We start from the raw sequence: 114,434 nt of genomic DNA, 5'->3' as shown, positions 1-114,434 counted from the left end.
ACTCTCCTGGCAAGCACATATACTCAGTCTCTCCGGGTCCTGTTTATCCTAGCCTCACTTCACATTTTCTGTGTTGTTTCTCTGAGCCTGATGCAGATTGAGTTCCCTTTTTAGCTACTCTAATGTACAAAATTATGTCTAGAAAATAGTCTTGTGCTTCTTTGTGCCAGTGAGAACTCTGTTTACTATCAGACACTTCAAATCTGGATGTGTTCCTCATCTGCGGACTGAGACACTGCCCTGTGCAGACCAGTGAGTTGATCTTGTATCTAGTCCTGAGAATGAGAATCAAAAGCTAGCTTTTATTGATTACCTACACTTGTATTAGTACAGAAGTTTTAAGAATTGAAAACTTTTACGTGGCGGCAGCTGAACTGTTTGGGCCATTATTGATCTGAACGTCACTTCCCACGATCTGTTTTGGTTAGGGGTTCAGGTGTGCAGATGCACAGTCTAGAAAGAGTATGTGTCTCCCTTTGTCCCCTCCCTGGACTCTTTCCCATTTTTCACTGTCAGAAGCCTTTCCACAGCTGTTTTCAGCACTTGCTATAGGTGGAAGGAAATGTTTTGTAATTCCAGAATGCTATGGTTGTCAGCCAGTAATAATATTTTTTCAGATTCTTAACTTTCCTTTGACATATGGGAACCCGTCTACAAGTATTTTTTTCTAGTTAGAATGCAGCATTAGAGGAGGGGACTTCTCCTGTATTTAGTCTTAGGAATTGCTATCTCAACCTATTTAAGAGTATTCCTTTAATGGAGGCCGGGTCAGCTTTCTCAAATGTGTGTGGTAAGTCTCTCCAGATGCACTTAGTATCCAGTTATTGAAGGAAGCCCAGCAGAGCTCTGACTCAGGATTTTGCTCTAAGCAGAGCGTTTAGGCTCAGGGCTCACTGCTGGAGCCTGTCTTGACCTCAAAGCAGAAGTTCATTTTACCCCGAGGATTTAAAAGGTTTTTCTTTTTTGGGTCTGTGAGGGGAAATCCTGTGGCTGAGGGACAGTATTTTCACTTTCTCTGTTCCAAACCCAGAAACGCCACAGCGCATCACCTCTGTGGGCCTCCAAATGGAGTTTTCCCTCAGCGGACCGCCGCCCGAGCCGACTGCGCTGCGCTCCCTCCGCACAAACGCAGTCATGGCAGCCACTGGACATTTTAAAAAGCCATTTTAGTTTGTGAAAGAAACGTAAGGCATTAAAACCAGAGAAGGATTCAGTCCTCCTCAGTAAAGGGCGGGCGGCGGCTGCAGCCCCCTCACCGCCCCGCCCGCGGGGAGGCCCCGCCCCCAGCTTCCCCGGCCAATGAGAAGGCGCAGGGCGGGAGGGCGGGCAGTTTCCCGGTCTGCCCCGCGCCGCTGGGACCTGGCGTTTCCCGGAGAGCGCCGTGCCCAATGGGAGGCCACCTTATTGCACCGAGTGTGGCGCGCGCTGACTGGCCGCCGCTGCCGGGTGTGCCCGCCGGTGCTTCCTGCCATGCTTTCCCGGGCGCGGTTGCATCATTGCGGGGCGGGTGGCACTGAGGTGAGCGGCGGCGGCGGAGCCCGGACCGGCCCGACTCGACTCGCGGAGCCGCTGTCCCGAGCCGACCCCTGTCAGCGCGGCGAGGGCCGGCTCAGAGGCCTGAGGGAGGGGCGCGCCAGGGCCCCGGGGACGTTGCGAGGTTTTCGGGGGCGCTTCGTGCCGGTGCCGGGCGGAGCCCTCTCGGGTGTCACAGAGCCCGGCGGTTCGTACGCTGGTGCTAGTCCCGCTGGCCGCCAGCCCCGCTGTCGCCTGGCGCGGCCTGTGGCCCGGCCGGTGCCTCTCCTGTCTGGGGAAAGGGCCGGGCTGGCTGCTCGGTGCTGGGCTGTGGCGTGACCGGCGCCTTTGCAGGCCGTAGAGCTATTATGCTTTGTGTGTATAACGTTCACCTGGAAGGTATTTTACCTCCCTGGGTACTCTACATGTTCTTTGCTTTTTCTGGAATTGAGTGATTACTTAGAATAGGTACTTCTTAAAGGCTAACCAGTTTCTTTATTGCAGCGTTTAATACCTATCAAGGCCTAATTTATTTAACAAAGAACCTGAGATGCTTTGTGATGCATAATACGTCTTAAGCTTTCCCCTTCAGCATCCTTTCAGGAAAGGGGAAATTTTTGAGGAAGACACACTCTTTTTTTCTGTAGTTGCGATGAATTTGATATTTCTGTCTTCAGCAAATGTTGGCTTCCCTTACCCCTCCCAGGAGCCTTCTGGAAATTGAAGAAAGCATTTTTTTCGTTTGTTGGTGACCTGCTTGGGAAGGGACTGTCGGGTAATAGCAGAATTTAATTGACACATAGAAGCAGCTTTTGCTAACTCAACTGATGCCAGTTTCTGATTAAAAAACCCAAACAAACTACTGGATTTTCTGGATTTTTTTTTTTTTTTTGTAATGACAAATTTTACACTTTTAAGCAAGGTAGTGTGAACAGAAAAAATTGCTTAATACCGTAATATACAGGGTAAAACTGACTTCTTGCATAGTATGAAACATTTGTGTCTGAATATACTGTTAATATATGAGTCTGCTCAATGTTTCAGCAGTCTTTTAATAGGATTTTCAGCATAAAAATAAACACTTATTGGGGGAGGGACGGACAGATGGACTGTAGTGCCTCTTAAGTGATACGTTGAGGTGAATTAATCTTGATACTTGAGGTTGAGGTGAATTAATCTTGATACTTGAGGATGCGTTAGGGAGTATCAGGCTCAGCTTAACCATACTTCATTTACCTGTTCAGATACTAGAAACTGTCACTTCCTGGTTTCACAGTTTAGTCTGCTGATCTGCTCACTTTGGGGCATATTTTTCAGTTAGAAAAGTCTGTGACCCCTCAAATAGAGCAGTGGAATAATCAGGCTGTTACTGGTCTGCTGTGAATAAGGTGTAAATATAAATTTTCAATGTTGCCATCAAACCCTAAACTTTTGTGAAGAAAGCCATGTTTTAAATTCTTTCATGAAGTAATTACACTTACCAATTGCAGTGTTGGAAAGACTGGCTGTGAGGGTGGCAGCTTTATGTCTTTTTGGAGAAGAAAAAGGCTCACTTTTTTTTTTAAACTAAGTTTATTCTTGCATTTTCAATGATTTGGTCATTTATATAAAGTGCTAGTTAAGAGTAGGATGAGATTATTCAGTTTAAAAAGAAGTTTTAAAGGTAGGTGTGCATGATTAGTTTGTTTTTTTCTCACCCATTCTCAGGTCTCTGTTGCAGTTTTATTCCCTGTATAAGGCATTAGCACAAGATTTTCAGAAGCGATGTCTGTTCTGTAGCTTAGCATTCTGTTCCTATCCATCCTTTTTATTTTAAACTTGGTTGTTTCCATCCATTCTGGAAATGGATGCTTTTGATTATCAGCTGAACAGTGTAGAACACTGTTACTTCAGAAAAGAGCCTTGCCTCAAAGCTCAGTACCTGAAAAGGCAGAGACGGGGAGCTTACTTCTGTGTGTATGTAAAATAGCGTGTCGTTTGACTTTGGGAAGGCCTCTGTACATGGAGAAAGGAGACTTCTGCTTGTCTCTGAAGCAAAGCGTGTGCATCGGTCTCATATAGAATAACTTGTGAGTGAGGGTGACTGCAACAAGGACAAGAAACTGATCATAAACCCCTTGAAATTAGGTGACCTTCTGTACACTTCTAATTCATACTGGTTCTGCATTTTTTCAGTTTCTTGGTCAACAGAATTAGTAATATCTTGAAATCTGCTTTGTTTTCATCATTTTTCTGTACGTGATGTATGTTAAATCCAGTGAATTTCTAATTAATTTCATTCATAGGGGCATTTTTATTTTTTGTTGAAAAATTAAAAACTGATTTAAAAAAATCTTGATATTGAAAAGATTCTAACTTGCTTTTATGGTTTTAATGCTTGTTTAATTTTTTTTCTAGATAAGAAGCCCAGCATAAATTGGAGACTGCTGTAGCAAAATCTACGAACCTTGACACCTTTCCTATTGAATGTTACTATCTTTTAGAAAAAGTGAGTGTACTTGGGGGAAAAAACCCCACATTCCCCATGGTGCATTGTCTTAAACTTTAACACTTTGTCAGCAGGAAATGCATAGAGAAACAAGAAAACACCCCCCACCCCCCTCCCCCCATGTTTACTACTCTATGTAAATTTGGAGTGTTGTCCAAAAGTGTTGTTGTGTTCGACATATTTGTATAATTTCTGTATCATCATTGGTGATGTTTTCACTCATTCTGTGTTCAAAGTAATGAGCTATCCGTGCTTTTTTTCTGACTTAAATACCTAGATTGCTTATAGTAACTTTTTTTGCTGTAGGTATAAAGAATTATTCATGCATCTGTCTATAAACTGGTTATACTTTTCCTGAACACAAAAGTCTCTGTTTTTTTGCTCGACTGAGGCTGAGCCACAGATAGATTCTAAATGTGGTTTATCTTTTAAGTCAATCTATTTAAAGTTGTTTTGTAACTTGAAAAAATTGACCTGTGACTGTCACATATTAATTCTGATCAGTAATTTTTTCCTTTTTCTGACATAATAAAATTTCTCTTGTAATATTGATAAGATTGTGTATGAGTTTGTGCCCTGTGGTTACTGGACACTGGTTTGTGCATACGGTGCTTCAGTTGATAGAAATGGGCCAAAAGTGATACTGTGATTTACGCATGGAGTCTGTGATACATGAGCAGCTTCCATAGCCCGGACACAGTTACAGACCAAACCTTAAACCTGTATTTAATTTATTAGATTATAGGGACTTGACAGCTGGGCCCGTTGCCAAAACCTTTGCAGTTATTATCAGTAAATTGTGAGATCTGAGCTTGATCCAAGTAAAATTTGCAGATCGTTAGTCCTTAAGTCAACTGGCTTGTAGGAAATAAGCTTTAAGGCTGAATTCTTTTATCATCTCCATTGTCTCTGTGATTCTGGGGCTTTGATCAAATTAGTGAGAAAATGGTGTGGCCTGACTAGCGCTTTGCTGAGTGCTTTGAGATACGATGATGGAAACTCTTGTACAAGTTTTGCATGCTGTAACTTACTGTGCTAAGACCTGCTGTTACTTTTTTAAGAATACACGCAGGCCATGTCCATGTGTTCCTTGTCAGCTCATGATTTCACCTTCAGTTGCTGTGTTGCCTGTGTACCAGGTTGTGGGTTTCTTGATTAATTTCTTGCCTTATTTGATAACTTGGGTTTGTTAGTGGGGAGAATGATCTGTCATTAATACAAAAATGTATGAATGGTGGAATTTGTCTGTAGGTTTCATTTTGGGGCACATTTTTTTTTGTATGGGTTCAAGCATTGAACTATCAATGTCTGTGGTGTTCTGGGTTTCATGAAATAAATGTTTTGGAACTGTAGCACTACCTAGCAGCATGTCAACTGTAACTTGAAGTATTGTCTTGATGTGTTTGCATTTGTTGCAGCTTTATGATTAGTACTTGACCAACCTGAGTAAATTGGAAAAATCAGTCCTTGTGCCAGTACTTGTAATTCTACAATGCTAAGCAAAACTTCAGTCTGTCATAGTGTTCAGCTCGTTCTGGTGTAAGTGCTGTGGAACAGCAGCACTAAAGCTAGAGATGGGAGAACCCGTTTCTTCTCTGCAGTCTCCTATTACAACCTTTGTAACCAGTTTTCTTCTGTTACAGAACTCATGTCTTAAATATCCTTACTCCACAGAGCGTTTGCTTAGTGCTTGCTCTAGCATTTTCTTGAAACTTGACTCCTTTGAATCTTGTAGCAGGTCTGGAACACCAGGCAGCTTTATTGTGTGTTCCTAATGATGTTGAGAATTCTCTTCCCTGTGCTGCTTGTACATAATTTTGCTTGTAGTGATTTTCATTGACTTACCCAGAATTAAAGAATGGCTTTGGACTCTGGTGGCTAAAATCCACCAAACAAAAAAAGATGGTCAGGAAATGGCCAGCAAGAAGTAGCCCCTTGTGGCTTAGTTCTGACATATTTGTAAAACTGAAAGGGGGGGGAAAAAAAAAAAGGGACTAGTAGTTTTATCAGTACTCTGGAAGTTGGAGCTTTCCAAGATTCACAGCTGAGGTCTTTGAGCTTTTTCATCTGCTTGGTTGAATTCTTCCCATGTGTTCATCTTTCATTAGAACGTGTTTCAACTGTACTATCTGTAGTCTAGCTGTTCTTAGGTACATCTGAGATTGATGGCCTAGCTAGATGGAAAAATGCTCTTTTAAACCTTTAAATGGTAGGAGTAGATGTACAGTGAAAAGGAGCCACCTCTACCAGTTTTGGTTCCTGAACTTTAAGTCTCACTATTTCACAAACTGATGCTGAAGAGTCTGTTTGAACTTGGAAACTTTTCCTAATGAAAAAAACCCAAACTTGTAACCAAAAAATAATTTGCCCTTTGAGTGTTTTCTATAGGAAACAAACAAACAAAAAAAGCATAATAGAAAATGAACGACCATAGCTGATTATTGGAGAATCCTTTTCCTGTTACAAAACTTTGGTGCTAGTCTGTCAAATTATTAGGCTTTTTTTTAGGATATAGTGCTTGCTTCCATGTTTATGCTGAATCAGGCTCTTTGAAAAACAGATGTAGTTTGGTGGTATGCATTTGTAAGACAATGAAGTGCATTTGTGAAGTAATTTTTTTCTCACTTCTGTTCAATATGTGTTTTCTTTTCTCTGCTTGGTTGTTGCTGGGAAAGAATGGTTCAACAAGTTCCAGAAAACATAACTTTTCCAAATGAGGAAGAGAAGATACTGGAGCTCTGGAAAAATCTTAATTGTTTCCGGGAATGCCTAAAGCAATCAAAGAATAGACCTAGGTAAGAATCTATTGGAAGCTGTAGCTACTGTGTGTGACAGTGCAAGGTTGGCTTAGCTTAATTTTGTTTTTTCTTCAGTTCTGTTAATAACAGCTGTTCCTTTTGCAGATAGAAGTCTTGGCTAATGTTATTGTCATGTCACTTTTATATTTCACTTTGTGAAGAATAAACACTGTTCAAACAGTAGTAATAAACCTGTGGTTTCCTGCTTGGTGAGTTTATAAAGGAAATCTGCAGGTAAGCAAGGACAACTCTTGTGTCTGCCAGCTGTGGAGCAGCATGCTGGTATTCTCGGTAATAATCTTGGTAGAATTGGCAGTCACTAGGAACTGTGAGCTGAAATGTTCCCTTTAGTCCCACTGCCAACAGGATACCTGTGCTGACTGATAATTGAAGAGGAAGAAATGGTTTTGTTCTAGTAAGACATAAGAAGCATAAGCATACAGATACACATATCCTGTTTGAAGATTTGATGCTCAGTTTTCAATTTAATTAAGAATGTTATCTTGTGTTGCAGGTTTAACTTCTATGATGGCCCTCCATTTGCTACTGGACTTCCACACTATGGCCATATTCTTGCAGGAACCATTAAAGACATTGTAACCAGATTTGCTCATCAGAGTGGTTTTCACGTTGACAGAAGATTTGGGTGGGATTGCCATGGTTTACCTGTGGTATGTGTAATAAATCTGCCTACATATATTTCTGTTGGTTCTTTCTGTGTTGTACCTGCTTATCAGTCACTTTTCTATTGCTCTTATGCCTGGCTTTGCTGCTAAAAGAGAAATGGAAGTTCTTTGTCCAGTGTGTTGCTCTGGCTTTTGTGTGTGGGTGAGTTAACGTTCTTCCTACTGGTCACCTGCCTTTCTCCAGGCACTTTGTTCATTACTATAAACATGTATTTATTTGGTATGTATTTCAGAAAATGCTTTTTGTTTCACACCAGGGTTATCCTTTGCACCTGAACTAAGCAGATATTGCATTACTCATGAAATCTCAAAAGACTGAAGGAGGTCCTTCAGCCTCATTAGAATGCACAGAACATAAGTTAACTATGCAGAGAAATGCTGAAAGCTTTTGATGACAGTGTGGGATTTTTGTCTGATTGTTTTCAATGCTCCCAGGAATATGAGATTGACAAGACCTTAGGCATTAAAGGGCCAGAGGATGTGGCGAAGATGGGGATTGAAGAATACAACAACCAGTGTAGAGGAATTGTGATGAGATACTCAAAGGAGTGGGAGGTGAGTGAAGACTCTGTGCATATTCTGCTGTACATTTCTAATCGTATGTGTGCAGAAGTTTTTCAGCTGGGCTGAACTTCATCCTTTTTTCTGTTTGATTATGTGAATAAATCTCATGTCTTTAGCTACCTTGTTTCTCACTGATGGCCCTGAAAGGGGAACTAAAAGAACAGCTTTGGGGCTCAGAACAGGGAGGCTGCTGTGATATCAAGAGGTTACTTTAAGGCAGGGGTCCTCAAACTTTTTAAACAGGGGGCTGTTGCATGGATGAAGTGGCAGGAGGTCATCTGCGGCTGCTTGGTTTCCCCCCAACCCCTGCCGGGGCGGGGGGGGGGGGGGGGCGGGTTTCTGTAAATACCAGGGGCTGGATTGAGGACCCTGGGGGGCCGTATCCGGCCCACGGGCTGTAGTTTGAGGATCCTTGCTTTAAGGTAACCTGGGGCTCAAAGTGTCTGACTGGGTACACTGAACATCTCGTAGATAAACTGAAAAAGTTACCTCTTTCTTAGTGTCTTCTCTTGTACAGAAAATGGAAAATAAGGTCTGACTTTGTGTGGTGGGTTGACCTTGGCTGGATGCCAGGTCCTTACTGAGCTGCTCTCACTCCCCTCCTCAGCAGAGCAGGGGAGGGAGAAAATAAGATGGAAAAAAACCCCTTGTGCATCAAGATAAAGGCAATTTAATGAAGCAATAGCAAAAGTCGTGTGCGCAGAAGCAAAGGAAAACAAAAGATGTTGTTCTTTACTTCCCATCAGCAGGCAATGTTTGGCTGCTTCTTGGGAAGCAGGACTTCAGTATGCATAGTGGTTGCTCTGGAAGACAGATGTTGTAAATAATGAATGCCCCCCCTTCCTCTTCTTTTCTCACAGCTTTTACATCTGGGCAGCTGTCATGGCATGGAATATCCCGTTGGTTGCTTTGGGTCAGCTGTCCTGGCTATGTCCTCTCCCAAGATCTTGCCCACCCCTAGCCCACCGGTGAGGGGAGGTCCATGTTGGAGAGGCAGCCTGGATGCTGTGCTGGCACTGCTCAGCAGCAGCCAAAACACTGGTGTCTCATCACTATGTTTCTAGCTACCACACTATGAGGGCTGCTGTGGGGCTCAGCCAGACCCAATACACTGTTTTTCAAATGGAACCAACAAAGAAAATACACATGAACCTTCCTGCTTTTGTGTGCCCACCCCCCTTTTCAGTCTTTTCATTGCCAGAGTGCAGGACTATAGCTTGTATTTCTGGAACAGCAGAAGTTCTAGCATCTGGTTTTGTGTCAGAATAGGCGTGGGTAAATCCTCAGTCTTCCAAGAGAATATTGGTCTAAACTTTGTATCCTATGAATATAGTAATAGGGAAAGCATTGGTCTGTGCAGACTCTTGAGGTTGGAGAGCTATTCCAAGTAGATGGGTTAGATATTTTCTGAAGAGATGCAGAGGTTTTTTTCTGACTCTGAATAATAATCATCCTGTGCGTAGACGCTCATGCTTTTTATTTTTGTCCTTAGCGGTGTGGCCAGAATAAAGTACATTTAGCCCAGCACGTAGTTTTTGCTGGCCGTCTGATATGTCTGTAAACTGACGACTCTTCTGTGGCTTCCTAGAGCTGAGGAGTGGCCCAGGGGCTTTCCTAGCAGTGCCACTTATCACAGTGACAGCATGCAATAGCAAGCACTGAAGGGCCATTTTTTTTTTTTTTCATGTACCTTTGTGGTACAAGACCTTCCTAGGCCAAAGGATTTAATTTTTTTTTCCTAGCATATAATTCCTAACAGATTTCTTTCTGCTTATTAATTTATCTAGCTATATTTTGAATGAATACTGATGTCCTCTAAACAGTCTGTATGAAGGCATTTCTATACATAGTCTGGAGAACTGCAGCTCTTCTATAACATGGTTTCCAGTAAACCTTTATCTTCACAGTGAGTTGTTTTTCAAGGCAGAATAGTCCTAATTGTTTAGTTTTTCCTCATGTGGAAGCTGTTCTTACTCATCACAATCCCTAGTCCTGTATTCCTTTTGATTGAAATAGCAATTCTTTTATCATTTGCCCTTGGGAGCGTTTTGAAGTTATGGCCAGTATCTGAAGAAACCACAGCTGCCTTGGTTAGAATAGCTGTGGCTAAATCTAAGTGAATGGCTGGACGAAAAGCACAGAGTGGTTTTGTTTGGTTTTTCGGTTGGTTTGTTTGGGATTTTTGTTGTTGGTTTGGGGTTTGTTATTTTTTTCCCCAAATATACAATCATTCATCTATACTCTGAAATATTGTATTTCAAAAACATCATCAATGGTTCTTTGTTGCTTTTAGAAATAAAATGATTGATTCTGGTTTGTGTTTTGTTTCCCATAGTTGTTTCTTTTTAACTTGCTGTGTCTTCAGCAACTGATATTTTTGCAGTGCTGATTAGTCCAAATAAGTTGACTTTTGGATGGTAAAGGATTTTGTATTTTGTTTTGTGCATAAAATTGTGCACGTATATGTGTGATTTCCACACACAGACACATATTTAGGTTATTAACAAAAATAATGAAATTTATTTAATTATCTTGTTTGTGATTTGGTTGGTAATAAATCCAAACATTTTGGGACAGTGTTAGGAGAGGAATTACCAGCATTCCTATTGGTGATAGTGTTTATCTTCTGTCTGGAGTGGCTAGCAAGTGTTTGAACGTTATGAAAAACTGTAAAAGATTCCTTGGCTGTGTAAGATCTTTCAATGCTGAGACCAAACATACTCCAACTTTGTGGATCTTTGTACTAATCACTTCTAGGCTTTGTTTCTTAATATTGGAACATCAGAGTGGCTTAAAGGTCAAAATCAAAACTGGTATATTTCAAGAGCTCAGGTGTTACCTGAAAACACAGAGATGGGAGCGTTCATTTGCTTTGTTTTCACTGTACTAGTTTGACATTTAGTATGGTCTGTATCTAACAGCATCAGGACAGGTGTCTCTGGGCTTGGGTGTTTGCAGAGCTAGTGGTTCTGAGAGTTGTGAAATTAGGAAGAGTACCACTTGTCCGAGTGAATCCCATAGCTAGCTCATTAGTTTTCATACTCTGTGCCAATGGACGTGACCATAATCTGCCCTGAGATGAGGACTAACACCTGTCAGTCTTGTGGTCTTTGGCAGCACTGTCATAGCTTTGGGAAGTCAAAAAAGGCAGTTGGCCCTGAAATAATGTTGATAACTCCTTGTGACATATCAATTTCTTCAAGCATTTCTTTGTCTTTGAATTACATCATGTTTTCATATAACTGAAAGCTCATAGACTGTGTTCTTGATTTTGGCTGTATCTGCAATGGATAGTTTTAAAAATAGAAGCAAGACCACTGTAATAAAAAGCAATTTTCAGGCATTTGAACCTCGGCTGAACCTTGAATGATCCACCATTTCTGTTTAGTAATCTTGAACATGTTTGCCTGTTGTGTGACCTTGGTTCTAAATAGTTACGTTCATGGTTTCATTCTTTGCTTATGTTTTGCTTGTTTCAGTACACTGTTTGGAACTGTTGTCAGGCTAAAATATTTCATAATGTATTTTATTGAGATGAGACAAACACTGCCCTTCAAAATCAAGCTGTTTTACAGAATAAATATTGGAAATGTATCGTGATTCTTAATGTTAAGGTGCCTTTCAATCTGTGTGTTTCTCAACAGTTTAGTGTTACCAGATTAGGACGCTGGATTGATTTTGAAAATGACTATAAAACGCTTTATCCTGAGTTCATGGAGTCTGTATGGTAAGTGAACTTATGTACCTTGCATGTATACTTTATGAATTTGAAATTTTAAGAGGCCTAAATTATTGTAAACAAGTGTTGGTCCATAGAACCGTTTTGAAACATGCCAAATTCAGATAAACAGCAGGCAAAGTAATTAAGATGATGTGAAATCTCTTGATGTCAAAGTGATGGAATTAATTGACCTATTTTTTTTTCTTCAGGTTAGTAGGGTTTTCTTCTTCAGGACAGTAGGGTTTTTCAGAATGAAGTACAACAGTATGGCTTTTAGTGAGTCCTGAAATCTTACTGCTCCATGTCAACTTAAAAGCAGTTCTGAAGACCTACTAATATGTTCCTTGCTTGGTTTAGGAAATTACATTGCATCTCCACATTCTTGATGCTCTTCAACGCTGTTAGCTGCAAATGTGCAAACTATCCAAGCTCAGTTTAGCTCTAAACCTCTTATTCGAGCCTGGTCTTAGAGATTGGGAATCTGCTGTTACATTTTATTGGCAGCATAGTTTGACAACTGTCTTGGACTCCTGGTGCAGAGCTAAGTAAAGTTCGGGTATTTTGGGAATGTATTCAGGGTGACTGCTGGAATTGCAAGAGACAGGATGACCTTATAGGTTAAGGATAATCAGATTGACCTAACACAGTGAGCAGAGGGCAACACTGAGTCCTTCAGGTGGCAGAATTGCAAGGTGAATTGCAGGGAGAAGTTTAGCAGAGTATATGCTGACAAAAAGCCATTGAAAAGCAAATTACATGCATATTAAAGAATTATTGATCTTCTTTAATATTAGTTTTACTAGTAACCTTTAATTGTGTAGTTAGTTGCCTATAGTTATGATAGAGGATAGAACTTCTAGATGGCTCTGCAGCCATTGTAGAGGGCTGAAGTGCCAGGGAGTTTTCGATGACCATTGAAAAGAATTATCATTATGCAGGGTTTCTTCAGCTAAAGCTAAGACTGATAAGAAATCTTCCTTTTATAAGTTATAAAAATACTTAGTGGTGGCACCTTAAATCCTGTTTAACTAGTATTTTTCAAGGACCCTTTTAAAGCCAAACTTGACTTGGAACAAGCTGCAGGGTGGTCTCTCAACAGCTCAAGCCTTTTTTGTGGTTGGTTGTTTTTATTTATTTTTTTTTTATTTTTTAAATTTTTTTCTTTTTCCCCTTAGAAAATTGCAAGTCTTTCACCTTGGCTTACAGAGGTTGCCTCCTCTAATTCTTGCTTTGGATACAGACTAAAATATAAACTTTGGATTTCAAATGTGTGTGGTATGAGATTTCAGGAAGTATGTTGGCAGACAACCTCTTGAGTTTTGAACCCTTGTGCTTCGTGATGATACTAGTTTTCTGTGTAATCATGTTATGAAATACAGTTTCTAGATGTCTGCTTTTAGAAACTGGGTTTTCAGGAAAGTCTCCTCAGCCTTGGAGGGGCAGGTTAATGCCATTGCCAACTTGTTTTTCAGTAGAGTGCAAGGTAGAACCACTGGTGTTGGCATACAGTGGATGGAGGAGGGGAATGGGGTGTGCCTGTTTCAAGGCTAAGGGAATTAATACTTAAAGCGCTGTAACTGTAGTTACAGTAGTGCTTTTGGCAGGGTAATGTACAATTTTCTAGAATATCAGATTGTTACCTAGGTAATTGTCAAACTGAAAATCATGTTACTGAAGTTACATTTTACATCCATTAGGATTGTTCAGGAGGAATCATTAGGAGATTGTAGTGTGCTTCTCTTAAAATTTATTTGATTTTTTTTAATGAGTTCCTTTTTAAATTTTAAAAGACTTTTTAAGACTTTAATGTCCAGCTAAGTACAAAAGAGAAACTGCATATTGATTTCTGCATTGACTGTAACCTGGTGACCATAGTGGCTTGTCCAGTGTTTGTATGTCTTTTTTTGGGGTGGTGTGATTTTTTTTTTTTTTGGTGCTGTTCTGCCTGTGGGAGTAGAACAGTGCTCTGCTCTTAGGCCCAGAAAAAGTTATTGATGAGGATAATGGTAGTGAGCATGACAACTGTGGATTTCATGGTTAAAATATGGTAAGGATTTTTTCTTTATTAATTAGCTAAACCTATGTGTTTAGGTTTTTTGTTTTGTTTTTGTTTGTATTTCTTTGTAGGCTTGCAGTTTTGGAGTGGTCTCAACTGGAATTTCTAGCTTTCTATGAAACATGATGTTTTCATCCATAATGTTTATGTTGAGTTCAGTGAGCTAATGTAATGCTTATGATAGTCAACCACACTGGAAATAACATTTATCTGAATTGTTTAGACTTGAAATAGTTTAGGACTCAGACACCAAATACATCTTTTGTACAGTATCTCTATAAAACAATATTAACAAGCTCAGGATGCTAGAGAGCATTCTTTTCTTCATGTTTTATAGTGGGTTAGTTGGAAACGACTGCTTTGTAAGCATTTTGGTGCGGTGCCATATGGTGGCTGACAGAGCAGGATGGATTTTCAGCCTGTTAGATTTTGACTTGGAACAAAACTTCATCAGATGATAAAATTGTGGCATCCTGGCAGAATTTTTCAGGGCAACATTGAAGATTGACGTCATTAAGAGGTGATACTGCAGTGGTTTCTCATGTGAAATTATAGTCAGCTCTTCATGTCCTAAATAACTTAAATAGAACTTTTAAGATCATTCTGTAGAACTTGTATATCCATCCTGCAGCTAGCTTGAATCGCAATGAAAACGCGTCCTTCAGTGAAAACAGCACAATTAGTGTGATGTTCTTGAGCTAGCATGGAATAAACGGCCATACATTCTTGCCCCCCCCCCCCCCCTTTTTTTTTTTCCCAACTCTTGAGATGTATACAGGGAAACTGAGAGCAGTTTGACCTTAAACTTTTTACTACGGTTGGTCTGAAAGAAGCATATGAGCTTTGGGGAAAAAAAAATCAACTAGTACATTTTTTTTACTTCCCTACTGACTTATTGCATATTTCTCAGGCCAGCTTCGGGTTTGCACCTCAGGAGCGGTTCTCCTGGGGAAACAGCCTGCGAGGTGCGGAGGGAAGGAGGGGACCAGCGCTGTGTCAGGGCTGCGGCATGTGTCTGGCTCTGGTGACACATGGGGGCGTCATTTCCTCCTTCGCACAACTTTGGCGTTGGTTACGCTGCTTCCTGTCGCCATCTGCTGGCGAACTTCAGCAATTGCGCTCTGGGCGTCACTGAGTTTTAAAAACGGTCGAAAGCTCCGTGAATGTTTTGAAAGGCTGATGAGACCTTGGCGGGGTCAGGAGCAACGGTGGGAGATTAAAACATGGTGTCATCGAAAGTAGCACTCAGTTGCCGAGGTGAGAGGTTTGGGTGCTGGCAGGATTGGCAGCGGAGCACTCCAGCGTGGTGCATGGGGAATTTCTGAACACGGGGAACCTCAGGGGAGCAGAGAGACCTGCAGTTTGTGCAACAGTGGCTGGTGGGACCTGGTGGGGCCAGAAGCAATGGCAGCCATGCCGCCCACACTTGTGAAAGAACCCTTAGGGAGTGTGAGTGACCAGGAGTGCTGCTAACAGGGCCCGGCCCGGCCGCTGGCACCAAAGGGCGTGCAGGAAGGACTCTTGTGGCCCTGCCAGCTTGACCAGGGAGCAACGGTATCTGCCCAGAAGAAAGCCGTGGCCTCTTTAAGCTCTGCCCCCGCCATACATGATGCAGCTGCCCAGACAGAGCTCTGGTGGGAACATGCAGCCACCCAGGTGTTGGGCTGCGGCCTGTGCCCTGCTCTTACACCAGTACCGGGCAGCAGCAGTGAGCGCAGCTGTGGGAGTGCACCTGGGTATGGAAACTCCTCTGCTTGGTGACAGAGCTCCGGGGGGGGCAGGTAGGTTGAGTATCGGGAGTACCAGAGATAGGCTACTGGAATTGAACTCTGCCTTCCCTGAGATGGGCTTAATAGGCTGAGAGGATGCATGATACAGAGGATTCCCTAACCCATCTGCCTTGCTGAATGCAGTGACATAAGGGACAGGGGGCAATGGTGACAAGTTCCTGCCCAGTGCAGCAGCAGACGCATCTCCTCTGTGACTGCGCCATCTTCTCAGGTGCCCTTGCATAATAGGTATGAGGTGCTGCAAGTGGCATGGAATAATAATGAGGAGGATGGTCTGTCAGGCGTGGATGCTGCTGAGGATAAATTTGCCTATGCCCTGCATCAAAACTGCTTTTGTAACGGAAACAAGATGGGTCATAGGTGACTCCGTTCTGAAGGGAACAGAAGGTCCAATACACAGGCCAGACCCTCTTGGTAGGGAAGCTTGCTGTCTCGCTGGGGCCTGGGTTGAAGATGTGAAGAGAATGCTTCCTACCCTGGTCGGGCCCTCAGATTGTGATCCATTAGTGATTTTTCAGGTACGCAGTGACAAAGTTGCGATGAGAAGTCCGAGGGCAATCAAGAGAGACTTCAGGGTCTTATGACGGCTGTAAACCCTTCAGAAGAGATAGGCAGGGAAGGAGAGATGATGGAATAGCCCTGTATGTTTGGGAGTGTTTTGGTTGTCTAAAGCTTTTTAATGGTGACAACAGGGTTGAATGTTTGAGTAAGAGCCAGGGGGAAGGCCAACAAGCAGGTGCTGTGGTGGGAGTCTGTTATAGGCCAACCAGCCAGGATGAAGAGGCAGTCAAAATATTCCGTAAGTAGCTGGGAGAAGTCTCACAGTCACTAGCCCTTGTTCTCATGGGGGACTTCAACTTACTAGATGTCTGCTGGAAGTATAGTACAGCAGAGAGGAAACAGTCTAGGAAGTTTGTGGAGTGTGTGGAAGATAACTTTCTGACACATCTGGTCCGTGAGCCAGCCAGGGGAGATGCCCCGCTGGACCTGCTGTTTACAAACAGGGAAGGACTGGTGGGTGATGTGGTGGTCGGAGGATGTCTCGGGTGTAGCAATCAAGAGATGACAACAGTTTTCGATTCTTTGCAGAAGTAAGGAGGGGGGTCAGCAGAACCGGTGCCTTGGACTTCCGGAGGGCTGACTTTGGCCTGTTTAAGAGCCTGGTTGACAGAGTCCCGTGGGAGGCAGTCCTGCAGGGCCAAGAGGTTCCAGGGAGGCTGGACATTACTCGGGAAGGAAGTCTTAAGGGTGCGGGAGCAGGCTGTGCTCCGTGTGCCGAAAGGCAAGCCGGTGGGGAAGAAGACCGGCCTGGCTGAACAGCGAGCTTTGGCTGGAACTCTGGAAGAAAAGGAGAGTTTGCAGCCTTTGGAAGAAGAAGGAGACAGAGCAGGCAGCTCTGGAGGGCTATAAGGATGTCGCGGGGTTATGTAGGAAGAAAATTAGAAGGGCCAAAGCCTAGGTAGAACTTAATCTGGCAACTGTTGTAAAAGACTTATAAAAGGCTTATAAATACGTTAGCAACAAAAGGAGGCCTAAGGAGAGTGTCCGTCCTTTATTTGATGTAGGGGGAAACATAGTGACAAAGGATGAGGAAGAGACTGAGGTGTTGAAATGGTTTCTTTGCCTCAGTATTCAGTAGTAAGACCAGTTGTGCTCCCGGTACCCAGCCTCCTGAGCTGAAAGGCAGGGAGCAGAATGCGGCCCCTGTAATCCCAGGGGAAATGGGAAAAACCTGTTACACCACTTAGACATGCACAAGTCTATGGGGCCAGACGAGTCTGCCCAAGGGCATTGAGGGACCTGGCAGAAGTGCTCACTTGAGCCACTTCTAATGATTTATCAATAGTCCTGGCTAGCTCAGGAGGTCCGAGCTCTGGAGGTTAGCCAGTGTGATGCCCATCTACAAGAAGGGCTGGAAGGAGGATCTGGCCTGTCAGGAGCTACAGGCCTGTCACCCTGACCTTGGTGCCAGGGAAGGTTATGGAGCAGCTCATCTGGAGCGTCATCATGTGGCATGTACAGGACAACCAGGGAATCAGGCCCAGCCAGCATGGGGTTATGAAAGGCAGGTCCTGCCTGATGAACCTGACCTATGAGTCGTTCAAGGCCGAGTTGGATGTGGCTTTGAGCAACCTGGTCTAATGGAATGGAAGGTGGCCCTGCCCATGTTGAGGTGGTGGAACTAGATGATCTTTAAGGTCCCTTCCAACCCGACCCAGTCTATGATTCTGTGATTGTTCCTGGAAGTATTTAAAAGGCATGTAGGTGTGGCATTTAGGGACATGGTTTAATGGTGGGCTTGGCAGTTAATGGTTGGACTTGATGATACTAAAGGTCTTTTCCAACCTAAACAATTTTATGAGTTGCTTGTATTGTGTGGAACCACAGGTGGTAGAAACACTTCTTAGCTACTTTTGTACCCTAAGGAGGTACTCTTGAGTCCTTTCGTGATAACACTAGCTAGTTACAGTAGAAAATTGGTACTCTACATGTTTGAGATCATGGCTGTACACTGAAAACTGCGCTGTTTACTGTGGAAATGCAGTATGGAGCTTCCTTTAGTGATGGGGCATTTTGTTCATTTCTGCCTTCGCTCCACCGGACTAATCTCAGTTGTTCCAGCTTCAGTTTTCCTTCTAGGATTGTTACTGAGGGGACCTCTCCTTCCTTCCCTACCACGTGTGGCCTTTAGCCTCACAGCCCTGCCCATTTAGGTTCTGCAGTAGCGTAGGCTCAGGGTGCCGCCGTACTCCTAAGCTGCAGCTGAAGAGGCTGTAGGTAGCTTCTGAACCTGGGACAATTGCCTTGGGTTGCTTGACTCCCGATGTGGATGTGTGCCTTTGGTTTTGTGTGACACTTTATTTGTACTCTGTCACTAACGTCAGTGTCCAACTGCCTCAGCCCTTTGCAGTGTGAAGGTTAATGGGGACTGCTCATTGAGAGGAGGACTGGTTTGTTGTAAAGATGAAAGCAACTGGGTGGTTATGTTAGTTTTTTCTTTTCTGTGGAAGTTGCTTTCGGCCTAATTTTTTTTCTCTCTGTGGAGTTTATCCAGCACTAAACCAGAATTATTTCAGAACAACGGATCTGTGGGTTATTATAGGAATCACTATTGCATTTTGTATGTTCCATGGCTCTTAACGATTTTCTAGAGAGATACTGTTCATAAGAAATCTGTTTTGTTTGTTTTTCTGCTAGCCATCTGCATCTTTTTCACATACTTATATTTCTTTTGTGCATTTAGTGCTCTAGTCCTGCTGTTACCTTCTTACCATTCCAGTCCTTTTTTATACCTTACCTGTATTTTGAAGGAGGAATACACTGAACTGCTGCTTAGTTGAATGATCTTTAGGGTGCATCTAGTATCAGTTTTAGATAATTGATATTTTCTGCTATACATGTATTTTGCATTTCTGTCTTGATCCAAAATCAACACACTGATCCAAAGGTTACAGCTTGGAGGGTAGACCTGGAGCAGAATGATCTATATAGACTGGGAGTTTAAAGCATGAAAGCTTTTTGTAGTTGAACTTAAGACCTGATAACTTCTGTGCTTAGGGGTGCTTTTCTGTCTTAATAAGGTGTCTTTCAGAGATGCTATTCTAAAGGCAGGCTGCCTGTGTTTGTTTTTTGGACTTCACGTTCCTCTTAGATTTATACTTCTTTTGATTCATGTCTAGTGTTGTTTGAGTACTTTTTTTTTTTCTGGTTTTGATCATAGCTTTCTTTTTGATTTCATCTTGTCTTTGAAATGTTGCTCATGAGTCATAAGAGAACTTTTTCCTTAGTCTGTGCTGCTTATGGTGCTGTTCGGATGCAGTCTGGTTGCTGAACTGTGTAGATGACAGGGCTTCTTACAGTGTGCTGTGTTTGGTTTTGGTGGGGTTTTTTTGTGTTCTTTCAGTCTGCAGAGGCTATTAAATTGTCTTACTTTTAAAGTTTGTTGGTAACTGAGTTTACAATTCCTGGGTCTTTTTCTTTAAAAAGAAAAAGAAAAGGAGTGGGGGGAAGCATTTTATGAGTTTACTAACATTGAGAAATTATTTTCAGCAAGTACTTTCTATTTCTGTAAAGGTAGGTGTTTTCAGACCCTTAGCTACTGACTGAGTCATTGCAAACAAAACCACTTGATACCCCAAAGGAATGGCGTTAAGAACTTAAGCTCCAAGATCAAATCCTTCTCTTCAGTGTGAAGTGAATGTACCTGTTTGAAGAGGGCAGCTTGCTTTTGCATCTGCTGGAGTATACTGTGGCATGTTGGATTTTGTGGGGGATGTCAAGGGTGTTTTGAGCATTGCATTGACTGATTCGGTATCTTTTGGAAGGAAAAAAAATCCCTTTGTAGGAGTCTTATTTGTATCTGTGTGTTTGCATGGTGAGTATGTGACTTGGATCAGTGAATGTTGTAGCAAAGTTCTGATCTTTTTGGGAGTTATGCCTCTGATGAGGGTAGCTGCCAGTCTCTGTTACTGACTGGGCTTGAACCAGTTGTATCATCCCCTCATGACACTGTGGGAACAACAAACTTTTCAATTTGTGTCGTGCTTCTTAGAAGTTAAAGGTATCTTGCATCTTTAGGGATCAGATTCTCTGTTAACAAGTGGCTGAAATATGCATCTTGAGTTCACCTTTTCCCTAACCTTATTTTTTGTCATTAAAGTGTTGCTTCCATAGGCAAGAGGATGCAACTAAATTTATTTCTGTTTGAGGAGAAATGTAGCGGAATTAGGGGAATAGAGTTTGATTTCTAACTTTTGTGAGTAAATGTTTTCTGTTTGTCAGTAGAAAGGAGCTCTGTGGTTTTGTTAGCTTTTTTTTTTTTCAGAAAGGACTGCAATTTGGTTTACAAACCTAGAGCCTCTTTTTTGCAAAATGTCAACATTTTGCCAGCAAAAGGGTTAAAACGTGTTTTGATAGGCTATTGTCCAAAATAGCATGTGTTGAATTTTTAAGCAAGACATGATATTCACCTTTTAAGGGACTCTTACTAGAACTAGGTTAATCTTTAGCTTTGTTTTAGGTGGGCAGTGGTGGTAGCAGGAAGCTCTTTGGGAGTCATCTCCTGTGCACTTCTGATGTCACCCAAGAACTGTTGTCAGCAGCTTTTTTCTTAAGGAAACCAATTAGGTGTTTTTCAGGATAACGGAACAGCTCTTCGTAGCGATCATCAGGGCTATTGCAGCAAGCAGCAGTCTTGACGCGATCATGATCCTACTTACTATGTTGGAATCGTCTGAGAGTAGAGGTGGTGATAAACGACGAGTGAGTGGTCGTTATGAACTCTAATGAGAGCTCCGAAGGGTGATGCGGTGTGAAAGCCCAGCTTTTTGCTTAGCAGTGGGGTGAACAACCGGGGAGCGCTTGGTTTGCGATAGGGCAGAGTTACCACACGAGGGAGATGCTGACTTGGATTCCTAACGTGGTAGCTCCGTCTAGTGTCCACCCTTCCTGAACAGTTCCCTGAGTTTACAGTTATATTTACAGCTGAGTTAAGTATTCGGTGTTTCTCCAAGTAGTTTTCTTCTATGCTGTTAGCAGGCAGTGTTCTTTAGAAAGTAAAGTGGAGCTTTTTTCTGCAGATATTTTAGTTAGCTATTTCTGAAAGGCAAATAGAACACCTTCGGTATAAATGCTGTCACTTGTCTCAGTCTGCATTAATTATACTCTGAGATAGTAAGCATACATTTAAAACTTACGTTTTTAACTTGCATGAAGACTTCTGCAATTAGCCAGCTCAGATGTATATGCTGAAAGCTGATGAAAGTAAATTCACAAATTTTTTTTATAAAAAGACTGATTTATATTTTTGCAAGCTTAAGTTGATACTGTCGCTGTAAACCAGATGCGCGCTGACTTATCATGTTTCAGGCTTGGGTTAGGGGTCAGGCAGACAGCCACAACTTGCCCGTGGATAACATCTACTACTTCAACAAGGTTACTTCTGCGTTATGTGTGTAACCTAAGGCACCTTTGCTGGAGTGCTCAGTTCTGAAAGACTTCTGGATTTGGTTCCTCTGTGGCAGAACTTGATGCTGCTGAGGGTCTTGTGGGCTTTATCCATCTTAGAGTTCAGGTTACTTAATTTTTCGGATGTTGGTGACCACTCAGGAAATTTTGGACTCTTACTAGAGGACCATGGGTGAATCTGAGTGGACTGCATGTCTTCTTCGTATGACAGGCTGTATTTTCTCTGTCTAATCTGCAGGGTAAAAATTATTCTGATTAAGATACTGTATGACTTCTGTGACAGCAGGCCAGTGCATATCTTTTTATGTTCTTGTTTCAGGCTGCAGACAGAAAGCAGGGCAATAGTCTACTTGTATTTTGTGTTGAAGATTGTGATTTCAAACATAGAAGGCAAGACACTGACATAAATACACGTCCAGATTCTCAAGCACAAAATGACAGCCTGCAGAAAAAAGTGCTGCTTGCCAGGATGGGGTGGTTGCTTAGCAATGAGCTATTTATCTGGAAAGGGACCCAGAAAAGTGATCAGGATGATTTGGAAACATAGTTTGTGTAAAGGAGTTTCTAAAGTCACATCCATATTGTTAAATACTGCTGGAATTTGAAGTTACTAGAGTCTGCAGAAAATCTGATTTTTGAGTTGAATTTGGCATGATTATTTGAGGCTTGCCCTCTCCTGCCTTTACGTTTAAGGTAGCCAACCTGCAGACTGTACTGCTACGTCTGCAGGTCAGTGAGACCTGATAAACTGATAAATGTTGACAATCCTTTAGTAACCCCTGCAGTATTCAGATACAGAGAAACATAGGGGTTTGTCCATCACATGGACACTTGATGAGTTGCTATGTGAAGAATATTTCTCTTCCAGCTTGTGTTCCTCTTGAGCCTTGACTCATTTTGTCATTTATAATATTGTGTGTTGTCTTCATTATTTCAAAATGTAAGGATCCAAATATGCTACAGACTATATTGAAGATTTCATAAACAGTTAAAGCTTAATGTGAAACTGTGATCTTGGGCAGGAACTGAGTCTAGAGTAAGATGAGCTAATGAAGGAGACCGTTTATGTAAATTGTGGGACCATAGATGGCACTGTGTATATGGCGCCGTGTAGGTATTTATGCCAAAGTATTCTGTTAAGGGAAGGTTGCTGGCATTAAACAAAGCTGTGGATTAAGCTGACCCACCCTCTCAAATCGTTAAATGACTCATCCTCTCCAGTGTCCACCATCTCAAGTGGTCAAAACTGATGAATGAAAGGACTTCTATCAAGGGAGTCAGTCTTGGGGAACAAAGAACAGATAATAAGAATACTTACATAAATTATGCAGAAAGAAGTCTGCAAGTGAAAAGGTTCTGGCGGAGGATATAAGCTGATGAGGTGTTGCAGTCCTCAGAAAATTAGTTGAAAGTAAGACAAAGGTAATTGTAATAATGGGAGATGGCGACCTCCAACTCAAATGCCACCCCTCCCCCTCCGTGCCCCAAAAGAGGGCGAACGCTCACTTTGGGAGCATGAGTAGTTAGTAAGAAACTTCAGTAGTGCTATCTGAGCATGCGTACTAGTTTGTATTAGAAGCGAGAAACTTGTAGCCAATCCTGTATGTGGGTGACAGCGAGAGTGTAATGCACTGTGAGTGTGCAGGTACTCTGCCGTATGTAATGTGTACCCTGGAGTAACTTGGTGAGCACGCTTGGAGGAACCATTTGCCAGTGCTCCCAGTACTGTAATAAATAATGCCTGCCTTTTAAAACTTCAGATCAGTTCTTAGAGGGTTTTTCTCTGTGACCGACTTTACGGTATCGCCATAAAACTGAATTTGTTACTTTGCATGTTCAGCTGTGCTCTTGTGAAAAATGCTCTTCAGATAGTTAGGATTTACTTGGGATGGGCTGCAGGTATCTCTAACCTGTAACTGTGTCTCTTCTGCAGCACTGGTTGCTGTAGTAGATCCTTAAGATCGTGTGATAAGGAGCGGCCACCTCAATACGTGTCTTTTCTCTAAATTACGACCAATTTCAGCCTTGTTAATAGTTCACATTTCAGGTGGTCTTTGTATTCAAGAAATTTGAGAGCGATTAATTAGCAGTACGTATTTGTGTTGTGCAGTCATTGCATGGAAAACCAGGCTGGTATAATCAGCTAAAGCTAAAAATCAGCCAGAAATACAGTTGCAAACCGTTTGTTTTGCCTTTGATTTGCACATACCATCTTTAGTTGACGGTTGATTAAAAAGGGTGTCATTCAGAAGGGCCCTCCAGCTAGAGCAGAACCCCATTTTGGGGGTGATTTACCAAGTGTGGTGATAAGTGCTATTCAGTGTTTCTTGTTTGCTTCCAGGTGGGTTTTCAAGCAACTGTATGACAAAGGGCTGGTATACCGAGGTGTGAAGGTCATGCCTTTTTCAACTGCCTGCAACACCCCACTGTCAAACTTTGAGTCCCATCAGAATTACAAGGTAAGTCAGTATATATGTACATTATATGTTGCAGATTCCTCTATTGTCTTTAGTTTGGATTTGGAAAGCTGTAGTATTTCTTGCTTAGTGGTAAATAAGCATATTATTACACTTCAAATTGATAGTAAAAGTTTAGATAAATAGGTTTTTATTGTATTTTGCTTTATTTCTTTGGCTCACTTGATCTTGGCAGTCTTCCCTGTTCTTCTTGGTTACTACTTACAGGTATATAGAGTACGTTCTTGGTTTTATTCTGCTAAATGACTCTCACTGCCTCTCTGGGCTCTCCAGATGAGTATAGCACTGTGTTGGGTTTGTAAGGTAAACGCTTGGAGAGCTCGTGGCTGTCCCTGGCTGTGCAGATCTGAGAAGAGGAAGGTCCTTGGCAGAAGTGAAACTAAGAGGGGATTAATAAGAATTGTCAAAGGCTGTGTTTGGTTGTGAAGCAGTAGGATGATAGTTCTTCTTCTAAGAACCTTTAATTTAGATTGAGAAATTCCAGGAAATGTTTTACTTAATATAATGCATGGTATACTATGTTTTATAAGATGTTCCCTTAAAAATGAATGACTAGATACAGTAGGTGCAGTTTCTCATTTGCAGCAATTCATGTTTGCATATGTGAAGGCAGAATTTGTGTCCCAGTTTCCCAATATTTATTTCATGTTTGTGGACAGAGGTTTTGTATCCTCTCTAATCCCCGCCCAGGCCTTGGTATCCTTATATTGTAAATCTTTCACTTACGTTGTTGCAGTAGAAAGCTCACACAAATTGTACATCTGATCCTTTTTACATCTTGCCTATAAAAAGTCTTCTTAAAACAGATGTTTAAATAGCCTTGTGGTACAGTCCAGTCCACAGATACTGGAACTTTCAATGTTGCTGAAGGGTCTTTGACCATACTGAAGAGTAAAGGTTGTATGATTTAGGGAAGCGAGACCTGCAAAGGGATCTCAATATTTGTGACTGACAACTGACATAATTACTTTGCTCATGCTTGTTAACTAACATTTCATATAGGCTCAGATTAATGAGCTTTCTTTAGAACAAAGACTGTTTTGGGTTGTGTTTTTTTGGGTGTGTGTATGTGTGCCCCTTTTCCATAGAGCAAAGCTCTTTTCTCAAGCCTTAATGAAATATTTAGATGCTACTTCTTAATCTAGAACTAGTAGAGTTTGTGTGGAGTCTGCTGCTCTGCCACTTCATGCAAGAATTATCTTTTCTTTGTCTGCTAGAGGTGGTATTCTGAAGACTGAAATGTTGAGGGTCTGCAAACTGACAAGGTTTATTCTTGGCATGAGCAGTCATCTCTGTGTGAGGCAGCTGTTTGCTTTCTCACTGTGGAAAGCAGGCTTTGGCTTCTGTTTATCAGTCCTATGAGAATGGGGACACAAATAATGAGAAACGGGACACAAGAAGCATGTTTAGAAGCAGAGTTAGGTGTCTAATGCAGACTTGAGTAAACCATGTCAGCAGATTGTATTACATTTAACTAAAGAAGCGTTGTCTTTAGATGAAAGCAGGCATAATTTTGTGAACAGAGAAAACATTATACAATGCCATTAGTTGGCAGCCTGGATGCTATTATTTTATGACTTGCCAGTTGTTTTTATCTACCTGGTCAACTTAGTGCTTCAGAAAACAAAGTGAATAGCCTGCAGTGTTGTTTAACAATTGGTAGAGACAGAACTGTAGGGAAAACTCGATCTTTGCTTGGTATTGAGCGTGGTTTGAGAGTTATGTAATATTTATGTTTTACTGTTGGCTGCACCAGATGTTCACAGAAAATTCCCTCTGGAGAAGCCCTTAGCTCAGATATAAATAGCTGCCTCTGTCCCGTGACGCTGTTAACTGTTCCATAACGTTGGATGGAGACCAGAGCGCCTTGCACTAAAGATGATGAGGTGATAGGACCTATTAATAGGACCTATTAATGTATTTAGGGTCTGTGCCCATGGCACCCATTTTTGTTTGGCATTTAAAATGAATAGTGAAAATTTCACGTTTTCAAGATTAGACTTGCTTTTTCAATCTGCTTTTTGTAATATGTGAAATGTAAAGTGACTGAATAGGATTGTACTTGTCTGAAAGAAGAACTTGTTTCCAGAGGATTCTTTTGACTCATTTGACTGTGGCTGACAAAGGTCTCCTGAAATTTTTTTTTACTCTTCAGTATTGATGTACTCTTGTTTTTAAGTAGCCCAACCCTCCCCCCGACCCCCTTATTGACAACAGCTTCTTATAAGACATTGCATCTTCTTAAATGATGGCTATTCTTTCTGCTGCCTGGTTGTAGAGGAAATGGTGGGGAAAGGCTTTGTGTAGCAGTATCTGAGAAACTGCTGTTTTCTTGACAGTTGAGATTTGATTATAAACTTCTAAAATGGGATTATAAGAGGTACCTGAGGGAATTGACACTCTGCTATCTTTGATGTGTTGGCAACTAATTCCCAAAATCTCACTGCTAATATGAACTTTGAACCCCATGGTCTCGTTAGACTGACAGTTTGCACTGCTATAATGGAGGAAAGTTGTGACTGGTGTTCCCTCCAAACTTCATTACGCTACCACTTTCACCTTCTCCCATAACAATGATGAACCAGGCAAGTTGCAAGACAAGTTTTGGTGGATGGCAGTAATAGCTGCTACTCTTTATATTTTGTATTTTCTCACTTAATATATGCAGTAACCCCTTTCCTTCCTTTGGCTTGTTTTTAAGGACGTTCAAGATCCTTCAGTAACTGTGAGCTTCCCACTGGAGGAAGATGCAAGTGTTTCACTTGTTGCTTGGACCACTACTCCTTGGACCTTGCCTAGCAATCTGGCCCTTTGTGTCAATCCAGAATTGCAATATGTAAAATTAAGAGGCAAGTGTTAACTGAAGGGGACATATAATGGACGCTTCTTTCTTTAGTGCCTGTGAATACGAACTTATTAAGCAGTTTATTATACAAAATATGTTACATTTATAGCACTTTTCTGGGGTTGGATCGGTGTAATTTTGAAGCATGAGACTTACTTCCGATGTGGCTGATGATTTCTGGCTGCTGTTGAGGACTGTTCCCTGAAAAATATCAATAGATAAAATAACAAGAACAAATGTTTTATCTGTTGTCTTAGTCACACTATTTGACAGACAGGGAAGTGTGGCTGGGTGTCCCCAGCTGTTCTTCCCTCCTGTCTTGGGGCTCAGACTCAGAACAAGTTACAGCTGTGTGACAGCTGCCTTGCAGTAGCTGAAGGTGTCTGTGCTCTTAACCCGTAACAGACCCAAGCTGTCAGCTGCTAGTCTAAACCTGACTGGAGTATGTGTTTCAGCTCAAATGTAAGGCAAGGTATGTGCTGTGGTTTCCAGTGCCATAGTACATTTGACCAAGTGCCTTGGCTTACTGATGCGTCAGTTGGTTGTGCCTGGCTAAAGAAGTTGCACTATATGGTAATCTCTTTCATGTGAGCACCCAACGTTGCAGGAGTTTTATGCAACAGACCATGTAGGGTGCCTAAGCCATGTAGGCTGTTGCTTTTCTCATTACTACTTCAAGTAGTTTTCCAGGGTTTGTAGTTCCATTTTTTTTTTCAGTTCACAATGTAATGATGTGTTGTCTTTTTAACTTAGGAAAGGGATTTATTTTATCCTTGAAATGCAGTCATCTTATATCTTCATCTCCACCCCCCCTCCTTTTTTTTTTTTTAAATTCAAAGAAATTAGTAAGCAGGAATTTAGATGAAACTACTTCTTGCATTGCTGTTGTCAGTTTCCCCCAAACTGCTCACCTTTTCTGACTTTTCAGTGTATGTTTTAAAAAAAAAAAAAAAAAGGAAAAAAAAGAAAATCAAGTTAATGATGGTATTTGATCTGGAGTAAAAAAAATGCCAAAGGTATAACTTCTAGTTCCAACATAACCGTGTGAATCTAATGTGTGCGTAAGGTGATGTTAAACATGAAAAGTTGCAGAGGCTTTCACAATGGACTCCATGTGTCTTGAGTTTTCTTTGTTTTGACAGAGAACTAAATATGTTTTGGCTTTAAAGGTTTTAACATAAATTTGGTCATCTCAAAAAGAGTTTTTGAGTACTTTCAGAAATAACACCTACACCTGCCTGAGATGCAGAGTCATTGGGTTTGAATGTTTTTGGCCTGTAGTCTGCTGGTGGGATAGTGACCCTGACTAGGTTGGTAGGGTAGCAGTCAGAATAAAATTTGTCACTAAAGTGATCAGGGTTGTTTGGGGGTAGCAAATGGGTTTCCTTCATGCCGTTTCACTTTATTTATTTCCTTTTAAAGGAAATCCAAATATAAAATTGATTGCAGTAGTATATCTCAGAAAGGCAGCATAAAATGCAGTCATTACCCCTAATGTCAACTTAATAATGTTAATTTTGTGTAGCAATTGTCCATTTTCCAATTGTTTCCCTCTGTTTCAGTTACACATACTGAGTCTTTTCAATTGCTTCTCTTTGGCACAGTGATAATACACAAGGTAGGATATTTCTGCCTCTCAAACAGAAAACCACACTGAAAATCAGTGGCTTCATGCTGTCATTCCTGTTTAAATTTAAAACTTTTGACGAGTGTTTATTAAGTGGCTGTATGGGGAAGAAGTAGCTGGAAACTAGTGGTCGATCAGCAGGATGATTCTGGGCAGTTTTATAGCTGATATGATACCATCTTGCATAAATTGAAAGGTTTCATAATGGTGCAAATGAGGGTATTAAATTGAGATTTATGTAACTTTTTGTTTTATTTCATATTCTAGATAATGCCACAGGAAAGATTTACATTTTGATGGAATCTAGGCTGATAGCACTGTACAAATCTGACAGTGAATATGAGATACTTGACAGGCAAGTACATAAATCATTACACACTTGTTAACTGCTAGTATTTTTATAGGTGAGAAGTTTCAAAAAGTTGGGTTTATCTAAAGATGGGTTTCCCTACATGTGTGTATCCTGCAAAAATCTATTGAAGAGATTGAAATTTACTAGCACATACTGGTCTTGTACAGGAAGCTACAAATAGAATAAAAGTTTATTTGAATCACTGTATTTTGGTGTGGAAAAAAGTTTCCTTAGTCCTTCCTTTCTGTGTGTCGTCTTAGAAAGACATTACTTTAAAAGTCTCAAAAACCCTGGAGATTGTCCAAATGCTGAACACTTTCTAAACATCATGTAAATATTTAAAAGGAAACAGTTAAAAGCCAAACCATTGTCTTTAGCAATCAAACATGGCTTCTGCAGGATGTTCTACCTAAGTTCTGTAGTTAGTAGAAGTTAACGCTTTCTGAAGACTGCTTATTTATCTTGGTTCAGTGGAAAAATATGAATTAAATAAGTTAGACTGGATAAGGGATGCAGGTATTAAAATCTGTAGTTGTCTTAGACAAAATATGTAGCTTGGATTCTCTCAAATCTTTTGTATAAAACATCAACCTGTTAAAGAGGTAAAATATAGCAAATATTTATTTGCTCACTTCATTCAGTTCTGTGCAGGGGGTAAAACCCCAAGCAAACAACCCCAAAACACAAAAATAAATCCCTACACAACATAACCCCCCCTCCCCATCCCTCGTTCAATAAATCAGACTAGAAATTTTTGTGAGAATAACAACCCTTCTTCACTAGCATCAATTATTTTATGGTTTTTTTTTACCAAGCAGCTAAAAGCTCTACATGTAAAAAACATTTTAAAAAAGGAGGATCTATCTTGTTTCAGCTAAACAATTACATATAGTCATTGAATTAGGGGAATGTAGAGCTGAAATGTTTGTTTAAGATGTTGTCTACTCTGATGCCTCTTACTGTGACACTTGAGTAATTCTTATCTTGTATTTCTGCATTGATTTTTTTTTTTTTCCCTCTGTCCACTCCCCAAGTGAACTATCTTCATCTGTCACTCTGTAGCAATTTAAGCTGGTACTTAATTTATAAATATGATTTTCAGTGCTTTCATCCTTCAGGGTTGACAGAACTTATGATCTCCAGATTTTTTTTCCCTTCCTTTAGAGTCATAGTGTCAGTGTTACGATAGTCTCTGCCAGGATACCACTGGAAACTTCCTTTCAGTCTGATACTGAATTAATGATAACTTTTTTTCTTGAGGTGGTTGTGCATCCATGTAAACATACAGTCGCCCAGTTAAAATATTTGTGTGTATAAGAATGATATACCAAAGTGTCAAAAGTCCTACTAACATTAAGACTTAAATCTATCTGCTTGCTTGTGATCTGGGCTAGTTAGTCTGTCTGAACAGAGGTAATTTGGCTTGGTGTGACTTAGGTTTGACAAATTTGTATTGTAAGTTTTAAAAACCTGTTGAATCAGGTTGTTATGGTGGTCTGACCAGTTTTAGGTCTATCAGTACTGCATTTCTCTCTTGAAGTATAGCTGCTGTGTTCCTTTCCAGTCTTCTAAAACCTCTTCATTGTGTCTAAAAACTGTTGTCATTGCTTGTGGCCCTGCTAGTTGTGTTTCTAATTCTCTCCCTTGTCCTTTCCCTAGTCTTTCATCTAGTTACTTCTTTCTTTATTTTACGTCTCTGTGCCTTAGAAGGCTGCTAGCAATTTTTATTCTCCTTGCAGAGTGGTATATTTTTCTTCTTTCTATATTAGTGCTACCATCTTAAGCTGATTTTTTTTGTCATGCTCCAATTTTTATGTTACATAATAAATTTGTTCGCTCAAATGTGAAATGTGAGACAAGAAGTAGCTGGCAGTTGAATGGATTGTTTTTTTAAAGATTTAACTCTATGAGTATATAAGTTCACGGAAATGAACTTTCCCATTTCTACTCTTAACTTTTTTTCTTTCTTTAGTTCACTTAAATTCTCAGGCAGTTAGGTCCTTGGGGGAGAAATTAATGGTACTTGCTGTATACCAGGTGGCAGGCTGAGGTCAAGGAATGATCTTACTGAAAATTTTCTTTATCTGAAGTCATCTGACTTCCTGAGCCTTCCCACCCTCCCTCAGACCTGATCTCTCCCTTTTCCTCCCAGATGCAGATGGTAGGTTTTTGTGTGAGAGCAAATGGGAATACTTCTTAGTTTCACTGATGAGATGGCTACTGTCTTTATCAGAATGCTTTCAGCTGCTTTGCACAGGTGGCTTGGGCTTGCCGTATTACCCCACTTCAGGCCATCAAGTGGCTTGTTTTATTTAGCAATGGTAGATAGGAAAAGATTGAGCTTTTTCCTCCCTTCTGTTAAATTTCAGTCTGTTTGCATATTAAACACTTCATTTCTTCATGCTGTCTTCCACTGTTGTCTCTTTTTGGATTCTAGAGAATCCAAAAAAGTTTTCTGATCCCTTGACTGAAGGATTACTATAGCGATTTTAAAAGGTTCTGTTATTACCATAACTTAGGTCACAAGACGGCAGCACTGTATACAAGTATTTCAGATCTCAAAAGAGCAAATCAGGAATGTGATCCACATCCCTTACCTTTCACTGATGTGTGATAATAAGAATGTAACTACTCCCTTTTTTTAATAAAAAAAGCCAATTCTAGTGCTTAGTGTTCTGTGTCTGAGCATTCCCACATCTGTGTGGCTGAGCACTGGGTTGCTTTTCCCTCATCTGATCCCCATTAAGCACCTCAAACATTCCTAAGGCTGTTTGTAATGTAAAATATAAACTACCCGCAAAGCTGTGGCTTAAAATAGAAATCTCCCCTTTTCTTAGTGGATGTTATGTATGCGGAGCTGAGGAGTCATGCTCTTTAACTTGGCATTAAATACTGCTTCAGTTCCTTTCTGGGCAATGAAACAGCTTTGAAGAGTTCCCCACTTTGAAGTAGTCAAGTGTTTTATTGTTTGACCGTTATTTTGGGAGATGTGGATCAAGAAAAGTATAGGGAAAGACCACAGCTGTGACACACTCGGAGAACGATCCCATCTAAAGATTAGACTTTTTCCTGAAATGGATGATTTAAGCACTTTCAGGACAGTTCAGCGCAGTCTGTCAACTGTTGTTAGAAGTCTGAAGAGAGCCAGATCTGCCGGCTCGCGCTCTGTCCTACACGTCTTGTCTGGCTGAGTTGGTTCCTCAGTCAGTCCTGTCTGTGGATCTTTCTCTGAGATCCCATGGAGAGTCTGGATGCCTAGTTCTAGAATAAGGAATGAGTCAACCATACTTTAAACACTACAATACCCTGTATCACAGTCTTCTGTGCATATAACTTCCAGGTGTTTTGGAGCAGTGCTTATTTAGTTCTGTTGAAGATGCTGAGCTATAGGGCTTTACTGTTATGAATATTAAAATGAAATCATTTTATCCAGATACTTCTTAACAATCTTTTTCTGGTAAAGCTGGATATTAATGCTTACTTCCTGCGTTAATTTACAATGATTGCCTGGTGGAAAGACCATCAGGTACAAATGTCCCCCTTGACTGTTAGCAGAGATGCATTAAGACATGTTATGGTTTTTGTGCCAGTCCAAATTGCCAAAGAGGTGTAGAAATGGGAAGCAGACTGTTGAGAAAATACTTTTCTTCACTTTATGAAGTCAAATTCTGTTAGGGATGGGGAAAAAGAAAATAAGGAAAGATAGCATTCCTACCAGCTGACTAAGCAATTTTTAAGATGTTAATTTGTGTTCATGTAAATCCTTCTTCTCAGGTTTCCTGGCATTACTCTTAAAGGCAAGAAATATAAACCACTCTTTGAATATTTTATTCAGGTAAGACAAACAAGTTTGGTGTTTAATACAGGGTATACATAAAAAAATAACAAGCATTCTCAGTATTCCTTGTTTATATTATAAAAATCTAGTGTCCTAAAAACAAACTCCACATTGTATTAAAGTACTTCAGAATCCTGGTAAAAGGTTGTATAACAAAGTTGACTTTTTTCTGGTTTTTCCCCATTGTTTTACTTGCAGCATATGAATTCAGTGATAATTAGTAGTTTGATTTCAGATTGCAGAGAAACTTCTGATACACGTTAATAGAGAGGCAGTATTCTCTTAGCTTTTCATCTGGTGTGCTTCGGTTGTCTGCCTGTTACACCCCACAGATTTTGTGTTCACAGGGGAATGGCTTTGTGGATAACAGTCACAGACATGTAGTGTTTTTCATTTAAGGGTTAAAAGGCTTTACTAAAATAACTACTACTGATACATCTGTTTTTTTATGGATGTTTTCCTGTGTAGCATTTAAGCACTGCATAAGTCTAATGTAGTTAATAGCACCACAGATGATAACATACTATGTAGCAATAAGAGAAGTGGTAGAGAATATAATTATATATTTAAATAATTTTAAGATAATGTATTTAAATGTATTTTTAAAGAATTCTGAATAAAAATTGATTAAATATTTCAAAGAGTTCAAGTGGATTACAGTGCTGCTGGAGAAGCAGCTGTTAACTCATGAAGGAATTTGGTCATTTGTGACTACTATCTGTTCTGAAGCATGTGCTGAAGTCAGCAAAGGTGAGAAAACCTCTGTAGGAAGCACGACCTCTAGAGAAAGGTCAAACACGTAGCTGAACCTGAAAAACGGAACTGCAGGTATAGAGGTTTGGAATGGATAAATTTGAGTCCTGCTATATGTTTAAGGAGCAGATGGGTGTCTACTGTGGTGGTTTTTTTTTTTGTTCTTCTTCAGAATGGATGTCTTACCTCAAAAGAGTCCACTTTAGAACAAGCAAAATGTAATACTTTGTACCATATTTGGTTCAGCTGTGACTGCAGTAATTTTTTTTTTTTACTACTTTTATATTAAGGAATAGAAAATAGCACATTATTTTTCATTATCTGCATATTGAACACACTGAAAATTGTCAGGTTTTTTTCTTGGCAATTTTTTTTGGTTCCTACTAGAATTCTACTAGAGAGATTTTCTCTTGCCGCACTTTTTCTGTACCTTCTCAGCTGTAGTCCTCTAAGTGAATCAGTCTACTCTGTGGGAAAGTGCAGAGTGGAAATAAGTATATGGGAAATAGGCATAAGGGTACAAAAATCCAAAGTGAAGTGAAAAGCTAATTTCACTGAGTGGTATTTTTTCCCATTGTTTTGCCTTCTCAAGAAAGCAATTGTTTTGCTGCTAAAATTATTTTACCTCCTTGGCAGGTTGCCAGAGAAACTAAAATTTTTAAGGGACACAGCATTGTATTTTCCAATAAAAACAGTGTGGAGGATTATTGGGTATTTTTTAATTATAGTTACATATTTTTGCTTGATACCACCTTCTCATTCTCTGGAGGAAGTAAAGGAAATACATGACTGCAAAAGCAAACTCTTTTAAAATTAGAAGTACAGTGGACATACAAAAATGCAAGGAGGCTTATGTATATAGAATCCCTGTAGCTTTTGTGGTTGTATCCTCACTTGTAGGAGTGTATTGATTTTTAGTCTGTTAAGCACAGAACTGTATGAAAATCTGTGGTGAAGAGCAATTAACTATGAGGATTTCTAGAGATGTGTTAGATTTAATCACATTTGACACTGTTTAAATGAAATATACAGCCTGGGCATCTTAGTTGTGGGAAATGACTAAATAGTGTTAGGATTGTCACATTTTAATGTGTCATTTATTTTTTTATGCAGTTCTTTACTCAGGTGGCCAGTGGCTTTTCCATGTTCTTAAGAATTCTGTTTTGCTATATATATATATATATACATATTATGTATGAAAAAGCATTTTTGTGTTACAGTGCAGAGATAAAGGTGCCTTTGCTGTGGTGGTAGACAGTTACGTGAGGGAGGAAGAAGGCACAGGTGTTGTACATCAGGCTCCCTATTTTGGTGCTGTGAGTATGAACTACAATTTGTAACAATTTTGTTCTAACACGTGTTGCTTGGCTTTTCAGCTACTGGGGACTGTCTGTGGAGGTGACTGTTTAGTTTCCTATTTGTTTTCTTACATTTGTAATTAGCAGCGTAACATTGTATTCTAATGCGTTCCTGCACTCACTGGTGCCCATTGTGTGCTAGAGTGGAGATTGTAGGTGTCCCTTGATTTGGTTATTGTTGTGGTGAAGTAAAGTTGCCACTGTATCTTCTGAGTGTTACTGATCTTAATTCTTCTCAGAGTCTTAAGTTTACATCTTCAAGAAGAAATGATCGGTTGCACTGACAGTCAAAATCGGGTTTGCTAAATGATGATTTCAGATTGTAACAGCAGTTCTGCTCAGCTCACTGCCCCTCTTCAACGTTTCAATTTCATTACTCATTGGGATTTTAGAGAAAAAAAAACCCGCTTTGACTGCTTCTGTACTGTGACTTTATCCCATGGTGTGAAAGGATTTTGTTGCACTCCATTCTTCTGTCTTTATTGTCCTTTCCCTCAGCCTATTCTTCGGAAGGTTAAAAGAGATAATTTTTCATGGATTTAATCATTTCAGTTTTTAGACACATGAATTAAATGCACTAGTTTAGACTCATTGTCTTTTTTGTATAGTGTCCTGTCTTCAGCCATTATCCAAAAATGCCCTCAAAAAACTTGAAATAGAGCTGCCAGTGCCTAGCAATTAGCAATCCCTGGACCACAAGCCCTATCATAATTTCCAGAAACTGTTGGCATTAGTAATAGGCCTCTTTGTATTCATGTGAAATATCCCATCCTTTTCTGTCTTTTATCTTTTCCCCTGTATTTTTCTGAAGAGTGCATCCGTTGTGGTGGTGTTTCCCTTGTCAAGATGAACATTGATATGAAAAGACGTCCCAGCTTAACACAGCTGCAAATAAAGAAATTTAGAGTGGGCTGTATGTTATTAGTTAATAAAGAAATTCCTTGTAACTGGTAAAGTGTCTCAAGGAGTCTAAATCCTGTCAATCTGTGAGCACCTCAGACACTCCCCTGTGGTTACATCTTACAAGGACATGACTGAGAGGTGAAAGAGCAGTCAGGTTTTGAGTCAGGAGCTTCTGCTGTAGGAAATGGAGTAAAGGAAGGGAATAGGCTGCTAATGGGGAAGTTTCTTCCAGAGCTCCTCTTTGGCTGCTGCGTTGTTATGTTGTCTGTTTGCACAGTACAGTTTAATTGTTGGAAACGGTTTGTTGGAAAGCCTGGCTGGCCAGTTAGAGCAAGGATGATCCTTGCTCTTTTTATTTGATTTTGTTATAAGCCCAAAGACATTTGTGTAGATACAGAGCAAAAAGGATCCTTTGTCTCTCTCTCTTTCCTGGCAAGTCAGCAATTATCTTTAAACCCGTTTTTTTAAGAACATGAGGGTACTGGTTAAATGCATTGCAAAGAAAAAAATGCATAAAATATTTGTGAGGAAAAAGTACACTAACATCACAAACAAAACTGTGCTCATTAGGGAAGGAGGAGCTTGACTTCATAATGCATAGACCTGTGTCAGCTGGCTGTGCTGCCTTTAGAAGATTGCATAGTATGTGTCGCACTTAATGCTGTTACCTTTTTTTTTTTTTGGCGTGCTTGTAGTTCAGTTTTGAACAGCCCACTGATAGTTTTTGCTTACAAAGTCTCACAAAGGGTTCTGGTTTAGGTTCAGGAATTCATCATTGTACAGCAGGCTCTGTATAGAACACTGAGTGTTAGATGTGTTGGCATTAGATGTTTGCCTTCAGACAAGCTTAGATGAAAGAAGGGAGATAACTCAGGACTGTGTCTTCCTAATTAGTTGGGTCTCTGCTACTTCATTTACTGTTGTATTGAAGGTGGAAAGGAAATGGATAAATGGAGCAGGAGGCAAGAGTCAGTAGACGAAACAGAGCACAGTCCTTCACAGGAAGCATTGTATCTTGTCTGTATCCCTTCCCCTCAATACCCTTTGATAAACAGGGTTAGAAAGTAAGGTTTTTTTTATCATCCTACTTACTGATACATATTTGATATTGTTGATAGCTTAGAAATGTATCCCTCTCCAACAGAATTTAAAGTAAGAATTGACCTTGATTTAGTTCCAGGATATGTGGTTTTACTGTCCTCTGTGATACCTTTGCCAAATACAAGCTGCCCCACAATATCAGAGCACTCTTCTATTTCAGTTCAAAAGACATCAAAACTAAAGCCCACAGAACGAGGCAGACCTGTATTAAAAACTGCATAAACTCACAGTACCTCCAGATTAACATGACACTAAAAGTCATCTGCTGGGGCATTTCATCATACGTAGATGTATCTACAGTCAATTTAAAAAGCTTTAGTGACATACTAATTTGCAGAGAAGCTCTATACTTTGCCTGCCTGCATAGACTGTCACAGACATTTCGTAAGTCTGTTAGTGTTGCACTTTACTTTTGCATTTTACTGAAAAGGTGCTGGATTTTTGTTAAGAGGTGCTTAAGTTGAACCTTTTGACTTTTGTGTGTTTGTTTTGTTTTTGGGTTTGGTTGGGGTTTTTTTTTTCCAATTTGAGATAGAAAAGCTTTGAGTTCTCATCAGTGAGCTGTTTAATAGCTTCTGCTTTATTAGTTTTCTGCATTACAACTTTTATTTCTAATCTCTTGAGAGACTTAATTGTGGCAGAGGTACAAAAGTGAATGCTATGACTTATATCCTGGAAAGAATTGGAATTTGTCTTAGCTTTCCAGTGGAGCTTAGCGTTTGTGCATTTCTGTATGTGCCTGAATATCTTCTTGGGTTGTGGTTACTGGAGCAAATCTTCATTAAATCAAATGGCAGGTCAGCCTGGAAAGATTTCACATTCAAGTTTGAGTTCTTCAAAAGACAGGAACTAACTGTAGAAAACCAAAATAGCAAAGCCCTTTATACGTTATTGGCTGCATCAGCGATACAAATCGAACTGAACCACCTCTTGACCTAGGTCCTGCGAAGTGGAAGGTTTGTTATTACGTTTTAGCTAGGTTGTGAGCGTGCCAAGCTTTGTAGTTCTTGCTGGCTGCTTCTTCAAAGCCTTTTACAATTCACTGCCAAATCAGGGTTGACGTTAGTTCTGTCATCTGGCCTACATTTTAAACACTGCGGTCTGCTTGCGGTATCTCAGCAATAATAGCTGATGAAAGGTCAACCGAGAATGGGCTTATCTCAGTTAATCTATTGACTGAAGTTTGTGGTGGCTGTCCGCAGCTGCTGGAGAGTGGAGAGAGACTGTTGTCTGGAGTAAATGAGAGCTATAGCTGAAGTGGTTTTTCATTTCTTCATGTAATGCCTTGGTACGTAACGTAGCCAACTTAGCTACTGCTGTGAATGAGTTTCATTATTCTAAAGTGCACTATGGATCAACGGGCAAAACCTGCCACATCTGGCTTGAGGGAGCTGGTGACTATGTGAACTAATGGGTAGGGCTGGAAGTATAGGATGAGGACAACAGAAAGGATCTGGAGACACTGCTTTGTCACTCCAGAGTTGGCATGCCTGTGCTGATTATATTTAGGAAAGGAGAATTCAGCTACCTATGGAGCACTTGCTTATTTAATGCCTATTTTACATGCTTGCTTCTGCAGGGGGTCTCCTTGATCAAGGTGGACAATTGGCTTTAGAGCGCAACTCCTATGAAGTAGCAGCTGCATTTTACAGAATGCAGAGGAGCTCTAAACGTGGAGGGGGGTCAAAGTTCGACTGTGGCCTGTTGCGGCAGGCAGGGTCACCGCAGGATCTGTTTCACACACAACTGAAGTTTTTGTCCCTGAAGTCGGCATTTTCCCCTCCTTTGTCAGCAGTGGTACAGGAACCTCTGACTCAAAAACGAACCTGACTCGATGCAGGCTTAGATGGGGCAGTTTTCCTCATGCTTTGAGGAAAATGAAGTGACCTTGTGAATGCACCAAGAGTGCTGATCTGCAGCTGGTCCCCTTCTCCCATCCTCTCCCATCCCCTCCCACCCCCAATAATGTTCCCTTGCCTTAGGGCAAGAAAGTGGGTAATCTGGAATGGTAATTGGTTAAAATACGGACTGCCTTTGACTTCAGACTTGAAATTAAAATCTGAACTTTTCTATTCCCCTAATAATTTTGTTTTTATCTTTTTTAACATACTATCATTGTGTAGTTATGTTCAGGAAAGTCTGAAGTGACCTTTTTCTTAGTAGTTTTTTTATTTTTCTTACTGCTACAGGAAATTAAAAATTTAAATGGAGACTGGCCAGGAAAATAACCTGTGATGTTGTCCATGTGTAGTTCTTGGTCAGTAGCATTGCCTACAGGCCAACAAAGATTGAGAAATACAGATTTAAAGACTTTGGATCATTAAGACATTCAGAAAATGGGATTTCTTATGTGGAGTTCCAGAATCAGATTGATTAAAACAACCTGCTTTCTGAAAAATGCCATGCAGGCTTGTGTGCTAGACAGGCACAAGTCTGATGGGCACAAGAGCATGACATAGTTGGTTCCTTCACTGTGCAGTAGTAGCCTGAAGCTGTTGACTACGTGTATGTATGCGTATATATGTATTTGTATGTATGTGCACAGAAGCACATTGACATATCCCCTTTACTAGGTGAGAGAAAACACATATTCTGAAGAAATCATCATTTCTCTGATGAATATAACTACAATCCTGTAAAATACCTGTTTTCCTATACATATTTGGGATTAATGAATGCCAACTATTTTGCTGCTATTGTCCAGTCATCACGTTTTCTGTTAAATACTTATTTTCTTCTTCCAGGGTTGGATACTTTATCCAGTATTCAGTATTTCTATAACTTGGTGCTTGTCTCTTTTATAGGATGATTACAGAGTCTGCATGGATTTTAATATCATTCAGAAAGATTCTGTGCCCATTTGTCCTGTTGATGCGTCAGGCTGCTTCACAGCAGAAGTGACTGACTTTGCTGGACAGTATGTGAAGGTTAGTGGTCTTGGAGAAAGTAAATTACTACTTTATTCAACATAGATTTTATACATGGTAGAAATGTTCTCTTCCCTTAAGTGGCTTTGTGTTTGATGTGTCTTTGGTATCTGGAAAAACCAAAATGTGTTTTAATTTTTGCGACAATGTTGCAATTGTTTATTACAGTAGCTGAAAAATAGAGAATTTGAAATGTAAGTAATCCTGTGTATCTCATAGTGAAAGAGGAGTATCCCCTGTTTGCATCTACTGCAGAAAGTGTCTCACTTTTTCCGTGTTTCTCGAGGCAATGCTATGCGTGCAGTCTCTAGGCAAGTGTGCAGAGGCTTCCCTTACCTCTGGATGACTTCTGAATTCACAGGTGTTTTTGTTAAGATTACACCAGCCGGTTAGTGTAACATGACTTGTTAGAGGAGAACTATCCAGTCATTTTCCCCACTTGTGTGGTGTTGCAGTGTGAATTTACTTGCCAGTAGATGCAAGAGAATCCATGTAAAAGGAACCCGCAGGAACTCCAGATTGCTACAGTCACAAATCCATAGAAAGGAGTGACTCTTCAATTCTCTGCGCTAAGAAACCGAATTGGGTTTGCTGTTTCTTGCTGCTTCAGTTTGATAGCAAAGCATGTTCCTGTAAACACAATTTACTCGAGAGAGACTTAAAAATCTTGTTATATTTGAACTCAAACAGCTATCATAGCTTCCTGCTATATATTAAAGCAAATAAGAGAATGCTGGAGGCTACTTTTAGCTTCTTGCTGATAGGAATCTGAACTTAAGGCTGTTGGAAGAGATTCTTACGATGCTGAATTCTTAGCTGATTAATACTGTTTTATCATAAATCTTAGTATTTTTTTTCCTTTTGAATGTGATGTTACACTTGTTTGTACAGTAAGATGCCTTTGCTTATTAATATGCAATTTTCACTTCCAGCCTAGAATGTAAGTCCTGTTTGGTTAGTAAGGTATTACAAGAGATGCTTCAACTTTTCTAACTGTAGTCACGTTAGAGAAATGTGTTGTAGTGAAGTCTAAATATTAGGTGAGAAGCACTATGTGATTTCCTGCCACAAAATCAGAAAACTCAATGAAAGATTTAAGATATTAAATAATGTGTTCTGGCTTGTATATGTGCTACAGAAAAATTGAATTTTGTGCACAGTTGTGTGTGTGGGGAAACAAGAGTGAAGGGCAAAAAAAGGACTGATGCTATATACTAGGATTTGGAGAGCAAATAACTTCACAATTTTAGTGTTTTAAGGTGCCTCTGCAGTAAATGCATAAATTGTTTAGAAGCTTTTTGGATTTGTGTGTGTAAATACTGGATTATTTGTAGGGATTTTCTTAACTTGGGTATTGGAGACAAATCCTGTAGTAGCTTACTGAAATAGTGAAATTTGTATTCCAAGGAAAATATTTTGTTCTGTCTTTTTAGGATGCAGATAAGAACATCATTAAATTACTGAAAGAGAAAGGCAGACTGGTTCACAGCAGTAGTTTTAAGCACAGCTATCCTTTCTGCTGGAGGTAAGGAGAGAAGTGCATATGGCTTTAAGGTTGAGGGCTCTAACTGAGTAGTTCTTCAGATTTGTCTCATTTTCTCCATTCCTTTGACCTACTTAATTTTTTAATCAAGACTGAAAGTAGCAGGAATCAAGATTGTTGAATTAGGATGGCTCCAATTTTGGTGAAGTAATCAAGTAAACTGAATTTCTTTGCCATAAATCTGATGAATTCGTCTAGTACTGAAAGTTTTTTCTATTATGATTTTATGGGTGTGTTTTTGTAGTTTGAATTTCTCATTCTTCAGTGTTGCATGTAGTACTGCTATAACTACCTTTTGAAGATGGCTGTAAGTAGTCTTAAAAAAGCTTATTTTCTATGCAGCGCAGTACGGAGTGGTAGGGGAGGGTATTTTGGTACCCTTTGTATCCAAATAAGTGTATCACAGAATATCTTTAAATGTTTGTGTTCAAACTTTCCATGTTTTGGGTAAAATGGCTATATTATAGCTGTTATTGTAGGTACTTCTTTTTAATCTTGTAAAATCTCTTCTTCCAAGTCTGGTAGAGCTCAGTTGCTTATAATGTGGAAATGTCTGTATTGTCGATTAAAATCAAAATTAGCATTTATCCATTGCAGTGGGTAGTAAGTGTAATATATTAATCTGTTTTTTTCTGCTCTGTCATTCCTGAACAACAGTTATGTCTATGATGAGAAATAGCGGTTGACATATTGATAATATCTGTGGGAACTACTTAGAAGTGTTTGGCTTTGCCAACTAGAAATTCAAGATTAGCTGTGGAATGTCGGGTGGTTCAGTACAGTGGCCTGTCATGTGTCTTCGTTGTCAGACTGGGAATTCTGCAGAGGCTGAAGGAAGACTCCATGTGCAAGTCTCTGTGGGCCTTCAATATAGTAAACTAACGTACAAAGTTTTAGGTATGAGAAATACAGGCTAGGAAAATTCAACCTAGAAATAAGGCATGTTTTTATTAGTGTCGTCTTTGGTCTTAAATGTATAAAATTGCTATTGCAAAACTGGGGGGGGGGGAACCTACTGAACATTGTCAAATTTAAAAAAAGACACCAGTGATCTTTTAGTAGGAATATTTTATTAAACTGTTTTATTAAAGACACATCTAAAAATATCTAATTTCATATCTGAAATAACTTGAACATTTTAAGTCTTAACTGATGCATACAGCACCTGTACTAAAATAAATGGGATAAAAGCGTTTTTCTCTGTCTAGCTTTAATGCTACTAGGCGAAGTGTTTTAGCAGTGTGCGTTTGTCTTTGATCTATAGCAAGAATAACCTTTAGTTGCTCTTGAATAGCATGATTGGTTTGTTTCTAACAGTTACCTGGAGGAAGAAGGAGAATTACTCTTCAAGTTTTACATCCTTCGTTATTTGGGGCAGTTTTTGAAAAATGGCAGCCCAAAACCAAAGCGACGCTTGTGTTTTTCTTCTGTAGCAGTTCAGATGTACAGTCGTGGCCTTCGGAGACAAACCACTAATGCAGAAATGCTGATTCTGTACAGCATGCTTAATCCTGCCACGCTGTTGACATTTTTCTTGATTGATGATAAGTTGCAAGCAGCGCCTAGCAGCAAATTATCTGGTGGGAAGAACGGAACAATGGATTCCACTTGGAAAGCTCATTTCACTGCCATCACAAATCAAGCCATAATTGGAATATGCTAAAAGTAGAAGAGTAGTTCTTAACTTCAAACACAGTTACAAGTTATTTTGATTAATGTAAGAAAACTTTGAAATCAGACTCTTCTACTTAATGTGCTGTTGTTCATGCTTTTCCCAGAAACCAGGCAATTGTTGAATCTTCAGGATGTTGAGATATTTTCTGTCTTTTCACATATCAAATTAGGGTCCTTCTCCACACTTTCTTACTGTTTTGATAAATAGTAATCTTCTGTCAACTAAACTTTAAAATCTGAGGAAAACAGTAACAACTTGGTAAGTATACGGTAGGTAGTTTCCTGTTAAAATTCCCCTTCACTGGAATTGAGGAAGGTGGAGATCATTGATCAAAACTGCTTTATGTATATGTGAGATCTTGAGAGTCAGTACAGTCTGAGTAGCAGTTTAACAACAGAAAAAGCAAATGTAGGTAGGGTGCCAGCTGAAATGGCCATCAAGGCTACTGCATGCCATGCTATTGGGAACGGGAAGCTCTGTCATTGACAGAACGCTTTGTCTTTTTCAAGCCAGTAAAAGCAAGTCAAGAAGCGTCTTTAGTAGCATGTAGTGAGTTATCTATCATTTGTTTCCTAAATTACAAGAAAATGGAATGGGAATAAGATCACAATAACTTGTTTTAAACAGCTGTGCAGTCCAAAACAGGTATGAGAAAGTTATTGGGAGTGTGTAGTGTCCACAGAGAATGATATTTCCAATCTTTATCTTTTCAAGTATAAAGATTGTATTTCAGAGAATGCTAATTCTGTGGCACAACAAAGGAACGGGCATTTGCTCAGGTGCTGTGATTCCTCTGATGCAATTCTAAAGGACGTATTTGTAAGGGGAACAAAACATTGTGCAGTTGAGGCAGAGAGGAATGTTTAGGCAGGAATTTTGTAAGCATCAGTCTCTGATTTAAGGATCTGGATGATTTTTCCCTTGTATTGATAGAAAACACGACCCAGCAATAGGCATTTCTCATTGATTCTACAGCAAAGAATTGAATCTGGTGACTGGTGAGAAGGTTGAGGAAACGAGGGGCAGAAATGTTTAAGGTGTCACCAATGGGGCAGATTTTCAGGTTATTCTTTTCTTGTCTCCTGCTGAGGCACTGCTTGGCAGTACAGCTAGAAGAAAGAAAATGTTCAGGGGAATTGTGCCACCTCCCCTTTCGTACTGCCTTCACGTAGGTGGGAACAGTGCTCTGTGGGTGATTTGGAATGGTCCTTGAGTATTACAGACAGTGTTATGTTGAAAGTCTGGGGAATGGTTACACCTTCATCTGCTTGTCTCCTTTTTTGTAGATCCTTTGTGTCTGAAGCGGCTTTTGCCCTAAAGCTTGTCTTTAGTCAGCCCCATCGGTCACCTGCTTCTTCCTGATAGAAATTAGGTACCACTTTATTGTCCCAGCATTCTTTTTCCAGAATTAAGACTATGTGGGAAACTGGTTATTATCATGTTTTATTTTTCTTGTTTCGAGTAACTCAAGATCTTATATGTGATGGCAGTGCATCACTCTTCAGTGCATCTGAAGGAAGATGCTCAGTGAAACTAGAATACTTCTGGAGAGTACTTAGTTGCTTGCAGAATGCTTTTTCTACTGTGATCTTGCTGCTGTGTGAGGAGTTAACTGAACTGTTCCTTTTTCTAGGCGTTGGGACTTAAATTTGAGAAGCAGAACATCCTAGCTTAGCATGTTTGCATTTAATAGCTAGAACACTACTACATTATTACTACTTCGACTTCTTACATTTCCTGTAAGGTTATAGGTTCTTTAACTATTAAAATATAAGGTTGAACCATTTAGGTTATTGTTAAAAGGAAATACCTTTCAAAGTACAGTAGTAAGAGAAGTTATGTGTGTTTTATTATTGGGCTTTATGCAACGTGAATGCAGTTTTTAAGGTTTGAACAACCTTTGCTGTGGGTTTTCTTTTCTTCTGCTGGTCAGGCAGGTGTATGTTTAGGAAGTACTTCCACAGTAGCAATTTTAATTTACATCATCTGCAGTAGTTTGTGCATTTCAAATGAGTCCTTGCTATAGGTATAAGTAAAATGAATTAAGCTTTTCAGATGGGTTGCTTACAGTAATAACTGCATGTAGGAGATAGCACTAGTTTCTCAGGGTCTTTGCTTTTGAATTATGGCTGAGCAAGTGAATTTCCAAGTTTTGAGGCAAAATGACTTAGACAAAAGTAGTTTTTTAGCAAACATTTTGTGAGATCAATTGATACTAAGGGAGAATGAGTTTCTTGTCCCAGTGCTGTTGAAGCTTCTCTGTACCCATGGATTCCAAACCGCAGAGCTCAGTCTCCTTTTCCAGTTTGGAGTAGTGGGATGGATGTGAAAGATTAGAAATGCCTGAATGCTCCTATAATGACTTTTACCCACTGATTGATCACTGGATCCTTTAGAAGGATCTATGCTACTTGAACAGTCTGTCAGGACCTTAAGCAGCTGTATTATGGAACTGACAAGTAAGAGGCCGGGTTGAGACACAATGCAGTCAGATACTTGGAGATGCTAATTTTACTAAGCACTTGAGGGAATTCATCAGTCTGTACACTGTGCTCTGTAGTGTTACCATTTCTAAGTAATGCCAAGTTCTGAAACTCCTTCCATCTCATACAGGTTTTGTTTCATTGAATATTGAAGTAAGGAACATATTAAGATGTCTTTATAACTTATTTTTATAAGCTTATCTGGATCTCTGTCTTTCTTTCCTTCTCTTCCTGGAATTGGGACATTCTCCTAGTTAACCCTGGGTACTGCTACTTCATCTTTGATTATTATTATTCTTTTAAATGCAAACAGCAAAACCATAACGTAATGTTTTCAGGATGATACACACATAAAAAGGATACAGAATGAGCTCACGTGGAAGACTTAAATATGACTCACTTTAATAGTTCCTGAAGTTCATATCACTGTACTATGTAGGCACATAAATTTCAAATTCAGGTATTGTTTGAATGTTCTCATGATTTCTGTTGCTATACAATTTCCTTTAACTGCTGCATTTGAATGCTTATACATTTTTTTTCTTTTTTTTAGGATTTGATTTTAAAATAGTAGCTCACGTAAGTGTAGCAGTTTGTGTAGTTTAAAAAAACAACTAAACAACCAAACCCCAGCCTTTGTAACTGTGATAATGTTTCAGGAACAATGAATTCAGTCTGTGGAAGAGGGACTGTCATGTACAAAAATAGAATTTAAAGACTGCTTTATAAATTATACAGTACTGAAGATGCTTTTGTTTATTTTGCTCCCTTCCCCATCACCTTCCCTCTACAGGTCAGATACCCCATTGATATACAAAGCTGTGCCAAGCTGGTTTGTAAGAGTGGAGCACATGGTGGAGAAGCTACTGGAGAATAATGCCCAATGCTACTGGTAATGTCTCCTGCATATGGTTTTTTTTTTTTTTCTTTGCCTGGAATTGGGTGTGTAGAAGGTGTGTGTGGCCGCATGCGCCTGCTGGAACTCTACAAAGCTGTTTGACTGTTGGTGTCCTAACTTAACTTCGTATTTCCACCCTGGTTTTCTGAGCCAATATTGCTGGAAGGGAACTGGTAACCAGTTTTAAAAATTGCTTTATCTCAGGTTTCACAAATGTGCCTCAAACTGGTAGAGCAATGGAATAGTTCTTCCTGACATCAATAGATAAAACCTGCTTTGTTGCCTATCAAACCTGGTGCTTGAACATGTTTGCACACTGCTCTTTTCTTGTCTTGAGAAAGGGATTCTTTGCTTGTGTAAAATCCAGTGAGAAATATATTTTTGGGTGTAAGTAAGGTTAAATACCTACTAATAATTTGCAGTGAAAAGCATTACAGGATCATTAAAAGTATCCTCAGGTCATGTTTTACAACCCTAAGCAGTTCAACATGAGAGAAACTGCAAAGGAAAATCAACCTGCAGAAGCATGGAAGTGCACAGTTAAGCCTTCCAAAAGGGTCCCCTGGAGAGAGGAATTTAGGCAGCTAAACTCTGGGTATATATTGTTGCAAATTAAATTAATTTTTAGATGATAGGTTTTTTTTTTAATCTGGTTATTACAGATATGGTTGGTTACTTTGTCATAGGTGCATTTGAAGCCAACCGCTCCACCCGCCCCCCCCCCCCCCCCAAAACCACCTAACCCAGCTGCCCTTGCTTGTGTATTAGTTGGAATTAAACAGTTTCAGAGGTTTAAATCAAAAAAATTAAATAAAAAAAATAAACAAAAAAATTAAATCTTTATATGTATATAGGGAATGTAAAAAATATTTGTATAAAATTTATGTAGAAAACAACAAACAAGTTCTAGATAATTTAACTATACCATTAAATTAGGAGTAAGAGGGAACCATTGGTGATGGTAGCCGTTTTGGGGGTCAGTCATGGGTCTGTGGTGTGTTAGTAACAAAAGGACCCTACCTTATCCACTTCCATAACCTTTATTTTTATTTCCCCTCCTCTCATAAACAGTTTGTGCCTGGGAAACTGAGACCAGGTGGGCAAAATGTGGAGGTTACAGCCTTGTTCAGTTGTACTGTGTGACGTTTCACTTGTTCTGTCTCGCTGTATGAGGATTGTAGGAGAACTGGGGTCACCTCTCTGCTCAGCAACTGAGAGGATATTAAAGAAGGTGACTCAACTTTCAGTGAGCGCTTACAGCTTATGTTGCGTTTTTTCATGGACGGTAATTAGCAATTAAATTCTCCATGAGCAGCTTTTGCATAACTGCTTATGTGGTACAAGCACTGTAAATATTGAAATATGTGGGAAAAGTTAGTGATCCATGATACAGACTGTCCGAAAATGCTGCAGCGTTGGCTTGCTAATAAGCACATGCCCAGTCTGGATATGTAAGAATATTTTATAGATTAGTAAGTGTTGCTTTCTGTTTTCTGTAACAGAACATACTGTGATCCTTCTTTTGGGGAAAAATAAGCTGAAGAGGGGGTGAAAGTGTTTGTACTTAGCTTTAATTAGCTTTCTCAACATGCTTTTACTGTTTTGATGACTGACAGTAGACCTGCATACTTAGTTTTTACATGAACACACAAAAAATGTAGTGATCCTGTTAAGGAAGTGTTTGTATGGTTGAGATGGTTTTGCTTTTCCAGAAACAAAGCTTCAAGAAGAAACTGCTAAGTGACCTCCACTCATCCAGGAAACGTTAGTAAGGATTAGTAAATAGCTTGAACCTTAAATTGTTTACATATTTGGGTTTTAAGTGGTGCTTTTTCTAAGCCTTGAGTAGGGGATACAAGTGGAACCAAATATGAAAGCTGCCTTTGCAGAGGTTGGATGGGAAGAGCAGGTGATTGTATTGATTGGCAATCTTCAACATCCTTAGAATTAAAGTAACCGTTTGTCCTTTCGGCAATTCTTGAGTCTCAACAGAACTCCCATAATTGATCAAAGAATGGTTTCCTCAGGACTTCTGTCAAAACAGTATGGTCTTAGAGATTTTGAGAATATTTTGGGGGGGGAATACAGCTACAAGTAAAGCTGTATTATCCCTAAATATTTAATAAAATAATATTAATACATACTTCCAGTACATGATTCCATAATAACTAGTTAGAAAACTTGAAGGCTTTTGTTACATAAAGGTATAACAAAATGGCTTTTAAAATTTAGCCTTTTAAAAGAAAGACATTACTTTTAAGGGTTTTTTTTCCTATGTTCTCCACTGATGTCAATTTTATTTGTGGTATAACTTTGTAAGCTGGTGTTGAGAATGCTAGCTTTCTTCAGTATTCATTTATTTAAATTTTGGGAACTCTATCCTTCCCAAAACCTACTTCTTTTGCTTTTGAAGAGACTTGATCTCTGAAAGTGTCACAGGAATAATACCTAGCTTTTTAAATTATTTTTGGACTCTCTAGAGCTTCAGTATGTCCTGAAAATGAGGAAATTGGGGATAAATGCTTTTCAGACTACATTAACCTTTGCAAAATGAGTTTGACTGCATTGCTTTTTTATTCCTATAAATGACTGATAGGTGTACTGTCCCTTAAGAATAGCTGCACTCTTTATAGATATCCTTTTTGATGAAATAGATTAAACATAGTTGGACAAACTTTGCAACCTGATTGCATTTCTAATTAGTTTTTTAATGAATTAGCCTACTGATAAAGCCATAGTTATTAAAAATTTATTAAAGCCAGCAACTGCATCTTCATTTTTCAGAATTAACTATGACTTTCAATAATGATTACATGAGTAATGTGCCAGCATTTTTGTGAAATCAGAAACGAAAAACCCCTCCTCTTTCTCCCAACCTTAATGCGATCAGAGTGGAAAGTCACTTGAGCTCGGTGTTGCTGAACATGCGACAAAGGATTGGAATGGCATTTAAAAGGCTGTGTTTCAGTCTTTAATCCGTGACCCCTTACTGAATGTTCTTTTTATCACACAACTGGCAGAAGAGATTATTAAAAACATACATATGATGTACTTAGAAAAAACTCATCTTATATTTTATACTCCGACAACTTCCTACTGTGGTACTTGAAAGAGAGGGGCAAATTCAGCTGCTGTGCAGTTCAGGGCTGTCAGACCTGGGATTCCTGTTATGTTGATACGGCGATCTAGATGCAGCAACCAGACCTGGGTCCCTGGTGCAAGTGGTCTGGATTTCAGCCTTAATTGTAACTATCATTTTATAGAATTATTTGTTGAAAGAATATTTCCTATATAGCCACAAACAGCTGGACTGTGCCACCTTAGATCCTGTTACATAATACAGGACTAACTCTTGTCATCGTGGAGTTCGAAGTTGGTATAAATTACAAATTTATAGGTTATTTTAAAGATTAAATTGGTGCAGTTCATACTTGTGTTTCTAAACTGTTGTAGTTCACGCTTCTAGCAGTGTATGTAATATTTTTTTATACTTGTAGGCTGATAGAAAAAGTTCTGTAGGCTGTAATATGTATTTAAATACCAGCTTTGAACTCTTTTTTTTTTCTCTCTTTTTTTTCTGTTTTTTTTTTCTTTTCCAAATTATTTTTATTTTTTAAAAACTGCCCTCACTTTCAGTTCTACTTCAGTAACTCTGGAAAGATTTACCTGTAACTGTTGACAAGTTTCTAGGTTTAGAGACTATTGTGCAGTTCTGACATTGTTTATGTAAGATGTTACAGCACTTAGCATAGTGGATGAGCGAGCTTCAGTGGAAGGAAGGAAAGCAGTGACAGAAGACAGTGAGGGGCTTCAAAGAAGCCAAGTCTTTTGTTCTTTTGTTGTCTTGGCATTGGAAAATTGAGGCATTATAATAAGAGCTTTATGTATATGTCCTTATTGAAAATGGCACACAGAACATCCAAAGGCCGTTTTGCTAAAAGTTAATTTCGGGGTTTACAAAGTGTGAATTTTGCACACATTTCCTGTTGTTCCTTATATGAGCACTCTAAGACCAAGTGTTTTCATACGCGTCAAATACACATTGATCTTTTGAGAAGCTTTTGATCTTGGTCTTTCTGATCTTAGAGCAGCCACAGCCTTTTCTGAACAGCAGACTCTCCCACCTGTTGGGAGGTGTGATTTGATCACAAATGATGCCTGTCCGGTATCATAAACCCAAAGGCTGGTTAGGTATACAGGAGATGCAGTGTAGGGCCCATCTGTGATGGAAAGCTAACGTTTGTTCTACTAAACTTGTAGTTTTTGTGCAGATGAGAAATCAGAGTCTGTAGCAGGCAACAGAATTTTAAGATATACCAGAATTGTAGGATAATAGAGGAAAATCAATTACAGAGTCTTTCACTTTCCTGCTTTTCTTTTTTTAGGATGTCTCATAGAGTATTCCCTGGTTTACTAACGTTAATAAATGCATGTTATCTGAACAGTAGTTTGCTTGTTTTGTGTGGTTTTTTTTTTTAATATGACTGTGACACCGTAACTCTTCTTACTGGGGAAACGTGAATATGGATTGGGTCTTCTCTCTAGTAGTGCCTGTGATGGGTACAGCAGTGGGTAGTCACTAGATGGCAACGTTTCCCAAGGAAAGATTCAAGGTAATGCCATTGCCTACAGTAGGAGGTGAAAAACATTTCTGCAGGGTTAGCCTTGTGCTTGTCTAATTCAGAGCAACATAACTCAGAAAATTTGATTACTGGCTGTTATCAGACATAGTTGAGGATTAGAAGTGAATTTTGAGGCTTGTTCCAGTTGATTTTGATGGCTTGAGTTCTGCCGTGTCCTGTATTTGCAATTTCCTCTCAAAGCCTCTTGAGCAGAGATTGCTGGTTGTATCACGAATACAGCAGGTATCTTTTCTGTCCCAGTGAATGGCCATAAAAAGCTTGTTGTTTGGTTCAAGTAATCGCTTACTAGAGACTCCAAATGTCAGTTCACTAAGAATTATAGTACCATGTTCTCAGGCAGCTGGTAAATCTAGCTGCACGTGCAGTATGGTGAATGTCTGTCACGGTTATAGGAATGCAAACATATTTATATATATAAATTGAAATGAAACCTAAGTGGTAATGCAGTATGGAAGTACTTTGTAACGGAATACGTCAGAATATTCCAAAGGAAACTATGCAGAAAGAAAGTTTCATTTCTCACTGGCTGCAGGATGCAGGGATTTTTGCTATTGTTGATAAGATTAAGAATTTGAATAGCAATTAGCATGATGCCTGGGTCATACAAGTAAAATGTATCAGGATTTTTTTGATGTGTATCACAAAATTGGAGGTTATGGCTTCAATTAATCTTGACTTGTCAAGCAGCTGTGCACTGCTGACGGCAGGGTTGTGATGCAGTCTGCAGCAGCATTGCAGTCTCACGCTGAAGTGTTTGTTGCTATGGGAACCAGGATAAAGGAGTGAAGAAAAACATTGCTGTATCAAAATGATTGAAAGTGCTATTCATTTAGCAAATACAAGCTGCGTATAAGCAGAAAATTCTCTTGCACTGTGGAGACAATCTGAACTCGTGGGGTATGTGGTTGTGCACCATTCTAATCAGCTTTTGTGAATTGAGGAGGAGAAGGAGTCTGCTGCAGTGGAAATTTTGCGTGCTTTGCAAACACTGACCTTTCCTCTCTCTTCCTGTTTCTTCCCTCCCGCCTCCCCCAATGTGTAATTAGGTCCATGATACAGATTGGCACTAATTAAAGTGTCAAAAGGGCATGAATAGTTGCTTATTTTATCTCCTTGAATTAAAAACCATTAAAAATCAATTTGAGGGCATGTTGAAGGAGGCTTGTTATTAGAGTAAATTAACATAATGGAATTTAAGACTGTCTTCTAAGGGTTGGTTAATGTTTAAAAAGTGAACTCTATGCCTAAACCAAAAAAACCCAGCTGTTTTGCTATGAATTTAAGTAATTCCATACATATTTGGTTTAATGACACAGAGTAACTGCTTGATTAGCTTGGGTTTTGCTGTTACAACTCCTCTGTCTTCTGGAAGAGTAACTTTCTCCTTTTCAGTCATACAAGTGACTACTGATTTCAGGTGTTGCTTAAAATCTTACCAGCCTGACAAATGAAAGGATAGATCTGGGGCCATCTTCTCAGAACCAAACATGTCGGATGCAATGTGCTCATCTGGTATAAGATTTCATAATTCACACTCTTCAAGGTAGCGTTTTATTTGTCAACTTTACAGTCTTAATTCTTAGGGACTGTTTTTCAAATAATCCATAAGCTGAGAGCTTTCTTCAGTCAGTAATTGTGAAGTAAATATTATCCAGTACTTAAAGTTGCTGTGTTTTTTCAAAGAATGTAATGAATAAAATCAGCTGATGAGAAGAATAATTAAGTGAGAAAGGATTAGTGTATCTTTGTGTAACATCTTAAACAGCTTTTAATGGTAAGTTTTATGATAAAACATATGAGGCTTCTGCTGTGGCAGTGTTTGACAGTTGTTTATTTCAGCAGTGATATTCATGTTTACAGAAAAGAGGGACAGTACCGCTTGGAGACAGAGCTCCTGTATCCTGCGACTAGGGCAAGGTGAGCCAACTCAGAGTCATGCAGAGCACATCTGAGCTTTGGAATGGAATAATAAGTCAAATTCAGTATTTGCAATTGTGTTATGAGCACAAGAGAGATGCTTCAAAGGAACAGAAAAGGAACAGATGTCTTGATCCTTTTAATAAGGTTCCTTCTGGATTATGTAATTTTTTTACATCCTGCACATCTCTTTTCTGGAGACAAGAGTCAGAAAGCAAATATACTGATTTTAATTGGTGCTGTTCCTTTGGTATTAATTGGTGATGAGAAGGCACTGGATCAGCAGCCATGGTAACTTGCTGTTAGTGCACCCATTCATGCTCTGGGATTGAAGATGGTCACTAATTCGCTATTTGCAAATCTATCCCCACTTTGCTTGTGTGACTTGGATGCTCAGTAGTACGTAGACTTTGAAAGCAAAGATGACTGTTTGTGTTGTGATAAACTAATAAATGTTAAAGGACTGGATTTTCTTTTACTCTTCGTGGGTTTTTTTATTTGCTTGTCAAATGGAATTTTTATTTTAGACACAAAGAAAATGAGCAGCTACCAAGAAAGGATGTGGGAGTTCACTGTGCAGCTGACTTAGTAATGCATGGATTTAGCAAAACCCCGAATCTGCTTCAAAAATAGGAACAAATGGTCAAAAATGGACATACAAAATCGGAGCAATAACTAATTTTCATCACCTCTGACCTGTTACAGTAGAGTTTTGTTATGGGGAGAGTACGATATAAATTAGCATTCAAACAAGTTGAAGCTGATGTACTTTCAGTCAAATTCTTCCTAATTTATGATTTGACAAATCAATATTTATCCCTTTGTGATATGAAGTTCAGTTCCCTGAACTTTTCAACTCCTGAAATGTCTGCATCCTGCAGTTTTAGTGCACTAGCCTGGGTGCCAAGAAAGTAGAAGCAGCTAGTATCCCACGCTATTCTACATGCATGAATCAAGAGCTTCACGACCTGCTGAGACAGCAGCCTTCTTAACCTTGCTAAATATTTAAGAAGTATGAAGTCCTATCTGTGTGATTTTGCAGAGAAATTTGAAAGTGAAAATCAACACAAGTTGTAGGCCAGTTGGGAAATAACCCCCCCTGTTGTTAACAGCACAGTTTTAGGAGCTGCAGCAGGATGCGTTGGGAGAGGAATTGCTACTTCGATTTCATTTGCAACCTTGTGGAACTGTTCGGTGCTGGAGCTTGACCTTTTTGGAGATCTGCATCTGTTTGGTGCCATTAGCAGTGGGTTGCTCTAAACAGGCTGTAGCACTAATCACCTTGCTCATCATAACCAACTGCAAATTCAGCGGTCACCAGCATAACACAAATTGTGCTTTCAAGCTGAAGGGAGTTTATGATAGATACCTGATCAAACATGGAAAGCATGTAAGTTGGTATATTGGAAAGGGTTTTTTTTGATGTCTCTGTGTTGTAAAATAGGAATATTTATGTGGGTGGCCTTGTTTTCGGTTTTGAATTTTGGTGGTGTGTGGGTTTTTTTTTTTTGTAATTCTTTTTCAAGCTTCTAAATACCCATGCTGTGAGGACAGTTTTCATGCAGAGGTCAGTGTCTGGTGAATTGTGCAGCTATTAACTTTAGGGGACTGTCAGCTTTTGGATTTAGTCAAGTGATGTTTAACAAAACCCCAAATTTCCTGAAAGCTGGGGACCAGTATCGGTAGTGATTCATGGTTTTATCACAGTCTTATCAAAGTCACAATTCTATTTGCATTGTACTTGGGAATACAGATGGGAAAAGCTAACTGGGAATTATGAGGAAGACTCTGGGGCTGATAGATTAAACGTGTAGTGTAGTCTCGGGGTGAGGCCAAGTATCTTCAGTGACTGCACAGGAGAAAATGGAGCAGAATTCACTGGAGGGCAGCATTCCTCTGGCTGCTCTCACACTCCTTAGTTGTGTAAAACAAAACAATCTGCAAATTTAAGAAATCCCTGCTTTGTGTAAATGGAAGAGTAAAAAAATGCTTCCTTAATTAGTAACATATATGTGTATCAGGATGTTATCTTTATTAAAATTTAACAGTACACCAAGAAAATATCTGAGAAGAGAATTAAAAAGAAATGGGAAAAAGACCTATAGAAACACTAACCTGGAGTTGGTGTAACATAATGATCGGGTGTTAGTAACGTCATTGTTGAGAATATTCCGTTCTGTCTTTCCTGCCCAGTGAAACATTTAAATAGAAGGTGCCTCTGACTTTTTGGTTGTTTTTTTTTCCTTATGGTATGTAGGTAAGTCAGAAGTGTCAGACTGAGATATCTGTAGCTAAATCTGGTGAGACTAAATAAAAGACACTGGCTCCAGTCTTGAACTGTGTGACTGGCAAGGCTGTTTCTGCTGCACATGCTGCCTCTAGCTCGTTCCCCAGTGGAGGCTGTATCTGCTGCCGGGGGTGTGGGGAGCACCGGTGGGCTGCATCTCTGCGGTGGTAAGGACCCGTTGTTTAAGTACCGCTTTGAGTGATGAGCTCAATGTTTTTGACATACGGGCTCTTTTTGCTCTGTTTGATGGCTGTGTCAGTGTTATTTCTGGATTGTACCTCTAAAGAGCCATAAGTCATTGTTGCAAATGTGGTTCATAGTAGATGAAGTGGTTTGTGTTTTATGTTCCACTAAAAACTGGCAGCAGGGTCAGACAGTTTTACCAGAAGAGGTAAATTATATGCTTTCATAGCTCAGAGAGACAGAGAATGATCATGCCACATACATTTTTGTGGTTAATGTCCACTTTGGGGATAAAATTAATTTTTCATGCATGTTTTGAGGAGGCAGAGTTGAAACTCTTAGCATTTTAATGTCATTGGGGGATTGTTTCAGCCTCTAGCTATGTTAAGTGGGACTAATAATTTTAGCTAATCAGTGTCTAACAACTTCTGAAAAATGGAAACTAGTTTAGGAGTGATGTAAAGAGAAGTTTTCCACATTAGTGGATTGTTAGGCAAATGCTAATGCTCTTAGTACATTTTCCACTTGTGTTTGGAGAGAGGGTCTCTTAAGGTCACCACAAAAAGTTAATAGTAATGACTACCACTCTAAAACAAATGGCAAAAGCCTATGAGCATCTCTAAATTTCAAAGCAGGGATACAGATGTCATGTGAAACATTAGCCACTGAGTTTCTTTGATTTTTCTTTTATATTACATTTTTGTTTAAGGAATATTACAGAAGGTAACTTTGCAGCTGGAAGTAAATCTAGAAATAACTAGTGAAGCTGTGGAATTGTGTGCTGCCGCTTAGTGAGTCTTTTACCAGGAAGTTTTATCCACCTGAGACAACCTTGGCATCAAGAAGCCTTCAGATCTCCACATGCCATTGTCATGGGCAAAACTTCTAAAAGGCAGTAGCTTTTATTGTTATCAGTACATTTTTAAAGGATGCTCATGAATTTTATAGATGTCCCGTTGCTGGGCCAAGTCTTACCTTGGTGTGTCACGTGAATCCATTCTTTTACTTTTTCCTCTAAAAGATTCTTTCATTTATGTTACTCCTGGGGCTGATCTGTTTCTAAGAATCATTCTTCTTCAAAAAAAAAAAAAAAAAAAATTGACACAGGACTAAGAGCTTCAGAAAGAAAAGGTAGAAGAGACCATATGTGTTCTGTAGTTTGGTTGCTCCTCTTTTAGAAACTCTGGGTCTCTAAATCCAGCTCAAACATTGGGAAGGGCCCTTCTAGTTACACTAGAATTACAAACCTAGAAAAACTTGCCATGGGTCGCTCAGTAACTCAGTTCTATAGTTGCTTGTATTGTTAGCTGTTCATTCACAGCCTCTGTGATACTGTCTTGAGGTTATTCTTCCTGTGAGTTTCGAGGTTGGTCGTCTTAAATGCTCCTTTAACCATGGAATATATTGTTGACCTCAAAACCCATTGCTTTTTCTCATCTGCTATATAATAATTGTATAAACAGGTAATTATTTGTTTACATCGTAAGAGCAAATAGTTGGTTCTTAATCAAACAATCAGGCCATTTAGCATATCCAGGAAACTGGCTAGGCATCAGGTTCTGCTGTTAACCTTTCAGCTCCAAGACACTTTCATAGGACGAAAATTTGTCTATAACATCCCTTAGAGCCCATTAGTGCTCAAAATGAGGTTTTAGCAAGTATTGGTGTGCTTTTGTGTTTTGGGATGGGTGGACGTTTCGATTTTTAGTCGGAGAATTAAAAGTGGGGATGATAAATAGCATTAAAAAGTTTTTTTTTTTTTTGTAGGATGTATGAACCTGAGTGGTTTTTTTATTCTCAAAGTCTAAAAATAATGTACAGTTATGTGGATTGCCGTGCATAATGCAAGGCGCCTTTTGATGCTACTATGCCAGGCTTTTGAAACTTTATAGTTTCATTCAGCACCAAAATCAGTAACTGGTGGGTTGTTTTTTTTTCTGTATGCAAAACCAAGTAGTAGTGTTTTTATGCACCCTTGGTCATGATCTTCCAACGTTGGACTGTCCCGAGGATTTTTGGCCATTGTTTCATCCTTCATGAATCTATTGTAGGTTGCACAAGTTTTTACTAAATTATTTTAGAGTAAAATAAGCATGGCATTTTTCACTTCTATAGCTTACCTGACAGTCAGAGAAAGGCAGACAAAATGGCGTTACGTCTTTGTCAGCAAGTCTGTAGGCCTTGTGGTAGCCAGTGCTGTAATGTGATTGTGTTCCAACTGGTGCAGGATGCTTAAATCAACTTTTTTTGGTGGATGAAATAAAAGAAAGCTAGTAAGGACGGTTATATTTTAAGTGGAGTGTATTGATTAAGGAATGCTTTTTCTTGTGTTCGGAACAGGGTTCCAGATTTTGTGAGGGAGAAGCGTTTTGGAAACTGGCTTAAAGACGCACGAGATTGGGCTATATCGAGAAATCGGTACTGGGGAACACCCATCCCTTTGTGGGTCAGTGACGATTTTGAAGAGGTAAGAAAACAAAAGTTTCCAGTTGGAAGAAAAGCCTGTCTATATATGTTGGGTTTTTATTTTGATACTGCTATATCTTTTGGCTTTTGCAGTCTTAAGTTCTATTAGTATGTCTTAAAAGTATATGTATATCTATAATAGGTGATTGTATATGCATTTGTGTACATGCATTTGTGTACCTACAAGTTTTCTTTGCTTTTGCTTGTAAAGTGCAAGCAAATTTTCTTAGTTTTTATATTAGAATTTATCTTATCTTTTCTGGAAGAATTTGCAGTGATGGTAAATCTAATGGAAATAACAAATGCACTGAGAAAATGGCAAGGAAGATATTTTTTTACTCAGTCCTTTCAGCCTGCTTTTGAAGTTCTGATGGTCTGTTGCTTCAAGCCAAATGAATTGTTGAAGGCATAAAAGCAAGTCCTCTACAGCAGAACAGGGAAAATGCGCAGTGCTACAAATGTGAATGTAACAGGCTGTAGAAATGTGAATCTAGTGGAATGATGAAAGTTTATAATGGGAATGCTGGAAGTGAGGTTTTTTTTGAAGTTGGAAGGTACCCTGCAGTTGATAGCGTAAAGCTAACTGCACATGGGAATACTTTACGCAGTTTTGGTGACTGTTTTTTTGAAGTGTAAAACCAGCAAGTTTTAAAACTGTTTCTGAAGATAAAATGTTTTGGGGTTTTTGGTGTTTTGTTTTGGTGTTTTGGGTCTTTTTGTTTGCTTGGGTTCTTTGGTATGTGGGTTAGTTCCATTAGACAGGTATGATAAGTCTTCCTCATGCTGGAAATAGGAAATGGTAATAAATGTTGGGATGGCCATGGAAGGTAAATAGTTGATGGCAGCATCCCAAGCCTTTATTTTTATTTCCCTTGATTTGAAAAAGCTTTACTTTTTGTTTTAGACATGGAAGACCTCAACTAGGAAAATGTGTGCTAGGAAAATATTTTATTGCCTTAAACTGCACTGTTGCTTAGATGTGCACCATAAAGCTTTTTTAATTTCCTCTTCACTGGAAATCTTGCTGATAGGCAGGGATATATTGGGTGTGTGGAGGAGATTCTTCTTGCAATTACGATTTAAGTATCTAAGAAAGCCTTGACATTTAAATTCTATTTATGCCATGAAAGTGTTTGTAAATTACTGCAAACCAAGTGCTTCTGTCTCTCATATAACAGGTAGTTTAGTTTGAAGACTGACAGTTTATACCTAAAAATTTCAAATAAATGTGTTAAGTCCCTTGTTAGGTTTTTTTAGATAAAGCAAAGGCTTTCAGTTTATGCTAAAGTATTTCAAGACTTCATTCTACAGCTGAAAAAGATTGTGTAAAGGTTGCATTACTCCCACTCCCTGCCTCAAATAATATTTCATTTTCTGTCCAGTCTCCCCATGTCTGTATTCCTGTGTGTACAGATTGTTTTCATTTTTTAGGTTTGATTTGTTTGTTTTTAATAACAGTATGATGTCTAGCTTGGAAGAATGACCTTTCCTTTGAAATTAGCAGCAAATATTCCTCAGGGCTCTGTTTTCTGAATAATGATAGAAATACCCAGATCTATTATTTTTATCCGTAGCTGTTATACGTTTCTGTTTACTCTAGAGTCTGAATGTCACGCTTCAGTAGTCAAGTTCGGCTTCTAGACCATGCTAGATTTCAAGCCAGGGTTTTTTTTAACATTCGCTCTTTTTTTACGCATTTGGGATATAGCTTGAAAACTAAATACCACTGGAACTGATGCAGGACTTAAGGCCTAAGTGACATCTACTCTAATATAGAAGTAACATTCACTTGGAATTTCCTGACTTCAGCTTTACTGCACCATAGTGCTGCGTGAAATTGCAGAGCCTTCTCTTCATGTCTTGCTCTCAAAAGAACACTTTGTCACATGCAATTATGCTGTGCATATTAAATCCTGGAGAAGTAGTAACACTTTCTTATTTAATATACAGTAAGGTGAATTAATTGGTATTAAAGTGAATTTTATTACAAATCAGTATCTGGTTTCCCACAGTTTTATTTTAGCTTTTATTTAGTTTTATTTTAGCATAATTATCAGGTAGAAATGCATAATAGAAGTTACATTTTGAAAATTGTATTTATTACCACATTCTTGCTGACAGTTTATCATTTTAAGCTCTCAAATCTCAGTTATTTCCTCAGTGGAGGAACACATCTCATTTGGATTAGATAATAAAATTTTTTAATATAGCACCCAAGTTGATAAAGCAGACATAGGCTAATTTTATAGGACTTGCATACAAATTATAATATTAAATATTCAGTCATGTTACAGAAATTCTCTGATTGTTTCATTGCTTGTCGCTCACATAAACTGTTAACCCTCCACTAGTTCTGGTGCACTTTGTCTTGCATAACAGATTTGGAATGAGAGGACTCGGGCTGTGCTCTCCTGAAGGGTGAGGGGGCGTCGTTAGCTCTGTTCTGGGCTGCTTGGGGGCTGCATTAAGAGTGTCACTTCTAGCTGACCTTAGCAGTCATTTCTATGACTGATTACTATGCTGAAGATGCTTTCTGAAGAACCCAGAATGTCTTGCTGTTATACTCATGAGCTACGTAGACTTGTGTCTTTGTATGAATACTCCTTATTCTTCAATTATAGGTACTTAACAGAGCTGAAATGACAAACCAGTAAAAGCAAATATTTTTATTTAATAGGGACTGCAGAACTGTGTCACAGCAACATTAATGTCCATGAATGCTGCCGGATGGCTTTATTCTTCCTATCTACATGGATAATCCTCGATATATAATGCTAATGTTCATTTCGTTAGAAGTATTTAACCTTGACCTCTGATTTCACATGAGGTGTCTGTGATGCTCAAGCAGGGTTGAACAGCCCCCAGTCACAGCCTAGTTATTTCAGTCTCTTCTGTCTGCTATTAAATGTTGATGTAGCTGGTTTTGTAGTTGATGTGGATGAAAAATAAAATGGAGGAGGAACTGGTAGGGAGAGGGGCCAGGCTACTAAAGTAGACACTGCTGTTGAAGAAATATCCAAAGCAACACCTTAAATTTGAGAGCATAAACCAGTTTGCTCCTTGCAGAAACGACTGGGTTAGATTTGATTAGCATCTATTATCTGTATTGTTCTCTTTCCTTCCAAGTATCTAATGACTTACACTTGGGACAGAGTAGCTCTCATCCTTCTGACTTGGACAGTCACTCGTGTTCAGGGTGGTGATATCTGCCTTCCTCTGGTGGTGGCTGGATTTTTCATGTGGATTTGGGGTTATTTCTTCTGTGACCATGTTCTGCTGCGTGCAGTTCTGCAGATGCATCCAATATTCAGTTTTGCTTAAGTATTGAAATGCTTGGTTCAGAAAGCAACAATTAATGGGCAGCTTTTAACCCAGAGCATAGAGTGAAAGTATGTTCAAATATTAAGGTTAGTGGAGATGAAGTAATCAGTGTATCCAAGGGTATTTTTTACCCTTGCTGCTATTAAAACCTTCTCTTCTGCCAGCAGTGCTGAACTAAGCACCTGCTGCTGCTTGCTTGAGCTTGTACGATTGCTTATGGGGCCACACTGTGAATGAGGAACAGATCTGGGTTAAAAATAGTTTGCTGGTAAAGGCCCATTTTTAACTGGGATCAATCCCCTGGTGTGGTTTGCTATGCAAACTGCAGGCTGTTGTACTGGAGTATTGTAATAATTGTAACGCTTTGCTTCCTATAGAAAACATAAGACAGGTAAGTAATGAAAAAATTAGATTTCAAAAGTACTTTAAGAAGAAAAGATAGTGATTAGTAATGCACATCTGCAGTTGAATTAGGCTAGGAAAATCATGGCTTAAAACCCAGATCAGACTAACTTTCTATTTTCAGTGTAATTCATGACAGTTTTTTGGAATTAAATACACCAAAAACCTTTTTGTTAGTCACAATTTCTGTGTGTATACATATGCATATCTTTAAGACTAACTATAGAAATTGGGCAGTACTCTGACTTACTGTGTCCTAAGAGCAACTTCAGAAGTTCTGTTATGTGAAAAACATCTAGCCTACTTACAGCTTCTTTATGTTGATACATTTGACTCCTTCCCTGTCAGATCTGTGAAAAAACAGTTTTCTCCATGGCAATTCTGAAGTGGACTGATAGCATGTGGGACTGGATCTCCAAAATCCAGAGCTGTACTGCAGCTGGTAGCTTGTGAATCCTGCCAGTTGAGAGAGGACACTGGGCTCTGGGAGGGTTAAACTTGATTACAATGTAAAGCAAAGAAAGCATTGCTTTTCTCTTTCTCTCCTACATACAGTTTTTCAGAATAATTTTTCATCAACATTTCATGACGTTGATGCAAGTCTGTTCCGGAAGCTTTTTGCTTTTCTTTGATAAGTGTGTTGACACAAAACCAAGAAAATCTGTACCTTTCTTAATAGCCCCTTTGTTAGCTGTGATGCCTTTTTTCATTTCAAATACGATGCCATTCATACAAACAGTTTAGTGTACCTGGGATGGAACACTTACACTCGGTTACGAGCAATTTAGCTGCTTACCTTAACTACAGAAGAGGAACCTGGGTTCTGAAACTCCTATTTGTGCAAAAGTCAGGATCACTGAATTTTCAGCAGCGATTTTGTTGTGGGTTGTTAAGGTTTTGTTTTTTCTTTTTCAAACAACATAACACCACCTTTTTTGATACCTGACGACATGCTTGTTCTTCAGAGTCTCCTCTGATATATTCTGATACGGATTGTGTTAAATCAGGGCAGTGGTCTCACATAACTTACTGCTTTTTGTACAAAATTTTTGTTAGCTTTTCAGTTATATCAGCTATTTTAGAAGATACTGACTGACCTACGAGTCTCCTGTTTAATGTTAAAAACCAAAAAAGCTACTGTGTGCAAATAATTGACTAAATTTCTTGATTGTCTCTTACAGGTAGTTTGTATTGGTTCAATGGCAGAATTGGAAGAGCTGTCTGGAGTGAAAGTCACGGATCTCCATCGAGAAAGGTCAGTCACAGAGGCTGTGAACTAGTTATTAAAAATAGTTGAACAGACATAAAAATACTGGTTTTCTTTGCCTTAACCCCAGGAAACAGATTTAGGGAAAATAGAAAAGTGGTAGGAAGTTTTGTAGTTAACTTGTATAGGTTTTCCTTTCTGCTGTCTTGGAAGCTGTTAATGCAAAAAAAATATATTTCTAAAATAGTTTTAAATCGTAAAAATTATCAAAGGAAATGCTGACTTTTGTGAAGAATCATTAAAATTAAACCCAAAGCTCCTGTCATACCTAATGTCTAGCTTAAAGTTAACGTTTTGGGCTGAATCTTCTTTTTGTTTAGAATTTGTCTATCTTTCTTTTCCCATAGTATTGATCACTTAACTATCCCTTCACGTTGTGGCAAGGGCTTACTGCACCGAGTCCCTGAAGTTTTTGATTGCTGGTTTGAGAGTGGAAGCATGCCTTATGCACAAGTCCATTATCCATTTGAAAACAAGAAAGAACTCGAAGATGCTTTCCCTGCTGACTTCATTGCTGAAGGCATTGACCAAACCAGAGGATGGTAATTTTCTGCTGCTTTTTATGTGATGATATTGCCTCGCATCTATTGCCATGCTGTTAGATCTGGATGATCCTTGAATGTTGTATAGATAAGTGTATGATTTCTTTTTTACAGTAAAATTCAAGGTATTCTAAAGCCTGGTGACAAAAATGTTTCAGAAAGACAGCATGTTAGCGAGCAGTCGTCTTGGCTCTTGTGGAAAATATCGTTGGGTAAGAGGGCAGATCTTTGGCCTGGTAAGGAAGAATGTCAGTAGCTGAACTACCATAGAACATGAGTTATCTACTAGAAACAGCAGCAATTGAGTCAGTTGAAATGGAAGCCAGTGTTTTGAGGATTTCAGACCAATGTGTAGGCTAGTAATTTTTGCCCCCTAGATTAAATTGAATTTTGGGTTTTTATGAGTAGGGAGAAAACAAGTCAAACATTATGTTGTGAATACTTTATAGTTTACAAAAATCAAATTTCCTAACTGTAAACTTAATCTGCTTAGTTTATTCCTCTCTGGATAAATGGTTTTCAATCATTGATGAAAATTGTTCTCTGATCTCAGATTTTCTGAGTAATGTTCTCATACATATATGCATACATACATACAGTTTTAGTTTTGGCATTTTTAAGTGTTTATTCTATTTTTGAAGTTCGAGGTTGGCTGTGAAAACTGACAGGTTTTTAAGAGGAATTTTTGTGTTTTCTAGATTAGTGCATTTGACTATGTACCAGTAGAACTCTTCCATCCAGTAACTTGAGGTATTGAACTAAATTCCTCTGGAGCACAGTTGGCACCTCCCTCCGCCGCCTCCTCTACTCCCCCAACAAACCAACCCACTGAAACAATGAAGTAAGAGGTGGGCTTTTGCACATTTGTGAAGTTGAGGGCGAGGTTTATACATACTCTCAAAGCCAGGAGGATTGAGTAAGGAAACATTTGGGGCATGATACTAAATGAGAATAAGATCCACGAATCTAGCAAAAGGTGTCTTTGCTTTGCAACCCCCTACATGTGGTGCAAAAAACCATCTAGGTTCTCAAAACAGAAGTTACATTTGCAAGTTTGGCAATTAGAGAGGGACCACCTAAGTCTTGCTTAGCGGGACATGGACTCCTCGTGGCATACAGAATACTTTTCAGAATATAGCTGCAACTTACCTAGTTAGTGCTATGCATGATGTTTGTAATGGGTCCTCAAAGCAGTACTTCACATAGGTCAGCATCAGGGCAACCTGATAAACCTGGTTAAAGTGGCCTTTTACATATATAGTGACCTATTTTTGTATTTATTTTTCCCAAAATAGGCCATCTGTTTGTGTTGATCTTTAACCTTGTGCTCTCTACAGTTGTGTATCACAGCTTATTAGTCCTGGTGCTTTTCAGTGTTAGTATACAGCTAAATGTTGTTGAGTAGCACGAAGCCCAGCAGTGGAGGGACGCGTTGATCTCATTTGCAGGTTGCTATTTTGGGCTTGCTGTGCTTCAGGCAGCGTTGGATCTGCTGTAGGCAGTGAACCCTGTGTTTCTTCATTTACTTGGTTTTCTTTACTGTTGCGTATAGCATGTGGATACTGTTAATTTGACAAATGCTGATTTAGGAAATATTAAATGGAATGTTATCTCCTTTATTATATTTAAATAATACCTGTTTCACTTTGAAGGAGTGTGATAGGTTTTGTTTATCTGGGAGAAAACCTGCTTACTCTGCAGTAGCTGTGCTTTGGGGACTGGAGGAGGTTAGTACAGTGTTAGAATGAAGAAGGAATGGAGAAAAATAGCTTGAAAAGTTGTAATACTAGTGATCACATGTATTAGTCTTTCTGCAGCATTGTTCATTATGCCTACAAAAAGAGAAATAAAGACTTAGCTTTCTCTCTTTCTTATTCTTTCTTTCTATCTGAAAAAAAATTGTGCAGTTTTTCTTGCTGATTTGTTTGTTTTTAGAAAATCGATAAATAAAAGAACATGATAAAGAAATATAAAATGTATGCAAAAGGCATGGTCAGAAACTGATTTTCTCCCTGTTACACCTTAAAAAGATAAAAGGGCATTTTTTGTAATTTAGGTGCCAAAAAATGCAAACAAAAAATTTTGACAACATGTAATCATTCTTACACTGTGCAGGGGAGCTATTGAATTGTAAAAGTTCGACAGAATTAAAAATGGCTTGAGGTTTTTATGTGGATACAAAAATTTATTCCTGGTGGTTACAATTCCAGTAAAAATATAGGAGGAGTGATCAATTTTAGGTTTCAGGGTTTAGCTATTTGAGATTGGGATGTCACAGTGGATTAGTGTGTGTCATATCCTTACTGCAGTTTTTTAGTGCTGCTCTCCTTTGAAGCATGTGTGGGAGACATGACAGATAAGTCTGATCTCATATGCATCCAATGAAGCTCTCTAATGCCATTAAAGAATGCATTTGTAATACACAAGTTGGCCTTTTTTCCTTAGTAAGCTGAACAGTTGAATTAGTGAAACAATTCAGAAGATTGGCCCTGGAAAAATAACAGCAGAAGTCCAAGCTGATGCTGATGGTGGCTGTGGTTGTAGACACACACCCGCTGTGCTTCATTTGGAGCCCACACGCTTGTGGTGCGTGCTGTAGGCGATGTGCAAATGGAGACTTTCATACCACACTCTGCAGCAGATTGCTTTTTGTTTTTAACATCAGCATAAGAGCTAATGTAAGCCTTCACGGTACCCAAATCTGTCTCTTCTGTTTGTGGGTGGAATATCAAAATGCTTGCCTCAGTCAGGCATGGGGAACAGGCTGCCCAGGGAAGAGGTTGAATCGCCATCCCTGGAGGTATTTAAAGGACATACACACATGGTGCTTAGGGACATGATTTAGTGGTGGACTTGGTGGTGTTAGGTTTATGGTTGGGCTCAATCTTAAAGATTTTTTCCAGCCTAAATGACTCTGTGGGTCTATGCTTATACCTTTCCCCCAGTGCTCGTGCCTGTTCATAAGCTGGTGCGTTGGTAGCAGCTAGTGTTCTGTGATATCCCAATGAGCATTTTTGCTTGGTGAAAGAAAGAAGGAATTAAGATGTGAGATGGTGGGGTTTTCTTGCTAAAAGGTAAAGCTGTCTCAGGTGGTTCTTTAGAAGGGTTCTCATTCTAAAACTGTTAGGCTTTTAGTTACCTTTTCCTAAGTCTTTGGAAAAAATGAGGATATTTTGAAGAGAATACACATGTATCTCTCTGCTAGTATGACAGTGCTATATCATAGGCCTAAGTGAACAACCAGGTGGTAAGTTCTGGAGTGTTAAGAGCATAGTACTAGAATTTTTTATTATTATTTTTTTTCAAGTGTTCTTTATAAAGTGTTAAGATTCCAAATGAAAATGTCTTTTTTGTCAGGTCAGAGACTGCAGCTGATGTGAAGTGTGGATTGGTAGGTGGTAGAATGCTCAGGAGGTGGAGGCCTGGTGGCTTCTGTTTGAACAGAGAAGAGGAGAAAGTCGAGGGAGACAAGGGGAAAATTGTGACCAAGGTGATGAGCTAGGAGAGTGATCATCTTAAAATTTCTGTATGGATATGGGAGTGAGCTGAATTATATTTGTTAAGGCCAGAGGAAAAAAAGCCTTAGAGTAGTTGGGTTGTAAGACACTCAGTCTGGACAGATTGGTAGGAAAGGCTCTGTCTCTGTCTATAGAGAGGTGCAACAAGATTCCTAGTCGTGGTCAGGATGTGGTGGCCTACAGGGAATTCATAGTTGAAGGTTTTTGGCATGAACCACAGGATTATGAATTTAGTCACAACTGTTGAAGAAAGCAGAAAACAGGGAATGCTTTCTTGCTTTGGGGGGAGTGGAAGAGGAGGGGAGAAGAACAAAGAAGTGGATTTCTGTCTCTGTGCTGTTAATGGCGTGTTTTACTATTTTTTTGGCTGGCAGCTATATATCTGCAAGGACAAAACTAGAAGCAGGCAGATTTGCAGTCTTATAACAGTCTCCAACTAAGGCACCTCATCGCTGAGGCTGGTTGGGTTTGGCAACACAACATAAAATTTGTGAAAAGTTCTTGGATGTATTTTTTTCAGGTCCCATAGGAAAACTGTACAGACAGACTAAGACAAACAGTATTGAAATGTCATCTTAGTTGCTTCTGCTTTGTTCTTTTTAACTGCAAATTGACCTGCTCTAATATGAGAATTTGCAACCAGTTTGCAGGAAGTGATGGGGGTTTATCAATGAGGCACCTTCATACTAAATACTGAAGTACTGACATGTTTGTAATGAACTGGCAGTCTTGTGGGCTTGAGGTGCTGATCATCTGAGTAAACGCTCAGATGTTTGTGTTTAGGGGTTTTCTTTGTTGAGAATTAAGGTGGGGATTTTTAGTGTATGGGTGTGTGTGCAGGTGGAGGAGTGGCAGTGCAAAGTCATGAAATTACAATGCAATTTAATAGAGTAGTATCCTGCAGTGTAAATTAAGGTGATTTAGAGAGTTAAAAGCCTGAGAGATAAGCATCAGGGTTGTGATGTATACCACTTAATAAATGCTGTAATGCGCACAGTAACCTTCACAGAGCCCTGGACCCTCAACTGTCAGAATAATGCTTTTGCAATTATGGACAGCTTTTTGATAAAAACTACTTTGGAATATATAGATGGACTTATTTTTCCCTGCTAAAAGTGTTTCTTGACTAAATCTTCATGCAAATGCATAGTTCTAGGCATAACCTCCTGTGCCTTATTCCAAATGAATTAGCTTTTTTATAATCATCTGCTGTTCTAAGGTTGCTAAGCAATCATTGGTGTGATACTCATTTTTAACCAGGAAGGCTGTGGCCCACCCTCCAGTTATTTTCTTAAAAGTAGCTGCCAGCAGTGCAGTTACAGAAGCTCATTGATACCTCCTTTGGTGACGGTTCTAACTCCTGGGTTTGAAATTATTATTACACCATCTTGCACCTCCCCTTAATTTCTCAGATACAATCATATAGCAATATATTGAACAATAGGTGCCTGTACTTGCTCCAGCACTAATGTTTTAAGTGTCCTAGACAGTTTATAGAGTTATTGTAAACACATAAAACGGTGGGGGGAGACGGGGGACCCCCTACTACCCTTGGTTGTGGAGAACACAGACATTCTTGTATTTTCTAGTGACAGCTAATGTAACCAGCAAAGTTGGTTTGATGGGTAGGAAGCTCTGCTCACTTTTCCTACCTTGCTGTTACGCTCCCAGCAGTAACGGCTGTGTTGTCTGCTAGGCCGAAGAATACACACATTCACTCTTCCCCCCCTCCCCATCCTGTTTGCTGTGTTTGTTGCTGACTGATTCTCTGTTCAGAGATTTACAGGGAGCTTGTTCAGGGACAGAATTATCTGTTTTGTATTAAAGGGGAAACTGCTACAATTTTCTTCTTCATGTGCTTCCTAATGCTTACTGTTACAGTTTTTCAGCCTTCTTAGACTAGCAGGTCACAGCTGAGCAAACAGCACAATATGCTACAAAGAGTAAAAAGGTCTACTTAGAACGAGCTCTTCTCTGAGTCTGCCACGTGAATGTTCCACATACATATGCTACAGTAAAACAACAGAATGGAACTTCTTTTGCAATGAAAGACATGCAGACTTTAGCTTGGCGTATCCACAGTGTCATGCTTATGTTGTCTGTTGTTTCAGGTTCTACACTCTGTTGGTGCTGTCCACTGCTCTCTTTGGAAGGCCTCCTTTCAAGAATGTCATTGTGAATGGCCTTGTTCTTGCGAGGTTTGTATATCAGTCAGTTCTTTCCGGAACAGATTTTTAGTCAAAGAGCATTTTGGATAAGCCCCTGCGAGTTGTAAATTAAATCTGAAATGGACTTTGGAGCTGTTAAGACTTGCAAGGGGGATATTGGTGTTGCAGGAGGTAAGAGGCACCTGAGAGTGTGAGGTTTACACATCCCAGCTAGCAGTTGCACTAGGTTTTTTCCAGCTGGATTAGCTCTTCCTAGAGAGAGAGCAAATGAGTAACAAGACAGAATAGGAATTAAATTATACCTGTTATAGAGAGTAAAGGAGATTATAAATCTAGTTTCAGATGTAATTTTAATTAAGTTAATTATATGTTTCCCTGTATTTTCAAATAAAGCTTTTTCAGTGGGCTGGAGGGACTGATGCAAAACAAGTGTGTCTTCCCTCAGCTTTGGTAGGGAAGGACAGATTTCCTGCTTAGTTTCATAAAATGGGAGTCTCTTGCGTTGGGGTTTTGGGTTTTGGGCTTTTTCCAGTTGCTCTTGTGGGTTCAACAGTCATACTGAAATTATGTGCTAATATATAATTATGCCTATGCTACCAAGAAGATAATAGGACAAAAAAATTAAGCTGGATTTGAGGGGCCTTTTTTCTTTATCAGTGTATTACAAGAATTCTGGAAATTTCTGCCTGCTTTCTGGTATTTTCTAGTGATGGCCAAAAAATGAGCAAGAGGAAGAAGAACTATCCTGATCCAATGAGTATTGTAAATAGTTATGGAGCTGATGCACTAAGGTAGGATTTGTTTAATTAATGCGCAATCTGATATGTTAGCTTTCTGTTCATAGGAGACATTCACCAGGAGGCCTTCTTAGGGGTTTTTGACAATTAGCAGTAGGAAGAAAGATAATTTTAGAAACTTCTGGAGCACTATGGCAGCCAAATAACTGAAAGAATGGATGACTCAAAAGAACTGGCAATAGTTACAGTGTCTGGACTTTCTATACCCTTTGTCCTATCTCCCTTAAGGCTGGTAACGACCAAAGCTAACGTGCTGCTGGGAGGGAGGCCTTTGGTCAGAAATGCGTGGCCCATTTGTACAGAATGCTTCCCCTGGAGCCATCGCCGGCTGCTGGGGCAGCTAATCATCTGAGTTGAGCCAGCGAAAATATGAATAAAATCTTTGAGAACAGCGCTATTGATTTACTGTTAAATCATTTTAGGGAAGGATTAATGTATAATGCACAGAAATGTATGTTTGCTGCTCGTACTGTACATTTTCTAAAGAGAAAGCATTTCATTTTTGTTGATATAAGTATATAATATGTACCTGATAGCAGTGAAACCAGAAGAGCAGAAGTGGAGCAGCCTAATGTGTATATATAAATTGTTCTGGTCAAACACATTAAACGCAGTTCAAGTGTTTCATTAAAATCATACTAATGTATAAACGTAATTATGCAGTCACCTGGTACTTAGGCTAGATGTGCTAACAACATGCATGAAGTGTTACCTTGAGGTAAAGTTACAATAAAGACGTTTTAATAACTTCGGGAGTATACTACTTACAGGTTTCTCAAGAGCCCTGTAGTTCTTGGTATATATAAGAAAACTTACATCTTACACATTGAATTGTATGTTAAAACTATACATGGTAATGGTTGGGCTTTGGGAATGAAAGTTTGATGTACCATGTTTTTTTGTTTGAGAAAGGTGATTGTTGCTTGTTCTAGATAGTTTAAAAAAACAAACAAATGTGAAGTTCCTTTTTATTTCAAGCTTTAGCATTTAAAAGACCTAGTAAATTATCTTATATATGTTTACAGTGGAGAGTTGGGTGGATTTCTTAAATTTGATCAAGATTGTTCTTTGCAAATGGTCAACGTGTATTAGCAGAGTATCAGTGAATTGGTAGCTGGAACGATGTGAGTGAAGAGGGTTGGAGTTACTCTTATTAGAAATTTCTAAATTGCAGGTAATGGTTATGCTGGAAAAGATCTGCCTTTTTTTATAAAAAAAACCAAAAAATATCAAACACCAGAAGTTACACTTCCATTATGCATGTTTTTTTATATCTAAAACGCTAATTCATTTTTCTGCCTGTGTACTCATTCTTTAATGTCACATTTATTTATACATACACCCACACAGAGAGTAAACAGCATTGCAGACTAGGCTCATTTATGGAAGGAGCTCTGTGATTCACTTGTCTCTGCTTATTCACTGAAGCGCTTGATGTGTTCTGTTTATAGAAAAAGCTACAACTGAGGTTTTTTTTCCTTGGCACTGCTTCCCTGCAGAGTTACTTTAGCTTTTGCAGTACACATATATATATTTTTTTTTTAACTACAGCTTTGAAGTATTCTCAGCAGTAGCTTGATAAATAGATCAGCAGAAAATGCAGATAGAAGTTGTTTAAATGAACATGGAGTTGAATGGAAAGGGCAAACAGAAGTTTTAACAGCACAATAAATTTAACAACCCAACTTCAAACTTCATGAAATTTGAATCCTGTGTGAAATCTGTAAGAATGGTCAAAAACAGTTAAATAGTATTTGCAAGCCCTCTTGCTCTCATATATCCTGAGGTAAGTGTTGCTGTTAGAAGTGGATGTTACATTCTCCTCTCAATCTGTTCTTAAAATGAAGAAGAAATAACGGTGCCACAGACTACTGTTTTAGAGACATGAAAGGAAGGTTACTTCATTGTTTCTCCTACGTTGTTAGAAAACTTGATAATACTGGCTTGATTTGAGGACAGTTTTATTTTCTTCCCAGTGGCTAATATCGCTAGGTGTAACAATTGACAGAACTCTTGCTTCATTGGGTGTCTTATTTCTCTTTCCATATAATAGATGTAAGTATCTTTGCATTGGAATAATTCAGGAAACTACTGGTTTTTTTAATATTTACATATTGTAAGGCCGTGCAGGGCTGCTATGTTAAAAAAACCCCCAAAACTCAACAAAAAAACCCACCCAACAACAACAAACCCAAAATAAAACTGTAGCCTCGGAGAGCTACTTTTTTCTATAATATCTCATGCTAAGAGCTATTTTAGGAAGTTCTCTGGCAGTTTTGGAAGCAGGTGCTGCCGAGGTGTGTGCTGCGGGGCAGTGTAGCGGGTCCTTCCCTCACAGCCCTGGCTGGGTTGTGTTGCTGCCCCCTCAGGAGGAGAACTGGGGGCACTTGGAAGTAGTCGTTGTTCCAGGTGAGTCCCAAACTGGTAAAAGGCCTGGAGTAGCTGGTGTCCCCTGGGGCCAGACCTGCTCTCGTATTCAGAGCAAAGTTTTGTTTGACTTCTGAAATAAATAATGAGTAATAAGCACATAAGTAATCATAATGGTAGTTTTGGTTTCAATACGTACTTAGAAATTTTGGTTTCATGTAAGGACTTAGTAGTTCAGTATTAACGCTTAATTGTTCTGTACTTTCATGAATTTTAATTTAAATTCAGATAGGTTTAACTTTTTTTCAATACAGTACTGAAAATACCCATTTCTCTGCTGCATTATTGTCCATTTACTTTGGCAGATCTATTTTTTTGTGTATTCATTTTTATGTAAGAAACCTTCTCCTGAAGAATTTAGGATCTGGTATTCTTCAATGTGCTGTGTCAAACCCCATTAAGATTTTAAAGCCTCCTAAAGGAAGTGCCTGTAATGATATCTTAGTTTAGAATCACAATTTAAGAAGTTGATAAAATGTGAGAAAATGAGTTAATAAATTTCTATTGAGAAATGCCACAATATTTTTAAAAAAATACTTAGATTGGTTTTCATATTTGGAAAAGTAAAAAAGGTGTATCTAAATCAAGTTTGTATTATTTTTTTTTATATCCGCAAAAGACCTGGTTTCTTTTTGCGTTAACTTCATAGATACCAGTTTGTCTCCATGCACAGAATATTTGTTTAGGGAAGAAGATGGGATAAAGTATAAAGATGATTTTTTTGCAAACTCCCGGCTGGTGAGGAAGCTGGGGGACACGTCTGTGTCTCTCTGAAATGAGGAACAGTTAGCTTGAGAAAGAGTGACCTGAGGACGATGTCCCTAGGCAGGGTGGATTCTCTGTGTAGGTGAACCCCCTTGGCTGAGGTGGGCACGGTTCTGTGAGGGGCTGCTTCTGACAGAGGAGTCCGCATCACCTGAATCCTCAGCTTCACTCCTTCAGAGCTGTTTCTGGAGCCAAGGCACATTTGTGTTGGTGGGAGGTATAGCCTTTGTCCTCTTCTGGGGGTGTTTTTCTTGAAAATGTTAATTTCTGCTGTTTTACTTCGGTTTGCCTATTTTGCCTTGCTCCTTAGCCCCATGTTTGTGATGGACCCAAAGCTTTTTATAATTGAGGAAGTTAACTAGACTGAGTAGAAGAGTACTGTGTCATTGTCAAGAAATTAAAAATATTGCCGAAACAATAGGTGCCATTCTAAAGATGAGCACTAATTCCATGCCTCCACTGCTTGTTTTATACTGCAATAGCATCTCGGCATGTGTTATCACTTCAGTTAATTTCTAGAGTAAAAAAGAAAATTTCTCTTCAAATTCCCTGTGCAGTATCCTAAAAATAATCGTGTAGCACTAGGAAGTAAATTGTTGTATGTTCAACACGTTATGTGCTTACAATACTGTCTTCCTTCGTCATTGGTGTGCAACTGCTCCCTTGGCTATCTTTCTCCTGCTGTGCAGCTCTCTAGGGTTTACTGTACGTTTAAGTGCGTTTCTACCAGCATATGTAGTTTTAAGCTTTGAACTATGGTGTTCTTATTTTGCAGGTTATACCTGATCAATTCCCCTGTGGTAAGAGCAGAAAATCTGAGATTTAAGGAGGAAGGAGTAAGGGATATACTGAAGGATGTCTTCCTGCCCTGGTACAATGCATATCGCTTTCTTGTTCAGAACATTCAGATCCTGCAACATAAGGTACAGATCTCTCGAGCATGGAAGAGCAAAATGCAAGGGGCTTTGTGCTTTTTCCACTGGTGGAGTGAATTAGCATCGCAGAGAAACTTAGACTGTGACTCTGGAGGTCATCTCATCTTTACCTCCTTGCTCAAAGCAAGGCTGACTTCAGAGTTAGATCAGGTTGTATATACTTGCTGTTCATTTCAGTGTTGTTTGCTGTTAGTACCCTGTTTTACAAAGCTATAATCACCCTGCATCTTTTTCTTCTTGACCAAGCTTATATAGACAGGAGGAGTGGAAGGTGGAGGACTGTCGAGACATAACGGCTATCATTTCTTGGATTAGGGTGCTCTTGATTCCCTTTATTTCAAATAAATGTGATGCTATTGCATTCATACTCTTGAAATTAGAGAACAAGATAGGGACTTAATTTGTGGGGTTAATAAATGCTAAGAAATTCTCTGCTGCTAGTCACCTTGCTGGGAACACCAGTTATAAGCCACATACCACATGTGCTTGAGGGAATCCTTCTGAAGTGGCCGTACTAAGCCTAGGTGGTTTCCTAGTAATTGCCTTATCAGTGTTTGTGTAGTAGCTTGGAGGCAGTAGGTGTCACTCATACTGCTTTGAGTGCTGCTTTTTTTTTTTTTGGGGTTGTTTCTGTTACCTCGTGTCATGTAGCCAGGCATGGCTACATCACAGGAAGGATGCTGTCGGAGAATAGCATCTGGACAGCAAGTTTCTCTGCAGCAAGAACTTTGCTTAATAGCATACAGATTTAACACAAATAGAACTGCAAATAAGTAAAGACAGTTATTTTCAGTAGCAGCTGCTGTGACAATTTCTTGAGCTAACTCATTTACTGAAACTTTAATTATGAACCTGCATAGAAATGTTTAACTTGGGAATACTCAATACTGAATACATTAGCCACAGCATGAAGATTGCCTTCTGTAACATGACAGTTCATTTTTTTAAAAAGTTAAATTTAAATACAACTTTTCTTTTTTAAAAAGAAAGGAATGGAAAGGTAAATCATCATGAAAGCAATAATGCTTTAGACTTGTAGATTACATTTGAAGCCTGCTAAAAAATGCTGCGTGAGTGACATGAGTTTCTACACTTCCAGAATAAAAGCAAGATTAAAATTTCTTATGGTAATTTTTTTTATTTAAATTAAAGATTTTATGTGTATATCATATAGTTTCTGTTGAAACCAGTTTTAATCTTTCAGCTGAGATTAATGCTAGAAGTTTGCCACTTGTTAGTGCAAAGTTTTATGGGAGAGTGGGAGCTAAGCAAAAAAAGGTCAAACCTTGTACTACACATGAAACTACAGTAGCAGCTTAAATTGCAGTGAAGAGCTGTCATTTGAAGCAATAAAGGAAGCTGACTTCAGTAAATAATGCAGTAAATAGGTGACTTAAATGGGTTTATGTTTTTACAACAACCCCTTTTGGGAAGAAAGTCTAGTAACTTCCTAGATCCTAATATTTAGCAGATACTTTCTTAGGATCCCTAGACAGCATTCATCAGACAGACTTTAACGCATTGCCCCAGAAATATACTTGTTTTTCCTGTTTGACCTTTGAATTATCTAAAGTGTGCTTTGCAGCTTTTTGCTGTAATCCCATTAGATCTTGCAAGGTCAGCCAAACTGGAGATGGAAGATCCCAGTGGAAAATCCCAGTGCTTAAGCAGATAGTTTTAGTAATTCAGCAGATGTAATTTTTCTTCGTAGAGATAGTGAAACCTTTCCTATGCATCATACTAGGCAAAAGAATGTGCTATTAGAGGAGATGGTGCTTAAATTAGATTTCATGCACGGGTTTAAACAACTTCATTGTATTCTGCCTCCTGCAAGAGAGGAACTACAGTCCCAGTGTCCTGGATGCAGTCTTAACAATTTTATGCTTACTGTAATTACCACAGTAATTGTAGTTGGTTAAATGATTGCTGACCTCACACTGGGATTGCTGCACTTCTGCATGAGCAGATGCATTTCTTGCCTGAAAATCTTCTCCTTTTGTACTGTGTAAGTGGATGCATAATTTCTGGGTTGAATAACGCAAACAGATTTTTTTCATCTAGATCCCAAGGGAACGGAAGGTCCAAAGACTCTTAAAACCAGATGTTAAATATAGTTTGTAAATCTGGGAAAAAACCCCAACCAACCAAAACCAAGCCCCTGTTTTCTGTCAGTCCTAAAAATGCTCACATGGAAGAGAGTCAGACTGTAGGCACCAACAAGGGTGTCCACCTCTTTTTTTTTTTTTTTTTTTTTTTTTCCCCAGGTTATCATGTTCTTCTCTGTTCCAATCTGTTGAAATTGTCACATGCTCTTAAAAAGCAATTACATTGTTTATTTGCCCTTACCCCAAATCGAGTTCGTCATCATAGATGAAAGTTATGCAAATTCCAGAGTCCTCCCCTGTGTCTGGACGTTCTGGCGTACGCTGCAGCAGGGGCAGAGCGGCTGCGTGCCATCGCGTGCAGTGCTGCCTTTTGCCTGGGTGAAGAGCTGGCCTCCTTTGTAGCTGAAGGTGTGATGTGGTGAGATAGCAGCAGTGGGAGCCAGGTTTTCCTCAGCTACTCCTCTTACATGTGTCTGGAATTTAATGTTCTTTCTTAGGAAACCAGCATAACCCAGTGACGGTGGCGCATTATTGGTGGCTGACAGGTGCTTCGATACAGAGGTTTGAATGTATACCCCTTATGACTTGAAAATGTGTTTTGTGTTTTTATGTTAACGGTAGGATGAGGGAAGAGAATTCCTCTACAATGAGAACACAGTTAAGGAGAGCAATAACATCATGGATAAATGGATTCTTTCTTTCACCCAGTCGCTCATTCAGTTCTTCAAAGCTGAAATGGCAGGTATGCATGTGGCGGGGCGGGGGTTTAACCTCAGATTAGAGAGCTAGCCACTTCATCCAGAGATTCCCAGATTCCACATGAGACTTGCAGTTCAGATAAAAGGAAGGAAATCTTTAACCAGCTACCATCATACATGGAATGCTGCTTTCATGGGTGTTAATACAGACTTTGCTGTGCTTGTTCATGAGATTTCAAAACCTGATAAGGCTGCTCTTGTCACGGCTAATGCTATGAGCTCAGTGATACAGCCTGTTGCTGTAATAACATCTTCTGCACTGCTTGGAGTGATTAATAATACTGTAGTAATAACTAAAGGACAGCAGTGAAAAGGAAGGCAAATATAATTTGGGGAAGCTCTAGAAAAAGGGTAAAATGGACGCTACTCAAGTTAGCTAAATAAAATAATTTTGAGAGGTATGTGAGCACGAGAGATACGTTTTCCCCTGCATAGTTCCATGTAGAGGGTTTCTCTAATCACGTTGGGAGTGTGCGCAGAGGGATGGCATAAGATTAGGATATTGCGTAGCTGTAAGAAGACCCTCTCCTTGTTTTTCTTCCTGCATGTTGTCTTTTTTTATTATCCCATGCCATCCCATGTTATAATAAGACATTATCAGTTGTAAGGAGAAAGTGCCGCCAGTGTCCTCGGAAGTAGTTGGTCTGATCCAGTAAGCTTGCAAACTTGCAGGTAAAGTCACAACAGGATTTGAAGAGGTTTTGGTGCCTTTTAGTATCTAGGTTTCTAGTACCCTTAAAAAAGGTGGCTTTTGCCACTGTAGTTCTTGTTTATGAATAAACAAAGAACTCCCCATGTGCCTGTGATCTGAAGTTACCCTTGGAGGAATTTTTAGAAGCCATCTGCAAATGCACTTGGGCCTAGGGAAGGAAGGTATTTGTGGGGTAATAGGTAATGAAGAAACAGCTAAATGCCAGATCTGAGTTTGAGGACACAGGACAGTCCTCCCCTGCTTCAGTCATCTCTTATATTCCCCTCTCTTAGACTGGCGTGATGTTCACTCTCGCCAAGGCCAGTTAGATGAATTTATCTTGCTACAGTAGATAAAGCAGTAATTTTGGTAATAACAAAATTCAGGTGAGGTCATCTAAGAACATTTCATTAAAGGAAGAAAGAATCCTCAAGCTACCAAAACTGGGAGTATGACAAAAGCTGTCTGTTCACACAAATGTGGCTTCTTCATAGAAGCTTTGTCCTTGAAATTTGGTGGTGGTGTGTGTTCAGTTTTGTGTGTTGCCAAACAGAAATATGCAGAGCCTATATAAGTATACCTGCTGCACGGTACAGAGGAAAATACATCGAGGGACAGTGGAAAATTCATTTGTGAATGTGTACCTGAGATCTTGGATTAGTGCATGGTTTAAACAGAAATAGTGTTTGTAGGAAGATGAGCGTGGGGGCAGAAACTTGAATTCACTGCTCTGGATTTCTAAGAGGAAGATGAAGCTAATAAGTGATGCGTCAGCTGACATCTTTACAAAGCAAGAAGCTCCCTCCAAGCAGGAGAAGAAAATTCCTGCTGGAAAATGACAATGTAAACACTTTCAAGACCGTAGTGTTGGTGTTAAGTCCTATTGTCGTGTGTTAGATGAACGTAGTGTGATGTGCTCATCAAATGAGCGACACATTTCACTTGGAAGGGATTAATAAATATGATTTTCCCATTTATTTTTCTGCATAAACTCTGAATTCAGTCAGATGATAATGAGACGCAGTAAATATGTACTGCACCATGATACTCATGGGCAAATGTTTTTTTTTAAAAAAACTTGTTTGGATTTTTTAAAAAGTTTTCTACTTCATATGACTTGAATTGGGAAGAAAATCAGGAAGAGGCAAGGGAAGATTATAATGGTGACTGATAACCTCAGATGTTAAAGGAGATAAATACACAATACAAGCTTCATTTTAGAACCCAAAATAATAATAATGAAAAAATAATAAATACAGAAGCTGTTGTGGAGGTGGCATGATGTGAGCAAATACAACTGATTGCAATCGCCAGCTAGTGCCGTACAGCTCTGTTACCCACAAGGTGTATGAAGCCCCCCGCTGTCTCTGCTGTGTGTAAAACGTAGCTGAGGCGGTGGTGCTGAGGTGGCGTTTGGGCACCATCTGCCAAAGAAATGGTGCGGTCGGTGCCGTAACGGCTGGTCCTGCTGCTGTGCGCGTGATCCTGTGTGAGGACGTCCGGGCTTGGTGCAGAATGGCAAGGGGACACCGCTGACCAGAAACACGGTGCAATGAGCTTAGGTTCTTCCCAAGCATGTTCTGTCGTGGAGCTACATTTGACACTGATCACTGGCGTCTAGAAAAATGTTTCTGTGGAGTGAAAGTGATGTTAATTGTGCCCCAGTTTCTACTGGTAGCTTGAGTAGCCAGCAGTATTTCAGCGGTAACAGAGTCCCTGCCACTTCGGTATTGACCTCACTTGAATAGACTGAGGGTGGTGGCGGGGAACATAACCTCCATACATACTCCAACTTTGGGATGCTTTGGAGAGCCCAGGAAAGACGTTGGGAAGGTTTAGCAATCCTGTGCTAGCCCCGGCTTGGTGGAGAGCTGCTGGCTTCCTAGAACATAACCGTTTGGAGGAAAGGAGACGCTACCTGTCGGAAAGCAGCTTCGTTTCAGTTATTCATGGCAAATTGGTAAAAGTATTGCCATGACATGACACCATGCGTGTGTGTGTGTAAGAGGGTTGTTGCTGTTGTGTGTTGTCTGTGGTTTAACGTGTGCCCCAAGCCGGAGCTGCAGACGTGGTGCCTTCAGGAGCACTGCGTGTAACCGCTGCAGCAGCCGCTGGTGTGGCCAGCTTAGTTTACTTTGATAACAACACTTACGCAAATCAGTTATTTCCTATGGAATAGTGGTATAGTTTCCCCACTAAACCTCGTATTTTATGATGAAAAATTCTGGTATTTGGGCCCTTTGACGAATTGGGCAAGTAGTAAGATATTGGGAAGGTATTGTGGAAGGTAGTAGGGCAAACAATGCTTTGTGTTTTAAGGGGGATTAAAATGTTTTTAAGTAGGGAAAAAAAAAGCCTAACAAGGCTTACTGTTTAAGTGCCCAACAGAAGCAATTATTTTACAAAACAACTTTTCTTCTGAGGACTGAAATGGAAAGAAGCCTCTGTGTGTGTGTGTGCACACGTGTTCATGCCCATGCGTGCCTTTTTCTTGAGTCATGAAAAAGTAACATTTCACGATTTGGTTAATGAACTGGCATTACAGCTGTTGAGGAGAGAAATGCCTGTTTCCAGGCTAACTTGAAACTCTTGTTAAACATCTACTATCCTGAAGGGTGGATTTTTGGAGGTTTTTGTTTTTAACCAGTCTAACTAGATAATGCATAGCTAGAAGTGACCTGGGGATTTTTTTAGGAATACAAATTCCCATGTAAATAAGGTCTTCCTCACTATGGCCTGAATCTTCTGAGCTCTTCCTTTTTAGCTTTAAATACCAGTACTCTGCCTTTAAAAACACTTCTGTTTTAGAAAATGCAGTGAAAGCCGTAGTGGAGCTTTTAAAGATCCTTTTTATTCAGTAGCTGCTTGATTAATGAAACTGTTTTAGCATAGAGATCAAAAAGCTTTATGCTTTTAAGGAAGTTGTATACAAGGTTTTCCTTAGAAAACAAAGTCCTGTTTAAGTTCCATCCCCACCCCACCAGTTCTCTGACAAACAACTGAAATTTTTCCTGGTTGCATAGTGATGCTTGTGGTGACCTCCTTTTTTGCATTGGCAGTCCTCCATGCTTTTAAGTTACACAGAACTTGAAATACAGCTACATTTATCTTACCTCATCAGGCTTGCTGTTACTTTACATTCTTTTAGCCTCCTGTGTTCCTTTAATTGCAAATTTTTATTACCTTTTTCAGGAGAACTGATTGAAAGTAGGTGTCTCATTTTAAAAGTGGCTAAGAAAAAAGGAAATGTTGGCAGTCATTGATAAAATTTTATTGTATGATTCTACAATAATTTCTGTTAAACTTTTAGTGACTTGGCTGTATTTACAGCATGTGCAAATCTAGGATTTGCGAAATCCTTTGCGATTAATAGTCTCTTATCCACTATCCTCTTTACAAGTCAGATAAAAGCATAAGGCTTCCATAATGCGTGTTTGTGTAGGATTAGGGAAGCAGTTTGGTGGTAGATGTTTGTCTTGAAGCATGAGAATTGATGATGTACAATTTCACAATATGGTTTTAACATAATAGTATGTCTAGTCACTTTTTTGAGCTTACTAATGTATGTGCTTCTGCTCCAGTTTTATGTTTAAAACCAGAGCTACAAATGATACTGTGTTTCTTGAAATGAGAAGCTTGATGCAGTAGGCAGGTATTAACTAGTGTAAACACTTTCCTTCTAGCTTACAGGCTGTACACTGTGGTCCCTCGATTAGTGAAGTTCGTTGATGTTCTGACCAATTGGTACGTTAGAATGAATCGCAGGAGACTGAAGGTAGGTATCGACTTCTGCAGTCTTGTACCGTAAACAAAACCCCAGCGGTCAATGCTAATTTACTGCTTCGTGGTGTTACACACAATCTTTATGCTGCATTTTAAATTATATCGGTTCGTATCTGATAATGGGAATGAAAAGTTAACATTTTTTTCTTCCTCTTTGCTTTATGGGGAGAACCAAACAAATTGTTCAGTAATTCTCTTTCTCTCACTGGATGGGGTTGAGCAAAATGAATTCAGTTTGGGAAACCAGTTTATTGCATTAACCTGGGAAATTTTTGGAGTTTATTGAAGTGCAGTTACTGATCCTAAAATTGCAGATGTGTGGTTTTTTTTGTTTTTTTTTTCTTGGTGAATTCTTCAAATAGGGTGAGAATGGGACTGAAGACTGCATTATGGCCTTGGAAACCTTGTTTAGTGTCTTGTTCTCCATGTGCAGACTTATGGTAAGGGAATTACAGCCTACTATAACTGATATTACTAAAACTATTTGACATTTTTAATGTGGTTAGACACAAAGATGCATGTTTTTAGATTAAGTTGACCATAGAAACTATGGGTACAGAGTCTGAATACACAGGGGGAAACCCCAGGTTGTTACTGATTTGTGTAGCACAGTTCATTTTCCACCCCACCTTTTATCTACCCCATGGTACTATAAAGAAGGTGAATATCACTTGACTGTGATAAAGAGGCATTATGATTTTCTTATCTGATGCCCAGAAGTAACATGTAAATACTAGGAAGGAGGTGAATTAGTAGTAGCAAAGTTGTCATTAATTTCAGTCTGTGTTTTGAGTAACATCACGGTTCTGCATTCAAGACACTGTGTAAGCATTGGTTTTGCTGAACTGTCCTTATGTGATTCATAAGTATTAGTGATTCCTAATGCACAAACAATAAAGAAAAGATGATGATTGAATGCAACATTACAGGCACCATATACTCCATTTATCACTGAGCTGATGTACCAGAATCTGAAAACACTTATTGATCCAGCCTCGGTTCAGGAAAAGAATACTGAGAGCATCCACTACCTCATGCTTCCCCAAGTGAGGTGAGACGGCTGTGATGTGGCAAAATGGGGGTTTGCTTTGGTGGGTTTTTTGTTTGTTGTGTTTTTTTGGTGGGTTTTTTGTTTGTTGTGTTTTTTTGGTGGGTTTTTTGTTTGTTGTGTTTTTTTGGTGGGTTTTTTGTTTGTTGTGTTTTTTTGGTGGGTTTTTTGTTTGTTGTGTTTTTTTGGTGGGTTTTTTGTTTGTTGTGTTTTTTTGGTGGGTTTTTTGTTTGTTGTGTTTTTTTGGTGGGTTTTTTTTGCTTTTCGCAGCACAGTGCTCCTTTGCTTACTTATGTTTAAAACTGTTTTAAAACAAGCTGCTTTAATAATATGAATAGTCTTTTGCCTCAGGAAGGATTTTAGGATGATAGTTAACACATTCTTTTCTATAAGCAAAAAATGTTGAGGTTTTGATTAAGCTCTGATTTAATGTTAGTCTCTTTGCTGTAGGAGAACATTTCATTAGCGGTACATTTCACACCCCACTCAATGTTAGCTGGAAATTTTCTTTTCCCTCCACGTTTAGGCAGTAGGCTTGTGGTAGGTTAAAGGATTGTAGATGGGAAGAAAACAATTAGGAAGAATGTATGTTCCCAGCTCACAGTGCTTTCTTCTTATGTTGGGCAGGGAATATCCTCTTACTCTTAAAAACGTGTGCTGACTGGAAGCTACAATGCCTACCTATGAAGGGCCCAAAAGGCTTATAAAACTTTCTTGTGGGCCCTGCATTTGCAAGAACATACGCGTCCCCCCGCCTCTAGGCCTTTCTTAGTGACTGCTGATGCCAGATCCCGTATGGATTGGAATTATTGTTTTGTGTGCACCACAGAGAGAGCCAGCAGAGTGAGTTCTTCTGGCTTCAGATCAAGAACTCAGACCATTGTCCAGAGATTTCCACTTCCTTGTAAGAGGATAGATACATCGTGTGAGAGAGAGTTTTCCAGACAGATCATTTCTTTGGATGCTGATGGGTGAGGTTTTTTTGTAAGTGCCAGTGTGTCTCAAAAGGGTTTGGCTCCATGATGGTTGTACTGGAGGCATGCCCAAGGTTATCTATAGTATCAACTCAGCACAGGTACAACTCGACAGCTGCAGCTGTTTTGGGGTGGGTGTGTGTTTGCTTTTTTGGGTGTTTGGTTGTTTTTTTTATCTGGACTAGGGAGACACTAGTATTACAGTAATTGGTTGCTCATTGGTGCCTTGGTGCTCCGTTAGTGGATTAAGTTAGTGCCTGCGTGGCAGCCTGCTGTCAGTTAAAGAACGCAGGAGCAGCACGCTTCCCTTGCGCATTGCAGCTCAGTTGCAAACCCCTCAAGGACAAGGGAGCTGCCCTTGATACTTTACATGTTCATTTAAAACTTTAAACTTTTAGTAATGGTGTTTCTTTTCTGGATACTCTATCCTTTGAGGAAGTTGTATGTTCTTTCTGATAGCTGTAATAGTGACAGTTACTGCAACAGGGAGTTTGAGATTGACATAATGATAGTGCTGATTTTCTGTTTCCTGGGAAAGTGCTATAAAGAATATGTAATCAAAGAACGCAAACCTCATCAGTGAGCTATCAGAGGTGGTTTTGAGCTCCTGTAGAATGGAGTAATGGAAGGATAGGCAGCTATTTGCATGAACTCGGTTAAGGCATGGGCTTAGCCTGAGTATTTAAAAGTGGCTTCGTCACTTTTTTATTCCTGGTAGTGCTAACTGACTTGCTGCTGCGTCATGTGAACATAGGTTGTATTTGAGCGGCTTGCACACCTTTCCTTTTTGTCTTGTACTTTCTTTGGATTTTTGTCTGTTAGTAGTTCGTGCAATTTACTGGATCCCCTATGTTTCAGTTGTTCCCTTTGTCAGATAAAAAGGCATGTTTTCAGAGCTAAATTGTTGAAGTCTTAAGAGTTTCACCCTGAGTTGCTAAGCACATCACTGCATTTTTCTTAGTTTCCCGATGACTGCATAAGGATAATATTGTGAGTTAATAATGAGACTTTTTTTTGATGCACTTACAGAAAATACTACTTTAACAATATTGTTGGTATGCACAGCTAAAGCTAAGGGACTTGGCCAGTTTCACAGTTGAACTTGACTCAAAACCTGTGTTACAAACCCCACTGAGGTATTACTTGGTCGCTTAATGTCTGAACAGATTGGTTGCATGGAATTTTGTGGATGTGCATGCAGTCTTTGAAAGCTGTTCTCATTTTGTGGCTCCACAACATGGTTAAGTAATGGCAAGTAATACTGACATACTGCCACGCTGTACTACATGAATCTTTCTGGGAGCAACATCTCCCGTCTCGCAATTTACCCACTTCCCTGGTTTGTGGAAGAGCATCTTGAAAAACTGGCTTTTGGAAGAACAAAAGCTTCAAAATAGATAGTAACATCTTAATCAAAGCCCTGATGCAGAAGATGGGGATATTTCAGTTGTAGGTTTTGCTCTACCTGTTCTCTTTTTGTGGATGATCCATTTTTTATGCATGGTTTTCATCCCAGGACTTTCACTACTTATATTACAGCAGGCACCTTCATCACCTTCATTAATTTTATTCACAACTGTCCTTTGAACCAGTGGCTCTGGTATTGATATGACACTTGCGTGGTTTTAAAGGAGCTGCTCAATTGATGCAGCAACTCAAGTAATCAAGAAAACCACATTCTTGGAACTGTTGGCTGCTAGTACATTTGAAACAAGATCTGAATGTCAGCTTACTCAAAAAAAAAAAAACAACCCACCACCAACCCCAAACAGCCCAACTCCCCCCAAAAGGCAAAAAATACCCAAACCCCAAGCCTTGCCTTGCCTCAAAATGGAAGGTGTTAAAATGATGAAGTTGGGAAAAATGATGAAGCCAGGAAAGATGACAAGACTGTCTAAAGCATCAAGCTACAATGTTTAGAATTTCTGAAAAAGATTATAAATTGAGATCCAGTGGGTTGGTTGCATTATAGGTATTTCATTGTCATTATAAGTATCCTATTTATAATACCCTTTTGCATCATCTTATGATACTATTAATGTAAATCTTTTTATTGGATATTAATAGAATATGTAGTATGACTCTTATCATCTCCATCTTTTGAGAGGTGCTAACAAAAGAAGATTTAAAAATAGCTCTGGTGGTGTTTTTTTTTTTTAAGCAAGTTATTTTCTCATCATCTTCTCTATGAAGAGAGAAGAATGAAACTGTTCGTTAATTTTTCAAACTGCCCCAAACAGGGCATAACTAAGTCTTTGCAGGAAATTTCTGAAAGAGGGTAAAATGCTTTCATTCGACTCAGGTACACTGAAAACGAAGCAATGTAATATTTCCTTTTTAATCTAGGGAGGATCTCATCGACAAAAAAATTGAAAATGCCGTTTCTTGTTTGCAGTCTGTTATTGAGCTTGGACGAGTAATCAGAGACAGAAAAACCATTCCGGTCAAGGTTAGAACTCTTAACGTCTCTTAACAATACCTTGGGAATGTGCAATAGCTTTGTAACTCTGGGATAAGCCTTGGAAGACTTAATAATTGTTTTGGAATAACATACAGAGTTCAGAAATTATTATTTATCATTTGAAGTAATTTATTGTTGAAGTTCTTTATTTTCAGTTGGAAGAACAAAAGTTTCTGTCTTTTTTTTTTTTTTTTCCCTTTCTTCTTCTCCCCAGTATCCTTTGAAAGAAGTAGTTGTTATCCATCAGGATCCAGAGGCTCTGGAAAATGTCAGATCTTTAGAGAAATACGTACTTGAGGTAAGAACATCATGAACATGATGCTTAAATGGATTGTGTGTGTCAGTTACCTAAATAAACAAAACCGTAACCTTCCCTGTTGATGATATTAATAACTCACTAGGTAAAATTAATTTAAAAGAAAATTGTAATGAAAGCAGGTATCAGTGAGTACTGTGTACAGATATGAAGGTAAATGGGTGATGATCCTTAGCTGTAGTCTTGAGAAATTTGAATTACTCAAACTGATCACAAAGGGCTAAGAGGCCAAGAAAAATCAACATTTCTATTGATCAGTGAAAAGAAAAAAACGTTTTCTAAATTAAAATAAGACTGTAGTCAGCTACATGTTGTCAGAGATGGATTGCAAAATTTGTGATCTCCTTCAGTTAAAGGACATAAAAATCAGTTTGACAGTAAGTAGAAGGGTTGATGGAGAGAAGGAGTTCCATGTGAGGGAGAATAGGGGATCAGTCAAGATTTTTGTAGGGTGGTGTTTAGGAAATAAAATGTCAAATAACCGAGATGTTAGGCTGTACAATTTCTTACACTCATCTGCTCCCATATGCCACTGCATTACTCCTTTAGTGTATGTCCATTAGAGAAATGCAGCCTGCCCTACTTACAAATATTTGGATAAAGACTCTGTCATTCAAAAGAAAAGTAACTCTTCTTGGTTTTTTGAGCTTAACATCCTGAAACGGGCTGCACTTTCTGCTTTTTTAGTCAGTCATGTAAAAATCCATAGTATTTTAAGAAGTGAAATGAAAAAGGAGTTTGTTTGCAAATAAACTTTATTTTTGTTTATAGTATAAATGTATAAATAACTTCTAAACTTCCATACTGCATTTCAGAAGTTGTCGTGAAAGCACAAAGCTTAAAAAAAAGCTTGATTGCTTAAAAATCTGTTAGTAGGGCAGGCTTTTTTTAGTCTTTATGTTCTATTAAATTTTATTACAAATAGACTTCATGTGCATCTTCTTTCACATCTATGATGCACAAGAGAAATCAGAGGAAATAGTGAGAAGGAAGAGTATTTTAGCTACAGTGCTGAATTCCAATGAGCTGCAGTCTTTTTATCCAAGAAGAAAAGCAGGGGGGGGAAGCCTCTACACCAGTATGTCTTTGGACTTTTTTCTAGGGGTTGGGGCCTTCAAAATATCTTGCAAACCAGTGGTTCTCGAACAGTAGATCTGTCATGATCGTGCATTTGATATGAGCTATACTGTGTGTAACTTCTCAGCGTTAGAGCCTAGGGGCTTTATAATTGCTTCTCTGAATGGGGAGTTAAGAGTAATATCATCCCCGTTGTAGGATTGGAGGCCTTTCAGAACCGCTCTGGAAGGCAGCGAGGGAAGGGGGCAGACTGGTTAAGCAATGCTGTTCTTTCTGAGCAGTCTGATTTTCTTCCTGCAGTAGTCACTCATCGATAGAGATGATCACTCTTCACCCAGATGTTTCATTCTGTTCCTGGGGGAGATAAGCCAAGACTGCGTCTTTGTAACTGTGTGTGTTCTGGGGAGGAAAGAATTGCATTTTGAACAGCAGCTTTTTGCTAAGAAAGCAGACTCCTAAAGGAGCTGATTTGATGTTGATGTTGGGCAGAATGCATGCATTAGACTTGAATATAAATTGGGGATTACTTTGTGACAATAATTTCGGTGTATTATTTGTCAGTTCAGTCTTTCCCTTATGCAATCTCATTGCATTTGTGTGTGGCTCTTAATGCAGTGGGGCAGAATACATGCCAGCTTTTCTCTCGGATGAGAACTGAAGGAGTGATCTTGCAAAACAAAACCACTGAGGTAATTGTTCAGATGGGCTTTGCCCTTCAAGACCTCCTGATAAAAATGTTTGAGGAAGGGATGCTAGCCTCAATGCAAGGTCCTTGTTAGGGAAGTTAAGTACCATGCAGTACAAAAACTAACAGTCCATCAAAATATCAGCAGCTTAACTGTTACAAGAGATTTCATGTACAAGTGTTAATACAGTTTCTGATTGCCTGTGCAGTGCAAGCTTAGCTATCTCATGTCTTGCCCTCTCAAATCTTCCTGTTTGAAACAATCTCTCTTTAAATGAGCAAAAACTAGAAGAAAAAAACACAATTGAACAGCAATGCAGTTGTACATCTGAACTGTTTATGAAAGACTTCCTTTCCTTCCCTCCCCTGATAATTCCACGTCTGGAAAGGTGAGCCATAGAACATACTTTTCATTTTCCTCTGAAGTCTGCTCCCTTCCTGTATTTTAGGTGCTTGTAGCATATATGCTAAGAACAGATTAGTGCTGCAACTTAATTCTGCCTGGTCTACCCCCACCATACTTCCCAGCTACTGTCATTAGCGTGCAGCTGTTACGTGTTCAAGTAGAGTGATCAGGTGGGAAGTGTAGGGATGCTCCACAGTTCAGGGTGGCTCCTTTCCTTCAGCTCCACCCCCGGCACTGAAGCTTTGGCTCTGACACTGCAGAGGAACTTGCTGCCCTATTTCTGTCTTCAGGAAATGCTTTCCATGCTGTATCACCTTAGGACCTCTGCACTTCTAAAGTGCTAATATAATAAAGGACTGGTGGGTTTAGGGATGTGTCTTTAGGTTGTGTTTCTCTTTAATGGTCTCTGGATTATTAAATAAAATGTATTTCTACTAATAATTGACCTTTGACCTTCCCATCATCTTTCATTTGTCAGAATCTGTCATTTCCTACATCAGTTTATGTATGTTCGTGACAGAGTCATTTCCAATGGCTTTATTTAACACATGCTGGTATTACATGAAGTATGATGTTATGATGCTTTCAATTTAATAGATTTTTTTTTCCTTAAGTGTTTGTAGTCTCTTGCTTTTTCTAAAGCCAGTGAAACAGGTCTTTACAGATAAGGGAGACTGAAGTTCTTTTTCTATTATAGTAACCGCTGGCAGTTCACTATCAAAGGATTTTTTTTCCCTTTGCCTGTCCTTGGTAGGGTAAGGATTCTTTCTTCCATTTGATAAGGTGTCTTCAGAGGGTTCTGTAACAGAAGATCTAGTCACGTGCTTAAAATGTATCAGAACTTTATTAATTCAAGTTGTCGTTGTCAACACAGCTGCTTTGCCTTGACAAAGGGAACAAAAACCTGCATCTGCCTGAGCAGGATCAACCCACCTCACTTGTGCTGGTGAGAACAGCCATGTCAGTCACAGAATTCGAGAGGTGACCGAAGCGGTGGAGGACCTCCCTTATTTAATTATATGTTACTCCATCCTTTTTCCCAGTCCTAAATATACATCTGAGGAAGGCTTCTAAAACTTTTGCTGGGGGCAGCTGAAGCATGGTCATGGCCCAGTGCATGGGACTTGTACATCAGTGTTGTATGCTTCTTGCTTTTAGTTACTGTGGGACTTCAGATTCCTAAGAATTGAGCACTAAGAGAACTTTAAAAAATCTTAGTTGATTTGTAAGTCGGATTGTAAGGCTTTTCAGTCATGTTAACTAATTGGTTATTTCTCTTAGATTTGCCAGTTACGATGCTTCAATTCAGGATTGCTATTACTGTTAATCGTTTCAATACCTGGATCTTTTCAATAGCTGAATGCTGTGAAATTTAGGTTAATGTCTTATCACACTTTCTTGATCTGAAAACTGGATTTGTGGACTTTACATAATCCAATTTTAAGGGAGATTAAATTATTTCCAAAAAGATAGTTGACAAAATTTGCTGTCAGCTTCTACATCAGCAAAAGGTAATAAAGGAACCTAACAATTTGATAAATTATTACACAATCAGATTGTGCATAGGTATGTTATAATTTCTATTCATTTGCTACTGCAGACAAAATTAAGGTGTGTCTTACAGGGAGATGAGTCATAGCAAACTCAAATATTTTTATGGAAGCACAAATAGAAAATATTGTCTGTTGTCATATTTTTATTATGTATCTTAAAATTCAACAAGCTGATGCTGAAGCTTACTATGTGTTTCAGTGTATTACATAGCAATCAATCTAGTTGTTTACTGGGGTGGTTCGGAGCTGAAGAGGTCAGTGGATACAGGCAGACTGGGTAGTATCACTTGGGCTGTGTTTGCAGCTTTGTTCAACTTCCTACATCTTCAGAGCTTTAGAACCTTTAGTTGCTGCCAGAAGTGTGTTTCTAGTAAATTTGCAGGTGCCAGAGGTAAGTTGTAAGAAAAAAGACACCATTTAATTTCATGCAGTTGCTGGCTAAAGTTTGAAAAATACGCTTGGCAATACTTGGAAAACTTAATTCATCGCCTTTTCAGAAGTAGCTGTCGTCCTTGATCTGTGGTCTTACTCTCTCCTCATCAGAACATAGCAAATCATTTTAATAAATGGATTCTGATGTTAGAACTGTCCAGAGTATAGAGTTGTTATGCAAAAATAGCCTAGCTCACAAAATGAAATAAATCCAGAAGACTTTTAGCAACTGAACGCATTTGCATTTTATTCATTAGTATTTGAGGCCTTTTACAAGCCCAGTTCAGAACTTCTCTTCCTACCTACTCCCAGTGAAAAGTTCTATCAGAGTAAATTTTACTCTGTGCACAACCAGGATCTTATTTGCATCTACCCTTCAACCCCCACCCCTAAGTATGGCTGTAATAAACCAGAGAAAACTTGACTTCTTCATCACGTCCGAGGTCTGCCGGCGTTCCATGGCACGGACGGTGTTTGCGTGACATGGCAGACTGAGCCGGGAATGGGCTGAATTAACTGACAGGTGACCTGTGGCAGCGTGTGGTCCATCGCTGTTTTTTTTTCCTACACTATTACGTAATCAATATTTATTTTCCGTGTTAGGATGTTCTCAGAGCCCATCCCCACTGAAGCGCAGCACTGGCATTTCTCTTTCTCTGTTCTGAGAGTCGGGCACAACGGCGCTGGCGGTCCGTCTGGTCGTGTCTGGCACATGGCACCAGCGACAGGCCCTGTAGGTGGGAATATCTGGATGTACGGGTCTTCCAGCTGGGGACGGGAAGGACTGGTTTGCCTTAGTTTGTGTGTGAGAGACTGGAAAGGTGTGTGAAGGAGCTGATTTCGATCTATTGGGGAGGTAAAATTCAGAACTATTTCAGGTCAGACCACTACCTCGAGGCAGGTATAAGCAGGCCTAAGATACAGACTTGTTTTTTGAAGAGTCATTGTGGTTTTTTTAACTGATAATGTATACAGAAGAATGGTTTCCTAATCTGATTAGTATAGAAAACTTGTCCAGATGGAGCTGGCTTTTATGTAATTTATCTAATCGGGCCCAAAGTCATCTTTCAGTTTGTGCTGTTTTTTGGGTTATTATTTCTTCTTTACCCATGAGGTTGTCATTTACTACGTGTGGGCTCATTTCCAGCAGCACCCCATTAAAACCAAATTTCTAAAGTACATGATTTTCATTAAATTTCCTAAAAGATGTATTAAATAAAATGAGATGCAGTTGTATTCTTGGCTACTCGTGTCACTAGGACTTCCTAGGGAATTACTGTGGCTCAGAGGCTGTATGTAGGCATTATTTCTCAATCTAAATGTTTGGCTACTTGCTAGTCCTGTCATGCTGACGCTACCATTTACTTCTGCTTCCTAAACGACTCGGAGCAACTTGCTTGCCAAATGCATTTGGTGATTCTGGATCATGTTGATGTGAACTCTTAACAGCTTTCTAGTGGAGATTTAAATGCAAAATGCTTGAAGTGTTGGGCAGCCTGATGGACAAAACCTGCCGAATTAGTGACATGTGCTCCAGATACATGCAGCTTTGTACCTGTAGAAGAGTTGCCTGTTGGCAATTAGAGCTTTCCAAGGACCGTCCCTGGTACGTTACATGAAGAATAGAGAGGGAGACTCTGCAAAACGGCAAGTTTAGGTCTCAAGTCCCGCTTTGTGTTTCTTTCTTGGCTTTACAAAGCAGGGAAAAACCCAGCTCTCTTGAAGACACAAAATAGCGCTAGGCTACAGTGCTTTTATTTACAGTAGGTATACCAAGACATTTTTTCTTGTCATTAATAACATTTGTAATGCCATTTGTTCATTGGACACAATCAAGTGTAGAGCGGAGAGGTTTGCTGTGTATTGTCATTGTACGGTCATCAGGGTATGCAGTAAGCTTTGGGGGGGGTTTAATGGTGGTTTTTAATGTGCTTATGTGATAAGGAAAACATTTGTAATTGAGAATGTAAGAAATGACTTAGTGATTTAGGCCTGTGGCTGACCTAGCACGTGGTGCTGTCTCCTGCAGTGGCACGGTCCATGCAGAGAAAGCAGGAGCGCCAGGCCGCTTCTCGCAGTAGATTGCTGTTGTATTCGCCATCTGCAGCTATTGGATTAAAGATGCTCGAGGGCACGGGCCTGCCTGTTCCCTTTAACCTCTGCTCATGTGCCTACTGCTACGAGCTTAATTCCTTTTTGAAGCTGGAGGTACGCTTCTGCTTACCTCCTCTTGTGGCATCAAGTTCGAAGGGTTAACTACCTGTGTGTCGATCTCTCTTAAATCAGTCTCCTGCTGTTTCCGCTGCCTGGTCCCTTACTCAAGGGGTTGTTTGGGGACTTGGCAAATAACAGTTGTACGTTCCTTACCCACCTCTTTCATAATTTTTCAAATCTCAATCAATTGTATCCCTCTTCAGCATTCTTCCCAAGGAGTTCTAGCACTGTCCTTTAATCTCTTGTTCTGTAAAACTTTCCACAGCACCACTCTGTTGCCCTTCACATACGGGGACAAAACCAGCGTGCATTACTTGTAAAACGTGGGCATGCCCAAGGCAAAGCAACATCCTTGATCTCAGGCCCCTCCTGAACTTCATGCATGTTTTATAAGGTTTTTTGGCTACTCCAGCGCACTGATCTTGTGCTGCAGAGCACAGACAGAGCTTCGTCTGAGCCAAGGGGTCTTCTGTACAGTCAGTACCTAGAAGAAACAGATAAGGAAAGAGACAAAATGAGGCAGTAGCATTTGTAAAGCCTAAACCATAAAATCGTCAGTTACAGTTTTATGGTTAAATGCATACTGAAAAGACTATTTCAGCAAAATTTTTCTTCCTGAATTTTGTCAGGCCATTTTCTAATGCCATTGCACACAAAGGTAATAGTTTTATCTCTTCAGGCAGTTGTAACAGTAAAATAAAAAAGGCCGTTGAATAGGGATTTGATTTGAGTTGAGCTGACTGGTGTCTATTAATAGCACAAATGTCTACCTAAAGGCTGAAGGAGGAGGGTAGGGTCTTCTGCTGAAGGATGGTTTCAGTTTGCTTGGCTTTATTTGCTCTTGCAGTGTTGGCAAATTACTTGGTTCATAAGAGACAGCGACATAAAAAATTTGCAGCTTGAGATTTATGACTTCCCCCTTGTACTGTGGCCCCTGGTTTTGTGCCCTTTCCACAGCTATTCTTTAGCTGCTTTTTTTTCCTCTTGGTGTATTTATGTAGGAACTTAACGTACGTCAAGTGACACTATCTACTAATAAAGATAAGTACGGAGTCCGGCTGAGAGCAGAACCAGACCACATGGTGCTTGGGAAGCGTCTGAAAGGGGCTTTCAAGCCTGTCATGGCTGCGATCAAAGAGCTGAGGAGTGAGCAGCTGGAGGAGTTCCAGGAGACGGGTGCGTGGTGGCACAAGCCACTTAACGATGGCAATGTTGACCAAAAAAAACGGCAAAAATCCTTTGGCTCATCAGAAAAAAAAAAAGCCAATTGCTCTTAATTTGTGTCTATTAATGAAGCATTTGCAGGAACAGATGCAAAAGTATCCTTCTGTGGGCTTAGGAGAACTTAAGGCCTACTTCCCCGTTGTTATCCCTGTTCCCTATTAAATATTATGTTAATGAGAATAGGAGGAAAGTTGGGGTTTTATTATTCTGTTGACTGCAGATTAGCAGTGGCCATGTATACTAATCTTACGCTGTTCTCCTCTGGAGGGCTGAGGTGAAGCAGTGACCTGTTTTGTAGGACTGAATCAGATTTGAGCCGAGTAATGTGCAATGATTTTTATTCTAAAAGCATTGCTTCAGTTGCAGATTTACAAGTGGATGTGAATTTTCCAGCTGTACCTGTTCAGCTAACTGCTTAAATGTAAATTTTGATTTAGTCGAGTCTCTGGATTATTTTTGAAGTTCTGTTTCTTGTCATTGGAATGGTACGCACAGTTGTTGCAGCAGCTGCATTTGAGTGAGTTCTGCCTGTAGAAGCTCTTGTATGAAAAATCGGAATGTGGGACGATAGTTCAGTGTTTCTTACTTAAATGCTGGTTAACTGTATTGCAAATAAACCGCATTTTATGTCTTTGAAGCCTGATACCTGTTAAAGCTTTTTGAATAGAAAATTTTTTTACTGTGGTTCTAAGAGATGCCCTTCATCTGGTGATTCTGCAGGCACCATTGTTGTAGAAGGCCATGAACTCCATGGGGAAGATCTTCGCCTCATGTATCAGGTTGTAGGAGGATCTGCCCAGTTCGAGGCACATTCTGATGCTCAGGTATTTTATTGGTTACTTCTTTGTTCTTGATGAATGGAAGGGTTCCTCTAGAAGTAATATGAAAATGGTGAGGTGAAAGCTGGGGGGTGTGTTTGTGTGTGTGTTCAGGTAGTTCAACAAATGCCAGGAGCTGATCTTCTGAATTTTGGAAATATTAAACGTGATATTTTGTAAGTGAGGAGCTCTATAACAATGCACCTGCACTTCTGACTGGGTTACTGCTAGCTTGTTTCCAGTGTGTGTCACCTACTCGGCTGTCTTCTGTGCATTGCCTCAGGTTTTGGTCCTGCTAGATGTCACCCCAGACCAGTCCATGGTGGATGAAGGAGTTGCCCGGGAAGTGATTAATCGCATCCAGAAACTTCGCAAAAAGGTTAGGAAGCAGTGGTTTGGAACAAGACATTTCAATTAACTTTTAAGCAATTTTTGGGCAATGTGCAGTAGAAACTGACCTTTTTAATTAAACATGAAGTCCTGTATCATTTTCTCCTTATATATAGCTTTCTGTTTGGACATAAATGATTACAAATCATTATTTTTGTTTTGAATTCCCATATTGTTAAGTAGCTGGAGTTGAACAGTGAGCGTGCTATATATCATCCACAGTGAATTAACTAATTAGATTTTGCTGAGCCCTTCTTGTTTTCTGCCTTCAGCCACCCAGCAGGGGTTCAGTCCCCGCTGAGCGGTGCTCAGGCCCGTGCTGCCTCCGGCCAAGAATTATGTTCTGTTCCACCTCTGCTCGGGTGTGTTACATCAGCCGGGCCGTGAGAGCCCCCACATCCGAGCCCAGGACTGCGAAAAGGAACAAACTGGTGTCTTGGCAAATTGCAGGTGGCATTTCAGGCACAAATTTGTATACCTGTACCTCAAGGATTCCACTCTAAATTTTTCTGCTCATACATAGAAATGATGCTGCCTGACCTTGATGTTAAAGCACTTTGAACCAATATAACTTCCTTCTCTCTACAATGCTAACCCAGAAGGAGCTGGATCACTATCTCCCTTTTGTGCTGCGAAAGTATGGTCACAGTCTAAAAAACCTTTAATCTGGAGAGGACATAAAGTAATATTTAACTTGGTACAAAGAATTCTAAAGGTTTCAGAACCTGGAAGTTTGAAAAAAACCCCGAACAACAACAAACCCAGAAAACAATCCCCTCACACACATACACATTGCAAACGTGGAGTGTGTTGTTCCAAGATACACGTATGGTTTTTCTACTTGACTAACTTGGTGGCAGTGTGCTAGAATTTGTATCTTTTTCGGACTTATGCCTGAAGAAATCTTGCAAGAGCTCTAAATGGTGTGTAGAGAAAATTGTCATGGGATGTGTTTTTAGGAAAAGGTATCTGTACAGTTAAGACTTCATGAATCTTCAGTATAAGACTGAAAAATGACAAATTTGTACCAGAATAGGGTTTTATATATTTTTTTGTATATATATATATATAAACCCACGTAGCTTTATTTCTGTATAAAATAAAAAAATAAAAACAGGAAGGAACGTGGCCATGAAAAGAAAACACTCTCGCAAGTTGTTGGATGGTTTAAATTTACTTCTGTAATTACATAAGGCCATAACTTATTCTGACTTAAATGAATATCAAAATACTTAATCTTCCCTAATAATTAACATGATGCTAATGGGCATTTATTCTGTCAGTCTTTCATGCCCACTCCTGTTACAAAACTGTGCACATAACAACCCACATATTTGGATCCACAGTAACTACTACTGGCAGTAGGGCAGTCATTACTTTTAGTCAGCTTTAGAAACAAAGTTGTGCTGCTGCTGGGGCTGCTATTTCTTTCCTTGAAGCCATTTTCTCACTGAAGCAGAATTTTGTAATTCAGCTTTAATAAGCGTACAACGCAAATTATTTGCTTTTTTCCCAAAGTACAAGTTGGTGTGCTAGGTGTGACATAACTAGTGTAAAAACTTCAAAGCCTGATCACCACCTTCCAAAACCGTACAAAATGTCTTGGAGACTCTTGTGTGTTAAAAGGTCACCGATTAAACCCTCAGCTCTTTATTAAACAATTGCTTAATTTCAGAGTAACAGGATGCGTAAATGCTAGTAAAATTCTTGTGCATCAAGAAAAACTTTTCACTACATTTGGTATTTGGTAGGCTTTCAGCTCACTGTGGGGGTGAGTTGGCAAATGAAGGTGGAAGTGAGACGTTTTGAGTAAGGTACACTGTTTGGTCATTATCTCTTGAGGAAAAACTCACCATGTTCCCAGCCTCTTTCTTGCCCTTCTGACAAAAGAATTGTTTTATTCTAAACTTTTTGTGGAAAATGTCTGGTAAATATCTTTCGAAGGTAGTTGTTGGGTTTTTTTTCCCTTTAACTTAACAAGTATTCCTTTTTTTTTTTTAGTTGGTATATGTAAAAGTCACCTTGCTGTCACTAATAGTATATTTGGTGAATCCTACAGCGAAATCTGGTTCCTACAGATGAGATTACAGTGTACTACAGATCACACCCAGAAGGTGACTACCTGGATACTGTTATTAAGGAACACACGGATTTCATTTTTGCAACAATAAAGGCTGCCCTGAAGCCTTACCCGGTGCCTACCTCAAAAGAAGTTCTCATCCAGGAGACAACTCAAGTAAGAAGGAAAACGCACTGACTGCGTAGTTCATCTTGTTACCAGCTTTTAACTGAACAAAGTGCTCAGATTACAGAAAAATTGTATGTCAATATTTATTTGTGGGATGTAGTGGACATTGAGTGTTTTATATTTATAAATTTCCATATTAGTGTTTTTTGGTTTAAAAATAAATAAAATAGTTGGGTTCTGTATGTGTAGTATTTCTGAAAATGAAGCTGCTTGGGTACCAAAATAAGTATCTAGGTGGTAGTTTGTGTAAGCTTAATACACATAGTTATTTGCACTTGGATTAGTGGATTGTTCAGACAGCAAAAATACTGTTCCTCTGATTTCTTTAAATTGATATGCTTTTGTATTAGAAATGTTCTCCTTCGAGGCTAAATTTTGCCTTTTGGCTTAAGACCAACTTCAGTTATTAATGTTTGAGGATGCTTGTGTTTTCTCCCCCTTGTTGCTAAGTTCAGTCTTTTGTAACAATGCAGTTTTGCAGATTGCTTATTCTTTCAGCAGCAGCTTTGAACTATTTGTTTTGTTTTCTTTGTTTGTTTATTCTGATATGCTTTGAGATATCCTTTGCCATGGTTTTATTCAGACTTGCTATATACAGAAGGCGTTCCTAGCAGAATCGCAGAGGAAGTATTCTTCAGTCTAAAGGTCATGCTAAACCAGAAAGACAGGAACTTTAGGATATATCCTGAACTTAAAATTTGATTTAGAGAATGGGTTGGGCGCTTGAGTATAGCTGAACAGATAGCGTGTATTTTATTCATCTTAATAACAATATGTGTAAAGAAAATATTTTATACTTATTACACTTCTAAAGTTGTACAGATTTAAAATGAAGCTCTGTTTGGCCTTTTTCAAAACTATGAGTTTAATTTAGTGGCAAACAGGGAAAAACACTACATAAGAGTGAAGAAATATTGTGGTTGAGAAATCTGTGAAAGTACTTTGCTATTTCTTCTAAGTACTTACTAGATTGGATACTGCCGATGGACAGTTTGATGTTGAGTCAACATCAAATCTGAATTAGAATGCAAAAGTAGCTGGAGAAAAAAATTGCATAATGCTGGGAAACACTTGTCTGGTTGCCTACCTCTGAAACTGCCTGATACATGAGCTTTAATGTTGGTCGCTGTGTCTTTCCATGAAAGCTTTCCTACCTGTACAAGTAAGGTTCCCTCCCACTATTATTTTTCTGTTTTCTAAATCTTAATTTAGCAGATTCTAGTGAAGAATAACATTGTGGAAAGCTGAAAGATTAGTCTATTGGATTAGTTTTAAATAATGCTGTCTACCTAAAGATGAAATTTTGCCCTCTGGTTATTGCAGATATAATTGATAGCTGCTGTCTGGATGTTGGCAAAACCCAGACATCCGCTGAGTGTCGGAAATGATGAGCTTGTGTGTAAACCAGGGGTAGGGGGTTTGTGGGTCAGGCTGTGCATTTGCACAAATGACAGATTTCAGACTGGGAAAACCTAAAAAAAAATTAACAGAAAACACAGCAGGTATGACAGGCAGTGCTGTGTGGCTGTTGCAGCTGATGACTGAGGTTATAGAAGTGCAGTCGCCTTGTCACGGGCACACAGCCGAGCGCCTGCCTGGCCGCTTGGGATCTGCGGCGTGGAGGTCGTTTCAAACAAAACCGTTAGTTATTGCAAGTTCTGTGTACTGAAGCTATACAGCTTATGTATGGTAAATGGAGGCAAAGAAATATTTTGTAAGTAAATGCTGAGTTGTTTGTTATAATTTTACTTTAAGGAGTCTCCGTCGCTACAAAGTACCTCCCTGTGGAGTCCATGTGTGGGTTGCCTTCCGCCCATGGGGCGGTTGCTGTGTTTGCAGACTCGATGTGCCTCTGAATTGCCAGTCACATTTTAAAATAGAGGTTGCAGGGAGAAAGAGGTGGCTGAGAATTTAGTGCAATTCTCAAGGCTTCCTCGGACGACTCAGTTCCTGGGACTGCAGGGCTTGATTGCTCAGGGCAGGTGTTCGACTGTACTCTGTGTTCTGCTGCAACCAGCTTGTCATGTTAAGAGCAATGAATAAGAATATCTGAAATGAAAAAGCCCTCCTTTCGAAATCCTTTCAGTGTAGAAGCTCGGCCCGTTGTGTGGAGCCGGGGATAGCTGCAGCTGTGTGCAGTGGACGTGTAGCTTGCTGCATCAGACATGGCTGTGGCTGGTTGTCTTTGGGCAGAACCGTATTGCGTTTTGTGCTGGCAGTTTCAAGCACAGATGCTCTGAAGATGTGAATTCCAAGTGAACTGTGCATACACTGTCTTCTGTTGGTGGGGGCTGGTAAGCAGCATTGATGTGGAAAATACTTTAGCAACTGTTACACATTCAGATATAAAAGCAGATGCAAGTTAAGAGAATGAAGTGTGTAATCCCACGTGTGAGTGTGTTAAGTCAACTGCAACAGGATCATTGCTCCAAATTTCCGGGATTTATTAAAAGGAGAAGTCTGCATGGTGTTGAATATATGACAGATGCAGTCTGTCTTCTCTGCAGCTACTTTGATTATGTTCAGGATCTTTATTTCTATGGACTTATCCTGGATCAATTTTTGGTACGAGGCCTTATTATGAACTTCTCTCCCAAAGACTTGCTCTGGGAGACAACAAAAACCCAGCAGTTGCTCAGAAAATACTGGGACAGAAAAGCAGCTACCTGAAAAATGAATTTTTAGTTGCTGGTAGAATGGATAAACACAAAATGAGATTTGCTGCTCCTGAAGTGTCTTTCCCTACTTTTTGCTAGGAGCTCAGTACAAATGGCTTCGCAGGCTGTCTGGTTATCCGTTGGGCTGTGACCCTGACTGGCGGCCTCTAAACTTACAAAAATACTGGCTGAAGTGGCTGCTTAGTACCAGTTGTTCATATAAGAGATTTCTGGATTGTATTTGTTTAATTAAAACATGTAATGAAGAGATCTTTTAGAAGTGTGATTCTCATGAAAAGTGGTGTAGGTGCATGAATAATTCCAGCCTGTGCTTAGTTCAGGAAAAAGCTAGTGCTTGGAAAAAGCATAATCTTAAAAGCTGTGGTTTAAGGCCTCTACAAAGTAGGTGTGGCTCTGACTAGCAACAGGTTCTCAAGTCTCTTCACCCTGTCCCCCATTTGCACAGGAGGGTACGTGTTCCATTTCTTATGGAGCACTTCAAGTTTTAATTGACTCGCTAATAGCTAATGGGGAGATGGATGTTCACAAAGGCTGACTTGGTATCGAGACAAGTGCTGCCCCTCGTTCTCTGTGGCCTCTGGGCACAGGTGAAGGCTTCTCCAGACAGCGACTGAGAGCAGGGTCCTGCCTTCAGATGCTCTGAATTACCTCTGGGAGAGTGTTCCTCTCAAGTATATTCGCTTGTGGATTATATTTTGGGAGACTGTCATCACTGCTCATCACTTGTGAAAATCAGGCTGTTTATTCCACTCTGTTTTTCCTACGTGTTAACTACTGCTATATCTTTAACATATATTGAAGACAAATTCCTATTTGAAGCGCTCTGTCTCTGAAGGAAGAAGTGGCAAAGTTGCTATTTTATTGTTAGTCGTGTTTTAATGACTTAATGTTATTTATGTTAAAGATCTTAATGTTTAAGGAAAATATTTTGTTGTCTTTCTTTAATAAAACAATATTCACATAATCATAATATTCCTCTTTCTTCAGCTGAAGGGATCAGAGCTGGAAATTACACTCGTCAGAGGTGGTTTGTGTCAGTGCATTGGTCCAGCCTGTGCCTACGTCAACCTCAAAGTTTGTGTTAATGGGACAGAGCAAGGTAGGAATGTACCAGGTTTGATGTGTCACTGATGGTGTCACAAGACTGTTCGGAAAATGATGTGATGAATGTTGGTGTCATAAATTCGTTTGAAAGATACTGCAAACTACCTTCCAATAGTAGCTTTAAATAATTCTTGAACATAAGTTTATTGAAAGCGGAACCACGTGTTGTCCATGACGTCAGCGGCGACTGTGTCTTGGATAATGGAAAGCTGAGCGCGGTGGTGATGTTAAAGGTATTGCAAGGTTGAGTTACGTATTAAAAGGAGAGAAAACTAAATGCACTCTGTGGAAATTTCACAGTTTGTGTCGAAGTACGCGTGCCTCGTTTAACACTTACAAAGCTGCTTTCTGAATAATAACGAACGTAACTGTGTAGCTGGTGAACATCTCAGAGGGCACACAGTCCTTCAGGTTTTAATCAATATAGTACTGGATTATAGTTCAGTGACACAAAAATTTGCTTTGTTAATAAAAACAAGTATAACTTTCATACTCTAAAACTGAAGTACCCTTGAGTCCATTTCCTTGGGTTTTTTCCTCTTTCTTACTAAAATGTCTGGAAGTGCAGTGCTGTCAGCTTTAAATTAGTTTAGGAACTCGCTGGAAGGAATTAGAAAAAATCATTGGAAGATCCTTGAAGCTTGGATATTGCTTCCAAACTGCATTTTAATTTCTTAATTTTGGTTTTAGATGGTGTGTTGCTGCTGGAGAATCCCAAAGGAGATAATACCTTGAACTTCGTTGGATTTGTAGATGCTGTCTCCTGCATTTTTGGTCTGAAAAATTCAAAACTGACAGTTTTTAATGGAAAGACAGGTAAATGGAGTATGACGAGAAAAAGTGAAAGTCTTTCTAGCAGCAGCTAGGAGCTCTTTACTGTATAATTATTTACTGCATAATTTTTCTGTATGTAAACAAAATTGACAAGAAAATGTGTAAGGAAATACTCTTATAGTGCTTAGCTTATGAGGCTGTGTTTATAGTCACATCAGAATGTTTCCAAAAGCTGCTGCTAAATGATGCTTATCGCTTCTGTTATCTTATTTCCATTGCAGTTCTCATAAGGACAAAATCTGATTTATTTCAGAAAGTGTTTCCATCGGATCCAGGTTATGCTGTATATTGGTGGCGAGCTGCCATCAGCTTTTGCGTGCTTTTTTTCCCCCTAATGCCTCAGTAGGCAGGGTGAGAACTTAAGCTGAATGCAAACTGCTATCTGTAGAAGAAAAAAAAGTTGCTTTTTCACCTTAGAGAAACTTGAGGATCTCTGCATTTCTTCTTTTTAGAAAAATCTATCTAACATTTTTGCAGCTTGAACTTCGCCTCTGTTAAGGCATGAGAATGTAATATGTCTTCTAGGGATTATACATAGACTTACAGGCTGTATCATAGTCTGCTTCGTTACTAAGTTAACAGAGCTGAAACAGAAAAAACATTGTGAAAGATGTTGCAGTTAGGGGCTGTGAGACCCTGCCAGCAAACTGGCACTCTTTCTCCTGAGATGAAGATGCTGGGGTTTTTGTTACATTACATGTAGTATTTCAGTACATCAGAAAAAGTTACAACTTAAAAATCAGCACACTGAAAACAAGATTACACTAATAACTTAATGCTTCTTTAGTGACTGAGTACAGCAAGTAGAGCACTTAACAGTGGTCACGCCGTGTGTGACTTCAGAGATGTTTCAACAGTGATAGTGAACTCTGTGTCCTTAGTGTTATTTACAGGCACATCCTGACATTCAAACTTTGTCTGTTTCCGTTCCATTCATCGTAAGTCTAAAATGAGTGACAAAGACATGAAAAAATACTGCAAAAATGGTAACTGGAGAGCTACAGAAACTTTTGCTAGTGTGTTTTTGTAGAGATATTACAGCAGGAACCCCTGCAGGGGAGGTCCTTGGGTTGGCTGCTGTGAAAGGCTGTGTTTGGGTGCCCGCAGAACTGTAGGGATCACCAGTGCATGCCTGTGACATCAGCAGGGGAATAGTCTTGTCTGTAATGTCAGTGTTACCATCTCTGTCTTTAGTTTTCTTATTTGTCTTTTCCTAAAAGTATTTCTAGAAAAGTGTTTGGGGGGAGGTGTCATATCTGGTGTAATCCATTACCTTACGGTGATAAAACCTCTCTCCAAGTTGTGCTCAACTGAACTGAATAGTTCTGTCATGTAAAACGATTATTCTTTGCTTTCAGTTATAGGTGATTTCTAGGAAGTTTTGGATCCCTTAGTATCTTCCTCGGGTTTCAGTTACATTTTAAAGGAGGAAAGAGTTTTCCTTGAAATAATTTTCCAAATACTAGTGGTATACTTCATAGCAGTGTGGTGTGTGCCTGCAGAGGTGGGTATGTACTGGTACAATTAATTACCATCATAGATACTAAGAGATGATCTGCAGAAGGCTGGGAAAGTTGGGAAACTCTCATCTCGTTAAGATTATAAGCAGTTTGACTGCTTAATTGGTTTGTCTTCTGCACTAACAGGACAAAAGGATGCAGCATAGATCTATTAATGCTGAATTACTAAAGGAAGTGGTAAAGAAATCTGTTTTCCCTCTTCCTCAAAGGTTCTTTTCTGCTGTGGTAACGAAGGTGGCTTTGTTTCTCTCCTTTCCGTGTCACACTGGCTGTGTAGGTGTCATTTTGGGACTTACCGTCTTGGTGTGCTGGTTTTAAACTTTTAGTCTCTGTCGGTGGTCTGAGCAGAGTGGGTTTTTTTCCCTGCCTGCCTGTTAAAAGCATGGAAGTTCCCTTGGAAAATGGAATTATTGAATTCACTTTTGTTGCACTTCCGCAGAGATCTCGAGAAAGTATAGATCAGCAGAAGATACGGCTCCCTGAGGAGTCAGGGTTGAAGGCATGGACAAAGAAAATAGCTCTTAAAGATGCTGGAGAATAGCACTGAAATTCCTGACGTTTAGTTTGGATACAATCCCTTTGCTTTACCTGCCCAACCTTCGCGTGGGTAACTTTAGGTGACTCCAGGGTCTCTGTAGGTGAGGCAGGGATCAGTGTCGGCCGCTCTGAGAGGAATTGCAAAGAAGGCTCATGCACTCCGGACAAAACGTTGCTGAATAGTTCCCATGTGCGTTAATTACATTGTGACCCAGTAAAACCATATTTCTGGCTCCTTATTTTCCTTCCTGTGGTTTTTAGGGCTGTCCACTTTACTTGCAGTAATTTATTATCTTGTTTTCAAATTGTAATGAAGATTTACTTAGGGTTGTGTAATGGCACAAAGTCAGGCAGTCCTTGTATTAAGGCAGGCTGAAACATGTCATGTTGCCGTTTCTCAGTGCAACACTGAAGTAATGGGATAAACATTTCCTCCCCAACAGTGTATCGATGTATTTTGAGTAACTGCACAAACACTGAGCAAGGCTCTGGGATTTGGACTGACCTTCAGAAACAGGGCATAGAATTTGACTGTTTTTACATGAAACAAAAAAACCAAAAAACCCAAAATTTAAAGGAAAGAGGCTGAGCTCAAGTCAGATGGTAGAAACGGGTGTCTATGATTTTGCTTTTGCTCTAGATTACTGAAAAGCTGAAAACTTTCTAAACTTATTAGGAATGCTTTTTGGCTTGCACTTGGCTTTTGTGGAAGTAGCCCATATTGAAAAAGACCTATTGGAAAAAAATTTGTTTATCCTTATGGGAATAAATGAAGTGTAAATAATGTAGGGCTTGAAGAGGATTCAAGGCAAGGTTGAGGCAAAAAGCCCCTTACAAATGTCATAATCTTCCAGATGGCTAATTTTTGAAAATTCTATGCTTAGCACTGTTTTCTGAACAAGAGTAGAAACAGGTATTTTTTTTTTTTAATCTTTAATTTTTAAAACGTCACGAGGCTGTAAGGCACCTTAGGAAAACATTACCGCTTAAATCTCAGCTGCAGGGAAATCTGACTTTAAAAGTGATTTTAATATTGATGAGCACTTGTAATAGTTGCTTGTTTTCAAGGGTATTGTTATATATGAAAAAATTATCCATTGCTTTCTTTTTCTTGCTCTTATTAGAGGGTTATATGAACTGACTCCACTGACAGCACTGTACATGAGCTGTTCCTTGTGAGAATGTCAGCAGTCCTGTAATGCAGAACGCTAGGTCTGTTAAACGTACGAATTGCCGCTGCTGTAGCTCGTGCCCTGCGTAGATCTGCGCAGATCCGGCAGCTGGGCGCCGTCAGGCCCGGCGGTGCCTGCGCCGGGTGTCACTCGCTCAGGGAAGCACCCGCCCCTGTCGCTCTCCCGCCCGTGACCCGGGAACTGGATGTAAGTGGCAGGCGGTGTTCCCTAGTGTGACCCTAAAGCAGCACCTCCAGCTGACGCCCTTTCCATGACTAAATCTTGTTAATTCCTCTCCACTTGTTAATTTGTTTTCCTGCTTTCCTGTAAGTAAAACCAAACCAGAAGCCCCCTGCTGTGCTTGAGCAGGTGCCTTGCACCTCAGGTGTGCTAGAGCAGCGCCTGGGTGGCTGGGGGGTGGCCACTGTCATAGTAAAATCTTCATTCTTGAAAACTGAATTTTAGAAGCAGCAGTGTGGTTTTGCCTTTTCCTTTAAAGCTTTTTATATATGTGTGTGTATGTATGTCCTGAGATCTAGTTCAATTACTAAATGTGTATATAAAAAGATAAATATATATACACACACACATCTATGTAAAAAAGATAGCATTTTTGAGTCTGGGATGCAGTCTGAGGTCTTCATCTTTCCTTAGGGCAGTCTGATAAGCCTTCCCCATTTCAAGGGGCAGAAGTGGCACTCTTAATTTTTTTTTTTTATCCCACTTCAGTTTTGGTTGTTGGTTTTGCTTTGGGGTGTGGTGGTTTGGTTTTTTTTTTTTTCTTCCCCCAGAGTCTGGGCTGTAAGCATGAAGGGTTCCTGAGTGCTCACACCCCAGTTGTTACCTACGCAATTGAGTTTGAGTTTTGTATTTGAACTAAACCTTTCAAATCTTAACTCGGTATGAACTGTCCTAACAACAAATATTTGGAGATACTTATGCTTCTTGTTCCTTCTGAGTACTGGAAATTTGTTAATGAGCGATAGGTCTTGTGAATTAATATGCACATTAAATGAGGGACCAACCAACCTCCTACGTATTTCTGCCCAGCAGCTGTGATACTCAGGGTAGACCAGAAGGGATGGGTGTCCCGCCTCAGTTTTGGGTGTTTGTTTTGGTTTGGGGTGGGGTTTTTTTTCCAGAATCTGGTTTGTAAGCATGGGAAGGGTTCCTGCGCATTATGCTTTGATGTTCTGTGGTGGCTGGCAAAATTTTGAGAGCTTGTAACCTGTGATTACTTTTCACCTTTTTAGAAGTTTTGTCTTGTTTTGGGGTTTTCTGGGGCTGGGGATTTTGGTTTGGGTTGGGCTTTGTGGGGTGTTTTTTGTTTGGTTGGTTTTGGTTTGGTTTTAATTTTTAAGTTTATAAACAACCCTGGGAAAAGGAGTGCCACTTCTGCCCCTTGAAATTCATGCAGATGAACTGATGGAAAATAATCTTCGTAAAGCTTAGGTTCCATGACACATGAACAGGGCTGATACAGTATGAAAACATGTTGGAAAGAGATGACAGATGTGCCTGTTGTGTGTTTATAGGCATTGCACAGTTCTAACAAGAAATTAAATGTATTCATTCTTCCTTGATTTTGTCTTTGGAATTCTTTTGTAGCTGCGAAAGCTTTGTAGCAGAGTGTGATGTTATTTCTCTGTATCTTCAGTGTTGTGGCTATCGGCAGCCTTTTTTATTTTACCTGTGTGATAGGCTCCTGTGGGTAGTGCAGAGCGCAGCCCTACATGTTTCATTTGCATTACAGAAACCTCATTAGCATCTCATCCAAGTGCTTTCAGGATGCTGGTGTTACTTCTAAAATCCTTTGAGACCTGGGTCCTATTTTGGGTCTGATCTTCCACCATTTTCTAAATATGTATAGCTGGAGGCATCTGCTGAATCATCAGCTGCTGTTGACATTAAACACAAATACTAATGCAGAGGGCATTATTCATGAGCTAACCAGCCACTGATTTTATGTTTATTGTCATCTGGAGTTTAACGAGGGAAGTATCCTGCTGTTGCATAGTAACACGTATGCAGTGCTGCTTCAGCTAGGGGAGCCCGGGTACAGGCAAAGAACATAGGTCTTAATTTAATGAGATAGAAGTTGTTGGCTTAATTGAATAACTTCTTGCTTGTTTTAAGTTGTTCAACTGTGTTTATTGCATTATTAAACTAGTTGTGTATTTATATGCATAAGAAGTGTTGTGTAGGGGGGAATTTCCATGGCAGGCAGAGTACTCTGTTAAGAAAATATTTCTGCACAAATTCTGTTTTTCAGAATGGAGAAATGCTCTTTCTTGAGGAAGGAATCGTGACCACAGTGGAATGAGTAGTTAGAAAGACTTGTTGTCAGCTAATCGAGGGAGAACTGGGCCTCAACTTCCCTGTAATGGCCTGACTGGTCTCGTTTTGTGTTTCAGAACTGATAAACAAAACTGACTTGCTGAGTCTCAGCGGAAAGACTCTACATGTGACAACAGGGTCAGCACCTCCTCTGATCAGCTCTGCTGATGCTCTGCTCTGTCAGTATATCAACTTGCAGCTAATGAATGCAAAACCACAAGGTATGTAGGATGCTGATCTCCTCGTTTACAGGCTGAGCTTTTTGTGATAGAAGCTTTGGACACCATCACTTACCGATGAATAAGTATGTGTGCTTCAATTGGTAGATGGTGATTTTGGTTTTTATTTTCCTAGTATTTGCTTTCTAATAAACACAATGTTTATATTTAGCTCTTCTCCCTCTTTTCATAAAAGGAAAATGAGCCAGTTTGAGATAAAGGACAGCATTTAAACATGAGCCTGTAGCATTGTTTTCCCACTTCTGACCATCAGCTGACCTGTGCAGCTAATTTTAAAAGGCTGAGTCTAAAACTGACCAAAAATGAATAAGGATCCAGCTTTTTACCAAGACATTGTAAGCAGCCTGTGAAACGTTTCTTAGTGCTATTTAACAGCCAAATGAATTGTATTATTAACCTGGTCTGGAGTATAGATACCTGTATGTAATTTTCACAGCTGCTAATCTTATAATTCGTACTCTGAAATGTCCCATGGGAACACTGCGTTGTTAGCGACTTGCTCTTAATCTCTGCCCTGCTGTGAGTCCTTCCCGGACTGTCCATGTGGAATCTTACTGACACTACCGGGAACCTACCTGGGCCAAAAATGTGTTTTTAACTGGGAATTTGATCATCAGAGGCTGCTTTGTGAGCCGCTGTAATTCTTAGTGGTTCGTGTGTCCTGTTGAAACATTTCATGTTTCCCAGTCTCTAGGTTATCCTGTTGACCCAGGTAAAGAATTCTGCAAAGTTTTCTTGTTGTTTTCCCAGCCGTTAATAATCACTTATACTTCTGATTCTATAATTCATTAACTTTAGTGAATCTCTAGGTTGGTATTGGTTTCTTCAGTATGAAGAAATAGAGATGAAATGGAAGAAGAAATCCCAAATTTCAGTTTAACAAGATACGTGAAATAATGCCATGCCTCATGAGTAGTGATTCAACTATTTTTCTTGTTCAGAATGTCAGAAAGGAACAGTGGGAACTCTTCTAATGGAAAACCCTGTTGGTCAGAACGGATTAACGTACCAAGGCCTTCTACATGAAACAGCAAAAGTCTTTGGGCTCAGAAGCAGGAGGCTAAAATTGTTCCTGGATGAAGCACAAACTCAGGGTAAGCACAAACTTTTGGTTTGCTTGTCCAAGGTTACTTGGAAGTTCTTGTTGAGGGGCAGCTAATGTAGCCTGAGCTCTAGTTTAATTACTAAATGCACGCTGTTTACACATTGGTTTCTAATTTTGCCCAGTAATTCAATATTTATTCAAGAAGATCCTTTAAGCACACACATTGATTTAGAAGTTCAAGCTCTAATGCATTCCTTTCAGGAAATGGCCAACACAAGTTCTGTAAAAGTTTCTTCCTTTTGAAATAGAAAAGTCAGTCAGCGATGCAAATGGTGGTGACGTGCTGCTGTGACTAAGCAGAGAGTGAATCTCCTCCTGGAAGTGAGTTGAGTGCGTCTAAAGTGTGGATATTTTAGGAACCTGTTCAAATTGTTCCTGGAACATTTATATTGTTGCAGATACTGTTTTTCCTTTGTTTTGGAGAATGGCAGTGGGTGGAAAAGAGTATCAGATCTATTTTGGAGTGGTATGAGTAGGGTACGGCAGCTGCAATTCATTCAGAATACCTGGGAAGTAGGAAGCTTTGTCACATAGTCACGTATCTGAAATGTTACAGAATCTTCTGAAACCAGAGACAGATGGTGAGGCTTAGAAACAAAAATCTGATTCATGAGAAAGATAAGACTAAGGTTGTAGCCACCTGTAGTGCTAAAAAGTGGGACCTGAGAAAGATCTGGGACTTCGTTGGCCAGGAAGAATGGATTAGAAACTATATGGTAAAAACAAAACAAAACCAAACAAAAAACCAAATAAACCCCCCCAAAACAACAAGAAGCTTATTTCTGTGTATTCAGGAAAATTCAGCTCTTCAGATGAAATGACACAAAGGATTCTGTCTCCAGTTTATTGCAGTGGCATGATTTACAAGCTGTTTGGGAGGGAGACATGACACTTAGCCTTGGCTTATCCATGAGGTTACCTGTCCAGAAGTTAGCCACCTTGTTTAAACTAGTTATCTTAATCCTCAGAGGGGGTGAATTTCCTCGGGAGGTGCCCGTTAGCTGAGGGGACAGGCAGCTCTCCGGTGTAGCTGGCTGGAGGTGGGCTCGCTTAGCTGTGCGCCTGGGCTGGGGGCGTTCCAGCAGGACAGGTTAGAATCAGAGCAGGTGTGGGGGGGGTGGGGGGGTTGTGGATTTTTGGTGTGGGGTTTTTTTTGTTTCATGTGACCTGAACTCTGTTTATTCAAAAGCCATTTTTGTAAGTAAAATGGATCACAAATATTGATGATACTTTCTAGTGATAGTTTGAGGTAATGCTAAAAATAATGTGCTGAACGGTGTTAAACACAGAGCTGGAGACTGTAGTGTTTAGAAACAGCACAAGGGGCAAGAACCAAGTATATCAAGCATACTTCATTTGCATAAACAAAAAACTTATTTATGTGTGAAACCTTGCTGACTAGGAATTTAGCCATTCGGAAGCAAATGATACTACACATACATCTTTTTTGGTTTCTGTCATTGTTACTGGGCAAAAGGAGTTTACAGCAGCGTATGGTTTCGTTTAAATACTAAAATAACTATTGCATAAAACGTTTGAGCTTTGAAAGAGCGAAGTAACTGACAAAACAGGAAAATGTATAGCCTTAAGTCTCAGTTTAAGTAAGGATTTTTAAAATGCCTTTGCCTAAAAGGGAAAAGAGTTGCATCACTATAACATACTTGTTGTATGAATTCTCTAGAACTATTTAAACTTTAAATAAAGTGTATAAAGTGACACTTCACAATTATGTGAAAGATCAGATTTGCTAACCTTTCAAAGGCTAAAACAACTGGTTTGGTCTTTTTTGGACTTGGAACGTAGAGAACTTGGTCCTGGAGGTTTATTTGTGTAGCTAACACATGCTTATGCCATATAGCTGTGCTTCTGCTATCTCAGATGTAGTTCTCACCATGCAGCTCTCTTAATAACATTTTTTTAAATTGTATAAACACTGAAATGGTTGTTCTTTATCTTCAGATCTCTTTATGTGATAAATAAGTGTGCATATAAAACAAATATTTTGATGCCTCTGAAAAACGTTAGGTCAGTTAATGTTTATGTGTATTGTTGCAACTTTGTAATCCCCTATTCATCTTTTCATCAATACATTTCAAGGTCCTACCTTCAAAACATAACAAGTTCAGTTTGAGTACTGTGTTTATGGTTTATTCTAAAACTTAAAAAATATTTGTTAACCATTTGAAACTTTTGATGAAAATAACCTGTGATGTGGAAGGGTGATGCCTGTTATATATATATGTGTGTGTGTGTGTTGTTTTTTTTTTAAAAAAAGTCACTTGGTAGAAAATGAGTTACCAGTTTTGAAAACTTTATTATTATGAGTGCAGGTGCCATGCAGTTGGGAGTCTGCTCTCTGCTGCACAAAAGCTTGTCAGCTTTTCAGAAATGAATGTGGTGTGTCCGTCCCCCCCCCCCCCCCCTTTGCAATATTGGAAAAGCATTTGATAAATGTCAAAGTGGTGAGCGTTGCTTATTCATGAGAATGAAACATGAGTGGCAGATTCAGACACGCGTTTGGGCTGAAGGCAATATTTTTTCATGTGCTAACTTCAAAGCCTTCCTTTGGAGAAATTGGCACAGAAAGGAGAATGTCCTTACATTTTGTTGATAATTCGTTTCCAATTTCTACAAGTAATTATTGTGATAAATACTGTTGAAGACAGTAGCTTCATGAAATTCCTAATTTTTCAGGATTTTAAAAATAACTAATTAAAAAAAGACTTTGAGACCAAGTTCATAGTTTGTTTGGCTGCTTCTGCTGACTGAAATAGCTTTTTAACATACTGATGTAACAATGTGATGGGGAGGGAAGGAAGGTTAGTGAGGGAATAAAGCCCTAATTGCTGAATTCGATTATACCTCTACTCTTCTAGCTCTGTAGATGGGTATTCAGCTGCTTAAAGCAGAGCACTGCACTGGAAGAGAACTCCTTAAAAACACTGCCGTCATGATCCATAAGGGCTGCTTAATTCTTTAATTAATAGGTGGCTTTTAAACTTCGATGCAGACTGTATCTGCTCAGTCTGAAAACGAGCTACCTTTCAAAGAAGGGTGGGAGCCTTAATGTTAGGAGGAGTGTGCATACAGGGAAACAGAACTCCTTGCTGCCATTTCTAGAATCACTTTTCACTTGTACATCATGTTACTGAAAACTGAACTGCTTTTACATTATCCCCATGGATGCACTTCACAACTTGCTCCCCCCGCACACACACGCTGCCTGGCCTCTCTCAGCTCGAGGCGAGCCCAAGCTGGAGCAGCGTGAATATCAGACGTCAGTTCTGTGATCTGGTGCAGCACACTACAAAATTGTTTCTACTGAAAAGGCACCCAGCCATTCTGAATGTTAGGAATCTGTCACTTGTGCTAGCACTAATGCCAGAATTTAAAATTATCTTCTATTTGCTTGCGTTCTCTGTAGGGATTCGAGTGTGCAGAGTAACAGCGTAACCCCCGATATTCTTTTGCTTTGGTTTCACTGGTGTATCTGTGGTTTCTTTGAAGTTTCTTTTCACTTTGAAGTTTCACAGTAAAGAGGCCTCTGGTATATGTGTTATGAAGATTGCTTTTTGTTCCAAAGCTGTACCTCCCAGTATTCAAAACGATCTGCTCTGTTACTGGGGTCGTTCACTACAGCTGACGGGTGTTGGGAAGCATTGAGCTAGTGAGCATCTAGCTCCTCGGGACAGCGCTCTGTAAGGTGGCAAGGGTGGTGACAGAGATCTCCGGGTCCTGCCAACTTCGCAGGTGATTTTTTTTCTGTAGCCACAAAGTACGATTGTATTTCATAAATAATTATAAACCCTGAATCCGCCTGTTGGAAATATGCTACGTCCTTAAAAGAGGTTTGTTGGTGAGACTTTGTCCTATTACTGTTCTGAACGATGTGCACATAGCTATGAAAAGGCTTAAGGAATCCATGTGGTGTGGTATGATATTCTTTAAGCATACTCAGCAAGATTACAGTGTAGTTTTTCAGCCGATACTACAACAATCCTTGCTGTATGTATGAAACTCAAGTTAATGTATGCATGTTCTTATTGCTGTACTCCTTCACACGTGTGGTGTTTTATATTCTGTCCCAGATGGGAGGTTAGAGGAGGTGGATCTCGGTGTGGCCGTTCCTCCGCAGTGTTTACAGGGGACTCTGGGTTTCGGTGCATTGTGCTGTATTGTTGATGTTGCCGTCAGTTCATTGCGTTATCAAGTAATTTTCTGAACTAGATACTGTTCTGTGTGGATGTGAAGCTGGGAGCTGGGGGCTGACATAGGCTTTCAAAAAATTGTGCTTTGTAACCTAGGACAAGGTCTTCAACTCCTGCAGCGGCAATCCTGATGTGTGCTGTCCCTTCCCTTAATGCACTGTGCTTCCAGAGTCCTGTCTGGAGCTGAGCAGTTTCTGCCCTAGCCCCATTTTGATCAAATTAGCAGAACTGTCTGAATACGGGGGGGAAAAAAAAAAAAAAAAGGTGTAAGTAGAAAAGTAAGCAAGAGCACTAACTGTGTTCTCTTTCTCTTGTTTTCTTGGTTCAGAGATCACAAAGGACATCTCCATGAAGAACTTGAGCATGAAGACTGTGTATGTTCGTGTAATACCCACCACAGCTGAATGTTGAGAACTCCAGTTTTTTTGAATAAGACCATGTAGACTTTTTTCCCATAAAAAATGAAGTCAAATTAAGTCAGTATGCTTTTAGTTTAACATCCAAGTTGTGTATGATACTTTTAACATCTCAAATTGCACACAGGATGTTTTCTACCAGTGCATGTCTAATATGCTGCTCTTTGGTTCCACATACCATGTATTTTCATTGTTATCTTATGAGACTGTAAAAGCTGTTCAGAAAAATGTCACAACTCCTTAACCTTAGATATCTATGCAGTAATTCGCCTGAAAGAATGGGACTTGTACCTCAGTGATGCTGTTCTCTGCCTGTCCTTTATGCAGAGGGCGTCTTTGATTTTCTAAACCATGGGTTACCTACAAGGCTATATGATATATGTGTGTATATATATGCATATATATATATGCATATATATGTATATACAACCCCCCCATGTTAACAGTAGCTTTGAAACTTATTTAAGGGTTACCCGGATCTGTTCATTCGTACCAGCTGGATTTTCATCAAGTGTGTGGCTGTTGATTTAAAATACTCCCCAGTTTCAATAATGGAACAATAAATCTGCTTCATCTCCAAACACTTGTTTCCCTGAGTTGAAAGTATGTTGCTTTCCTGCATTTTCTAAAGAAGGTAACACTCAGCACACCATCCACATAAGGAAAACCGAGAGAAACTTCAAAGCTGAAAATGTCCATACTGAATGCCAGTGACTGTTTGAGCTGTGATACTGACAGGTGTTAGGGGTTTTGGGGGAGGGTTGTTCACTTTGGTTTCAGGTTTAAAAGCAGTTTTAGATTGAAATTAGTATTGGGGTTTTAGCTTTTACAATAGTCGATAGAACTTGCCAAATGTTTCAGTTTTAACTTGTGTATCTGTAGGCAAGTGAAATAACAGGCAACATTGTTTCAGTTTTAGGATGTTTTTTGACTTCAACTAGAAACTTAAGCATACTTAAGTTTCACTGCATTTCATAGTGTTGTTAATCAGTGTGGAAGCTCGCTATTGTACAGCACACCGAACTTGAGAAGGTGTACGTGCATGCAGCTGCCTTTGCTGCTGTGCCTTTATTAGCTTCCTGAGAACAAGATTACGTACAC

The 114,434-nt window shown here is 39.5% G+C and overlaps 1 protein-coding gene and 1 non-coding gene across 3 annotated transcripts; both read left to right on the top strand.

Annotated features, from left to right (window-relative positions):
- Positions 1–1,391: 1,391 nt before the first annotated feature.
- On the top strand, positions 1,392–113,914 carry IARS1 (isoleucyl-tRNA synthetase 1). Of its 2 annotated transcripts, none has more exons than XM_056338669.1 (35): positions 1,392–1,518; positions 3,910–4,000; positions 6,676–6,795; positions 7,313–7,469; positions 7,920–8,039; positions 11,693–11,775; positions 23,924–24,041; positions 26,761–26,908; positions 28,799–28,886; positions 32,658–32,718; positions 34,695–34,790; positions 39,641–39,763; positions 41,197–41,288; positions 46,258–46,356; positions 57,733–57,859; positions 62,763–62,836; positions 63,196–63,390; positions 69,020–69,106; positions 69,784–69,867; positions 73,841–73,988; positions 76,727–76,847; positions 81,238–81,329; positions 81,700–81,777; positions 82,267–82,388; positions 85,706–85,808; positions 86,035–86,118; positions 93,505–93,679; positions 94,448–94,551; positions 94,829–94,924; positions 96,995–97,171; positions 100,849–100,960; positions 101,656–101,781; positions 107,443–107,586; positions 108,546–108,698; positions 113,246–113,914. In XM_056338669.1, exons 3-35 carry the CDS (start codon positions 6,677–6,679, stop codon positions 113,326–113,328), a joined length of 3,789 nt encoding a protein of 1,262 aa, XP_056194644.1. In that variant the 5' UTR covers positions 1,392–1,518; positions 3,910–4,000; position 6,676; the 3' UTR covers positions 113,329–113,914. The 2 variants fall into 2 exon arrangements, with proteins under 2 accessions (XP_056194644.1, XP_056194645.1); XM_056338670.1 differs by lacking the exon at positions 1,392–1,518 and adding an exon at positions 1,562–1,911.
- On the top strand, positions 4,574–4,708 carry LOC130149340 (small nucleolar RNA SNORA84). The gene has a single exon (XR_008821885.1). It is a non-coding gene; the product is annotated as a small nucleolar RNA SNORA84 (small nucleolar RNA).
- Positions 113,915–114,434: the final 520 nt, after the last annotated feature.

The sequence above is a fragment of the Falco biarmicus genome, chromosome 4, assembly GCF_023638135.1.
Source record: "Falco biarmicus isolate bFalBia1 chromosome 4, bFalBia1.pri, whole genome shotgun sequence".
NCBI lineage: Eukaryota > Metazoa > Chordata > Aves > Falconiformes > Falconidae > Falco > Falco biarmicus.
Note: the sequence above shows the minus strand (reverse complement) of the source record. Positions and strands in the feature narration are given on the sequence as shown.

Bases quoted from the DNA above. Each gene is read 5' to 3' on its own strand.
- IARS1 (XM_056338669.1), top strand. From the start codon at position 6,677: ATGGTTCAACAAGTTCCAGAAAACATAACTTTTCCAAATGAGGAAGAG. The intron at 46,357-57,732 runs GTAATGTCTCCT...TGTTCGGAACAG, and splicing joins AATAATGCCCAATGCTACTG to GGTTCCAGATTTTGTGAGGG. The intron at 69,107-69,783 runs GTTTGTATATCA...GGTATTTTCTAG, and splicing joins AATGGCCTTGTTCTTGCGAG to TGATGGCCAAAAAATGAGCA.